The sequence below is a fragment of the Pimephales promelas genome, chromosome 10 (genome assembly GCF_988280905.1).
Source record: "Pimephales promelas chromosome 10, fPimPro1.hap1.1, whole genome shotgun sequence".
NCBI classification, from domain to species: domain Eukaryota; kingdom Metazoa; phylum Chordata; class Actinopteri; order Cypriniformes; family Leuciscidae; genus Pimephales; species Pimephales promelas.
In genome coordinates, this window is record NC_142778.1 from 2,371,620 (window position 1) to 2,515,798 (window position 144,179).

The window sequence follows — 144,179 nt, forward strand, 5'->3', positions numbered from 1 at the left end:
ACCTTAAAAAAAAAAAAAAAAAAAAAAAAACTTTTGCTGATAATTTACTCACCCCCGTGTCATCCAAGATGTCCACGTCTTCCTTTCTTCAGTCGAAAAGAAATGAAGGTTTTTGATGAAAACATTCCAGGATTTTCTTCATATAATGGACGGAACCAAACGGTTCAAGGTCCAAATGAGAGTTTCAGTGCAAACTACAAACTGTTCAAAGGGCTTTAAACGATTCCAGACGATGAATGAGGGTCTTATCAAGCGAAACGATCGCTCATTTCATGAATAAATAACAAAGTTGAAGTTTTATAAGCTCAAATGCTCGCCTTGCTCTGTTCTGTGATGCGCGTTCGTGACTCTCCTGTGTGAACAGGAGAATGAACAAATCTTTTTTTGAGTCATGACTCGAAGGGTCCTTGATAACACCCTTATTCATCATCTGGTGTCGTTTAAAGCCATTTGAAGCTGCACTGAAACTCTCATTTGGACCTTGAACCATTTGGCTCCCAATGAAGTCATCAAAAACCTTAATTTCTTTTCGACTGAAGAAAGTAGTTTTGTAGTTTGTTTTGAATGAAATAGAGTGGTGGACTTAGAAATTTTTACAATGGGTCCTGTCTCGACTTTTTTGACTTTTTTTAGAATCGCCTGTGATGGCGTTAGACTGGGTGTCTATGGGCATGCACAAACATGTCCTTAAAACAACCCTTAACGTTCATTTTCAAAACTGTGCAACTCACCGAGTGGTTGGTGGTGTTCGTTGATGATTAAACACAAATATATCGGGGCAATGTATGCTTTAAATCCGTGTTGTTTGCTATAGTGGAAGTATTTTTTCAGATACCTCACAACCGCGTATAAACTTCCGCTTGATATTTGAGTCTGAAGCGTTAGCACACTCCCGACCACTTGATGGCGACAACCAGGACGCTGTACGGTGTATAGCGCACAGTAAAAGAGTCGAATATGGCAAGACCTTACTGTCTATGGGCAAGACGGAGAACCGAGCGAAAAGACTACAACCAAATGTAAACAGACCCCTTTCCGTTTCCGGTAGCTAGCCTAGCGCAGTAATATCAACGAGCACTGAGTCCTCCAGCAGACATCAATGCGATTTTAAAAAATGACAAATAAAACACGATGAAACGGTATTTCGCTACGCTACTTGTTTCGGAACAGCAACGAACACCACGAACCACGCACAGTTTTGAAAATGAACGTTAAAGGGTTAGTTCACCCAAAAATGAAAATTCTGTCAGTATTTACTCACCCTCATGTTGTTCCAACCCCGTAAGACCTTCGTTCATCTTCGGAACACAAATTAAGATATTTAAGATATTAAGATCGCTCCTGCATACAGTCCATAGGCTTCTTGAGGGACTGGCTCTTGCTGTCCCCGAAAAGTCATTAAAGACATCGTTAAAATAGTCCAAGTGACTACAGGGGCTCAATCTTAAGTTTATCAAAAGACGAGAACACTTTTGTGCGCAAAAAAACAACAAAAATAACGACTTTATTTCAACTATTCGTTTATTTCTCCCTCAGCGCGAGTCAGGTTACTAGTTTAATAGCGTAAGCTTCTGTTATTGTACGTCACACGCATCACACACACATGACCAGCGTCGGCCAATAGTGAGCCTACGTGTGACGTAGCTCTACGCAATCACACTACGTTAACGGACTTACAGGCTCATGGAGAAGGAAGTGAATAGTTGAAATAAAGTCGTTATTTTTGTTGTTTTTTTGCGCACAAAAGTGTTCTCGTCGTTTGATAAACTTAAGATTGAGCCCCTGTAGTCACTTGGACTATTTTAACGATGTCTTAATGACTTTTCGAGGACAGCAAGAGCCAGTCCCTCAAGAAGCCTATGGACTAGTATGCAGGAGCGATCTCTTAAATATCTTAATTTGTGTTCCGAAGATGAACGAAGGTCTTACGGGGTTGGAACAACATGAGGGTGAGTAAATACTGACAGAATTTTCATTTTTGGGTGAACTAACCCTTTAAGGGTTGTTTTAAGGACATGTTTGTGCATGCCCATAGACACCCAGTCTAAAGCTGTCACAGGCGATTCTAAAAAAGTCAAAAAAGTCGAGACAGGACCCATTGTAAAAATTCAAAAGTCCACCTCTATTTCATTCAAAACAAACTACAAAATAGACTCAAGGTGTTAAATACCGGAATTATCCTTTAAATATCGGTTAGATGACGTTATCGGATCCCAACCCTACCCCAGACCTAAACCTACCCCTAAACCTAACCGAAGTTAAAGGTAAAGCGTCAGTTGTATGACGGCCCGGGATCGTCATATAACCAACGTTTAAGGGTACCCTAAAACGGCGGATGTTGACGTATGGTCAAAAGACGTCCCAAGACGTCAGTATATGACTTCTTGGGATGAGACTGTACTTCAGCAGAAACATACACGAGTGGTGTTTCGTTTATGAATAAATTGATAGTCTTTGGGATGTGCTGGAGGAGACTTTACAGAGATTAACAATACAAGATCTTGATCACAAATGTAATTTATTCCTGAATTTCCAGCATCATTACGTCTTCAGTGTCAAATGATCCTTCAGAAATCACTCTAATATGAGGATTTGCTGATCAATAATAATCAATGTTGAAAACAAATTGTAATATTTTACTGTATTTTTTATTTGTTTTCAAATGTAGCCTTGGTGAGCTTTCAAAAACACGATGTGATGGCCGTTGGTAGGCTATATAAACATTGAAGTAAATTCTAAAACCATGGCCGTAATGACTGACAGCGAATCGTCATTTCGAACCCCAATCTGGGGTGCGTTTTCCAAAAGCATCGTTAGCCAACTACGGTCGCAAGTTCTGTCGATACTAATAGAGTTCAACTTGCGACCATAGTTGGCTAACAATGCTTTCGGGAAACGCACCCCTGACCGGCTGTTAGGCAGGAACGGGCCAGTGTAAGCGCTCCACTGTTCACCCATCAGCTCCTGCGGTGTCCGGCTTTATTTTTGGAAAGAGGGATCATGTTTCGGCCATGAGAAGACCCCTCTAACAGGAAGACTCTCGGTGGGACACCAGGCCGTCTCTCGCTCGGCTCGGACTGAGCTCGGATCACCCCCGAGGGTGAATCTCATGTGCTCATACACACACTGTGGAAACATTGGTTAAACTCCAGCTGAACTTCACATCAATATCCTCATGGCCTCGCCATGCTAATAAGAGAAGCGCGCTGCTTGTGGTGAGTTCTCATGGGCAGCTGAGGAAGAGCGCTGTGGCTGTGTTAAACATCACCACATAAGCACACACTGATTTCATAATGCTCAAAGTGGCTGTCACAGATGGTTTTGCAGATTTCGGATGAGAATTTAATGGTGAATAAGCTGTGTGAGATTAGGTCTCTACCGCATAAAACATCAATTAGTCCCTTTTTATTAGGCTATGGTACCATTTGGTTCCATTGGTTGGTTAACATGGAAAAAAAAATAGTTGTAAAGCATTTATCTGACAGATGAAGTCCAGTCATCGCATCACAACAGATCTGATCTAATAAAGCCACACAAACAGGTTTATCTGCAATGATCTGTGTTTGAGTTAAACAAAAACTCAATGTTGTTGGTTATTCTACTACTGTATAATCAAGCGCCGGATACTTCAGAAAAACTGTAAACACCGATTTTATTGGACTGGTTAAACTGAGGATGTATACTTCAGATATAAGCACAGGGAATATGATTTCAGCTATAAAAAGTCTGTTTAAATGTCATGAGGTCAGTCTGAGGTGCTTTTAAACGCAGACAGTCATACGGTTGGTGTAAAAGTGGGTTGTAGGAAAATGTATTACAGTTTAATGTTACATTAAAAACCATTAGCTGAACTTAAGAATGCTTTTTTGACCCACTCACTCGTTCAAAAGGCTGATTCGTTCAAGAATGAATCGATTCGTTCAAGATGCTGAATAATTCAGTAATGAAAACAGGTTGAGTGTTCCTGTACATTGCTGGATGTAGTGGAGGCTAAACTCACGTTAACGCCGTTTACGCACCTCCCAATATTCGGAAATAGCGTTTACCCACCTCAAAAGTGCGTTTATTCACCTCTCAGTTGAGTTTATCCACCTCTAAATATCCCGTAGTTCCTAAGATATTTTAAATTAAGCTTATGTCGTTTTCATATTATTCATTATTAGTTTCATAGGTTGTTAAACCTAAGACGAACTCTTTCATATTGCACTGCATTACTGTCAGTGTTGTTGACTAACGTTATATGGTTGCACTGTTGACGCTCGAGCAGAAATCTACACAATAGGCTTTATGCACAACTTACTTCCGCATTCTCTGTAAAACAGGTCGCATTTCTTCCGGTCCAGGTCTTTTGTATGTGCTTCATGAAATTTTTTGCGGTTTTACTCAAGATAACTTAAAAGGAGCGAGCAAAGATTAGCATAAACAATATCCCTCACATGTGCAGATTAATATTTAAACGTTTTATATTTTTTTATTCTTCACAGTAACGTTTAGATATTTAAATGGAGTAAAACGCCAATAACAAAGTGAAACTAGTTAGGTTAGCTGATTACCTTAAATATCCATAGATATCGTTGTCAGTTCTTACGGCCGTTAACACAAGCGGATGCGATGAGACCCGTTTTCCGGTTTGGTCACGTGACGCACGGCTATTGAGCGCAACGCACACACACACACACACACACACACACACACACAGTTAACAACACATACTGCCTATAAAAATCTAAATGTGGAGTTTTTATACTTTTAACATATGTTAAGCAACCTCATTTTTTTTCCTGAACACCATCACGATTGAAAATCTGACATTGATTTCCTACAACAGTTCAATAAACAGTTCAAATTAATTCACTTACATTTTAGATGCAATATTGGCTGTTTTTGTTCTGTTTCAGCAGCGAAAATAGTTCAGAACAGCAGAACCACGGCGCATGTCACAGGAACACTCAACCTGTTTTCATTACTGAATCATTGAGTATCTTGAACGAATCGATTAAGTCAAAGATTCAATGAATCAGCCGTTTGAACGAATCGTTTGAATGAATTCATCAATGACTCGCCTGCCGCCACCTACTGGCGGTTTAGTGTTAAATGTTTTAAAGCGGTAGCATTCTATCCAACGTTTCTGATATGTACATTTAAATAAATTTCATAACATTATTTTACACAATTGTAATTTTTCAGTGTAAATGATTTAATTTGATCAGCCTCTAAGGTAACAGCCCTATAGCCTAGTGTCAATTATTCGAAATAATTTAATTTATTGATCAAATTTAGGAATTTAAAATTAAAGATAAAGCATACTTTTAATAATATTGGGGGAGGGGATGCCCTTTAAAGGTGCATATATTACAATTTGGTGTTTTAAATATTGTTTCAGAATTAACAAAAATCTGGACGAGCAACTTTTTTACTTGGAATGCCATGTTTGGTAGACAAACACAAGTGCCTTTTATATGAAATCTATGTGAGGAATCAAACTTCAGTGCTGCCCCAACGATGTGAACACGTGAGTCTTCAGCCTGGAAACTCCTAATCTTGACTGTTTGTTTTGGTGAGCTCTTTTAGTGAACCTAAGGCCAAAGCAGCCCCGGGGGAGTTCAACAGGAGACACAACAACAGAGAAGCGTTCATTTCCAGCTATAGCAGGTTGATGCGCTCTAATAATTTCAAGAGGATGTGTCTTCTAGTATGTGTGCTTCTTCTCTAAATGTTTCTCTCTCCATGCCTTCATTAGGATGAAGGCTTTTGGGTTATGAATGAGGCTGTCTGCGTTCCCCCAGCTGTTCTCCATTACAGAGCCATCGTGTGTGTGATACGAGCCAGAGCTCAGCCAACGCTTAAGCCCTGCCAGGTAGCGGTGATGAGACCCAGGGTTCAGGTGCTGTGTGTAGCGTGTGAGTAAAGTGAAGGTGAGGGGAGTGTGTTTCCGGACCCAGTCGTGTGTATTCCACTCATTGTCCCTCCTCCTCGCCTCACTATTTATATCACTCACGTCTTTTATTGCGCTACCTTTTTTTTTTCATTCACTACCTCTCTTTCTCCTGTTGTAATTTATCCCAATAAATGAAAACGTCTCTCTCTCTCTCTCTCTCTCTTTTTCCCCCCCAAGAGCTTTCCTGGCATTGAGCCAAGGATTAAAATAGGAGATTTGACTTCTCTAAACTGTTTGGGCCAGTTTTATGAAACTCTGTAAATCAGGGAGGATAGAGATTGAGGAAGGGAGAGCAAGAGAGAAGTGGAAGGTCACTACCGTGTTACTTCGACTTCTACAGTCGAGACAACTTGAACGAAATTGTACTTGAACGTTTAAATTAAACGTGTTTTCAATAATATAGAGCATTTTCATTGGTTCAGTTAATTCAAGTGGTTTGTGACTGCACTGTTCTTTACTTTGTTTTAAATTAAAGGAGTAGTTCACCTTAAAAAAAAACAAAACAAAAAAAACTCTTTTGCTGATAATTTACTCACCGCCATGTCACCCAAAATGTCCATGTCTTTATTTCTTCAGTCGAAAAGAAATTAAGGTTTTTGATGAAAGGTCAAAGAAAGACGTGGGCATCATGGATGACATGTGGGTGAGTAAATTATTAGCAAAAGTTTTTTTTTTTTTTTTAATGTGAACTACTTCTTAAATAAATTGTCGGCCCAGATCCGTGGCACATCTTGTACATGTGGATTCAACGTGTACCGGATGTGGGCCGACACTATGCTGTCTGTTGTCTTTATTGACTCTGTATTTTGCCGAGACATTTTTGTACATGTAAGATACGTGAATAACAATGCATAATACAGATTTAAAATGAATTCTCAATATTAAGGGGGTGTTCACACATAGTATGGTTTGCTTGATGCGTTTAGTCACCAAAAAAAACAACAAAAATAGGCATTTTTACATGAACCTAAAGGCATGGGGTTATGTTCACAACCTGATTGGTCGGCTTTTATAACGTATATTTCACGACGGAAATGACCGGACATCCAAAACAATGCGGATCAGTCTCTAATTGAATTTTCTCATTTTATTGGGGACATTTTTCATTCACACGCAGAAATTCTTAGGGTCTCAACCCTCATTCCCTTTATTTTTAGTGGAACTTAAATTACTTTTCAATTCTCTACCCTGATAGATAATAAGAAGTGTAATAGACTTAAAATATATTTGGTAAGCTTCCCTGATACTATAGTGATTAATTTACCCAATATTTATTGGCTGTGTAAGAGGAATTTACTATTTATGTATTCTGTGGCTAGCTATTTTTATTGTATTTTTTATTTATTTATTCATTTATTTTACTTAAATGGAATAATTGTAATGCAAATGTATGTATATGTTTGTGTACGTGTGTTTATATGTCTATATTTGTTGTTTTTTTATGCTTATATTTTATGATATGAGAAATTTGTTAACTTTTTTTTTTATTTCTGTTTGGTGTTTGAAAGTATCGGACTAATTTTTGTAATTTACAATAAAAAAAGAGGAGGGATGAACAGGATATGATGTAATAAACAGATATTCAGCAAGAGATAGGCTACTATCCATCCATAAAAAAAATAAAAATAAATAAATAAATAAAAATAGGCTACTATCCATAAAAAAAAAACAAACATCCAAAACAATGTTGTGTTGGGATACATGCACTCATTGTACAGTATGTGCAAAGCCTACGGTATCTTCTTGAACAGTTGAGAACTCGTGATAAGTTTATAAAATGTGTAAAGGAGTCAAAACACCATCCGTTACACACACAAACACAGATCTGCTGCGAGGAGACCCGGTTCTCACGCCTGAACCGAACCGCTGCTCAACGTCACGACTATGACGAGGAAAAACTTGAGCGTTCTGTCCTTTTCAGTGACACCATGTGCTGTTTTTGGTTTGTTTACACGTCTTTGGTTCATATTTCATTAAAACCACATCAGAGTGCTTGGAAGAGGAGCGAGACCCATCTTCTCAGCGTCTCAGTCCGCTTGTTTGGTGGCACCACGGTTCGGATGGCGGCGTTCACGGTTATTCAAACGAACCACACACTAACAGAGCAATTTGATCGTTTTAACCCAACCACACATGCTAAGTGTCAGGGTGTTGCTTTTGGGGTTTTTGAATGTTTCCCTGGTTCATACCTAAATATGAGCAATTCTAATTAATAATAATGATGTTTTAATCCCCCAAAAAAGAAGAATGATAATATAATATAATGAAAATGTGACATAGAAATGAAATAGCAGATTTATAATGGCCTTTTATATATTATTGAAATGACATAAAGTGATCATGTTCTGAGCCGGATTCAAACTAATATGGGATTATTTAATAATGCATGATGCAATCGGCCTTTTTCTTCTCAGTTCTTGGACTAAAACACAAGCCCACCCTCATGTTGTCTAACACCCCCACGATGGTTCCCAGCTTCCCGGGCTCTTTCACAATCTGATTGTTTATGTGGGGGTTTGTGTTCTCATGCCCCAACACACATTCACACATGCAAGCCCACGCAAAAACCATTTTACCCCTTTTCTCACAAGACTCTCACTCATTTACAATATGAGTATTTCTCCACCCCCAGCATGGCACACACACACACACACACACACATGCTTCCAATTAGAGTTTCATTACAGAAGAACAAAGGGTCCAAAAACACTCCAAACACACACCGCACTTACACCGGTTTTAGTGACAAAGTCATGATTCTCTTTCGACCACCAACATTTTGCTCTTAAACGTCACAAGTTTACTGAACAACATTATTTACTGAATTGATATAAATTTGTTTACTGAATTGTTCTTGCAATACCCGTGCAAAAATGTTTATCATATTGAACATAATAGTGAAATAAAGTATGAATGCAAGTATAACATTTACATTATACACACATTCATGCATTCAACCTGTGCATGGTGTAATTCCCAAAAGCAGCACTAGAGGAGCTCTTCACACACATGACATGGCTTTAGTAAGGCCCTGTGAGCTGCTTCTTTTTTATTCTGTTGCTAAATTAAGCCACGAAAAGAGAGATTTATGCTTTTTTAGTGTGCATCGTCAAACCTTTTTATGAAGGCTTGCACTTGTCTCAGATTATTGCAGAAAATCATAAACAATGCACCTAATGCATATGCCACACTTTGGCTTTTTTTTTTTTTTTTTAGCGTGTTTCTTCTGATCTGGGATTTCGGTTTGCTCACCTTATGTGCCCACAATTATTTTCCATGCAGGTATTTCTTTTTTCTAGGCCAGAGCCGTGGGAGGTGATTCAATCTGCTGTTGTTGCCTGGGAGACGCTCTAATTTGGCCCTCGGTAAACATTGTGGTTTGCACAACAGGTGCCTTGTCTTTCTTTTGTGCGTGAGTGTGTATGTTTGCATGTCTCTGCTTATGCATGCATTTGTGTGTGTGTGTGTGGTGTGAATGTGTGCTGCAGGCCACTGATGTGGTGCTTTTGGGTTTTCAAAGGGTCTATAAATATGTTAATGTGCAGTGGGAGAACACGAGGACCGTGCGCTTCCCCTCGCCACACACACCCTGGGGATCCGTGGATTTGTTTATCACTTTCTGTGAAGGTGTGAGCTGCTTTGTTCTTCTTTCTGTTTTTCTACACAAATGTCATTTTCCTTCAACATTGTCTTCACTCTCTCTCTCTCTCTGTTCAATGCGAACTCATTTTCCTCTTTTTGTGATGCATCAGAAACACTGATAAGACATGCACACACTCGCGCTCAGACTCTCCTCCTGGCGCTGGTTTTAAAACATCGTCTGTTTTGGAATCGCGAAGAGTCAGCAAACTGCCGCCAGCCCTGACCTTTTACTTCCACTGCAGACAGCACATATAGGGTGTTTTGCACTAACCACTATTGGTCTCAGATCAATCTAGTTCTTGAGCTGTTAAAGAGCTCAAATCATATTAAAAGTTAGACTAGCTTTGCAGAAATACGCCTCACTTACATAGTTCACTTTTAAAAAACATGATTTTTTTTTTATGAAAACATTCCAGCATTTTTCTCCATATAATGGACTTCAATGGGAACCAAATGGTTCAATGTCTTTCAGTGCAAAACTGCAAACTGTTCAAAGGGATTTAATTTAATGACGATTTTCCGAGTCTTATCAAGCGAAACGATCACTCATTTAAAAAAATAAATAAAGTTTAAGTTTTATAAGCTCAAACGCTCGCCTTGCTCTGTTCTGTGAAACGCGCTCGTGACTCTCCTGTTCAAACTCGTTCATCAAAATGAACAAATCTTTTTTCGTGTCATTTTTTTTTAAATGAGCGATCGTTTCGCTTGATAAGATCCTTATTCATCGTCTGGTATCTTTTAAAGCCCTTTGCACTGAAACTGTCTTTTGGACCTTGAGCTGTTTGGTTCCCATTGAAGTCCATTATATGGAGAAAAATCCTCATCAAAAACCTTAATTTCTTTTCGACTGAAGAAAGAATGACTTCTTGGATGACATGGGAGCGAGTAAACTATCTGCAAAAGTTTTTTTTTTTTTAAAGTGAACTACTCATTTAATGTTTCTTATGAACTCAAAACCTTTTGACCTTGAGCGTTTATATTTATACTGTATCTATATATGGGTTATACCTCTGGAAAAAATATTTAACAAACTTTTTTAAGCGTAGTACTTTTCTGGATGAATATAAAATTAATATAAATGTCCATAGAAGATGCATTCATTTTAACAAAAAAGTACAAATAAAAAATGTTCTCAACATAATCCCCACTCTATTAATGTAAAGTAGTTGGTGTCCTGCAGTACGTTTCCCTGGTAGTCTATGATATATGATGACAATAACATTGGTAACCTGGGTGGTCCATACACTTTTATGTTTTGCTGGTCTAAAAATCCTGTTTTATATATATATATATATATTGTGCAATGATGTCATCCCAAGTCCTTCCCTGAGTCTGGTTTCTCCAAAGTGTTTTTTTTTTCTCTCTCTCCATTTTTCCTCTGGCTTGCTTAGTTAGAGACACTTAATATTTAGCAATAACACAAACAATTTAGCAAACTTAAAATGAGCTGCTTCTTAGACGAATTGAACTCATTCTATAACAGATGAATTGTTATTGAACTGAACCGAATCAACATTTTTCAACTGAATTGACATTTTTCTTGTTTAACATTGTAAAGCTGCGTTGAAACAAACTAAAGGTGACTTGCCTCGAATGTATCTTCTCTGGATGACCTCAGATGGGCACATATGGCTTTCACCTTACGGTGGATCGCAACTCCCCATCACCCCTGTGTCTCGCTCTGGGAGTGTGAGCCCGAACGCCACACATGAGTTAGAGCCCTGTCTGTCAGGCCTGTGTCCGGATGATGAGGAGGAGGAGTGTGAACGGAGAAGGGTTGGATATTTACTGCCATGCCTGCTCAGGTCTTCTCTCCTCTGGACCTGTTTTAGCACAGCAGACAGAGCTTGTTATATGTTTGCAGTCATTTCTCGTTTCTATAAGGCTCTCGCTCGCTCTGTCTTTCTCTGATAGAGTGGTTTGCTCTGCACTGGCACTGGTGATGTATGTTGCCCAGTGTGTTGACCTCTCCTGCCCTGTCACCTCTCCTGCTCCACCAGGACTCGCTCATTGTTATTTTAAATATCCGGTTACAGCCCCAACCCCAAGGGGGTCTTTAACAGGCCTGAGGGTCACGACCTTGGCTGTAAAGAGCTACTAAGCAAAGACTGTCCACTCTTTCTTGTTACTTTTTTCCCCTCCCCAAATCTTGATAAGCTGGAGGCCCGATGCAGCCTGTACTGGGAAATAAAAGAGACCAGATGATGTGGAATCGGTGGAATCGACATTTATTCCTTGATTTGTTCACTTCAGATGGGCTTAAAGAGAATAAAAGCAGGTGTTATGTGTGCATTTTAAAGTCAGTCAATGAGGCTGATTTATGGTGCACTCAAGTCATGTCCAAATGATCATATTTATGAGTGAAAAACGCTATACCATGCAGTGGAAACTTGAGACATTGACCTGAAAACCTTATTGGCAACACAATCCAGACAGTTGGATATTTTTATGATTTAATAAACTTACAAAGCTTCAATGGGTGTGTTTTCTGAATTGCATATGGTAGTGTTATTAGGTCGATGATGCTATTTTATGGGGCAATCGAGTCATGTCCGAATGATCATATTTATAAGTGAAAAGATCCAGTGGAAACTTGAGACATTGGCAGAATCATGGTGGAAACACAATCTTATTGATCATAATGCATTATAATTTTTTGACAATTGACTGTACAATTACATATAAACTATGCTGGTTATCTCTTGGAATGCACACTCTAAAAAATGCTGGGTTATTTCAACCCAAATTTGGATCAAATATTGACAAACCCAGTAATTGGGATAACATTTTAAAGGGTTAGTTCACCCAAAAATGAAAATTAAGTCATTAATTACTCACCCCCATGCTGAACCAACCCCGTAAGACCTTCGTTCGTCTTCGGAACACAAATGAAGATATTTTTGATTAAATTTGAGAGCTGTATAACTACCACATAGACTGCCTAAGGGACTGCCTCTTGACGGCCCAAAAAGTCAATGAAGAAAATGTTTAAATATCCCAAGTGACTACCGTGGCTCAACTATATGTTTATCAAGCGACGCGAATACTTTTTGTGCGAAAAAACAAACAAAAATAACGAGTTTATTCGACTATTTCTTTTCTTCCTTGTAGGCCAGAACGAGACTTCCTTGGATTTCCACGACGCATGCGCGAGAATTGCGATCTGCTTACACCAGCTTACACTACTTCAGATCGCAATTCTCGCGCATGCGTCGTGGAAATCTAAGGAAGTCTCGTTCTGGCCTACAAGGAAGAAAAGTTGTTTTTTCGTTTTTTCGTCCTCCACATTTTCTTCATTGACTTTCTGGGCCGTCAAGAGGCAGTCCCTTAGGAGCCAATGTGGTAGTTATACAGCTCTCAAATTTAATCAAAAATATCTTCATTTGTGTTCCGAAGACGAACGAAGGTCTTACGGGGTTGGTACAGCATGGGGGTGAGTAATTAATGACTTAATTTTCATTTTTGGGTGAAGTATCCCTTTAAATTCCATTTTTAACCCAAAGTTTTGGTTTGTCCATATTTTACCCAAAATTAGTTTAAAACAACCCAGCATTTTTTTGAGTACAGGAACTGATTAAATGTTCACCTAATGTAATTGTTCACCTAGTGTGCATAACATAATTTATATGCATGCCTTGATCGTACTTATGCAATTGAAAAGAACGATAAGTTGCTCAGCGATTCAAACCAGAATATTTTGAACGTACTCGAAGGTTCTTCCCAGCATGCCTCCAGTAAGGAAATGCTGTAAAACACATTGCATTAACTGTATACCAGAACACAAACCATAAAATCTTCTTCGAGAAAGGTCAACAATTCTCAAATGTTGAAGAAATTATCCTCAATCATGCATTCTGTATGCAATTCCTTTGTGGAAGTTACACTTCCAGGATCAACTTATCATATGACCTGGCCATTCATCAAAGTGACAGTGTGAAGATACAACCCTCACCTGAAAGGTACATGATCTCCCAAACTATTGCATGCTTGTGTCCTCAGCCTCCACTTGTCAGAGACAATAGACAAGCAATAATTGATGGCTGATTTGAGACCGGCTCGGAGACCCTGTGAGAATCGTACCTGTCAGGATGTATCTGTGAAACTGCCACTTGACATAATGGACTGAAATTGCTCTGGGAACACCGCATGTAGTTGCAGATCGCAGGACAAGAGTTCACAACAGAAACAGAAAATTAATAACTTGACCACAAAAGGAAGTGGCTCACCCTTTGACTGCTGTGGGTTGGATGGGTGACCTGACCACTGGGCAAATTCACTCGAGGAGTTCACACTTCTGTAAAACCTGATTGAAAACTTTGTTTTATTCAGTTATCAACAAAGACTGCATCGCGTGAGAGTCTTTGCTTAAATCTCTCGAGAAGAGCAAGACACATTTGCAGCTTTTTGCATTGTCAATATAACAAGATTCACTTCCTTCAATAAAGAGGATGTAGATACTAAAATGAATATGACCAAATTGACCAAATTAGCCTTTGTTTGAATATTCAAATCAAGTTTGTGGTTTTAGATTTAGTGTTAAAAGACTGTGGGGATGCTTTGAAAAATACACCATGGCACTGAACTAAATTTGTGATTATATTCATAGTATTTCCATGCTAGCCCAACACATTTCAAAGAATATCGTGGTATAACATGTCTGAAAGTGTATGTGCATGAGCTACTGGACGGTTTCTGATGTATCCGATGGACTCGTTACTGTCACTTTCGTATTGGGTCACACAACCAGCTTCATTGTTGTAAACTTGTTCGGTCGCTCACTTGGTACAGAATTGCACTTGTGATGTGGAGAGCTCGGGAAACACGAGCACGATAAAAGACTCAGTGACTTAACTTTCACTTCCGAACTGCTGCGATTAACACGGTCTCATCCCAAGACGTCATATAACTGACGTCTTGGGAAGTCTTTTGACCATACGTCAACATCCGCCTTTTTAGGGTACCCTTAAACGTCGGTTACATGACGATCCCGGGCCGTCATACAACTGATGCTTTACCTTTAACGTCGGTTAGGTGACGGGGTAGGTTTAGGTCTGGGGTAGGGTTAGGATCCGATAACGTCATCTAACCGATGGGTTAGGGTACCCTAAAAAGGCGGATGTTGACGTATGGTCAAAAGATATGGTCTTTTGACCATACGTCAACATGAGACTGCGCTGTTGCGATACATAGACCAAACAAAGCAGTAAAATGCAGTTCACATTCAGATTCATGTTTTCAATAGAACATGATCTTAGTGCCATGTACTGCACATTTCACAAGTGTCGCGAAACATGCAAGATAATATAACATAATATAGTAGGGGTGTAACGGTACATGTATTCGTATTGAACCGTTTCGGTTCGAGGCTTCCGTTCGGTACGCATACAAACCGAACGGTTGCTTGGACCATTTTTCTTGCCGGCAAAATTTGTGCTGACGCGGCCAACACAACGTTGCGCAACATCAAATGGCAAGGGTAATGAAAGCAGAACGAAACTGCGCTCCTCGTTATGTGCTTCACGGATCGTTTATCAGTTCGGACCAGCAACATCTGTGCAGCGCGAGCCGATCTCGATCAAGCAACACTGTTACCACACAGCGCTATAAGGGATCCGGTAAAGAAAACATTTGAATTCGCCACTGAGGTAATAACATCGCTGCGAGATCTAGTGAGATGCATTCACATTTCTCCGTTATTAACCGTAGATCTCTATTAGATCAAACAGCGCTGTCATGGAAACCAGGAGAAACATTGTGCCGTGAATGAACTAATACTTTACGTCCACAGACCAGCAACATTCACCATGGATTTAATATCACTAACTGAAACCAGTTTGGCTGGAATGGTAAAATGCTTTCAAGTACTTCACTCATCTTTTTCCAGCACTTCAAAATTCAAATATTATAAAAATAAATATATATTTAAATGTTATTTTTAATGTGATGACCAAAACATTATTTGGTCATCCTTCAAAGATGACTCATTTATAAACCTGAAAGTTTCAAGATCTAGGAAAACTCAAACTTATTTAAAAATATTTTTTCTTTAAACAAATAGGAAATTTCTCTGGCATTTCTTTCTTTTTGCTGTATCGAAAACGTACCGAACCGTGACTTTAAAACCGAGGTACGTACCGAACCGCGATTTTTGTGTACCGTTACACCCCTATAATATAGTGCAGGCAAGTTTTCCCAATGAACCCGTCTGTTAGACAAGCTATTCTCCATATTATTCTCAGTCTTCACTAGTCATGAATTGTTTGATATACTGTACATACAACAACGTTTACTCTTCACAATTCCCTGTCCCAATGATAATTGGACGTCCAGCAACCATTAAAGCTAGTGACTCAGTTGTCCATATAAATGTTCCACAGCTTTCCCAGCCCTGAACTCAAGGACGGCTTCTCTATTGTCTGAGGTTTGGGCCATGACCCGGCACTCAGCGTGGGGAAGGCCGTCCGGCTATTTATAATCGGCCATTTCCTCCATCAGCATTGTGGCCGTACACCTCTCCCTACGTCCTCATTTCCTCTTACATTCACTGCTGTTTCCTCCACTTCCTGTTTGTGCGACTGCCCCCCCAGCGCAGCTCCTCTGGGACTCGTGTAGACGGCTGTGTGGCTAATTACCACGAGTAGTGCTGGGGTTTATGTCGACGTCAGTCAAGACTCACTAACGTGATGACTACCTTTTTTTTCAGGAGAGTTAGTCAAGGTCCACATTTCATTTCTGTTATTTTTGTCTCTTGTTTTTCCAAAGCCCAATCCATGATGTCCACCTACCCGATTATAAGATTGCATTAATTTCCGATAAGAACTTCTCGCAATGATTTCAAAAGGACTATCGGGCTGAAAAGAGACATGTGTTTGATAGGTGGATCCCATGAGGGTTTTCTTAAAACCGAGGAGGAACAGATGCAGTTGGTCCCATGAGGCCAGCGATGTCTGAGAGCACAACAAAGTTTCTGAAACTGTTAGCAAATGTTGTCTGTTTTCTTCAGGGTTGTTTTTAATGCTGGTCACGGCTGAAAGATGTGTTACGCTACTCTTTAATAGCACACAAAATAGTCACCATGAAATCAAAGTGCAGCACTGTGTTCATTTCCATGTGAGCAGCTCAGGATCATTATTGGGTCGTTTATAATGTACATTTGATGTACGATATATCGGCCAACGTATCGGTATCAGACGATTTTATGTTGTGCAGCTTCTGTGAAGCTGAATAAGGACATATTTCCCTCACAAGCAAAAACACACTTCTTTGGTGACATTATTGATTTCATGGTTTAAAAACAAAATTACAAAATGATTTTTTTTTTTTAATTAATGAAAATAAGCACGTTGATGGAAGTGCTCTCGCTCTGGTTGATGTGTGCACAAAAGACAAAAAAAATCCTGAAACTCATACGAATCCTGAAAGAGTGTATTTGTCACAGAAATACTTGTCCAAATTTTTTTATTTTTTTACTTTGACCATGTTTAGCATGAGAATTCAAACTCTTTAACAATGTAAATAAGTCAGAAAGCATTTGTGCTGTTTTGAAGAGGACGGTTCCAAACCCGAAAGACTCTCTATAACCTGAATCGCATTTTAAAACATATTTCAGTGTTTATTTGTCCATTCCATAAAAAACACTGGGGTGCAATGTTTTGAACCCCATTGCCTTCCATTGTACTAACAAAAATAAATTGAAACTATCTTCAAAATACCTTATTTTGTGTTATGCAGGGGAAAGAAAAATCACACAGGTGTGGAGCAACGTGATGGTGAGTAAGTGATGTCAAAAATGTAAATTTTGGGGTTAACTTCTTCTTTTAGCACTTCACACCAAATCAAGCAATAAATCTTGATGTGAATCAGTTCACGCAAAAAACACGCAAAAAACGTCCGAACGTCAGAGTTTGGACTTCTTATAACTTCAAACTATCCGAAGCGAAAAAGGAGATGACGCAGGCGGAGACACGCAGCGGCCCGATCGCTTTATGACGGATCCTCCAGAGACCCCCGCCAAACAATGGATCAAACCAGCAAGCGCACAATAACAACCAAACAATAGCTGCGAGTCATATTCACTCAGTCTGACCAGGTGTTTGTCCATTCTGTTGAAAAGAAGCACTTAATATGATTATGTAGTCCTTCAGAGAGTCTTAGCCAAGGTTAGGACCCACCTGGACATGAGAGAGACTGATTCAGTGGGGTGGAGTGAGTCGTTCCCTTATCAGGCTATACATCTGTTGCTTTCAGTGAGCCAGATGTTTCCTCACCTCGCTGTGGTTTACGCGAGGCCACAGCCTGCGCTCTCGCCCGGCCCGTCAGCCCGGTTTAAGAGCCCCACGCCCGGGTCCTGCTCTCCGTATCACAGCAGGGAACTCAACAACAAGACTAAACAATCCCGCAGCTGGGAATGTGGAAAATGACAGTCATTTACAGTGATATATGTGTAAACTGTGTACAAAGAATTTGTTTAAGCATACAATGTTTATATGACCGTGCGGTGCATTATTTCTGAAGAACTTGGTCAGTTCAAATATAGTTTAAGTGTTGCTATATGTCATCATATAAAGTCTTTATATGTAGTGGGACCTATGAAATCATTTTTGTTTTTGCAAAACTCTGTTTTGTTTTTTCTGCATTATGTTTTAAAATTTTCAGTAACCAAAAAGCATGTCTAATAATTCAAATTATACAAGTTTATGTATATATATATATATATATATATATATATATATATATGTGTGTGTGTGTGTGTTTAAGTCACCATTATGGTGATCAGTGTTGCTTTAAAATGACGGTTTTCTCTTTCAGTGATTCTGCTTGTTAACATCAGGTGTCTTCAATGTTGGCAATATAAAATAAAGATAATATAAAATAATTAATATTTGACGTCTGTCTGTTTTTCAGATATTTTTGTTTAATTTTTTTTTTTAATTTTCATTTTTTTTGCTCATTTAATTTATTGCATGTTCAGATATTTATGCAGCAATATTTTTGTGAAAATGGTCAAAAATGTTAGATGTTTCAAAAACCGCTGGTTGGGAAAGAGTTGATATTCACAGACACTAGTCCATACATTGATTAATTACTTTTGATTTACTCAAAGTGTCTATTTTTCTGACTGGATTCCATGATTTTGTTGAAATCTTAGAGCCCTTAATAGGGAGGTCAGAGTGGTTATTGGTCATCCAGGAGCCTACGTGACCGACTGCACCTCGCAGGTATTGAACACACTCTTGAATGGAAGCCAAATTAATCTTACACGTCCACACAGTGGCATTAAAGTCAAGCTTCCATAGCTACAAATACAACAGCGTGGATTAAAGCAACACACAGGCCATTTGTATTCGTGGAAATGTTTGCCCTTTGTTTGCAGAATAATGGAAGAACTCAGGCTAGTGATACATAAATGCTACATGCTTCGTTTGAATGATGTCACACTTTCCCGTTTCATCTTCCCTTGCACCTGAGGAGCACATAAAGATGTGTGTGTGTGGTTTCTGCCGCCCACCACTCCTTTCACTTCCACACCCACGCACACTTTAGGAGCGTGCAGACGTGTGCATGTGTGTGACTGAAAGCCAGATCCATTTGAAACTGATACTAGTACTTCATTTATTTTTAAAATTCTACAGTTATTGGGATGTGCATGTGTGCAATATCTCCATCAACATGCATTGTTTATAAAGTTGAAGGATTGCATGAAATTTAAATTCAAACTATAATGCATTTTCGTAATGCATCCAAGTATTATTTCCACTCTTTTTAAAAATAAGCTAAAGTGTACTTGTTTTTCACACAGGCCATCTTGATGACAACTCCAACACAGTAAATCTGTCAAAATCAGCGTTGGTTGACTTGATATCACTTTTCCTGACAATTAAATATTAGCCCTTCAATAACCTAAAGACAGATTTGCGGTTTTCACCATAAATAATGCAGTATGAATGGCTACTGCTGTCAGTCAAATGAAGTTAAGGACATTTAAGTCACTAGATTCATTTCATATCCTCCTGTTTTTTATAAGAGTTACACGGATATCACGATATTTATAGCAATGCCAAGATCAGATTCTCTCCAGACGTTTCGGCTTGAGATTTAGCGAATGCCCGACAGATGCTCTCTTTTGATTCACCTTTTAGTTCCTCCAACATGTCTTTCTTTATCTCTCTCTGTTTTAAAAGAGGAGACTCAGCTGAATCTTTGAGGAAAAAGGAAATCCGTCAGATCTGAGTATGGCACGCTGCCCTAGCTCTGGCCTCTTCAAAGCCCGAGGAAGTGAAGGCCTTTTAAGGAGCATCCTGCAGACTTCCACACATCTGACCCCCGTATCAGAGCTGTCAACCACTGGGATCAGAGATTGACACCATGACTTTGTTTTGTTATTGTGTTTTTGTTGAATTAATTCAGCATGATAAATATCACATCCTACGGCAAACGTTTCTCAGAGTTTTAGGAATGAATGCTGGAGGTTTGTGACCCATTGTTGACCCGATAGTGGATTCTAAATGGAATTACACACTGCATACTGTATATTATAGAAAGCCGAATGTATTTTGAAATTGAAAATCGTAATATGCTACATTGTTCTCATCTGACTGCAGTGCATTTATTGTCACATGATTATTTAGGAAATAATGCCGCCTTTAAGTGCCTTTCGAAGTTGGGCATTTGTTATAATGACATCATACATTCAAGTCAGAATCATAACTGAACAAAAAGCCAAATAATCCAAATCTAAAATGATGAAGAAATATTATTTAAAGTCTCTTACTTTGACATGGAACACAAATATACGTGAAGAAAACGTCAAAGTTGAGTCAAAATTCCACTCACTGATCTCCATATTGATTATTTACACTAACCTAAAGGATTATTAGGAACACCTGTTCAATTTCTCATTAATGCAATTATCTAATCAACCAATCACATGGCAGTGTCTTCAATGCATTTAGGGGTGTGGTCCTGGTCAAGACAATCTCCTGAACACCAAACTGAATGTCAGAATGGGAAAGAAAGGCGATTTAAGCAATGGTTGTTGGTATCTGAGTATTTCACAATCTGCTCAGTTACTGGGATTTTCACACACAACCATTTCTAGGGTTTACAAAGAATGGCGTGAAAAGGGAAAAACATCCAGTATGCGGCAGTCCTGTGGGCGAAAATGCCTTGTTGATGCGAGAGGTCAGAGGAGAACGGGCCGACTGATTCAAGAAGAGCAACTTTGACTGAAATAACCACTCGTTACAACCGAGGTATGCAGCAAAGCATTTGTGAAGCCACAACACACACAACCTTGAGGCGGATGGGCTACGACAGCAGAAGACCCCACTCATCTCCACTACAAATAGGAAAAAGAGGCGACAATTTGCAAGAGCTCACCAACATTGGACAGGTGAAGACTGGAAAAATGTTGCCTGGTCTGATGAGTCTCGATTTCTGTTGGTAGAGTCAGAATTTGGCGTAAACAGAATGAGATCATGGATCATCATGCCTTGTTACCACTGTATGGCTGGTGGTGGTGGTGTAATGGTGTGGGGGATGTTTTCTTGGCACTCTTTAGACCCCTTAGTGCCAATTGGGCATCGTTTAAATGCCACGGCCTACCTGAGCATTGTTTCTGACCATGTCCATCCCTTTATGGCCACCATGTGCCCATCCTCTGATGGCTACTTCCAGCAGGATAATGCACCATGTCACAAAGCTGGAATCATTTCAAATTGGTTTCTTGAACATGACAATGACTGTACTAAAATGGCCCCCACAGTCACCAGATCTCAACCCAATAGAGCATCTTTGGGATGTGGTGGAACGGGAGCTTCGTGCCCTGGATGTGCATCCCACAAATCTCCATCAACTGCAAGATGCTATCCTATCAATATGGGCCAACATTTCTAAAGAATGCTTTCAGCACCTTGTTGAATCACTGCCACGTAGAATTAATGCGAAAGGAGTCAAACACAGTATTAGTATGGCGTTCCTCATAATCCTTTAGGTGAGTGTATCTATAGTGACGCAACTCGTGTATCATCTAGATATAATTCCACTTGTAAATATGACTTTGCTTGGTCATGATGTTGTTATGATGTTGAGAACTTCACTTGAAGGGACCAAATTGCATCTGATATTATCATCAACTCAGTTGTCAAACTGAAAATGGAAGATGATGACGAGTGCATTGCATGGTGGGACACGTATTGTGTGCAATGTTATCAACCTTATCTTTAAACCTAAAAATGTTAATTAAAGGTTTGGACCAAGTTGACTTCCATTTTATAGACAAAACACTATTTTCAAAGTATATTTTGTGTGTGTGTGTGTTTCCACCGTCATCCGATTTGGAACTGTAATTAAACATACTGTAATTTTTTATCAACTTTCCTACTTTTTCTGAAAGGGTTAAACGCCAACGTTGAAATCCACGCCCATATGAGTGTAAGTGTCTCATCTGGATCCAATCCCACCTGAGAGCAGATAAAAATAGTGCTTCGGTGACAGAGCGTGCCTAAAATGAGACAGAGAGAGAGAGAGAGAGAGAGAGAGAGAGAGAGCCTCTCTACTGTTGGTCATCATCTCTCACCTAAACATAAGATACGCTCAGCCAGATTGGACATGTTGAAAGGACATGTTTCCAATTTGACTCATTCTGCCCCTCCCTTGTCTGCAATCTCCCTTTTCTCCTCCTTGTCCCTCCTTCTTTTTTATGTCTGTCTGAAGGCTCCATGTGTCTCACACCTGATTAATTCAGCTTTGGAGTGGCCGGCAAAACGGTGGGATCAATGAATCATTGCTTTATCCGTCTGCAGGTAAATGAGAGGCACATCCTCAGATAAAAATACAAGGATTCTCTCCAGACAGCTGCACACAGATGCTTCACATCAATGTCTTCCTGAGCACAGACTGGTTTGTGTCTTCTTCCTCATTCGCAGAGGTCATGTCCATTGTGGCTATATATAGTTTGGAAGCTCAATAAAATCAGCTTATGTATAAGTTCTGGCCAGATTATTTATTTATTTATTTATTTTATCATTGGATATTGTTGTTTTTGAAACACTGGGATGTTCTGTGGGATGTTAAGCTTCTGCAAAGTCAAATGTAGTTTGTGAAGGAATCTTTCCTAGGCTATCTCACGACCAATTCGTGCGAATTCGTAAGAGTGATTTAAAAGTGGCTAATTCGTACTAATTCATACGACCTCACTCGTACGAATTTGTATGATTTGTCTAAACCCACGTGACGGTTATGTTTAGGGGCGGGGTCAAGGGTAGGTCATTCGTATGAATTCGTATGAATTGGCTAATTCGTAAAATATGAGTGAGGTCGTACGAATTGTTACGAATTAGCCACCTCGTAAAATTCGTACGAATTCCCGTGAGATCGGGTTGAATCTTTCTTTTGAACAGGTTTCCCCAAACCGGACTGACTCGGTCAGGGCTGCATTTCTCGAAAGTATTGTATGCCTATAGGTCGTATTGGCACCACTGCGATCAACCTAACTCACGATACTTTCGAGAAATGCTAATTCTAACATGCATTTAGAAAACATATTGGGTGAACATTCAATATTCATCGAGCAAGGCGAGCATTTGAGCTTATAAAACTTTTTTTTTTTTTTAATGAGCGATCGTTTCACTTGATAAGACCCTTATTCATCGTTTGGAATCGTTTAAAAACTCTCTTTTGGACCTTGAACCGTTTGGTTCCCATTAAAGTGTATTATATGGAGAAAAATCCTGGAATGTTTTCATCAGAAACCTTAATTTCTTTCGACTGAAGAAAGAAAGACATGGACATCTTGGATGACATGGGGGTGAGTAAATTATCAGCAAAAGTGTTTTAGTGAACTACTCCTTTAAGCTTACTCAATTACACTTTATTTCGATAGTCCACTTTAAATATTCTACTAACTATAAGTAACTTTTCAACTACATGTCAACTAACTGTCATTAGAGTATTAGTAGACTGTAGTAGACTGTTAGGGTTCGGGTTAGTAGAATAAGTTGACTTGTAGCTGCTAAGTCACTTATAGTCAGAAGAATGTCTGTTGGGGGACCCACAAAACAAAGTGTTAGTAAATATTAAGTCTACTAACTCTTTAATGACAGTTAGATGACATGTACTGTAGTTGTAAACTTAGTAGAATGTCTAAAGTGGACTATCAGAATAAAATGTTACTGCTTACTCAATCAGTGAATAGGTTTCTCTGACATATCCAACACTGACTGAAAATAAGTTCAGTCACAGTGTTGGATACGTCAGAGAAACTGATTCACCGACTGAGTAGGCAGCAGTCAGCATGAAATGAAAATTCACCCAATCTGTAAAGTGATCCTAGAACATCTACTTCTTTACAATTTTATAAACGAGTCGTTCTTGAGATAAGAGTTCACTAATTCAGTGAACCAGAGTTTTGAATGAGTGGGTGAAATGTTCATTTCTTTAATATCAGAAATTCTACTAGATATAGTTTGACTGATTCACTTTGATAACATATTACCATTTTATTTTTCAGAGAGATGTAAATTAATTTGACATTTAATAAACATAAACAAGTAATTTTGAGCTCAGTATTTAGCGTGTTGTAAAATCACTGAATAATGACAATACTACCGAAAATGGATGATCCTAACCTTTTTCTAAATACTAAAATCCCAGATGACAGTAACTGACCTTTTGTGAATCGTTAAAATAATGATGAGTATAGAATATGAAGTCCAGAAGCGCGGTCTGCACTGTTCACACTTGCTAGCTTTGGTGTTTTTCTGTTTTTGTCATATATGGCACCAGTTAAGACGACCACAAAACTACAGCCGTTTGTGTTTCTTTCTCTTTATTTATTCATATGCCAGATCAGAGAAGTATGTGGGCGTTTATTAGCAGCAGTCTTGGTTTATAATTCAAGATACCAGTACTTCTCCTCATGCTGATATCAGCAAGTTCCAATACAGCAATCAAAAACATCAAAACCACCATTTGAGAGTAATCACGACTCAATGACTTGAGGCTAAACCCTACATTTAGGCAATGCGAAGTGACATGAAGTGGTGCATTGAATGTATGCAAGTGTGTCCCCTGGCAATCAAACGTATGTAATAATGGCCTTGTGTTTGGCTCTAACAATTGAACAATTTTTTCGCCCCTTGTAACTGTGTCTGATTTGTGATGGATGACTTTCTGAGAAAGTCTGCGCTCCCGATAAAGTGGTTTCCTGTCGATGCTCCACTTTGCTCGAGGAGATTGTGAAAGTGCATTGACAGCTGAAAGGGAAGGTGTCGACACAGAACCGGCTCAAGAGGTCGGGTTCCTCCGGTCAGTCCAGTCAACTGGCCTTTGGTTGCAGTCTTGGAGTGTGTTGTGGCTGCAGTGTCAGTGACCTGAAACGCTCTGTCTCTATCTCTCTCCCTCTTTCTTATCTGGTGTGCGCCGCCTACTCATCTTTCACTCGTTCACAGTGTGGGGGAAGAAAAGGTGTTCTATCACAGTACAAGCTGCGGTTTGCACGTCTGCAGTTTGTTAAGCTTCACCAGCCCATATTTATCTGTCTGTCTTCTTTTTATTCCATGTTTGTCCTCTTTATAGATAAAGGAGATGACTAATAAGAAATAATATTAAATAATATTAAATATATATGTAGTATAATTATACTGTATTCTCAAACATACTATGCATGTTATCATTGTCCTTTGATATATGCATAGGATTGGATGGCCGGTAGACGGATGATCACAGAAGACTGAAGGTTGGAGGGAAGTATCCGAGAGGCAAGTATCCGCAGGCAAATATCTGGTGCATCCGGAGGCAAGTATCCCGACGCAAGTACAGTATATGGATGCAAGAGGCAAGTATCCAGAGGCAAGTATCCAGGAGGCAAGTATCCAGGAGGCAAGTATCCAGGAGGCATGTATCCGGAGGCAAGTATCTGGAGGCAGGTGTATGGAGACAAGTATCCAAGAGGCAAGTATTCGGAGGCTAGTATCCAGGAGGCAAGTATCTGGAGGCAAGTATCCAAGAAGCAAGTATCCGGAGGCTAGTTTCCAGGAGGCAAGTATCCAGAGGCAAGTCTCCATGAGGCAATTATCCAGGAGGCAGGTATCTGGAGGCAAATATCCGGAGGCACGTATCCAGGAGGCAAGTATCTGGAGGCAAGTATCCAGGAGGCAAGTATCCAAGAGGGAAGTATCTGGAGGGAAGTATCCAGTAGTCAAGGATCCAGAGGCAAGTATCCAGGAGGCAAGTATCCGGAGGCTAGTATCCAGGAGGCAAGTATCCGGAGGCTAGTATCCAGGAGACAAGGATCCGGGAGTCAAGTATACAGGAGGCAAGTATTCAGGAGGCAAGCATTCAGGAGGCAAGTAACTGGAGGCAAGTATTCAGGAGGCAAGTATCCAGGAGGCAAGTATCTGGAGGAAAGTATCCAGGAGGCAAGTATCTGGAGGCAAGTATCCAGGAGGCAAGTATCCAGGAGGCAAGTATCCAGAGGCAAGTATCCAAGAGGGAAGTATCTGGAGGGAAGTTTCCAGGAGTCAAGGATCTGGAGGCAAGTATCCATGAGGCAATTATCCAGGAGGCAGGTATCTGGAGGCAAATATCCGGAGGCAAGTATCCAGGAGGCAAGTATCTGGAGGCAAGTATCCAGTAGGGAAGTATCCAGGAGGCAAGTATCCAGAGGCAAGTTTCCAAGAGGCAAGTGTCCAGAAGTCAAGTATCCAGGAGGCAAGTATCTGGAGGCAAGTATCCAGGAGGCAAGTATCCAAGAGGGAAGTATCTGGAGGGAAGTATCCAGGAGTCAAGGATCCAGAGGCAAGTATCCAGGAGACAAGTATCCGGAGGCTAGTATCCAGGAGACAAGGATCTGGGAGTCAAGTATACAGGAGGCAAGTATTCAGGAGGCAAGTAATTGAAGGCAAGGAATCAGGAGTCAAGTATCCAGAGGCAAGTTTCCAAGAGGCAAGTGTCCAGAAGTCAAGTATCCAGGAGGCAAGGATCTGGGAGTCAAGTATACAGGAGGCAAGTATTCAGGAGGCAAGTAATTGAAGGCAAGGATTCAGGAGTCAAGTATCCAGAGGCAAGTTTCCAAGAGGCAAGTGTCCAAAAGTCAAGTATCCAGGAGGCAAGTATCTGGAGTCAAGTATCCAGGAGGCAAGCATATGGAGGCAAGTATCCAGAGCCAATTATCAGGCGGTTTTACTGTATAAAAATGGGGTGTATGAGTAGTCCCTTCTTATTAATTAGGAATTATTAAAGGTTTTTTATTTTATTTATTTTATTTTTATTTTTTTGTCTATTACATTTGTTCCAGCTCATAATTCAGCTGTAACTAAACAGTAAACATTCCATGGTCAGGTCCAAGTTTCCATTTTCCGTTGGTAATTCATTTAAAATACCTTTGGATATGCTTTAAAGTTGCAATGGAACAAAATATATTTTCTTCCATATTTTGACGTATCCGAGGGTAATGGATTATAGAAAAAATAAATATGTAGGGCAGGATTTGTTTACATTCATTGGTTGTTGATTGGATGCTAAGATGTGGGCGTGGCACTCAAAAGCGGAGTCAGATGAACGAGAGTTTGCAGGGATAGGTTTAAGCGACTAAATGATTGGAGAAACCTGCATACTTCAGTCTGATGTTTTCACTGGAAGAACCAGTTATGATAGTTTGATTAAACTTTTTTTCTTTTCTTTTTTTATACATGCACATATGAATTTTCACAATAAAATCTATAATAAGCTATCAGAAAAAATAAATAAATAGGGTAGATTGATTCATCCCTCTATGCAGTCATAAGCTGATGTCTCCCTGCAGGATTGTGCATCTGCTCAGTGATTGGCTGTGCTGTTCTGAACTCATCTGAGCTGGTTTGGTGGTCTATTCTTCATCCACACATCTGGCCTATGTAAAAGCGGCCTGGACCGAATGTGAGAACACAGGCTTCTGTCTTTCCCAGCCTGCCGGCCCTGGAGAGCAGCGCGGACACTGCTAATGTGGGAATAGTCCAGGAGGGACAGAGGAGATAAACCCACTTTTCTGAGTCTGAATATGAAGACTTTGCCACATGTGTTTAGGATACCCGTAATCTCTTTTATAAGTCACCCATTTTATTTAGGTGAAGGAATTATCTTTTTGTCCACTTGTGTCTTCAGTTTTCTTAAGTGTTTGAAATTATCTATTAATACACACCAAAAGTGTTCCAGTTTTTGGCACGGTTGTGATAATGCAGTCTGTAAGAGCCACATTTAATAGATAAAACACACAGCAGTCTGTTTAGTCTCCGACAAGGGCAATCAAACCTCCAACAATCTCTCTGTCTGGCACTGAGCCGGGCCACCCATGACAAAACTACACACAGAAAGAGTCAGGGCATGATAGGAGGAAAAAAATCAGTCTAGACGTTATAAGAGTCCATATGGGGTGGATTCATGCATATGTAATGTCCTCAATTACAATGAGGAGAAATAATATATTTTATTAGCATTATTATTTCACTCTAATGGTAGAACAATGTAAGAGAGTTACTTGAAATGAACAACATTTTAAATATCGGGCAGAAACCAGCTCGTATCTCCATATTTCATTTTTTTTTTTTCCATTAAACAAGACCATTTTAAAATCTTAAAATGAATAACATTTATGTAATCATTTTACCATAACTTATAATGCAATATATCTTGGTATGGAATACTAATCCAAATAATTAGTAATTCCTTTAGAAGGATGTAGTAACACTTGAGTTATTACTAGTGGGTTATCTTCACTTTAGAATTAATTATACATTATGCATTATTTACATGAATTATGAAGCTGTATAGTAGTTCTTAGTAGACATCTGGAAGGTTATTGATAGTGAACTATTCAACTGAGCGCTATAAATGACTAATTCCTTAATCAGAGTTTATTGCTCGTTAATGGTAGTTACTTAAATGCGTTACTCATTTGTTCCTGTGGGGTTTTTTTTATGACGGAACAGTATTCAGTCACACTTTAGATTAGGGTCCAATTCTCACTATTAACTAACTATTAACAACTTTTGACTCCATAAACTCCTAACTACTGCGTATTAATAGTTTAGAGCCTAACCAAGCCTATACTAAATACTAAGCCCATGAAAAAAAAAAAAAAAAAAAAACATCAAATAAAGTGTTTGATGGTAGACAGGGAAGGTTTAGATGTAAGTTTCTAAGTTTCACTTTATTTCATTGTTTAACCCTTTTAAACATTGTAAATAATGTTGCAACAACATGTCAACCTTAACACTCATTAGAGTATTATTAGACTGGATAGGCTGTGAATAGAAGTTGACATGTGGTTGTAATATGTAGCTAGTACGTGTATGACGTATGTTTCAGTGTCTATCTGTAGAACTTTAGTGTTATATATATATATATATATATCAAGTGATGAATGTTATCATTATGTTTGGGGGTATTTGAGGAAAGTGTGTACATTTACAGCCTTATTCCAAATTCAGGCATTGTTATATTTCATATACTGTATGTTATAATCTTATTAGGTTACAGGTTTGCTTTATTCTCATCTTAGGTCTCCAGACAGCGTGTCTACTCTGTGATTAGTCACAGTGTGCAGGCGTCATGCCTTTACGCTTCATTTTTTCATTCAATTGATGGTCTTGACTGGCATGCCTTGCTAACTAACTAGCAAACTAACATCACTAATATCCAGCTGACAGGCTATCGTAGCGGTAGCATTCAGGCTACCTAGTTTGTGGATGATTATTGTGTACGTGTGCGAAATAAAAGCTCATAAAGTGACTCGAGTTGCATTCGCCGTCCTGAAACCCTTCCAGTGGGGAGTATATTGAGTTATAGTAAAGAACTGGACACTATCCAAACATACAAAAAAAGTTATGTTACATGTACGTACTAATACCTATGGAAGCTTGTTTCTGCCACGGAATAAAAAAAATAAATAATAATAATTGTGACCTCTTATCTCACAATTGCGAGATATGAAGTTAGAATTGTGAGAAATAAAGTTGCAATTGCGAGATATAAAGTCAGAATTGCAAGATGTAAACTCGCAATCACAATTCTGACTTTTTTTCTCACAATTGCGAGTTTACATCTCGCGATTCTGATTTTATAACACATATTTGCGAGTTTTTATGTCGAAATTCTGACATCTTTTCTAAGAATTGTGAGATATAAACTCACAATTGCGAGTTTTCAGGCCAATTCTAAGGGGAAAAAATAACTTAACTTTTTACGCTTAAATCTCACATTCTGACATTAAATCATGCATTTCTGACTTTATAACACGCAATTGCGACTTTTTATCATGCAATTCTGACTTTATATCTCGTAATTCTGACTTTATAACACGCAATTGCAACTTTATATCACGCAATTCTGACTTTATATCTCGTAATTGTGACTTTATTTCATGCAATTCTGACTTTATATCTCGCAATTCTGACTTTACATCTCACAACTCTGAGAAATAAAGTCAGAATTGCAAGATAAAAAGTCACAATTACCTTTTTTATTTTTCATTCTGTGGCGAAAACAAGCTTCCATAAATACCCATGTAAAGAGTGTTTGGGAAACTTTGTTGTCATCATTTTCTGAATTTTTCTTTGGTGAAGCTACTGGAAATGACACGGTTGACCCAGTATAGGGTGGTGTCTGTGGCACGGCGCCCATGTCCTCTGATTCATATCATTGTTTGTTCCCAATGTTTGAGAATCACTCCCATTTTCATTCATATTCCCATTCTTTTTCGGTCTATCATATCCCTGTGGGGATCAGTGGGATGTGCTACGATGTAAATGTCTGTGCGTTTGTTTTCACATGTGGTGGCTCATCTAGTGACTCCGCTCTTTATCACAGTTAATGGGCTTGTTCACGTCACCGGAGTGGAGTTTACGGAGGTTCCCGACTGACTGTGATCTGCTGTGCCAAATGCCAATTCCTATGCAGTGTGAGTCAGTTCACACACACACACACACACACACACTCATGGAAGAGAAGAATGAGGGATCTGTCTTGTGATTGGATCATATTGAGTCTTATATTGCAACACATGCTCATTGGAAAAAACGTACCTGAGGCAACATTTTTGCAAAACATGTGACGACGAATGAAGTCAAATCACCTTTATCTATATAGCGCTTTTTACAATACAGATTGTTTCAAAGCAGCTTTACAATGATAACAGGAAACAGTGTTAACTTTTTGAATGTGTGAGAAGTGTTAATGTTCAATGTTTACTGTTTTAGATCCATGTATTCAATCCAAAAAGTAAATTTGACCAGAAAATAACATCCGTACCCCAACGTACTGTACCTATGACAAAACCTGAAGCAGAAACGCATGGTCTCCGAGAGAATATATTTAATTCCAAGATCAACTTTTATCAGTCTTATCTTGTTTCCCTTTTATCAGTTTGTCTGCTAACTCGCCATCCCGAGCTAGACGCAATACCACCATCTGCACCGGATGATGCAAGATCTCAGACACATGACTGTTTTTTAACAAAAAAGCAGGCTCTTTAAACCGAATTGAATTAATCACACTCGTTTAAATGAGTGTGCTACCCCGTAAGATGGCTTTTGCGAAATCTGCGTTGGAATAAGATGATGGTGTTTTTTTTTTTTGGCTGAACAGAGAATCTGATGAGTGCATGAGAAGCAAGTTAAGATGATTCATAATGGAAAATGTCAAAGTGGCTAGTACTATTTTTCCTCCCTCATATCTTTATCTTTGCTCATGTTTTACTAGATGGGGATGATTTTTTATGGTACTAGTCACTATTTTTGTGTGATTTTCTTCTCTATAAATAGCCAGATGTGGGCAGCTTAAGGAGGAGAACATTATCTAAGCTGCAAATTTTGAGATGAGAACATAAATGTCAGCTTCAACTTTCACCACTGTTCACTGCCCACCGCAACAGAAACTGGCTTTTCAGACCGCTAACGTACATACTGAGTAATATTAACATTACCATACCACAGATCTAATGAGATAAGTTCTTTGCTGATTTAAAGTTAAAAGCCTATGGAGTTCAATGGAATATCTTCCTTGCATGTCAAGTTAATGTATTAAGGAAGCACAGTCAGCACACAGGTCAATAAATCAGATCAAGATCAATTGTTATGGCAGAAGTGCTCAGGGTTTAACAGGAAGGAAGCTCAAATAAGCTGACATACCCCTAAACATACGCCTAAACTGGACTAGCTTTATTTCTATACACTGCTTACTTTTGACATATAGCACAACATCTGGTTGTGAAAGTAAAACACCATTGATTTTCTCCATTTAAACTTTATTTTGATGGTCCACTTTAGAAATTCTACTAATTATAAGTAACTTTGCAACTACATGTCAACAGTTGTCATGTAGTTGCAAAGTTACTTATAGTCAATAGAATTACTTTTGACAAGCATTAAAAGTAAAATGTTAGCAAATATTAAACAGGCGGTCTACTAATACTCTAATGACTGCTGGTTGACATGTTGGAAAGTTGCTCAAAAAGTTATGACAACGTTTATTACATTGCTTTAACTCATAAAAGGACGTTTTTTTGTTGTTGTTGTTAAAGGGATAGTTCACTTTGAAATTATTTTTTGGTATGTTTTAGCTTACCTCAAGGGAATCCAAGATGTAGGTGTCTTTGTTTCCACAGTATTTTCAATTTTGATATTTTTAGGTCAAACCGTTCTTGTCTGTCAGTGATATAATGGAGGTCTATGGTCACCACCTCAAAGAGCATGCACAGAGAAGTCCAGATTAAACATGATTTAATGACTCGTAAATGTAAGTACACACTGATGGCCTAAGACACGAAACGAGCGGTTTGTGTGAGAAAACGAGCAGTATTTATATCGTTTTTACTTCTTGAAACCACAGCCACGTCCAAGTGATCTGAGGGCGCGGGCGCTTCGGTCTGCGCAAGCGCCGCAAAGTGGCGGAAGTGATCTCTTGCGTGGTTGCAAAAAAAAAAATCAGTATTGTGTGTTGATTTATCAAAATCGTCCTCCATTGTGAATTCCTGTATATCTAAAAATGTTTAGATCTTCAACAGTGAAGGGTAACGCTTCCGAAATAAACAATGAGTGACGTACACGCGCAAGAGATCACTTGGACGTGGCTGTGGTTACAAGAGGTAAAAACGATTTAAATACTCTTCGTTTTCTCACACAAACCACTCGTTTCGTGTCTTAGGTCATTAATGTGTACTTACATTTACGAGTCATTAAATCATGTTTACCTCTTTGAGGTGGTGACCATAGACCTCCATTATATGACTGAGAGACAAGAACTGTTTGACCTAAAAATATCAAAGTTGAAAATACTGTGGAAACACCTACATCTTGGATGGCCTTGAGGTAAGATAAAACATACCAAAAAATAATTTCAAAGTGAACCATCCCTTTAAGCCAATTTAATGTAATTTAAATTGAAATGACTGTAACATCCAAGATGATTGTACTTCAAAATTTAAGCCAGCAACTTTTTTAGTATGTTTGTTTGAATATATGTCAAATGGTATATCTTATTTATAATCAATGATTTGTAGTCAATAGCTACTAATTATTACGTCATTTGAACTGCTTCAATGTGTAGTTCATGATATCTTTTAGATTTTCAAATATATTTTTGCATGTGGTTTTATCTTTCTCTGAGAAGCTTGGTTAACCAATCTTTATAATTGTTATGAACTGCTTATGAAGAAAATGGGTAGGAAGAATACTTATTAAAAAAGGTCTTCTGAAAAAGCTGCCAATGACTATTGAGCTTTTTTTTTGCCATTTTAAAAATAAGTTGTTTTTTTTCTTTCCATACAACTCACTGAAAAGGCACATTATAAAAGAGTAAGTTATGTAGTGTAAAATTCACCTGTGGATCATTGCAGCGTTCTTTATTTCCCACTACCCTAGTAAACAGAAAGTAAACTGGGTTGTTAATCTTCTTGAGGGATGTTTATGTCCCCATTTTTTCCACCACAAAAAAAAAAAACGAGTTTCTTTTCCAGATGCCAGCGTCCAATCTTCACAGAAGCTCTTTCAGGAAAACATGGAGCCACTGGTAATGGGAATCCATGCTGCTGCTCCATCTCTTGTGTGTTTGTTTTAGCCCACAGTGATCCACCAATCTAAGTTGTGAATATTTACGGTAAGTACCTGTTATTATTAGCCTTTGCAGCTGTTTGTTTTCTCAGTACAGTTGAAAGCCATGCAGAGAAAAACTGCAAAAGCGACCACACATGAAAACTGTGTTTGATGGGTATTGAAGGGCAGTGAGACAATCGAGAGAGAGTGCTGACCTTGGCCTCAGTGGCTCTAGATGCCGTGGGAGAGCACGCTCACTGCAGTAGATTGGTGGTCTAGAAGCCCTCCCTAAACCCTTTCAAAACCACTTCAAACATGTATACGAGGCAGCGAGACTCATCTTCATCCAACTACACTATGAAGGCCCATCTTTACATGGCCTTGCATTGTTTGTTATTTTTGATTGCACAAAAGTCAGTCATAGTTCCGGTGGAAGAGTGACCTCTGACCCAATGCATGACTTATTGATGAAGCGCAGAGAATAGAGCAAAACAAAACAACAGTCAAGTCTAAAACGAAAATAGTTAAGGAGAAATATCATTGGAGCTTGAATCTATTTGTTTTGCTACTCTTACCTAATGCCTGGTTCAGATTACACGATTTGTCTGATACGATAGCTACCGTGTCAGATTACGCGATTTTGCCTCTTAAAATCTTGTCGTGTCGTGGACTACATGTTGCTTCCTGACCAGTCATCGCCGTCTTTAACGGTGCGCGTGATGTCATCGAGAAGGCGAAACTAGTAGCGAGTGACTTCCGGAAACGAACGTAAACAAACAATGGATGAGAAAAAGTAAAAAACAAAACAAAAGAAAACCTGACAATGGACACGTTCCTGGATTGCTCGAAGAGGACAGTATGGGCTGTCGATCCTCCAAAGAGAACTTGAGGTAAAATATTGTTTTCTTATATAATTTGTGTAACCCACTTCAGAGTATGTACACCCTAGGTTCGTACGGTAATAACCAAGCAACACACCAGGGTAACGTTTTGAAATGTGTAAACTTTTAGTTCAACAAAATATTTCAACACTTCACAATTATGTGTGCACTAGCAATGAGCCCAAAATAAATCCAGAACAAAATAAAATGTCCTTTTTGAAAATATCCCTTGGAAGTCGTCCATTTCAATCCAGAGTTCAAGTCAGTTAGTCAATGGGGAATAGTCAAAGTCAAAGGTAAGTAGTCGAAAGGAACAATCTCGTTGGTACCAGTTTGGTGAACTGACACAATCCTACCACAGGCTTCCGAAATGCTGTTGTGGGGGTTCACGGCTCATTGGGAAGGCTCGCCATCTATAGATCAACGATTCACTCGGTATGATTCAAGGCTGGATCATCTGGAACTTCTGCTCGCCTCATAAAAAGACCTGGCCTGAATATAGAACAGGTTCAGTCCAAAATAGTTCTTGTTGTACAACTGTTTAAAGATATCATAACACAATTGACATGAATAACCTCATGTCATTACAATGAAATGAAAGAAACTAATGAACATTTTCTCTCTGCTGTTGATCCGTTTTTACATAGGATTCACAGATTTTGAGTCAAACTTATTGAAATGCAGTTTTTTTTAATTGAAACCCATTTATCTGAATCACAGTATTTGCTTATTTTACCACTTTAATGACGTGTAAAATGTTGTTTTTTTTTTCTGTATGCAACTTAACCTTTAGTTACATATACATCACAGAGTTAAATGTTACAAAAGCATATTTTTTTTGTAATGGACACCAACTAGTTTACATTTCTCCTTAAATCATGAAATAAATGTATGTTATCATATGTTGTATCCCTTCAATTCAACAGAAAATATCTAAATAATCTCTCCTTGAAGGAGCTAGCATAGCCACCTCGTGGTTTTTCCATACACAATCTTTACACACATGATTTTCAAGATGAGAAGCCAGGACATATAAAAACGATTTTCTGAATGGCTCTCCAACTTCTAAAACAAAGTATACAATCGTTTACATAACGAACTAAATCATATTTAACCGTAATCAAAACAGACAGGTTTTCATACCGTTTCTTATCTGTTTTTCTTTCCAGCTCGTGGGAGAAACCAAAGCAGCGCTCCGTCTGATTTGAAACATTTCAACGGAAGTATTTTAGCGCGCTACTTCCGGTTTCCCGCAAATTAAATATATTTTTCAAAATAAAAGCCCCATTTCTCATAACGTGACTTATGGGTAAATAATGATAATAATTAAATACAATTTACTGGTTAACCCTTTTTAGGCGGGTTACATCTTACTTTTAGTTTTAACGTTAGCACCATCGTCTCTCTTTCGTTTCGCCATTTTTGAAAGTTTACGGAAAAGCTTCTCTGCTCCTATTGGTCATGTGACGGAACCGTTTGGAAAAAATTAAACATGCTAGTCTTTTTGTCGTGATGTCGTGAAGCATTGCAGACGCGATGTAGGTTTCGTCCACTGTGACACACTGTACGAGATGATGCGATTGAATCTTGTGTCCCGATGCCCGTTGTCGTTTACGAATCCCCACGACACCCTACGTCAAACGGATCGGGCCAAAATCGGGCTAAAATCGGGCTAAAATCGTGTAATCTGATAAGCATAAGCATACGCTACTCCGACATCCTACGTTATGCGTCGGGTCAGAGGTTTTTACTTGGATTAGACCAGTGATTATAATATATAAAGTTATAAATAGTCATATTTCATTTACAAAAACGCATTGTTTCGCTTTAGAAGGCCTTTATAAACACCCTGTAGATTAGCTACTTTTATAATGGATGGATGCACTTATTCAGGCTTCATTATAAAGCTTGGAAGAGCCAGGGCATTTTATAATTTACATTTACATTTATCTGGCATTTTTATCCAAAGCGACTTACAATTGCTGCATATGTTTGGAGTCGCACGCCTCTGGAGCAACTAGGGGTTACGTTGTCTTGCTCAGGGACACATTGATGTCTCGCGGTGGATTCGAACCCGGGTCTCTCATACCAAAGGCAAGTGTCTTATGTGTCTTCATTTGACAATATAACTTTGTGTTTGGCTAAAAAGAAGAAAGCCATATACACCTAGGATGGCTTGAGAGTGAGTAAATTGTGGGATACATTTATTTTTTGGGTGAACTAACCCTTTAATACGTCATTTATTCACTGTTACCGTTGAATCATGTTGGCGTTTACATACGAATTTCCCACCATGAAGCCTTTTCCCACAGTACTTACCACGTCCCCCCGTATTGGACGGAGCAGAGTCTGTGTTTGAATCATTCCAGGCCAAGTGTTACGTTTATCCAGATGCGTTTCCTATAAAACCTCATATTGGGATGAGAATCGGCGCTCGAGTCAGTACAAGCCCGGAGTCCATTAGGAGAATCCCAAGAACAGTCCTCCAGTGGGGGCCCTTGGAAAGTGGACCGTGCTGAAGGGAGGGGGTTCTCTCTGGAGAAACTGTGATTGGAAGCAGATGTTGGCCCGAGAAAGCCACGGAGGAGGTGGGGAGCTTTCGGAAAATTCTCAGGCCTGACTCTTCACTTTCTGGGCCCTGCCTCCGTCGGCCAATCAGAGGACATCAGCGGATCATTTGAAGGGTGTTAGGAGCGTCCCGATTGGACGAGAGGCCAACCGTGGGCGCAGGGAGCAGATGTCCTGGGAAAGGCGTGCAAACTCCCAAACGAAGCGCAGTAAAAGAGAAGTGAAAACATTCAAACCTACAAGTGGACATGCAGCAGATTCTGTTCTCGGCCAGCTGCGCCTTACACACACACACACACACACACTTGTGCAAACATGTGCCTGGAATCACAGCCGAAATGGACTCGGACGTATAAAGAAAGAGGATGAGATGAACTTGATGACAACATAAGCACATTTTTTCTCGCAAATACCAAATATTACATTATTGATGTGGGTTTTGCAGGTGCAGCCACTTGCCTTTTTAAGACAACACCAGCATAATAAATGCATTCATCACGAGCGCTGACACGATTCAAGCTTTTAGCACAGAAATGTCAGATCGTCCGCTGACCCTCCGTCTACCTTTCCGGCCCCTGTCGGCTTTGCCCCAACAAACACACTCCCTTTTCATTGTACCTGTCTGCCGGTTTATAAGCGGTAATGCAAAATCAATCAGCATTCCTGATGGAAAGTCCACATTACCATCTGAAGACATCTCCATTTCCCGTCTCGAATGGCAGGTCCTCAGCTTTTGGCCCCTCATGAATACGCGGCGGCCCCGGCGAGGGCGCTATAATCTGGGCAGGGACACGAGGGGGTTGTGGAGGTGTCTCTGTGAGTCGGTAGCACATTACGGGAGACCTGGACTGGGACAAGAGTAATAAAAATGCAAATTGCAGGCAAGGCTTGTGCGGCCCGAGCCCCGACCCCCCCGTTACACACTCATAATACACTCCCCACCTGTGGCTGAATCTGGGTCAGGACGTCTTCACTCTGAAGGCATGACGCCGCATGAATGAAATGACATTTATAAGGGTCTTTGATGTTTCCTATTGAATCATATTTATAAGTAAATACAAATCTGGTTAGCATGAGTGGATTAACCCATGAATGCCCAGATTGATTGTTTGTATGTATTTGATTTGTACCAGGGATATCTTAATTTAGATTCAGTGGCATTTTTGTATAAAAAATATTTGTCATAACTTTGTCAGTACTTATTGGGGTTATGAACATAAATGAATAGATTAACCTGTTAATGGACAGATTTGGGTTTTTTTTCAATCGTATGTTTGTTTATAGTTGTTTATTATATTTATTTATAGCAGAGATGTCTTAATTTTATTCATTTGCACATTTAAATAACTTATTTAAAAAATATATATAAAAAAATAGAGAATGGAAAAAAATATAAAATGGAGAAGTGTGTGGAGTTTGAGCACAAAAAATATTTAAAAAAAAATTTTTAAGATTAAATTTATTTTGTTTTATATTTTTTTATTTTCTACCAGAAAGGTATTAGATAAAATCATATGTTTATTTTTAAACATGAATGAATGCCTTAAATGTCAGTACAAATGTAATATGAACATGAATGAGTGGATAGTGATTATTTATTTATTTGTATCCTACTCTGACGAATGAATTAATGAAAGAATGTTTATTTACCAGACATTTCTTAATTAGAGTGATTTGCACTTTTTTAATTTGTTGTTCGATATGCAAATATTGATATATTAAGGTGTTTTGTTCATCTGTCATTTTAGCATCGTCCACTTGTGATCCAATCGACCCAAACGCATCAGTGTAAACAGGGCCTAAATTGCTAAATGCAACTTTAAATATATATATTTAACACCCTGAATGAATGAAATTACATTCACCAGGTCCTTATTGTTCCCTGTTATGTACATGTTAAGTGTACATGTTAAGTACAAATCGGGTTCACATTTATTGTGAAAATAAATGAGTAGATCAACCCAGTAATGCAGATACTTTCCATGTTTTATTAAAAATCTCTGCTTTTTAAATATTTGATGTTAAATCAAGTACCTTTACACAGTAAATGGATTCAAATAAAGATAATAATTTGCAAGCAGATCACGAGTCATCGCAGAAACCATGAGAATAGAGATGGATCGGACACTGATAGTTATGGGGCTGTAATGAAGTCCCAAGACAGTGTTACTGATCCCTGGTAATATTGACCAGGACCAGATTCGACCGTTCAGGACAATGAGCCCAGAATAGAATACAGTGTTATGAAGAGGACTTTGGGGAACCAGGAACGGGCTCGTATTTCACAGGCTCTGGCGTAATGGAAGCACTGAGAGGAGCTTAACATGCGTCATGAGGGCCATCTCTCTCTCCAGCTCCTCGCGGGGATACATGGCGCTTTTTGCGAGCTAATTTATCACAGCCAGATCAGCGTTTGGGGCAGAGATAGCCTCACACCCCCACTGACGGGACCCGTGGTTATCACCAATATATGATAACGTTTTCTGATGTTGAAGTGATTGACAAAGAATGATTACATGTCCGATTGGTTTATAAACGTTACTCACATATTTATTTAGATGTCTTTATGCAGTGCATTTATCCTTACAGTTCGTAAGACGTAAATAAATTTTAGTAAACGTGTGTAAACACTGCACAATGCATGCAAGGCATTTTTGAATCTGATTGAGAAGGCTGTCGTATTTAAGCATGTACAGGTCTACACCATCTCTTTCTAACCGATCAAAATTTCATTCAGATCATGCTATATTGGATGTGTTAAGGGTTAAGAGCCATCAATCCAAATATAAATGGATTATTTGGGATGCATATGTGTAACACTTTATTTAGACATCCTACTAACTCTAAATAACTTCACAACTACGTCAACTCTTTCTATCTCTTAATCTATCCGTCTAATGGTCTAATGAGAGTTAGTTGACATGCAAAGGTCACACTTTATATTACTGTCCAATTCTCACTATTAACTACTACTAACAACTTATGTCTCAATAAACTCCAAGTTTTAGTATTGGGTATAGCAGGTTGTAGATATGATCATGCATTATAAGTCATTACTATGTGCTTTAAATACTAATAAACAGCCAATATCCTAGCAATATGCATGCTATAACCAATTGGATATCCTTAAGGTGTACTTAAAGTGTTTTCTTTCCCGGTGTGAATGAAGGCAAGTTGTAAAAGCAATGTACCTTTGTCTGTAGGATACTTCATTCTTTTAATATCTTGTCATGTCCACAATTGACCACAAAAGTACACAATGTTCCAGGTCTTTGTGTTGTAGACATCATTCAGCACGTTTGCAGGTGGTTCCTCTCTTACCTTCACCTTTGTCTATCCGCACACAACTGTGATCACACTCGTCACCAAACACACACCAGCACAATTGTTCTTAATGAATCTGATCTTGCTAAAATAAACTCCTTCAATAGTTACCCTGTATGCATATCGTTATAAATATGACGTGAAGTTGACGAAGATCTGCATGAGAGTGTTTGGGAAGCGTATCTCTGTTTTGTTTTTTTGCACTATGCTGTAGAAACATTTTGAAAATGGTTGTCAGGTGACACAAACACTGTGTATCTGTGGGTTTTTAGGCACCTACAGTTGGGGATTTCAAAGGGGTAATTTTCATATCTGACTGAGGTAATTTTCCATTACGGTTAAGTGAAAAAAAAAAAAAAAAAGTCAGAGAAAGATAGAAAAAAAATTGCAAGTGCAAAAGTGTTATAAGTGGTGAAGTTCTATGGCTGCATGCTGTTGAAGAATTTTTGTCTCTTTCTAGTGCGCACACACACGGGAGATGAAGTGTGAGGAGTTTGAGCACAAATATTTATGGTAAAGTCTATGGCTGGCCTCAGCTGTCTCCTGTATCCTCCCATCAGATTAGAAGCAGACAAACAAGTCACAATGTCACCGTAAATGCCTCAAAAAGTCAAAATAATAGCGAGTTAAAAAAAAACCCACACAGCAATCCCAATCCCCAAAAAATAAGGACTAATTGGTTCCATATACCTTTTCTTTTTTGATGATTTTGAGACTCTTAGCATGCTTGAAATTGCACATGTCTACTAGCTAATAAATGAGATGTGTCTGTGGAGTTTCATGCAAAGCTTCAGAAACGGGCATGGTGAGGGTCTCAGTAGTGCCACCTTCAGTAAAAAAAAAGGGTATTAGTTTTACCTACAGTAACAAAAATTGGTATGTATATTGTTCTTCTCAAGCCGGACAACTTTCTAATTTACACTCATTAGCTCCGACCAACAGGGAGTCAGATATTTAGGTTTGGTAAGTAACGTTGCATCTACATGTCTACTTAATCTCATTAAAGTATTGGCAGACTGTTAGTTTAGGGTTTGGGTAAGTAGATTAAGGGGTTAGTCGAATAAGTTGACATGTACTTGTAAAGTTACTCATAGTCAGTTAAATGTCTGCTGAGGAGAGTGAAAATAAAGACAGTTTACTATTATTCTAATGAGAGTTAGTTGACATGTTACTTATAGTCAAGAGAATGTTTAAAAGGGACCATCAAAATAGTGTTACTGATCACATTTTATTTCAATATTACACTTTAGAGATTATACTATAAGTAAATTTGCAATCAAGATGTCAACTAACTCTCATTAGAGTATTAGTAGACGGTTAGTTTGGGGATCGGGTTAGTATAATATCTGTTGTGGAGAATAAAAATAAAGTGTAAGCAGATATATACTTTAGTTAGTAGAATGTGGGGCATTGAAAAATAGTGTTACCACCAAAATGTTTTTTTTTTCAGTCAGAAATATCAATTTTAACAGCAGAATTCACAATTATATTCCTTCATATCATCTAAGGTTTTTACAGTGAGATTTACATATATGACACCTGATTTCTTTATTCCTGAAAATATGGTAAATTATCCAAAAATCTCACCATTTCATCCAGATTTCTGTTCTACAAAGGTATGCATTTTTAATTAGACAATAGCTAATTTGCATATGCAAACATATTCAAACTTGCAATAGAAAAAAAAATAGTACACGACAGTAACAAAGTCAAAACTTAACTCTAGTACAAGTAGTTAGTATTACAGTACTTATTTGAGTAAGTGCAATGTAACTACGTCACCTTAAAATAAAGTGTAACCTAATTGTCTTGTTTAGTCAACTGGAAAAAGCAAGTATTTTGTTGTGAAAAAGAGACCTGGAGTAAAAATCGTTCCTGCCAATGACGGTCATTTCCAAATGTGAAAGACACAAACTACAGAGTATACTGGAATATGATACATCTCCAAATAGAAAATGCTGAATATCCGACCACCATGACGGACCAAGAAAAGTCCTGACTAATTCTCAACTCAGAACATGGACATTTTCAGATCTAGTTACCAAAAGGTTTTAGTCTAGTGCACACAAAATAACTGTAAAATCACTTCTTGACCTGTGCTCTGATTATGCACAAACCACTGACTCTTTCTTTCCACAAAAGAGATACCCGTACAAAGACTGAGGTGAAACCCCTGACATTTATGTGAACAATTCAAATTATAATCACCATAATCAGTGAAGAGTTGAATCGAAACATTAGCATGCATTTCAGATGGTATAGTTGGTATCTGGTTTTTACACACGGCCCAGAAATCCAAATATTTCTTCGTTTTATGTCAAAGTTTCGGTACTTGAAGGGGTGTGCATGAGACTAACATGACACCTTCATCATCATGACATGACATATGCATACGTTTTATGCATGTTTGTGACAACTGTCATTAAGTGTCATTTGCTCAGTTATGGCATTTTTAATGCAAATATGACATTGTTTGAGATGTCTTCAGACTATTCCTAAGACAACACAACCTGTCATAAACATGACATAGCAGATTAATGATCAAACTTAAGAAACCACCTATTACATTAAACTGTCAGGTGGTTGGTTTTGACATCGGCTGTCATGAAGCCGTTAAGCTTTTTAGTGATAAATTCAACGAGTACCACCGTAGTTGACGTCACGACAAATATTCATGACACACTTATAATGCCTCATGACAGCCAATGTCAAAGCCAACCACATGACCGTTTAACTTAATTTTATGTCAAGTTGTCATGACAAAGACATCTTAAACAATGTCATATTTGCATTCAAAATGTCATTAATGAGCAAAAGACACTTAATGACAATTATCATAAACATGCATACTTCATATTCAAGACACATGAAGGTGTCATACCAGTCTTATCAAGTAAAGTGCTACCAAACTCCCTAAAAAGGTTTATTTCTGAGATTTTATAGCCTAGTTTTTGTTTTTTGTTTTTTAAATGGGCATTATGAACCCATATGCATGCATACAATTTTTTTGGATCTTAATCGAGTGGACAAAAAACGAAAAGGTGAAGTGACGGACTCATTGTGCCAGCTTCAGTCCCACTTTAACCACAAATGAAGAAATTCCCAGTCCCCTTCCTCAGAAGAGATCGCAGCTCATAAAAAAGCACGCAGATCTTGAGTGTGAGAATCACAGGTCTTTCCGTGATGTGAATGCTTTTGCTTGATAAAACACTGCAGCTGCGGTGTGTATGATGATTAGCAATGAAAGAAAGGAGCTGCTCATTTAACCAAGACTCATAATAAACGAAACCACAAACCTGCCGCAAAGCCTGCAGAGCACTGCACAGAGAGAAAGAGAGAGAGAGAGAGGTGATAATCTGCATGCGTTAGCAACTTCATACCTGTGTTTGTGAAAGTTATCGGTTGATATGGGTGTGTCTTCCTTCGTGCTACTTTTGATTCAGCATTATTGCAAATAGATTCATTTTGGAATTAATAACGAAGCAGCACAAGCATCATTTTATCCACATATATTTTTAATAACATAACAATTTAAAGTACAATAAGAAATAGAAGCTAATGTATATAAAACTCTCCAGCAGAACATAATGATGGGCCAGCATCAGCCTTATCTATACAGAACTGTATAAGCAGACAGGTCTTTAAATTCCTTAAATTTAACTTTTTTTCTCTCTTTTTTTTTTGTTTGTTTTCATATAAAAGATGAAAAAAAAAAAAAACCGCTACATTTTGTCCTGCGCTACCTTATTTCCCCCCCCCACGAAAGCACCAGCTGTCTGCATTTCATATTTCAAAGTTTATAAAATATAAATTATTGAAAAATATCAAAATGTTTGTGAACTAAATACATTAAAATTATCTTTTTAACAAAAAAAAAAATGAAATAAAAAAATACAGAAATATAAAATATACAAAATAAGGCAAAATTGTGGGGAAATAAAAACACTCAGTATGTATGCATCTGTCAAAAGTGTTCATCACACAAATGCATCACTTTTTTTTACAATCAGACTGCATTATGATCTGAACCTTATTAAAACAAGACTTGTTTCCATTGAACATGTCGCTGGCTTTCGGTGTGTCAGGTATCATCACTGTGGGCTTTCTTCTGTCAGAACATGTTCTCGGTGAGACTTCAGGGGATGTACCACTTGTGCTGTTGTTCATGGTAGGACGGTGCGTCTAAAACAAGCTCTGAGCTTGAGAATATGGTTTATCTTTCGATCTAGCAATTTTATGAAACGTTATCTGTAAAAATAGACAACTCCAGGATGGGTAGCATCTGCCTCTGTAAACAATACGATTTGTTTTCTTAGAAGAACCTTCTTGACTTTGGCTTTTCCCACATGGTACGAGACGAGACCCTTCCCACACAGTGAAACAGTCGATATGAAGACGGGACAACACGATTCTACTCAGCCTTTTAAAGTACTGAAAATACTCCAAATAACCACATTTAAAGTTCATTATTCATTTCATGGACACTGCAATGCAACTCTGGCTTGAGTCCCAACCAGCGCTGCCTAAAACAGTTCAATGACTATAATACTGCATTTACGAAACGGACTCCCTTGTGATATTTGGTAGCCTTTAAAGCTGCCGAAAGCATCAGCATGATCTCCTATATCAGCCACTACCATTAACACACACTTTCACAAACCATCTGGAAAATAAAACACCACCCTAAAATCGATCATTCTCTGCAAAATCCATCTCGCGTACTTTTTGACGATCCAGACGCATGCTGAAGTGCGCGCTCGAGGTTAAAACACCTCGCATGGCGCGTTCTTAAACCCTTACGGCTTTCGGTTCAGTCTAGCACTGAAGAGTGCGAAGAGTTTTCAGTTTACCTCGAGAAGACACAGTAAATTCGTAAAAAAAAACGGTGTGCTATATTAAGGCGAGACTTTATGAAAAAGCCATTCACGTACAAACAAAGCCAAGGCAAGAAACGTTAGATGTCTTTTGTCCTAATACAAGTGGTGAACTCATAAACACACACTCCCCACAAACGTGTGCGTGTGCTGTTGAGAAGCCAACGGCCGCTTTCATATGCGTCTCTCGGTTTGACTGAGGTGCGTCTCTTTCAACTGAAAAGGGCGAGACTCTGGTATCTATTTTGATCTGGCGAGCGTTTTCGGCTATGGACATTGTGGTAAGAGCAACCCATATAACCGAACGTGACCTTAAAAGAAGATCTAAGCACAGTTTCACTTCAATAAACCTTCATCTTCTGCAGTATGAAAATGTACAACAAAAATCTCAATACAACTGGTCTCTGCACAAATTAATACTGACACATGTATCTTTAAGAAACAAAAATAAGGAAAGCGATTTGGTCCGGCTGAGAACTCACTTCCTCCTGGTGGGAATGCAAGGAGACAGAAACAGTCACTTAAGAGTAAATATTTCTGCGATGTTCCTCTTGTCTCTAATTTTGGCAATGCGTCCAAGAAAAGTCCATCTCTTTGTCTTCTGTTCCTTCCCGGTGTTTGTGCTACTGGGACCAGCTTCGAGCGTTCCCTTCCCCGCAGAACTATAAACAATATAGGCGCACGAGTTATAAACTTTGGTAAATGCTTTGACGCTTCCTCTTTTTTGTCCCGTATGAGCTCAAAACAAGACTAGACCACGATTAAGATGTGATTGGACCCGAAAATGGACGACCCGTTTTGTTTTCTTTCCAGGATCTGTAATTGACTTTTTCAGCCGCCTTTCCCCCCCCCCTCAACACTTCCCAAACTTTACTCATCCGTGTCAGGCTTGACATCTAACATGGTGTGGAGCTCTTCGGGAGTGTATCCCAGTAGGCTTTTCAAGTCACACACGAAGCGGTAGACGTAGCGCTTGCCAGACGTCTTGTGGATGATGTTTTTGTCGTAGTAGTAGCGTAGACCACGACTCAACTTCTCGTAATTCATCTTGGGCTTGTTTTTCCTCTTGCCCCATCTACGTGCCACCTAGAGGTCAAGGAGACACGGGTCAGGATCACGAACCCACAGAATAGTCATTCGCTTGCTCATGAGATTCTGTAGTGTGTGTGCGACCAAGTGCTTTTGCAGTGGTGGTATAGCGATTGCATCAGAGATAAACTGATAAATGGCACTGTGAGGTTAGTCTCTGAAGAACAACATTTGTTGCATTTACTAAACTTGCTACAAATTGCTTTTTTGGTTCTGTGTTTTGCATAAAAAAAACTTGCATGTTTGAAGAGTTCAGATGCAAAAGCCTCTAAGTGCCATTTGAAATTTTCTTCTAGAATGATAATTTTTATCAAGCTTGTATATTTAAGATCAGTGATTTCACTTAAATGGCATACCTATTAATTGTTATTTAAGTGAAATTACTGAACTTAAATGTACAAGTTTGATAAAAATCATCATTAAAGAAGAAAATTTCAAATGGCATTTAGAGGCTTTTGCATCTGAACTCTTCGTTTGGTCAACTAGATTTGAATCATGACAACTCTCGGAATAGCGTTAGCATGCCATTGAATATGGCCGTGTTGATGTATTTTTATTATTGCTATGCACTAAAAATACACACGTGAATACACACATAAATCCTGAAGCAGATCTAGGCAGGTGGAGCTGGGGAGGTGGAAGGTTCAGATGAACTCTGATTGCACACTGTAAGACTAACTTAGAGCAAACACTGAACCCAACTATTTAAATGTTGCATGGAGAATTATTAAGTTTCATGACTTAACTAGTTATTTAAACTAACTCTATTATTGAATTTAGTATCATTGAGATATTATAGTTCGTATTCCTTTTTTGAATGATTTTTTTTTTATTTTATTTAAAAAAAAATTTTAGTAAAAGTTTTGGTAATTTTAGTGTTTGTCATTTTTATTTATTTATTTATTTTTTTTTCAATATTCTTTTTAGTCATCGTTAAACTAAATGAACATTTGAATTGTTGCACTGCATACAAGCGGAAATACATATTTATTTATTTATTCATTTATTTATTTTCAGTTAATGTTTTCAGTTTTAGATTCAGTTAACTATTACATAGCCATAATAAAAAAATAAAAAATAATAATAATAATAATTCATATTAAAAAAGTTAACTTAATTCTGAGCAAAAAAAAAAAAAGAGGAAAATTCAAAAATTCGTATATATATATGAAGAGTTCAGATGCAAAAGCCTCTAAATGCCATTTAAAATTTTCTTCTTTAATGATGATTTTTATCAATCTTGTATATTTAAGTTTAGTAATTTCACTTAAATAACAATTAATAGGTAATTATCATTGCCATTTAAGTGAAATCACTGAACTTAAATATACAAGCTTGATAAAAATGATCATTCTAGAAGAAAATTTCAAATGGCATTTAGAGGCTTTTGCATCTGAACTCTTCATATATACACACGCACACTTTTTTTGAGTCTATTCTTCCCCACCTATACAAAGCATGCTGACTATAATCCCTCACCTCATCAGGGTCGGAGAGCTTGAACTCCCATCCGTCTCCAGTCCAGCTGATGAAAGACTGGCAGGATTTGTCCGTCAAGAGCTCCAACAGAAACTGCCAGAGTTGGATGGGTCCGCTGCCTGAATGGACAAACAACACCACAACGACTTAATACAATCCTATGGAGGATGTTCACAACAAAATGTCCATTGACCTCAAGGAGCATACACAGTATGCAACAAATCTCAAAGTACCATATTATCACCATTCAAGACTCTTCAGTTCTACTGCATTAAGTATAAAAGAAATGTTGGATTTCAAATCATGGTCCAAACAGAGTTTCACATGCCATTAGCTTTATGTCACGCTGCGTGAGAATGGCGTGACACAATGGCGTATTGACTGGCTACTGCACAGACCGCATGTCCGACTTGAGCTTTGGGCTCTTTATGTGAATTCCAAGCCACTGAGATCATCTGGATTTGCCCCAAGGCTACATATCTGGCGGATAAATGTGTTTGATCACGCAAACCATGATGTATATGTCTGCATGTCGCCCGGGTGCATTTGAAAGCACACATGTGTGTGATGTCTACATGTGTGTGAACGGCTGTGTGGGTGTGAGAGAGAGAAGCCCTTGGCGGACATCTGCAAAACGAGAGCTATTCTCACAAGCTTTAACATTGCATTCGCCCCCAACTGCGATGGGGTCAACTTTAAAGACTTTGTAGCCTTGAAATATTGCAACCGTGCATCTTAATCCACTTGATTGTGAGACGCGATTTAAGGACTAGCGTGAAGTGTTTATGTGGTCGCGTTGACCTATTGAGTTAGATCTATCCTGCAAAGGCTTCACAGCGTGTAGGCAGCAGCGGAGCAGCTCGTGTACCCGTCTAGATAAGTTTTGGCTTTTCTTCATCTTGTGGTTTGTGCACATTAAAATGAACCGTCACTTCATATCACACCTGCTGCAAAACAACAGCGAAGAGAAGAGAGAGTCTAATCTCCTGCAAACATCAAGTCCTGCACTATATATTAGCACCAGATTTTTACATTTATCAGTAGGCCATCGATATTGGATATTTAATTGTGCATGCTTACTTTCAGATTACCTCTGACATAATCTCAAAATGAATATTATTTGTCCATACGGTTCACTAGAACACTAAAATCACTAGAAGCATTTACATTTTATTTTTCAATTATTTAAATAGAGTATACAATTTGAATCTCAATAATTTATCAGTTTTCGGGAATTTATATTTATTTTTATAAAAAAGTTATCACCGACCAGAATTTTTCAAATTATTTATAATTTTACAATTATTTTATTTTTCAATTATTTAAACAGAGTATAGGATTTGAATCTCAATAATATATATTTATTATTGAGATTCAAATCCTATACTCTGCGACGATTTGAATATTTTGATATTTTGTGATGATTCTCGGGAATATATATATATTTATATATTTATATATATATTTTTTATTATTATCATCGACCAGAATTTTTACAATTATTTTATGTTTCAATTATTTAAACAGTCTCAATATTTATTTATTTATTCAATTTATTTTTAATTATCATTGACCAGAATTTTTTTTAATTATTTATAATTTTACAAGTATTATATTTTTTTTTTTAATTTTTTTTTTTATTTTTTCAAAAAAATTATCATCGATCTGAATTTTTTAAATTATCTATAATTTTACAATTATTTTATTTTTCAATTATTTAAACTGAGTCTCAATAATCTCAATATATATATATATATATATATATATATATATATATATATATATATATATATATAAATATATATTAATCATCATCTAGCAGCATTTTTTTAAACTGGCACATCCCCTAATTTCAATGCATCCTTTTTTTGTAAATTAGGCTTCTTTTAAAAAAAGTTTACACACAAGTAGTGTCACATTTACCAGCGTAATTCTTTTGGTGAAGTGGGCGGTAAATCAAAAGCAACGCACATGCACAAAAAGTGGTGATAACAGCAGGCACAACTCATTCTTACCGAGTTACACCCGGCTAAAAATATCCTTGCCGATAATGCAATAAAACACTAATGCAATTCTGAAACAGATTCTCTCATCAACAATTCAACAGTTCATGCTAACCCTCTCCCTCTCTGTCTGCCTGCCTCTCTTTGTCTCCTAAACATGCGAGTCCACAAAATCACTCATCTGGATCAATGCGGTAATCGGTTTATGTAGATAAATGCATTAAAACACATTCCATAAGCACAGCTACTGTAACACACCCTCATTAAACCCAAAGGAGCCGGGAAGGGAAAGCAATCGGTCTGTCCTCTACATGCCTAAACCAAACCCTCAGACTGACAGAAATCCAGCGCTGACTTTCAGCAAAGCTTTGAAAGTACATTAAGGCCACTTTGCCTGAAGTGAGAGCATGATTACAAGCGAAGGCAAGGATTTCATGAAGTTGATCTGGGAAAATAACTTGGATATAAAGCATTGGGCTTAAAGGGATAGTTCACACTAAAATAGATATGTGTGGGTGAATAATCATGTTCTTCAAAATATGTATGACTTTCGGTCTTTCACTGGATGCAAAATAAGATGTTTAGCAGAATGTTAAAAGTAAAAATGAGCTCACAAGCACAACAAAAGCACCATAAAAGTGACAAAATACAGACAACACTTTTCAAAAAGGTCCAATTTGTTAACATTATGCAATTACATTAGTTAACATTGCAAAAGTATCTTAGTTAAGTATTAGTTCACTTTTTAAAAAAAAAAAAAGTTGGTGATAATTTACTCGCCCCCATGTCATCCAAGATATCAAGATGTCTTACTTTCTTCAGTCGAAATGATTGACATTAAGGTTTTTGATGTTTTTTTGTCTGTTTTTTTTCATCAAAATGAACAAATCTTTTTTCAAATCATTTCGTTAGTTGACTCGGAAAAAAGATTTGCTCATTTTGATAAACGAGTTTGAACAGGAGAGCCAGAACGCGCATCGCAGGTGAACATTTGAGCTTGTAAAACTTAAACTTTTTTATTTATTTATTAAATGAGCGATCGTTTCGCTTGATAAGACCTTTATTCATCGTCTGGAATCGTTTAAAGCCCTTTGAACAGTTTGCAGTTTGCACTTAAACTCTCATTTGGACCTTGAACCATTTGGTCCCCATTGAAGTCCATTATAAGGAGAAAAATCCTGGAATGTTTTCATCAAAAACCTTAATTTCTTTTCGACTGAAGAAAGAAAGACGTGGACATCTTGGATGACATGAGGGTGAGTAAATTATCAGCAACATTTTTTTTTTGCAAATGCAAATTTCAGCTTTAAAAACAAAGGTTGCATCTGTTAATATTTAATGGAACGGAGCTTTACTTTAGCTAACATTAACAATGATTAACAAGTACTGTAAGAAATGCATTGCTCATAACTGAGGTCAACTAATGGAACCTTATAGTACCAATATAGGTAATTGTCAGTGATAAAATCCTTCATTAGTGTCTTAAAACCATAATCTATGGCACCAAAACATTCAGCTAAAGATGCTTGGGTGGTCAACGAGAGAATGATGACAAAGTTAAAAAAAAAAAAAATTAAGGGTGAACTGTGCCTTTAATGTGTGCGTGAGGAAGCCGCCCTATAAAGTTAAAAATCAGCCGTCGCTGAAGAAAGTGTGTTGCGGTGCTGTGGTTGAGTTGCTCTCCTCACAGATCTGATGGATTTGTTCTTGCATATGTGATTAATGATGACAAACACGAAAACCTCAGAGCTCTGCGAGCAAGTGGATCATTTTTTGTCACTAGCCGGCTTTATCTCTGAACTCTGAAGCCTGTTGACTCGTCACTGCGGGTAACATTAGCAAAAACAGGTAGTTCAGTCCATAGAAAATACATATTTCTCACACGCACACAGAAACAAACCCAACGATTTACAATCAGCAGCATAAAACATCCATAACGCGCCTCTTTTTTTAGCTCGGATCTAGAGAAATCCACCTGACAAGCAACCGACTCGGGTGTGTGCCAAACAGTTCTTTATAAGTTCAAAAGAACCTAAAATAGAAATGAAATGTGCCACATATAGCAAGTGGGCCCTTGTGAGCAAGTGTGTTTTTTCTGCTCGGATATATGACATGAGCAGGTAGGTTTGAGACATAAGGCACAAGGTTAAAAAAGCCCCTCGAAGATGGGCCGATAAAGGAGCTCTCATCTTAAGTGCACAGGCCTGCTATCACTTTGTGCTGTTGCCAAGACGACCTGGGAAATGGGTTGAGATGTGGGCCGCAGATAAGGAGTACACGATGAAAACAGAGCTTGGGTGTGGCATGTTTGCAGCAGTTGTGCAGAGAAAACGATTGCGATGACATTCTTCCAGTCATGTAACAAACGTGGCTCTGCGGTCAGCAAGTGCACCAATGCATCGAAACTGGTGCACAAGAGTCTGCCACTGATCCAGAAGCAACTGCGTCCCAGAAAGGCAACACAAAGCACCTCGGGTCGCAGGAAACACACACGTACTTGTGATTCCAAATGCTTCCTGGTTGAAGGGTTTTTCATTAAAAGATATTTCATTTCATTTGTATAGTATGGGTTCGGGTTATGATCAAATATATGGAATAACTCATATAGTATATGGTGCATGATACAATATATCAAATAATATCATGTGTTTTTTTATATGATATGGTTATGTCATATGATGAATAGTAGGATTTATGCTATGATATTTGGAATAACATGGTTTTTGATATGACCATGGTATGCAATTTTCCATATCATAAGATTTTTGATATGATAAGGTATGTGAAATGAAAAAAATAGTATGATTTATGGAATATTGCATAGCATGTCATATCAAAAACATTTATGTTATTCCATATATCATATCATATATGGATTTTGATATGATTCGTTATGTGATATGATAAATTGTAGGATTTATGGTATGAAATATGGAATAGCATATACGTTTTTTGATACGACATGCTATGCAATATTCCATTTATCATATCATATGGATTTGATATGATTCAGTATGTGATATGATGAATTGAACGATTTATGGTATGATATATGGAATAACATGGTTTTTGATATGAGCATGGTATGCAATATTCCATATCATAAGATTTTTGATATGATAAGGTATGCGAAATGAAAAAAAAATAGTATGATTTATGGTATGATATATGGAATAACAAATGTTTTTTGATATGACATGCTATGCAATATTCCATTTATAATATCATATGGATTTTGATATGATTCGGTATGTGATATGATAAATTGAACGATTTATGGTATGATATATGGAATATCGCATAGCATGTCATATCAAAAACCATGTTATTCCATATATCATATCATATATGGATTTTGATATGATTCGGTAAGTGATATGATAAATAGTATGATTTATGGTATGACATATGGAATAGCATATATGTTTTCTGATATGACATGCTATGCAAAATTCCATATATCATATGGTTTTTGATATGATTTGGTATGTGATATGATAAATTGTATGATTTATGGTATGATATATGGAATGGCATATATTTTTGGATATAACATGCTATGCAATATTCCATTTACCATATGATATGGATTTTGATATGATTTGGTATGTGATATGATAAATGTAACGATTTATGCTATGATATATGGAATAACATGGTTTTTGATAGTATATGGTATGCAATATTGTAATTGTCGCAACATTATAATAATGTACACTTTGTTTTCAACCAATGTTATAATTTAGAATTATAAATTGCATTTAGTATCATTTAGTGATTTTATTTGCTAAGAGTAAAGTGCCTTTATTTTGAAGTCTCCGCGCTGTTTTGCAAGTGCTTTTATTTTGAAGTCTCCGCGCTGTTTCGCAAAGCCTTTTGGGACACTCGTGAGTGAGAGTCGCAAGCTAACAGCAAGTGAAGCACGGACAATTTAATGTGCTGAAAAAAGTGTTAAAGTTGTTATAAGTGGATGTCAGCTATCTAAGAAAACTCTTTATTCCCTTGTGTACGGCATGCAGCCAACGAGGTATGTTTTGTGTCTGTATTTTACTTTGGTGAACGTTATTTTACATGCTACGCATGTCATTGCATGTTCATTCCAAGCTAATGTGTTTTTTATTTTTTCGTTACACTGTGTTTAGTTTTCACGGTGAACTTGGAGAATAAGCTTCAAATAAACCTGTAGCAAGAAAACCACTTGTGTCTGCCAGTGCTTCAAGGGAATTACAGTGAAAACTCGGACTGTTCATCAACGCGAGTGGACATTAATCGTCGGCGCGCGCAAGTTCAAAGGAAAAGCAACGGTAGCGCGCTGAGCTGTCATCAAAGGACTGAATCCGAAAACATGCACGCACGCAGACAGAAGTAAGAGGACGCATAGATCTTAATGAACAACGTTTTCAAGACAAAGCCATAAAGAACTTGGACACTATAAGTCAAGAGTGATCTAAGAAGAAGGCTACTATTAAGGTTTGCCAAAAGGATTTTTGCGTAGATATAACATCTGTAGCGTGTGTTGTGAATGTTTTGACTCATGTGACCATGTAATATACATTGAAGCTTGCCATTTGAGTTAAAAGGAAATTATATTCAAGTTTTAAATAGTGTTTGGAAATAAGTGAAGGTATTATTGGCCATTTAATATTTAAGTGTCTAAGCTTATAAACTCTGCAGAGTTCATGCATAATGAGCACATTCTGAAAAGTAATTTCCAAAGTTGAGTTTAGCCCTTTTTGCTCATTTTCAATTTTCTAATCACATTTTAAACCTCATTGAAAACCTTTAAGTCATATAAGCTTACAAGTAACAACATGTAAGTGACATTTACATTGGAGTAAGTGTTAAAGGCAAACCTAACAGTTTAATTACACCCTTTATTTAGAGGATTAATTTAAAGGATTAGACAATGTCAGAGTCAAGTGAGCCTACAACCCAGGTTAGGGAAAGCATAAAAGAAGATCAAGTTGGTGTTGCTGGAGTCCAGCAAGAGGAAGTGCAGCAGCCAAGACGAAGTCAAAGAGTCAGAACTCTAACCGAGAAAGGTAGAGAATTGCAAGATGAAAAAATTAAAGCGCTTCAACAAAGGTTCAACTACATTTATGAAAAATGGAGAACCCAAGTTAAATCTTCAAAGAAGCCTTTATCACAGTCAAAAGAGCCCTTACCTGATGATCTGCTTAATGACATTATCGATTGCGTCACAGGTCTTTCTACAGACGTTCAGCGTGTTTATGATGAACTACGTGACATCTCAACTCCAGAGCAAGAGACACGTCGAAAAGTGGATTTGTGTGTGGAGATTTCCAAGTTCATTGTATCCAGAGCCTTAAGTCGACTGGATGGAAAGATTCCAGAAGGAGAAAAGCAAGATTGGCCTGAAGCAGGCTCTCTTTTCGACTCAAGTACATACAAATCGGGTTCTGTCACTTCTCTCTTGAAAAGCAATTCGGTGCATTCAAGTAGGTCTTCTGTTAAACGACAAGAAGCTGCCGCTGAAGCTGCTGCGAGCCAAGTTATTCTGAAAGTGTTACAAGAACAAGAGAGAGAACAATTGGAAATACAGCGCCTAGAAGCAGAAGCTAAAAGGAAGATAGCTGATCAAGAGGCGGCAGCAGTAAGGCGTCGTTTAGAACAAGAAGCAGAGGAAGTGAATCGAAGACTACAGAGAGAGGAAGACGAATCCAAAATTAAAGCTCAACTGGAAGAAGAGTTTGGAGTTCTACAGAAGACTCTAGAAGAAAAACGTAGGAGGATACAGCATTTGGAGGCAGTAAAAGGTCTTAAAGCAGCACGAGCAAGAATGCAGGTATATGATCAAGTGAAAGTCATAGAAGAAGAATGGAAAGACATACCAGAGTATGAGATTGAAGCAGATAACAAAGTCTCGGCTCCTTCAAGTCCTCAGTCTCTACATATGACCTCCATCCCACAAGCTATGACCACCTCAAATGAAAGTACATCAGAGCTCATTAAGGTGCTTGCAGGTGCTTTAAGTGCCAACAGAATTCCAGTTCCTGAACCTTCAGTTTTCAGTGGAGATCCATTGCAATACAACGATTGGAAACTCTCCTTTAAAACATTGATCGACCAGAAGAACCTTCAAGACAAAGAAAAGATATACTACCTTCGAAGATATGTGAGTGGACAAGCTAAGAAAGCCCTCGATGGTTATTTTCTTCTTGGAACTGAGTCTGCCTATGTTGCTGCATGGGAGATTTTGGAAGAGAGATACGGAAACCCCTTCACAATTGCTAAAGCATACAGAGACAAGCTCCAGGTGTGGCCCAAGATGGGATCTAAGGACAGCCTTGAGCTCAGAGAGTTCAGCGATTTTCTCCGTAGTTGTGAGGCTGCCATGGTTCATATCAAGGCATTGGAAATCTTGAATGACTGTAATGAAAACAGGAAAATTCTCTCCAAGTTACCTGATTGGCTAACGGCAAGATGGAACCGGAAGGTTATCGAAGTAGAAGAAGAGAGAAACCAATTTCCCTCCTTTAGCGAATTTGTCAAGTTTCTGGCAAGGGAGGCCAAAATTGCCTGCAATTCTGTCACATCATTGCAATCCCTAAAACAAGTTGAAGCTGAAAAACCAAAAGTCCAAAAACATCAAAGCTTCAGAGCAAAGACACTTACCACAAGTTCCAGCGAACAGACTTTAACTACATGCACTTTCTGTAAGAAAACTGGGCATACTTTGCACAAATGCAGGAAGTTCATGGAGAAAGCAGTTTCAGAGAGAATCAAATTCATTCAAGTTGAAAGGCTATGCTTTGGGTGTCTCAGGTCTGGTCACCAGTCAAAGAGCTGCAACAGTAGGAATGTCTGCGACATTTGCAACAAGCGGCATCCTACCTGTCTGCATGAGGAGCGAGACAAAAAGGAACAAAGACTGTCACAAGCCAAGCAAAATCCACAAGCCAATCAAAATCCAAGTAAAGAAAGATACAGAGAAATACCTCAACCATCCCAACATGAAGAAACCACAGCCGCTACTTCCAATAGAGTAATACTTGGTGAAGCTAATGCACAAACAGCTGCAGTAATTCCCGTCTGGCTTTCATCCTTAACTCAACCAGAACAAGAAGTCCTTGTATATGCTCTTTTGGATTCTCAAAGCGACACAACCTTCATTATAAGTGAAGTAGCTGAAGCCCTGGAAGCAAACAAAGAACAAGTCAATCTCAAGCTCTCTACTATGACCTCAAAAACCACAGTAGTAAGCTCTCAAAGAGTAAATAACCTACAAGTCAGAGGCTTTTACTCCGGTAAGAACATCTCCTTGCCACCAGTCTATACGCGTGAGTTTATTCCAGCCAACAGATCGCACATACCTACAAACGAAACTGCGAAAGCATGGTCCCATCTAGAGCACCTCCAAGAAGAGATCGCACCTCTGCAGGACTGTGAAGTAGGTCTGCTTATTGGGTATAACTGCTCACAAGCTCTACTTCCAAAGGAAGTTGTGTTTGGCGAAGATCATCAACCTTATGCACAGCGTACGGACCTTGGATGGAGCATTGTTGGCCATGGGAATCCTACTGTAGACTACGGTGATGCCATCGGAATCAGTCATCGCATAGTAGTGAGACAAGTGACACCAGGGATGGAGCCTTCTCTCAATCTCAAAACTGAAGTACACTATGTGAGCCGAAGCAAAGTAAAAGAGATCACGCCTTCAGACATCTTAAAGGTCCTTGAGTCAGACTTCTCTGAAAGAGCTGGAGAACATGATCCGGTGTCTCAAGAAGATCTCAAGTTCCTGGCAAAGTTAAGAGGAAACATTACACAGAAACACAATGGTCACTACGAAATGCCATTACCGTTCAAAGTGGAAAGACCCAAATTACCTAACAACAAGACATGCGCAACACATCGACTGCACTGTCTTGAAAGGAGACTAAGAAAAGATCAACAGTATTACAAAGACTACGTAAACTTCATGGACGATATCATTTCACGTGGTGAAGCGGAAAAGGTTCCAGAGGAAGAAATCGACAACAGTCCGGCCTGGTACATTCCACATCATGGAGTTTATCATCCACGAAAACCAGGAAAAATACGCATAGTATTTGACTGTTCTGCCAAGTTTAAAGAAACATCTCTCAACGACTACCTGCTTACCGGTCCTGATTTGACAAATACATTGGTGGGTGTTCTATGTCGCTTCAGAAAAGGTTCCATTGCAGTCATGTGTGACATTGAAAGGATGTTCCACCAGTTTCATGTGAAAAGGGAAGATCAAGATTATTTAAGATTCCTTTGGTGGGAGAATGGCAACTTGGAAACCATACCATCAATTTACAGAATGAAGGTCCACTTGTTTGGAGCAGCCTCGTCTCCTGGCTGTGCCAACTTCAGTCTGAAACATCTGGCAGAACAAGGACAAGGTCAGTTCAGTGAAGACTCCATACGCTTCATTCAAAGAAATTTCTACGTTGATGATGGTCTTGCAAGCGTCCAAACTGAGAAGGAAGCCATTCAGCTCGTCAAAGAATCAAGAGAACTTTGCTCCACTGGCAAGCTCAGACTCCACAAGTTTGTTTCCAACAGTGAGAAAGTGATGGCAACCATCCCAGAAGAAGAACGTGCCACAATCAAAGATCGAGATATGGCCTTGAGTTCACCGCACATGGAGAGGGCTCTAGGAGTAGAGTGGTGCATCACATCAGACTCATTCAAATTCAGAGTTCAAGTAAAAGCTAATCCGCTAACAAGAAGAGGTGTGCTCTCTACTGTGGCCTCTGTGTATGATCCCCTGGGGTTCATGGCACCCTTTGTCCTTTTGGGGAAACAAATACTCCAGCAAATGTGCAGAGAGAAGATTGGCTGGGACGAGGAACTTCCGGAAAACCTAAGACCCAAGTGGGAGTCCTGGATCAGAGATCTGCCCAATCTGGCTGAAATGCAAATCAAAAGATGTTTCTTACCTTCCAATTTCGGCGACGTGAAAGGATATGAACTTCACCACTTTGCGGATGCAAGCGTCTCTGGCTACGGTGAATGTACATACCTGCGAGCCATTAACATGTCAGACGAAGTTCATTGCTGTCTGGTAATGGGCAAGTCAAGAGTGTCACCAACCAAGGTCACGACTATTCCGAGACTTGAGCTCTCTGCGGCAGTTGTTGCAGTTCGAACTAGTGACATGCTCCAAAGGGAATTAGAAATCCAAGATCTGCAAGAGTTCTTTTGGACAGATTCCACAGTTGTTCTTGGCTACATAAACAATGACGCCAGAAGATTTCAAGTTTTCGTAGCCAACCGCATACAGAGAATCAAGTCAAGTACAATGCCTGAGCAATGGGCTTATGTTGCCTCTGAGGATAATCCAGCAGATCATGCATCTCGGGGTTTAACCGCAGAGCAACTTAAGACCTCAAACTGGTTCACAGGTCCAAAGTTTCTTTGGTGTAAAGAGCTACCTAAAAGAGAAGCCAAGGTGGGAGATATCAGACAGGATGATCCAGAGCTTCGCAAGGTGCTTGTGTGTAATACTAAAGCCAAGGAAGACAGATCTTTTTTGGATCGCCTACAGAAATTCTCTGATTGGTCAAGAGCAGTAAAAGCAGTTGCCAGGTTGAAACGACAAGTCAAAGAATACAAGGGTGTGAAGCAAAGAACCAACACAACTACAAGCCTAGAAGAAAGGAAAGAAGCAGAACTCGCTATCATAAAGCTAGTTCAAGAAGAAGCATTCCCAGATGAGATAAAGAGCTTGAAAGCAAAACGGGTAGTTACCAAGACCAAAGACAGTAAGCTGAATAAGTTGAGTCCTTTCTTGGACGAACAGGGTATTCTAAGAGTGGGAGGACGCCTAAGTCAAGCCACGCTACACTCACATGTGAAGCATCCGGCAATACTCCCAAAGAACTCCCACATATCAGTCTTACTCATTAAGCACTTTCACGAAAGAGTACAACATCAAGGACGTGGAATGACAATAAACGAATTGCGAGCTAATGGATGGTGGATTCTGGGATGCAGCAGTGCTGTCTCATCACACATCTCCAAATGTGTCAAGTGCAGAAAGTACAGAAGAGGTACTGAAGAGCAAAGGATGGGTGACTTACCACAAGACAGAACGGAGATGACTCCACCCTTCACTTACGCAGGCATAGACTGCTTTGGTCCAATCTATGTAAAAGAAGGAAGAAAAGATCTAAAAAAATATGGTCTCTTACTTACCTGTCTATGTTCAAGGGCCATACACATAGAGATGATTGATGACATGACAACTGACGCATTTATTAATGCTTTAAGGGCATTCATTGCCATAAGGGGAAATGTGCGTCAACTAAGATGTGACCAAGGAACTAACTTTGTTGGTGCAAGGAGAGAGTTTGCAGAACTCATGAAAGAAATGGATCAAGAAAGAGTAAAAGCTCTTGGATGTGAATTTATGATGAACCCTCCTGCGGCAAGTCACATGGGTGGTGTCTGGGAGAGACAAATAAGAACAGTAAGGAGTGTTCTAACTGCTATACTCGACCAGTCATCGCGAAGGCTTGACAGCACCTCACTAAGGACATTTCTGTACGAGGTTATGGCTATTGTTAACAGCAGACCACTCACAGCTGAACATTTGAATGATCCATGTGGACCTGAACCTTTGACTCCGAACCACATCCTTACAATGAAGTCAACAATCATTCTGCCTCCACCTGGAAAATTTGTTGGAGAAGATCTCTATCTTCAAAAGAGGTGGCGTCGAGTGCAGTATTTGGCTAATGAGTTTTGGACCCGATGGAGGAAAGAATATCTATTAAACTTACAACCGAGACAAAAGTGGCACAAGGAAAAAAGAAACTTGAAGGTCAATGACATCGTCCTTCTACAAGATGATCTGGTACCACGCAATGAATGGAAGCTGGCAAAGGTCACAGAAGTCTATCCAGGGTCAGATAGTAGGGTGAGAAAGCTAAGGTTGCTAGTTAGTAACACTACATTTGACAAAAAGGGGAAATCCACAACTAAAACAGTGTTTCTTGAAAGACCCATACATAAAGTCGTTACTCTGCTTGAGGCAGACTAAGGTGTTTAATGTTTTTACACAAATTCCATGCTAAATGGTTAAATACCAAAAATTCAGAAGTTGTATTAAGTTGACTTGCAACTACCATTATGTGTAGAGAAATCCACATTAAGGTTTGTGTGATTTGGTGGGAGTGTAATTGTCGCAACATTATAATAATGTACACTTTGTTTTCAACCAATGTTATAATTTAGAATTATAAATTGCATTTAGTATCATTTAGTGATTTTATTTGCTAAGAGTAAAGTGCCTTTATTTTGAAGTCTCCGCGCTGTTTTGCAAGTGCTTTTATTTTGAAGTCTCCGCGCTGTTTCGCAAAGCCTTTTGGGACACTCGTGAGTGAGAGTCGCAAGCTAACAGCAAGTGAAGCACGGACAATTTAATGTGCTGAAAAAAGTGTTAAAGTTGTTATAAGTGGATGTCAGCTATCTAAGAAAACTCTTTATTCCCTTGTGTACGGCATGCAGCCAACGAGGTATGTTTTGTGTCTGTATTTTACTTTGGTGAACGTTATTTTACATGCTACGCATGTCATTGCATGTTCATTCCAAGCTAATGTGTTTTTTATTTTTTCGTTACACTGTGTTTAGTTTTCACGGTGAACTTGGAGAATAAGCTTCAAATAAACCTGTAGCAAGAAAACCACTTGTGTCTGCCAGTGCTTCAAGGGAATTACAAATATCCATGCGAGCATCATCGTACATGGCCAAAATAACATGCAACATGCCTAAGAACAACGATAAACATACAACACTTTTACTTGTACAACTTCCAGAGTTGTCATCTCTGTTATTTGGCTTTGACTGTGAATTTAAAACGTGGACATATCTGCGTCTACTGCAATAAAGTGGGTTGTGAGAGTTAACGCTGACCTGTGTAGCCAGCGAGCGCAGCCGCCGGGATGACCGGCTTGTCCTTGCTGAGGTCCGAGCGCTCGCGCACGTAGTCTTTGAAGGTTCCCTTTGGTTTGTGTCCGTGCAGTGCCGTGGGGTAGTCCTCCGAGTCGAAGCTGTCGTACGAGGGAACTCTCTGTAAGCTGTTGAACGACGACTGACTGCTCCAGGACTGCGTCAGCCTATCACAGCTCTCGAAACTGTCGATGCTCTCGAACGAATCTTGACCTCCCAGCTTACCTGAGACGGAGATTTCAGTGTCATTAAACATTTTCCAATCCACATATTCAAACAGAACCAATGCATGTTGTGTGGGTATGGGCATGCTTCAAAATATCTTCACAGAACATTGACTTATGACAAACTTTTCTTTTATATATATAACATGGGCTTCACTTATTGATTTTCTGTTGATTAAACCAATCTCCTTCAATCTTAAAGGTAGTTCACTTAAAAAAAAAAAAAAATACTTTTTTTTTTCCAGGATTCTAGGATTTTCTCCATATAATGGACTTCAATGGGGACCAAATGGTTGAAGGTCCAAAAGACAGTTTCAGTGCAAACTGCAAATTGTTCAAAGGGCTTTAAGTGATTCAAGACAATGAATAAGGGTCTTATCAAGCGAAACGATCGCTCATTTAAAAAAAAATAATAATAATAACAAGGTTTGTTTTATAAGCTCAACTGGCCTTGCTCTGTTCTGTAATGCACGTTCGTGACTCTCCCATTCAAACTCGTTCATCAAAATGAACGAATCTTTTCCTGAGTCAACTCGTTCATTTCGTTTATTGAATGAACTAAATGGCACGAAAAAAGATTCGTTCATTTTGATGAACGAATTCGAACAGGAGTCACGAACGCTCATCACAGAACAGAGCAAGGCGAGCATTTGAGCTCATAAAACTTAAACTTTGTTATTTATTTTTTAAATGAGCGATCGTTTCACTTGATAAGACCCTTATTCATCGTCTGGAATCGTTTAAAGAATATTGAACAGGTTGCAGTTTGCACTGAAACTGTCTTTTGGACCTTGAACCGTTTGGTTCCCATTGAAGTCCATTATATCCTGGAATGTTTTAATCAAAAACCTTAATTTCTTTTTGACTGAATAAAGAATGACAGACATCTTGGACGACAAGGGGGTGAGTAAATTATCAGCAACATTTTTTTTTAAAGTGAACGACTCCTTTAAGGCAACCTTTAAGGTATTTTTTACAGTCTGCCCAATGAGACGGCATTCCTGAACTTTAGGATGAAATAAACGAGGACCCTGATCTTATATTTCTAACCAAAGTTTTTAGCGAGTGCACCAGCCACAACCACGTGGAAAAAAAATCTCACCACACTGTGTTTCTCTTATTTGGAAATATTTGGGTTTTCTCTAATTGGAAGAAAATCAAAACAAATTGCCTCTCTATTTCGGGCCAAACTGCAGATAAAAGACCAGTCTGGAGTAAATGTCAATTACAGAATGAAAGATAATACAGAGCTGGGCCTGATCCTCAAATCTTCAATTGAAAAATTGAAGCCACATGCGAGTTTGGTGGCACCACAAATTCTTTCCCACGCAAGAAAAAAACCCCCAAAAAACACAAAGCTGGGATTTACAGCACATAAAGCCCGCGTGTAACTCGTTGTTCAATAACATACAAGCGCTTTTTGACAAATCTCAATGTCCAATCCAAATCTGGATCGTTTGTTCAGCTGCATGACGGTTAGAGCGTGAAGAGCGAGACGAGTGGGAGTGAAACCAAACGTACGTGAGGTGAAGTTACTTGATGAGAAACCGGAACGCTCTTTTCACGCTTTGCACCTCTCGCTCCTTACGAGAACCCAAGGTTCACAAAAACACCTCCTACCCCAGTACCTAAACCTCACAAGGACGCGCTGACACAAAAGACAGCTACCAGCGCTCTGTGGCTTCAAACGCGTCTCACTTTGAAGCAAACATCTTTGTTTTTCTCTCCTTTTCCCCACCGCAGGCAGTCGAGTACATCTCGAGATGGTGTGTGATAGGACCACAAATAAACCCAACGGTCTGCTTCATTCCCTGGCACATAACTGCAGTAATGCGAGATGTTTTCATTGCGAGCGTGATGGGATGCGTTTAAGCCCCGACTCGAGCTTCTAAACGAGAGGGAATCGTGCATCACAACGCATGACCTTCGGGCCAGACTCACCTCTGCTGATGCGACCCACACACATGTTGTCAGGGGACACGACTTCCTGTTTGACTGAAAAGTAGTCTCCCTGCAGTGGATTGAGAGGTGCGTCTCGCAGGATGACGTTGGGATACTCGCTCTCGTATTTGAGCGACAGCAGGTCTTCTGAGCTGATCGGGTGAAGGGTCTGGTAGGACTCGGTTATGAAGCTCGGCTCCGAGTATTCGGAAGGAGGCACGCACTGAGGATGCTCAATGCCATAGTCTGGAGGAGAGGGAAGATTTAAAAAGAAGACCTTTTCCATTTAATGACGGTTCATGTTTGCACCAAAAATGCTAAAAATGTCCAACCTGTTTGATTTGAGATTTTCAGTGAATAACGACTTAAAGGAGTAGTTCACTTTAAAAAAAAAAAAAAAAACTTTTTCTGATAATTTACTCACCCCCATGTCATCCGAGATGTCCACGTCTTTCTTTCTTCAGTCGAAAAGAAATTAAGGTTTTTGATGAAAACATTCCAGGATATAATGGACTTCAATGGGAACCAAAGAGTTCAAGGTCCAAATGAGAGTTTCAGTGCAAACTGCAAACTGTTCAAAGGGCTTTAAACGAGACCAGGCGATGAATAAGGGTCTTATCAAGCGAAACGATCGCTCATTTAAAAAATAAATAACAAAGTTTAAGTTTTATGCGATGCGCGTTCGTGACTCTCCTGTTCGAACTCGTTTAACGAATAATTTTTCTGAGTCATTTCGTTTGTTGATTCATTTAGTTGAAATGACTCGAAAATAGATTTGTTCATTTGGATGAACGAGTTCGAACAGGAGAGTCACGAACGCGCATCACAAAAAACTTAAACTTTGTTATTTTTTTATATTTTTAATGAGTGATCATCTGGAATCGTTTAAAGCCCTTTAAACAGTTTGCACTGAAAGTGTCTTTTGGACCTTGAACCGTTTGGTTCCCATTGAAGTCCATTATATGGAGAAAAATCCTGGAATGTTTTCATCAAAAACCTTAATTTCTTTTCGACTGAAGAAAGAAAGACGTGGACATCTTGGATGACATGGGGGTGAGTAAATAATCAGCAAAAGTTTTTTTTTTTTTTTTTTAAAGTGAACTACTCCTTTAAATTGCATGTAACTGATAGCATATTTGTCATCAAGATTTGTATTTTATTGCATCGATCAATATTAGACATTTAATTAATACTCATTGCGTTTGATGTGCAACACTCACTCAATAATTTGAAATATTGGCTAATATTAGCAAACACCGACACTAAAATGAGTGAATATCAAAATATTATAATGTTGTGATGCCCAAATTCACTTGTAGCATTGAAAACAACTTATTTTAGTTGTTAGTGTTTTATTTGAATAATTAATACCAGCCATTTTGTCCATAAAGAAGAAATTAAATATTAGTTTTAATATTGCCGATCTTCCAAAGTCATTTGAACCCCTTTCATGCTGCTTTTATATAATTTTCTTGCTTGACCATAGTTGTTTTTTGAGTGTACTTAACATAATACATGCTTGAATGGCGTAAGGCTAGGTTAATAATGGCAGAAATGCCATTTATGGATGAACTCTTCCTTTAAGGAAGGTTTAACCTCCTCCACACACAGATCATTAGATCATTTCCCACTATAGTCATGGCAGAAGCGGTGAACGTGTTCTCAGGTGCAGTGATGATGAAATGCCAGATACTCACTGAAAAAGTAGTCTGAGGGGTAGCGGGATTCCTGGAAACTGGAGGTCAGACCATTGACGGGGAAATGCTTCGGGTCTTCTGTGTGAAGAAAACAACACACATCACTGAAACCATGCACACTTCCAAGCCCAAGCTGTTAGATAACAACGGAAACTACTTTGATCTGAATGTCAGTGTGCTGTTTACTTAACAGGTTTTTCTAAATGTGACGCCTATCACATGCATCCAGCATTTGACATCACAGCATAGATCATCTACAATTTATACTTTAGCTGAAGGCGAGTTACTGAACTGCTTAGCTTACTCTTGTAATAGTCACTTTAGAAATAACATTACAACTCAAAATTAAGATTTTGCATTTTGAGTTTTGCAGAGACTCACACATGTGACTGTATGTCTGTCGGATTACATATTAATGTGTCGAGTTGTTTGGGGCAACCATGAACAGCCTACAGTCAAATTATACATGCTGGTAAAACAAATATAAAATATTTGAAACCATTATATAAATAAATAAATAAATAAATATAAAAAAAAAAAAATATATATATATATATATATATATATATATATATATATATAAATAAATAAATAAATAAATAAATAAATATAAAAAAACACACACATATATATATATAAATATATATATATATATAATTATTATGATTATTATTATACACATAATATAACAATAAAAAACAGCATAATTATTAATATGATATTACTGTCTGAATTTAACATTTATTGAATCCAGGGTTATTATCATTAACTAAAACCATAAAAAATGCATTATTTGAAGCAAAATAATAATGAACTAAAATAAAATATTTTTTTATTTCAGCTAGTTGCTCATTTACAGTTGAAGAACTAAAAAATGACAAAAAAAAAAAACCATACTAACACTTAAATATTACAATTAAAACAGAAAATGTGAAAATGAAAAATATTTTTTTTTACAAAAACTGTAATAGACTTCATTGATACGAAGACCCTGTTTACACGAGGACGCTTGCGGGTGAAAACGTAAAAATATTTTATCGATGTGCCTTTCTTTTATACGTCACGGTGACGCCGTTTTTAAACTTAAAAACGCAAAAAAGTGAAACCACCACCACCGCCGCCGCCGCCGCGTTCCCGTGTAAAGGGTAAAAACGCAAAATCTCCTAGACAGTGAAGGTTGTACGCAGGCGCGCGGACTTGGTGTTGTGTGGCAGTGCCTCACATTGCCACCTAGCTGCCTGGAGTGCATACTACATCAGGTTTCACACACTTTTGCGTCACCATACGCATGCGATTTCCCACCAATAATAAAAAGTGATAACGCAACGCCACTTTTGCGTTTTCTCTTCAGATCGTTTCGGTGTAAACATAGCCTAAAATAGCACCGCTGTCTGCAGATGTGGGTGTCTACCTTTCTGCAGCATCTCTAAATGCTCCCAGAGGATATCGCCCACGAAGTCAGGAGCCAGGTCCAGGAACCGATCTTTCCCCAGGGCACAGAGATTGGCCCCGTCCATGCTGAACTTATGGAAGTCCACATTCTTCAGACTGAACTCGTTTACCGTCCAGGTCAACCATTCTCTCACGTGGGCGTTCGTCCACTCGCGGGGGTCTAGAGAGGTGAAAACATGCATATGCAGATTGCGTCATATATTATATACTTATTGTTCATAATCATCAAGAGAAAGCATCGGTTAAGTACGTTTGCTCTACCTCAGAACAACAAACAGTCTAATATTGTGTGTTTATGCTGATGCGTACAATATATTTGGTAGCATTTTACAGTAATGTTTGTTAGATAACATTAATAACAAACGGCACGGATACAGCATTTTAATATAATATAGCATAACACTTCTTGTTAACATTAGGTGATTTAATATGAACTAACAATGAACAGCTGTATTTTTATTAACCAATGTTAACAAAGATTAAAAAACACAGTAACAAATTGCTCATGTTATTTACAATGACTAAGTTAAATGACAAACCGTATTGTAAAGTGTTAACCAATATTTAGTGGCTCATGGGAAATGATCAGCTGACTTTGCTACACATTTGATGCTGTGATGGGAGGAACTGAAACGCCTGTAATTTTAGCTTGCACACTAACTCTATCTCTATCTCTGACTGTCGTTTCTCTTCATTCAGCTATTTCTAGATAGACGCAGACCTGACACAGACTTCAGCCACCCTACACACAGTAAGCAAAGCCATCATGCGGTCTGCCATAGTTTGGGAAGCATAATTCATAACCTCGGCTGCTTCAGTTCAGAGTGCAATGTGTCTATCTTGCAAGATCTCTTTTTAGGCAATCTAAAAAAATTAAAAAAACAGCCCACTGGGCCAGAAACAAGAAAAATACTTTGCTTTTCCATTTTTCCTCTATCTAACATTTCTTTTCTCCTCCTATTAATACGATAAATAACAAGTTGGAAAATGTCCAGTGTCATTAACATAATCAGTGAGTTCTCAAATGTGTCTTAAACATGTCTTTTAAGAGGGAAAGTTCACTTAAAATATTACATTTCTGTCATTATTTACTCACCGTGATGTTTTTCCAAACCCGTATAATCTCCTTTTGTGTTCCATGGAAGAAAGAAAGTTATACACGTTGGGAACAGGGTGAGTAAATAATGACAGTACTTTCATTTTTAAGTGAACTTTCCCTTTAAGAGAGAGAGCAACAGAAATAAGATAAGAAACAATGAATATAAGATTTAGTCTAAACAGTTGGATAGTGTTTTTTTTTTTTTTTATAAGTGCTTTAGAGATTAGGACCTTTAGGGATGGAGAGTCGCTGTTGCTCCCTGGTGAAGCCACTGAATGTGGCCAGAAGAGCCTGTGACATCATTTCTTTACTCCCTGGAGTCAGTAGAGGAACATCCGCACACTCCAGATCTGTTGGACCGAACACAGACAAAATACCTCATCACCCATCACACACACATTCTCAAATCAGATTAACTATACTAGATTTCACAAACAAATAAATACACATAATAAAAAAAATAATACTAGAAAAAAAAGAGAAAATTAAACAAACACAAAATATGAAATGAAACTAAATGAAACCAAAGCATCTCATATGCAAACATCTGCAGCCTGAGCTTCAATTCCACAAAATCCCTATCCAGAATTAATAAATAATAAGTAAATAAGTAATAAGTATTATTTTTTATATATACTGTATATTATTTAAGTTTTATATTTAATAAGTACATAAGCAATAAGTAAATCAGCGCACATAATTAAAAAAATAATAGAAAAAAAAAAGAAAATTAAAACACACAAAATATGAAATGAAACGAAATGAAACAAAATTAATCCGAAATAAAAGCATCTCATATGTAAACATCTGCAGCCTGAGCTTCAATTTCCACAAAATCCCTATTCGGAGTTAATATATATAAATCAGTGCACATAATTAAAAAATAATAATACTACAAAAAAAAAAAAAATGAAAATTAAACAAACACAAAATATGAAACAAAATTAAACAAAACATGAAATTAAATAAAAGGTAAACATCTGGAGCCTGAGCTTCAATTCCACAAAATCCCTATCCGGAGTTAATATAGGTAAATCAGTGCACATAATTAAAAAAAAAAAATAATAATAATACTAGAAAAAAAATTGAAAATTAAACAAACACAAAATATGAAATGAAACGAAATGAGGCAAAAATGAAACCGAAATTAAATGAAATTAATCCGAAATAAAAGCATCTCATATGTATGCATCTCATATATGAAACAAAATGAAACGAAATGAAATTAAATAAAAGGTAAACATCTGGAGCCTGAGCTTCAATTCCACAAAATCCCTATCCGGAGTTAATATATATAAATCAGTGTACATAATTAAAAAAAAAAATAATAATAATACTAGAAAATTTTTTTTAGAAAATTAAACAAACACAAAATATGAAACGAAACAAAACAAAATGAAACGAAATTAAATTAAATAAAAGGTAAACATCTGGAGCCAGAGCTTCAATTCCACAAAAAAATCAGTGCACATAATAGAAAAAAAAAAAGTGAAAATTAAACAAACACAAAATATGAAACTAAACGAAACGAAACAAAATAAAGCATCTCATATGTAAACATCTGCAGCCTGAGCTTCAACTCCACAAAATCCCTATCCAGAGGTATTATAAGTAAATCAGTGTACGGCAAGAGATCATATACAGCCAGTAAACCCGCAGCCTCAGCATCACACAACGGACTGTAGTTGTCCTCCATGTCTGCTGGACATATGCACACCATCATCAACCACCTCCAACCTGACCTGACAGGTCAGATTCTACACCGATGACCACCTTCCCACAATCCCGTCAGCCCAGCAAGCTGTCCCATCTCCATGTCCAGCCATTGACAGAGGGGTCTGTGTTGGCAGGGGTCAACAGTTAGGGGTCAGAGGTCGTGGCAGAGGGTGATGATGTCACAGCAGGCTGCAGGGTGTCGAACAGACACTGCAGTGTTGGAAAGCTCGTGGGCACCCAGCAGGACACAGAGAGGTCTTTGATGAGTTAAACAGTACCCGATGACTTCCACTGATCCAATTAGGACTGCCGGGGTGGCAGTTCCAGAGAAAGAAACCCCCAAAGGGTCTAAAGAATGCCACAGAGCCGAGCAAAGGGCCGTTGTGCGATCAAAGGCGTGCTGGATGCACGGTGAGGGGTGATTATTCTATTACTGGTGGCCGTCAGAAAACGTCAGACTGTGACTCAGGCACAATGAATCCGTCTGGGAGCTAAAATGCACAGGCCAGACTTGTTTTTTTCACAGACACCCAGATGTTCTGGCATCTCCGCGCGGTTTTTAAACTGCCAGCCCTGGGCGCCGTATGGGTTTGCACTCGCTGTTGTCGATCCACATCACGACATAACCCAGCCAAGAATGCACAACAGCTGTCCCTCCTAACCTCAATCCCCGTCCTCCTCGCGATCTGCTACCCTGCTTGACTCGAACAGGGAAGGATTTGCAGTGATGCATTATGCAGAGTGTCTAAATGGAGAAAAACAATGTCGTGCTCTCGTGTGATTGGATTAGAGTCTCCATTTACAGTGTTTAATTGCGCATTAGAGCCATCTGGACGTCAGAGGCTTCATTCACGAGAGAAGAGGCCCTTTTTCACATTAGGCGATACAAGGCCTAAACTGATCTGCCAAAAAAGACCCCCGCCCCGCCGGTAAAGGAAACATGTTTTACTTGGACAATATGAAACAGCAGCTTAACAAATAACAGGATTTTATATTAATGACAAACACAAAGTGAATTGTGAACGAACAAAAAGGGATTTGAAGTGGTTTAGATGACAAAAAGCCAGCTCTTACAAGAGGGATGGGGCATGCTATGAAAATAACATTTTTCTGTTAGTGGATAAATCTTTTATTCATTTGAATTAAAAAAAAAAGTGTTCATGTATCTGCAAGGACACCTGAAACAAAAGGATAGTGAGCTGTTTACAAAGATCCTTTTCATCAACAGATCTCTGGAAGAAATATTCAGCAAACTCACATTATCATTGACCAATCACGCTGAGGCAACAATCAAACATGGTCTGTTCACTTGTATATACTATTGGAAGTCAATATACTAATCATCCCATTCTCAGAGTTCATGCCAATACATAATTCACTGACTAAATATAAAATGGACTTTAACCCCTGTTTCTTCTTTGTTGAAGGCAAATATTTAGTAAAATGTTCTTTTGGATTTGTTTTTAGTTCATTTAGTTTGGTTTATTTATTAGCCATTTCAAGACATTGTTCACTTGAATACTTCAAATGTTTTGGCATTTTCTTGACTACTTTAAATTGTGATATTCTTCAATTCAGCTTTCCACACGATATCACATGGCACTTTATTGGCGGAACCAACACTATTTTTCTACGAAGCAATTGATTACCTGAGCAGGTTAAGTTTAATGGAATGAAATTAGGATTATATCAATTTCCATAGAGAGTAACTAAACATCGTCGAATATGAATCCATGGTGATTCTTTCTACACTCTAAAAAATGCTGGGTCGTTTCAACCCAAATTTGGGTCGAATATGGACAAACCCAAATGTTCAACTGTCAAAAAAATTACAGTTGAAGTTACATTTTTAACCCAAATTTGGGTTTAAACAACCCAACATTGTTTAGAGTTTATGAAGGGCCAATAGATATTGGGCCTGAAAACCTTCTTAACTTACAGTATAAGTACAGGTGTGTATTGGGTGGTGGGGTTGAGTACAAATCCACCGTTCTCGGCTGTGCATTAGTGGAGGACTGTGAAATTGTGATTATGGTCATGAGGCCCTGGTTGTCTCAATGAGTTGGGTGGGGTTGGGTGATTCACTTATCTGTAATGTGAGAGCATCCAAGACAGCATGAATGGAGTCCCCAAAGGGATGACATCACTGTTGGCATGACCACAGGGTCCCGCCCACCAACTCCATTCAGTGTTTTCCATAGTACATTCAATGGTTTAATGACTTGCATGCATATAGACAGGGCCTAACAGATCACACATTGATGATAGTGTTAACGGTTCATTCTAAAATTAGACACACTTCAAAGAATGTGCGTGTCCGGGGTCTGTCTTAAGTGCATGAGAGACAGCGAGTGGGTGTGTAATAAAAGCCAAATAGCTCGTTTGAGTCCTTCAATTGTCTGGACGGTATTAAAGCTTCTGAATGTTTTTTTGTGCGGTGTCTGTATGCCAAATTAGCATTCGTCATCACATGTTTCTTTCTTTCTGTTTCAATTCAGAGACGCCATCAAAATCCAGCCTGAAAACAAGGTTGTTGGATATTTTCAACCCACAAAAAGCCAGGTTCTGGCCTTTGACAAATGTGCGTCTCAGCGGGGTGTCAGGGTGGGCCATAAAACACCTTCAGTTCTTTATCTCTCGCATTATCTTTCACAGAGTGACTGTTAAACCTGGCCCGCATGAAGGAGGGCCATTCACACAGCAGGTCTGTGCTGAACAAGGCACGGTCTAGGGTGGGGGATCCAGTGAGAGAAGTGCTTGTTCTGCCCACTGTTTAGATTTCCATCTGAAAGCATGCAGACCGGGCCGGGCCGAGACAGGAATAGCAGCGGCCCACGATCGAGCTCCCAAAGGCCACGCAGAGCCCGTCCACCCTGTCGAGGTCACGAGTCGGGGGCTTTCCCGCCCTGGAACACTGTGGATATTCTTAGAGATCCAGCCAGTGGGTGTCCCGGGTTCACTAGATGGTCTAACCCACTCACACACACACACACATTAAAACACCTTCAATGAGCATTCAAATCACAATGACTGACAGGAACCACTTTAAAATGGGCATTCTTCAACAAGTTCTTGTTTCAAACAATGAATTGTTATGTCTGGTAGGGTTGAAACAGTCCTACTACTGGTACCTATAGACCTATAACCGTTTGCCCTACCACAACCTAGCTCTTATCAACTTTTCCGTCTGCAATCATGCTTTTGAACTGTCCGCAACTGGCTTGCGATGCATTACAGAGATACGTATAGCAATGCCACTATGCATACTGCAGAGTTAAGCGGAGGCAGTTTGCAGCATGCAAATAGAAAGAGGAGTGAACACCTCAAAAAGACCATGAGAGCACATGGATCGGTGAATCATGCTGTTTAGACGTCTGAACAAACAAATGATGATCTTGACAAACAGTTTACTTTCAGCGACATTCTTCCTAGAAACCTCCAATAGCGTCCTCTAAGTGTACCTGAAATTGCAGCACTTAATGAGGGGGGGGGGGGACATGTTTCCAGCAATGGATATAAATATGTCCAAAAGCATTTCTGATCAAAGTGAATTTATATAAGAGTAGTCAGTCATGCCTGAGCTAAGTTTATGAGCAAGCAGCTTTCAGTACCAGGGAAATTAAGGAAGGAAAGCTCTGCATGCAATTAGCAAGCTAATGGCTAATGTTGTCTGCTATTGTGGATCCAGCCAATCGCCAACAGATGCATTCTCAGTAAATGAATTCCCCAGAGACCGCATTGTTTTTATGTATCGCACCACACATTCCTGCCTTGGTTTACAATCGCTAATGTGGATTGGGATTTTTCTGTGAGCTTGTTCTGTATTTGTGACCTAAAAACCAATGTGCCTTTGAGTTCAGTCCTAAATGGTCCAATTACACAATTAACTGTACGTAGAGTAAAGTACCACAGCTGCAACAATGAAAAGAGTTCACAAGCCCAAAATAGATGAATGGGAGGCTGGAAAAGAAGATGCAATGTTCTGAAATACACTGCAAACTGCAGAACACGACAGTGTGCTAAAGCATCATCAAAGCGACTAAAGTGATTCATCTTTTCAGTAAAATTCTCTATGGTGACAAAAGTCAACATCAAATGTGTCAAAAGCAGAAGTCTCAGCAATTTGAAACTAGTTAAACGCCTTAAACAGGTTCCATTTGCACACTATCAATGTGGTTGTATGAGAAAGGGGCGAGTGGTCGCATCCCACCATGTTCTACTTGTGTAAGTGAACAAAGTCAAAGACTAGCCCTCATTATGACTGCCTCTTGGAACCGGTCCAGACACCTACACAGAACGCCTTTAACCGTCTCATCCCTAAATCACCCGAGCAGAGCCTCTCTGTCAGAAATATGTAGATAGCAGGGAGAAGGTTGAACGAGAAAGCGTCCCAGCTGTGGCGGCTCTTGTGACTGCCAAGGATCATGTGCCTTCTATTCAGCTGTACATCAAGTAGCACTCACAAACTGAGAGAGACTGTAAACCTAGCCACAGCCAAACACCTGGACCTCGGAGAACAGCTTAAGATCCCATGTGTAACCGGACTGGTAGCCAGAAGCGTTCCGTCAATATGCCTCTAAGGTAGGAAATGTGTTCAAAGAGGTGGGACAAAAGTAGGAAAATTGCAAAACCAGCTCTGACTACTGAGCCCTAAAACAGGTGACTTGGTGAAAGAGCATACACCGATGGGAGAGCTGAATCTGGGATACAGGTCTTCCTCTGCCTCCCTAAACTGTGAGACACGTAGCCGGAACCAGTCGGGATGCCGCTCTGATCTCAAAAGCAGACCCAACGCCACACTCTATGTCTCTCCGTTGTACTCGGTAGACATCTGCAAAACAGCCACATCAAAAAAACAAGAGTGGCATGGAAAGACAGGCACCGGTCCGGCTGGCTTACTCACCTCAAGGGCCTCCCACCACCCAGGAGGCGGTCTGGAGCCCACCAGAGAGCGTCAGAGGGACTGGGAAGGGCTAATGTCTTACGGGAGGAGGGGTGGGTGCTGGAGTCAGCTCGGCAGGGGCTGTGACTCAGTAATTAGCCTGTAGCACGCGGCGGGGATGAGAAGACAGCACTAGGCAGACGCCACATCAGGGGCCAGGGAGACGAGGCAAGAGCCCATGTGGCCCACAGACGGTAGAGAGACAAATTCAAGGAGGAAAAAGAGAGAGAGAGACATAGGGGAGAAAATGGGTGCTGTAAAATGTAGGGGAAAAAATACACTGTGGTTGTTATTTCTTCCCTGCTCTGGGACATGCTGTGTCTCTTGCTTTTGTTTTAGTCTTTTGAAGTTCAGAGAAGCAGGGCCAGAGATAACTGTTGGGAAGACTTCAAACTGAAACACAGTGAAGTGGGTCAGGACGGCTTTCGCAAGCATGCTACAGTGAAAACGGCTCTGACGTATCGTTCAGTCAGTCCTGACGCATGTAACGATTCGGAAAGAGTTTGTTTGTGCCGGTACCTTCTGCCAATAACTTGAACGAATAAAGGCTAGGACCTGCCTTTACCCTTTGATGACTACACTTTAAAAGGGAACTATAAAAAATGTGCGTTTACCAGAAAGAATTTCTGACAGGGGAGTCATTAAACCAGTGGACATTCTGTGAAGGGGGAGTCACGAACAGTAGGCAAGACTTTCTGATCTAACGATGTTTCATCTTTGCCTCAAGGCTTGAGTCTGATGAATCAATTCTGAGTTTCAAAAATTAACTTAAATCGTGCATACCCTACACTTCACGTAGGTAAATTCTTTCTGAAGTGACTCGTACACAAACTATAAAAATTGCGTGTGTCATTTGTTTGGCCCGCATCAGACTAACCTTGATTGCCCATGTCTGTATTTGCACAGCTGTCAGGTAGGCAAGGCATGCTTAGGCCTGGCAAACGTGTGAATAGGCTAGTCATATTCAAACACATAATCTCGAAAGGTTGCATATATGCCTAATAATGCATGGATGGTGCTTTTGCGCTAGTGCCCAGTGTGTTGGTACCTAAAGCAAGGGTGTTTGAGCGGGGCCTACCAGGGGTTTGGGATGAGAGAGTGCAGTGTCTTAATCAGATAAAAGTGGGCAATAGGCAGCCCACCCAATCCTCAGACATTCCTGTCACTCACTGAACCTTGAGACGGACATGGGGCATGAGTGAGAAAGAAGGAGAAAGGGAAGGCGAAATATCCTCATCAAGGGTTATTTCTCTAGGACGAAATGAGTGGGAGGTGGCCCCTGGCTGTCTCTCATGTTGTTGCTGACTCATTTCACTGTGCTAAGTAGACTTTGGGCAAAGATGAAAGAAGTGACCCCATTATCAAGCATTTTGACAACGCCCCTTTCTCTCAGAAGATGCTGAAGACTTCTGGAACAGCAAGACTTGCTGGGTTGGACCAGGCTAGCATTAACCATTTTAGTAGCAGATGGGTTTATCTTTGACCATAAGGCCGTTCCACAACACATGATTCATACTTTCACAACTTTTTTTGTTGGTACTTGGAGATCGTTTTGTGCTAACTCCATATGCAGTCTTATTTTAGCAATTCAATTAATGAATGCAAGTGTGTTTATCGAAGCTCTTGTGTAGGTCCTATTGTCTCTTCATGCGCTACATGTCTCCGGGGTAAATCAGATAATCTTGACTGAACTCTAAACAACTTTTGTGTGACTCTTGATTGAATTCAACCATTCATCACTTTTGTATAAACAGAGTCAAAAGGCAAATGGGGGTGGGGGGGAGGCGGCCTTGTTTTTGTGCTAGCCGTTGTCTTCGAGACATAGCATGATTTAAGACTCAATACAAACCGGGATCAGGTGCTTAATGTCAACGGCCTCTCCGTGTGCATGTTAGAAACTATAATCTGTGATGATATCAGTCTGCCAGAGCTTTACACTCATACTGGCACTTGTGCAGAACATGGGACCCACAAGGTGCACAGATCCATTCTTCCAGAAGACTAGCAGTAAACATGTCTTACATGGATTTTACGGTCTTTGCCAGTGAGCTGCGTTCACCCTGGCCTGAACACTCACGGTTGACTGAACTCGGGGGAGCTTGTCTTGAGAAATTGTTTTGCAAGATAGCACGATATTTTGGCAACCCCCGCTGCAAGTATCAGCACTTTTTTTAACAGCACACAAGTGTTTTTCCATGCAAGGAGAAAGCTTGTGCTTGTGTGTTGGTGAGTGTTCGCACATGTTCATGTGCCAGTGCATTTTCAAATGTAAACTCTGCGACTGTGTGCGAAAAGAGAGCCAGGCCCGTGTGCATGCGAGAATATGCAAGTGTGGTAATGATTCATACCACATCTTGCACATCACACTAAAGCTATTATGTTTTAGCTTTCGTTCTGACACGCAAAGGTGAATGCCTTTTTTTCCGTGATGTCTTAACAGCTGGTGGTGTGCGAGTCTGTGTGAGAGTTAGGGAGTCAGAATTATGTGCGTTTAGCCATCAGCTGTGGTTGAAGCCAGTCAGCATTTTATCATAGGGAAACTAGCGGCCACTGAACTCACCCTGCCCTTCCGGGCCAGGGAAGAGGGTCATATTCTTAAAGAGTACAAGTACAGCGGGCCAAGGCATGTGCTAACACTAACATCCCACTTGCATACTCGTCGCTTTATTCCAGTCTTCAGGAGTACAGAGGGGGAGTGTGAGACTGCTGACTACTTAACCAGCATGGCATCTTCTCTCCCTCCCTCCCTTCACCCTGGTCAGGCATGCAGCCCCTCCTGAGGCAGGCTGGGTCAGCAGCGGTGGGGGTTAATGGATGTGGTATGAATGGACAGTAAAGCAGCATCATGGCAAACTTCATTCAGTTGACACTGACCACTCTTTACCCAAGAGGGAATTTCCCTGCCATGACAAGCATGCATGAGATTGCACAAGCACACTTGCATCAAAACAGAAAGCAAGCAAGAAAGAAAGAAGGATGACCATAATATCTGCATAAAAAAAAGAAAAGAAAGCCCAGGGCTCAGCCAATGACCAAATAATGAACTTGCACTAAATACACAACCACATTAGATGATGCAATGTTCGGAAAGCCAGCTCAATATAAATATAATGGCTCTTGAAGTTAAAATTCAAGCCTGCTGGACATGCATTAAATGAAACACGACAATGTTAAGCGGTAAAGTGTGTCATGAGAGGCCATCAACATCAGTCTGGTGTCAGACTCGTCATGTACAGTATTTGCTAAATGAATATGTTGCGCTCATTCTTGAAATGTTGCAATAAAAGAGTACAGTTCTCAACATAATCAATATAGCAGCTCAAATGACAATAAAAGACAAAATGTTCTGAATATCCTAATGCAACACCACAGTTTGTGATCCTGCAGATAACATTTTAGACATTTACAAAGTTGTCAACTATAAACGAGAAGATTGACTAATTTTCATATAAGAGCACGTTTACAAGACTGGTGGTAGTCACATGACCAGAGCAATCAGAAAGATCCATAAAAGGAGGAATGTTCTTTTCTTCATTTCAATCATTAATTACTATAACATTTTAAAAGTGTATGAATAATCTATAATTGCTGCCTCGTGATAGGTGGTCACATTTGTGGCCAGTGGGGGGTTTCAATGTTATTATGTGTTATTCACATAATAACATTGAAAAAAAAAATAGTTACATTAAATATAATATATATACATTATATATTTTTCCCCACAACTGCCTGACAGTACAACATTATGTTAGTCTATTCTATGCAACTTTTATTTAGTCTTATTGAGCAACTTTTCCCCACCGGTTATAATTGTGACCACATATAAAACATATTCATTGACTTGGATGAAATTAGGCTATCCAAAGAGTAAACTACATGTGCTCACTGTTAAATTGATTAGCAGTATATTACATAACAAAGACTGTGTGTATGGCAGTAAATCAATGACTGGCACATCTGGAGCGCCACACGCAGGCTTTTATACCTGTCTATCACTCGCTGATCAAACACATTTTATGTTGCAACGAGTTTCGGAAATGTTCTGTTTGACATCAAATCTGTATCTCGGTTCCAATGCATTTCACAGGCAAGACATCATGCACAAAAGTTATTCATAACTGACTGAACAAGTGACGAAGACCCGTTTTGCAATGCAAAATCAAAACGATAACGATGAGAAAGCGTACTTACCGTCTACTTTTTCAGATTTTATTATAGTTAACGGCTTAATATCGACAGCTGCCGTCATGGTCACGCATTCAGTGTACAAAGTCTGTTTGTATGTTTTTAGTCCCAAACGCCTCCTCCAAAGTCCGTCTATGTGCCGGGAGTGTCTTAGAAACAAGACAGGCTTTCCCTTAACAAGATCCGACCTCTGAAGTATTGAAATGTCTCTCTTCCTCCCTCTCTCTTTCTCAGCTCTATCTCAATCAGGCGCTCATTCCCTCCCTCTCCTCTGTTAGTTACCCCGGTCAGGGCGGTTCTGTGTGCGGCACGGAAGAGGCTGATCCCCGCGTAAAGTGGGCGGCGTTACTCGCTGATTCAATTCAATTCAATTACACTTCACCCTGCTGCGTCTCTCCCTGGACGCGACGCACGCGACGCCAAGGCACTGGAAGCGTTGGAGCTGCTCGTCATCTCAAAACGTTCACCAAACAGACTAATCAGCTGAGCTCAATGTTCACACTTCAGCAACAATAATACATGGCCATCAATTTGAAGCGCAAATTCAATAAAAAATAGTATTATTTTTTATTAATTATTTTTTTTATTTTTTATTTCATATTGTGAATCAGTGCGCTGTATTCAGGTATCAGAATTCCACTTCATGAACATGAAATATTTAATATTTTTAATAAGCTATGTATAGTTTCATAATAATCAAAACAATCACACAAAAATGTGCACATATATTTGGTAAGTAAAAACAATTATACAGATGGTCATAAAGTAAACAATTATGAATTCCTGCTTTTCAGTCTGCCAGAACTGTCTACTCTAGCTGTGGATCTTTAAACGATGAGTAGGCTACAAAGCTTTTGCTGATAATTACTCGCCCCCATGCCATCCAAGATGTCCATATCATTCATTCTTCAGTCGAAAAGTAATTAAGGTTTTTGATGAAAACATTCCAGGATTTTTCTCCATATAATGGACTTCAATGGGAACCAAACGGTTCAAGATCCAAAAGACAGTTTCAGTTCAAACTGCAAACTGTTCAAAGGGCTTTAAACGATTCCAGACGATGAATAAGGGTCTTATCAAGCGAAACGATCGCTCATTTAATAAATAAATAACAAAGTTTAAGTTTTATAAGCTCAAATGGTCACCTTGCTCTGTTCTGTGACGCGTGTTTGTGACTCTCCTATTCGAACTCGTTTATCAAAATGAACAAATCTTTTCCAGAGTCAACTTGTTCATTTCGTTCGTTGAATGAACCAATTTTGATAAACGAGTTCGAACAGGAGAGTCATCACAGAACAGAGCAGATGAGCATTTAAGCTTTTAAAACTTAAACTTTGTTTTTTTCTTGATAAGACCCTTATTCATCATCTGGTGTCATTAAAACCCTTCGTAGTTTGCAGTTTGTACTGAAAGTGTCTTCTGGACCTTGAACCGTTTGGTTCCCATTGAAGTCCATTATATGGAGAAAAATCCTGGAATGTTTTCATCAAAAACCTTGATTTCTTTCCGACTGAAGAAAGAATGACATGGATATCTTGCATGACATGGGGGTGAGTAAATTATCTAATAAATTATTATTTTTTTTTATTTTTATTTTTTTTTAAGTGAACTACTCCTTTAAGAGCAAGTCATTACAATCAGCACACATCTTGTTTTCTATTGGCTGAGCACAAGACTCAGCACTCAGCTTCTGATACATGGTTTTCCACGATTGGGAGTCATATTTAAATAGGACAAATAGGCCTAACTGTACAGTTATGTGTAAACACGCTTTTCATATTCAAATCTGTCTTTTGCATCCCCACTTTCTTTTTGCACTAAAGTGAAGCTCCACCAATGAGATGTTGTGTTGCATTTGTCATCGGGGATCACGAAGCTGTGATTACATCTGACCTGGAAACAAATTTGCTCATTTCTTGTGCACAATGGCCACTTAAATAGTAATGGGAACTTGCTATTTGTTAATTTCACTTATACTGTTACACACAGAGAAGCTGATATTGACAAAGAGAGCAGTTTCACAAAGAAACGGAGATCACATATTGTCCATCATCTGTGTGAATAGTCTTGAGCTATTTCTTCATCTCAATGAAAACAATTGCCTAACTCCACTATTGCAATCTACTGCTGAAAGTGTCATCACCATAATAGTTCGCAAACGTCCATGTACTTGCTTGTGCTGTTCTTTAAAAGCCAAGACAAGCTGACCTCCACATGATGAACGCGACACACCTCACTCTCTCAAGGAAAAACTGCCAAGGACAAGAAAACTATTCAGTCTATTTAAAAACACTGATAAACAGTGTATTGCTGGCTCGTGTTTTAGTATCTCATTTGTCATGGTGAATGGCTGATGCTGTGCTCAGTTGAACTCTCGTCCGAGCACGGGAATCATACGAGGAACTAAAGAAGATAAAAAGATACGTCTCCCGTCTGGCTAATAGTCTGCAAATGATCAGAAAGTAACGAGTGCTCTCATAACTTGGACCCAGCCCTCATAAACACCTCAGCGTATTTCCTGCCCACCTTCACTAGATCAGTAAAAATCCAAGACAGGATTTAACAGAGGATCCTCTCGCCACACCCACAGCCAGGGATTAGAGTCATTGACAACTTTTGGAGGCCTCATTTTTCTAATAAAAACCTAAAAAAAAAAAAAAAAAAAAAAAAAATATATATATATATATATATATATATATATATATATATAATCAAATTATTATAATTAATAAGCCCATCTTTCCAAAAAATCCCAGTCTGCTCTGATTGGTCAGCTGGTCCAGTCTGTTGTGATTGGTCAGCTGGTCCAGTCTGTTCTGATTGGTTGGTCCAGTCTGCTTTGATTGGTCAGCTGATCCAGTCTGCTCTGACTGGTTAACTGGTCCAGTCTGCTCTGATTGGTCAGCTGGTCCAGTCTGATGTAATTAGTCAGCTGGACCAGTCTGCTTTGATTGGTCAGCTGATCCAGTCTGCTCTGATTGGTTAACTAGTCCAGTCTGCACTGATTGGTCAGCTGGTCCAGTCTGCTCTGACTGTTTAACTAGTCCAGTCTGCTCTGATTGGTCAGCTGGTCCAGTCTGTTGTGATTGGTCAGCTGGTCCAGTCTGCTCTGACTGGTTAACTGGTCCAGTCTGCTTTGATTGGTCAGCTGATCCAGTCTCCTTTGATTGGTTAGCTGGTCCAGTCTGCTCTGATTGGTCAGCTGGCCCAGTCTGTTGTGATTGGTCAGCTGGTCCAGTCTGCTCTGATTGGTTAACTGATCCAGTCTGCTATGATTGGTCAGCTGGTCCAGTCTGCTTTGATTGGTCAGCTGATCCAGTCTACTCTGATTAGTCAGCTGGTCCAGTATGCTCTGATTGGTCAGCTGGTCCAGTCTGTTGTGATTGGTCAGAAGTGTAATGCCCCTTATACCCATAGCCGGTGCGTTTCAGCTCCCAATGCTTCATGAGCAGCTGTGAACTATTATATCTACGGTGTATAACTATGACACTGGTGTTGGAAGTTCATACCATCTTTCGCTGCCCTTGCAATGATAAAACAGTGTCTTTTTGGGCGGGTCAAATCAGCTAGTCGGCAAATGTACAATATGGTGACAATGTTGGACGTGATGGAAATAATGTCGGGACTATAAACGAGACATTTCAGGCAAATGTTTTCTGTTGGCATGGGCTATGTGTAACTTTGCTAATCATCAAACACCTGTCCTACACAAGAACTGCCGCTCTTTCAAACAGTGCTCAAACCTCAATGAGTGCATATCCGGTTGGGTTTGACTGACGCTGTGAACAGCTGAAATTCAATTGAATAAATCAAATCACCCTGCGTATGGATTTGAGGAAAGATTGACTCGTGTCTAAAAGGAGGTGAATGGAGGTGGAGGGATGAGGGCCTGCGACTGCTCTAACTTAATTAGTTGCCATGGCAACAGATTGCCTTAGCAATTTTCATGTGCTGATCCGCTCGTTTCCTAAGTGGAGCGCAACGGTTTTGACAACTGTGGGAACGGCTGCCTAGAACACTTAGCCGCGTCATCGCCGACTGTTGAGTTTCCGTGAAACTAATTCTGACCTACCGTATTCTCCACAAAGAGCTTCAGCGATGGAAACCTGCTGTACGAAATGCGACCGGCTCGGGTCTCTGCATTCAGAATAACCCTATTAGCCAGGTCAATACTAGGCTGCGAGGACGACGGTGCACATCTGCAAGTGCTGCTGAGAGGCCGGGGAGCCAGCGTTATTGATTAGGTATGGATTTTGAAACAGGGATTCTACAGAGTGTCCATTAAGCTGTCTGGATAGTGTTTCATCCGACAGATATGAGCGATTATGGAGATGGCTGAGCCTTTATGGGGCTTTTGTGGTCGCAAAAGCCCGTCAATGAGAGCTGGAAGGGGGAAGGGATCTTAATGGAAGGAGGGATCTCTCACGTCTCCCCCTTCTGTCACTCACTCATTCACTCGTCCACTCGACCCCCTCTCACTACCCGCTTTGTTTTAAGTCTTAATGAGCTCCTTGCATGTAGTTTTAAAAGGATAGACCAGGCTCCCTCGCGCCCAGGGGCGGCCATTAAGACTAATGGGGTTGCTGACTAATATCAGAGCCAGAGGTTGCTGAGTGGCCCCTTTTTCTCCTTATACTCCCAGCCTGCAGTCTGTCAATGCTATTTTGATACCAGTTTAATCTGTTGTATCACTTCTGATTGATGCCATGGCTGTTTTTGAATCCTTCAACCAAAAATTAAAATTATCTCATAATTTATTCTTCCTCAAGCCATCGGTATATATGACTTTCTTCTTTCAGCCGAACAGAATAAGAGTTATGTTAAACAATATCATGGCTCTTCCCTGCTTTTCAATGGCATTGAATAGTGTCCAAAAAATTGCATCCATCCATCCATCCATCCATCATAAAAGTAGTCCATACAGCTTCAGGGGGTTAATAAAGGCCTTCTGTTACGCGAAATGATGCATTTTTGTAAGAAGTATATGTTAAAATTGTAATTTAAAAAAATTACAATTGAAAGTGAATGTTGTAGTTGGGATTACATTTTTAATCTAACATTTGGGTTTGTCCATATTTGACCCAACTTTGGGTTGAAACAACCCAGCATTTTTTAGAGTGTGAGAATTGATAAAAGCGAAAGATCACACTCTAAAAGATGTTGGGTTGTTTTAAACCACATCGTCATATGTGACTTCAGGCATGTTGCGGAGATATTTGGTCAAGCGGTATTCATCGGACTCCACCATTGTAAAAAGCGAACCGGAAGACCCGTATCCCTACTCCGGTCTTCAATTTTTTCGTGACATAGGCCTATACTCTACTGAGATTTAATTGACATGTAGATGCAACGTTAGTCAATGGAATGTGTTAAAGGGACCATCAAAATAAAGGGAAACCCTTTTATGATGGATGGATGGATGGATGCGCTTTTTGGAGCTTCAAAACTCAGGCCATTAAGGTCCATGAATGTTTCAGTTTGTAGTCTCCATTGGCTGATTGTTCACCATCATGAAATCATTTTCTCATGATTCTTCCATCTTGGTTCAGCTTATAATTCAGTTTTCCACTGAATTATATGATGGAAAATTGTGTAAATCAAAAACCATTGTTTACCATCCAGTCTTGACCAGAATAAGTTCTCGGCTAAGTCTATGGGAATTGTACGTTGAAGAAAAAAAAGTGAATTAACTGGTTTTAGTCAAAACAAATGAACATATATATATATATGTTCATTTCATATATATATAAAGCATCACGGATTCAACCTAAATACATTAATTTAGCAACAAAAAAAATCATTTGTATGGGTTAAATTAGGTTTATAAACTTGCTCTTTAGCACAGCTTCTCACTCTTTGCAATGTAGGTAGCCAAAGCTTCTGGAATTGTAAGACATTCTGCATGAACACAAGGGAGTTTTGGTTTTGATTCATAAAATTTGAAATTCATTCATTCTCCAACATGGATCGCAAGAGACATCTTAAGTTGTTGACTCCCCAAAACAAGCAGTCTCCAGGATACGGCGAAGGAAAAACTCCTTCTGGCCCGTCACACTTACTGGAAGCATGTGCTTCGCCTCGCAACTCGTCATAGTTGTATGGGAATTTACCCTGAGGAGAGAGTCAGGCTGTGTTAAGGACTTCATTAAGCTTCAATCCCGAAGCTTCACCCTCTCTGGTGGACGACACAGCTTCTCTGATCTCCATGTGCTGTTGTCATGGTTCCCACACTTATGAGGGATCAGATCAGGCCGGGTGAGAGTTGAGCGGCACAACATCAGAATAATGAAACAAACAAGCCATAGATGCTAACGGGAAGAGTTTATGCATGACATGAAATAGCCTTTATGCTAGGAATAATTCATGTCTGACATAGCATATGATATTTTTTCTGAAAATACAAAATGAAAAAAAAAAATTGATGAACGAATCTTTTTTCGTGTCATTTGGTTTATTCAAAAAAAAAAAAGAAATGAACGAGTTGACTCTGGAAAAGATTCGTTCATTTTGATGAATGAGTTCGAACAGGGGAGTCACGAACGCGCATCACAGAACAGAGCAAGGCGAGCATTTGAGCTTATAAAACTTAAACTTTGTTGTTTATTTGTTACATGAGCGATCATTTCGCTTGATAAGACCCTTATTCATCGTCTGGAATCGTTTAAAGCCCTGTGAACAGTTTGTAGTTTGCACTAAAACTCTCTTTTGGACCTTGAACCGTTTGGTTCCCATTGAAGTCCATTATATGGAGAAAAATCCTGGAGTGTTTTCATCAAAACCTCCATTTCTTTTCGACTGAAGAAAGAAAGACATGGACATCTTGGATGACATGGGGCTGAGTAAATTATCAGCAATTTTTTTTTAAAGTGAACTACTCCTTTAAATACCTCAAACAAAAATAATCACAAAACAGTTCACATTTTGTGATTTGTTTATGGCAAAGAACCAATGAATTGTAATTGTTCAAAAAAAAAAATTCAAACCTGTAAATAAATCAAGATTTTTTACCTCACGTTTTATTCAACGTTACTTGTCAGTTCTTTGTAACTCTTTGCGAAATTAAATTGATTAGCACTTTATAAACAGTTTTTAAACAGTAAATTATAACCAATAAATAACAAAACAGTCCATAAACAAATAATTTTAGCTTACAATTAATGTTTAGTATAAACACTAGGCTATTATTTGCTAAATAGCTGAACCGGTTCGCCACACGGTATTAACTGTAATGCTTCAATACAAAATAAAGCAATATTAGAGACTTTCTCACAGTGATACTGATCATTAAACAATGTAGCATTCACACTTCCACACACACACAAATACAAACAGATATATATATAAATGTAGCAGACACACTTGTCTTTGTGTATTGTGTGTGTGTGTAGGACCCTGAAAAGCAGATGGGGGTTTTACCGACGGGGAACGAGTTGAACAAAGGCTAAGCTCTTTCTTATCAATTAGCGCTGCTAAAAAGGACATCTCTCTCCTCCATTAGCTCCACCACGTGTCTGCTATTCACCCCATTGTGTGGCAAATTAAATTACATCCCTCCATCTCGCCCCGTCTCCTCCTCCCCTCTCTCGACGTCTCTGCCCCCCAGTCTTTCTCTCTTTTACACACACACACTCGACCGACAGCAGGCCGCAGTGCTGCCGCTCCTCAGTCCATTGATCTGAGAGGTCAGAGGTCGGCTGTCTTATTGAATCCATCATATACTGCAGGAATGCAATGATACACAGGCCTTTAAAACACTGCATTCATTAAATCACATCTGTGTGACTTTCTCTCTCTCAACTCAATTTAAAACACCAATGACACATGCCCAACAACACAACCACAAAATGAGTAATGTGGTAGCTTTATGGTGGTTTTTACATTTTAAAGACATAAATAAATACCCATGGCCTTCTCTGAATAGAAAATATACGCTAAAACATTAAGCTTCACGTGACGATCCTTTATGTTCCACAGATCTGGAGGGTGAGGCTGTGACGAAATTGTTCTGTCCCTTTAATTATGCAAATTCTGGATGTTCTGCTTGTGCAAATGTTCCCTATACATTTGATTTTGTAACATCGTGTTACGTGGATCGGCTTTGCGAAAATCATAATGAAGAAATAAAATGATTTGGAGAGGAACTGGTTCTCTGCTGGTTTCGACACTTGACCTTGCTAAGTGGAGCTGTAGTCCTGAACTTTCGCTCATGCGCACTTATAGCTAAATCTCTCTCTCTCTCTCTCCTCTCGTTCTCTCTTGTTTTGTTTTACAGTTGGGGGAAGTGTGTGTAGGACTGATTAGCATCACGGTTTCCTCCTTTCCCATAACCCCCAGACCCCCGCCAGTCGTCTGTTTATTTTAACCCAGAAAAAATGGGCCTTGGCCCACGAGGACGTGCCCCTCATCAGAGACAGCACTCTCCCCCAAACACACACATCTATATACAGAGATACTGGCTTAGTGCACACACACACACACACACTGAAAGGTGCTTCCACACAACATCATCAATGCGTGTAGACACACACACACACACACTTACTTCTCAATATCAGTCCTGCAGTGTTTTCCTAAATTCAAATGTCCAGTTGTCAAATCATATACAATGTAAGCCAGAGCTGCACAGCACAGCTGTCTCTCACACACACACACACACACACACACACACACACTTTTAAGGGATGGAACTGTGAGAAAGTGTATTTATATGCGGGTACATTTGTGTCAGAGGTCTTTCTGTGTGTCAGTGTAACTTGATCAACAAAGTCTGAATTAGAGAAGTGGTTGTAAACCAAATGAGTTCAGTCCAAAGCTATCGTTTGTTTTTTGCAAGCGTACTAAATTAGCATACACTAAATTATAATAATTTCATGAAAACGTGTTTTTTTGTTTGTTTTAAATAAAACACATTTTCTTTGTTTCTTTAATATGATAATAAAATACATTTTATGAAACACATTTAACGTCTTAGGTTCAGCTCTGCTTAGGCAATCTGTATGTATAATTTCATAGTTATTTATATTATGTCTTATGAAATATATATTAAATGATATATATATATATATATATATATATATATATATATATATATATATATATATATACTGTATATTATATAAAGTGCCGACCAGCATTAATGGGAAACAAATATATATTCGTTATATTAACACAGTCATTTCTATTGAAACTTGCATGTCAAGGCCATGTATTTAAAGGGGTGATGAACTGAGAAATCCAATTTTCCTTGAGCTTTTGACATCTAAGAGGTCATCATATTATAGGAATATCCTGTAAGTTTCAGAACTGAAAACGCCCTTTTTAGTCCAATAAAAGCTTTTATTGACACCAGGCTCAGCAAACGACTCGTTTTTCAAAGTGGGGAACTATGACGTCAAAGAGGATAAAACCCCATCCCCGCAGAAGAAGGTCAACGCCTACTTTAGCCCCTGATTCGCGCATTACACGCATAGCTAAATAACATAGATGCCTACCTCGTGATAAACCGAATTGAGCTACTGAGCAATACAGAATATTGTGGAAGAAGACAGTCGCTGCATAAGCTTCCTCTGGATTCCAATAGGACTGCATGGATGAACTTTATTTTTAATGACGTTCCAGCTGATGAGGTAAAACATCGTCCGCCTGTTCGCTTCATTTCACTGAGGATTGTTTTGTAAACAAGACTGGATTTGCAGACCGATTAAGAGTAAAGTGCCGTCTATGTTGGATCTGACAGGAATGACTCGGGCGAATCATTCCGGTTGCCATTTTACAACATTGGACGTTTGCAAAACAATTTCCCCCAAGTGCATCGACAGGTGAGTCGAAACTCATTATAATATGCAAATCTGTTATCCACTCACAGCAGTGGGCGTTTACTTCCAAGTCTTCAGTGCGAGACGCCCATAAAAACCGTGCGTTTTTCAGCTAGGCTCAAAACTTGGGTACAAAATAGACGATTACTTATTCATTTTGATGTTTTTGAATGCAAAAACCAAGCGAACGTCATAAATTGACCTCAGACAACATTATGATAAAATTTAAAAAGCCAGTTCATTACCCCATCACATGTTTGCATTGATGTAGTTGAACTTACAGCATTTAAAATATATTAACTTTAAATGCGACATCGGGTTAGTAGAATAAGATCAGTAGCAAAGTCTGTTGAGGAGCATCAAAATAAAGTGTTAGCATATATTAAACAAACAGTCTAATAATACTCTAATGACTAAAAGTGATTTATGGTCAGTGGAATGTCTAAAGTGGACTATCAAAATAAAGTGTTATTGCATAATGGTTGCATATCTTATCTTTGGAAGCACACTGTGTGTTCTCTGACAAGCATCATTCGCATCTGGTCTGTACAGAGCAATAGTCTACTCTGTTTGTTACATGGTTGCGTGCATGCTAAATAGAAGTCTACTAAAGCAATGAATAAAAGCAATTCCTTCTTGGTGGACTTGAGGTGCAACAGAAAACTGACACAAGTTTTCTCCCTCCACATACAGGTCACATATGTGTATTTACAGCTCGAGTCTGGTTTAACTGTCTGCACCTGCGCTGAAAGCCTCCAGATTCAGGACAAGAGCGCTACACTGGAGCTGACTGAACACATGTGTTCACGCGCGTGTCACACGGCACACCTGGAAACCAGAGGCCGGACTGCTGCTGCAATAATCATGCAGTAAATTACACCTTCATATGCAACAATATGGCACTGATTCATTAAATATAAGTCGGTGCATGTGATTGGATCGTACAAAAATATGACAGAGGAAAAAATGACGTCCGGAAAGCCAAATCATGTAGTGAAAAGAATTTTAGTCCGTTTTCTTATTGGAAATTATATCATTTGGTCACATCTTGCTAGATATTTGCTGTCATGAAAATTATGGAAAAAACAGACATAGGCTAACTACGGAATGAGACAAAACACCAACAGGTAACGCTTAAGTAGTTTACTTTTCAAAAAACTTTTGCTGATAATTTACTCACCCCTGTGTCATCCAAGATATCAATGTCATTCTTTCTTCAGTCGAAAAGAAATTAAGGTTTTTGATGAAAACATTCCAGGATTTTTCTCCATATAATGGACTTCAATGGGAACCAAACGGTTCAAGGTCCAAAAGACAGTTTCAGTGCAAACAGCAAATTGTTCAAAGGGCTTTAAACGAGACCAGGCGATGAATATGGGTCTTATTAAGCGAAACGATCGCTCATTTAAAAAAAAAAATGGTAACAAAGTTTAAGTTTTATGAGCTCAAATGGTCAATTTGCTCTGTTATGTGACGCACGTTCGTGACTCTCCTGTTCGAACTCATTAATCAAAATGAACGAATCTTTTTTCGTGTCATTTGGTTCATTCAACGAACGAAATCAACGAATTGACTCAGGAAAAGATTTGTTCACTTTGATGAATGAGTTCGAACAGGAGAGTCACGAACGCGGATTAAAGATGGGGTTAGGGATCAGGGGTGGAGATGGGTAGGATTAGGGGTGGGGTTAGGGATCAGGGGGCGGAGATGGGTCAGATTAGGGGTGGGGTTAGGGATCAGGGGCGGAGATGGGTAGGATTAGGGGTGGGGTTAGGGATCAGGGGCGGAGATGGGTAGGATTAGGGGTGGGGTTAGGGATCAGGGGCGGAGATGGGTAGGATTAGGGGTGGGGTTAGGGATCAGGGGCGGAGATGGGTAGGATTAGGGGTGGGGTTAGGGATCAGGGGCGGAGATGGGTAGGATTAGGGGTGGGGTTAGGGAACAGGGGCGGAGATGGGTAGGATTAGGGGTGGGGTTAGGGATCAGGGGCGGAGATGGGTAGGATTAGGGGTGGGGTTAGGGAACAGGGGCGGAGATGGGTAGGATTAGGGGTGGGGTTAGGGATCAGGGGCGGAGATGGGTAGGATTAGGGGTGGGGTTAGGGATCAGGGGGCGGAGATGGGTAGGATTAGGGGTGGGGTTAGGGATCAGGGGCGGAGATGGGTAGGATTCGGTATATTTAAGGTGGATTTCGTGTTCTGCAGTGAGGACCATCACTTCAACAGCGCTCAAAATGCTAGAGGGTAATGCTGGTATCAACCCATTTAAAAAAAAAAAAAAAAAAAAAAAAAAAAAAATCAGTACCAACTTGGTATCGAAGTTGGTACTTTGACAACACTACTTTAAAATATGGTTAAAACATACTGCCAATGTACTGACAAGCATTTATGGGAAACTAAATCATACTTTAACGTAAGTTCTGATTAATATGGTCCAACAAAAAGTGTATTAAAGTAACAACCCTTTCTTTAAAAACAAAACAAAGTTTGCATTTTTCCAACTGTTTTCATATATGCACGCCTGATGACTTCAGATGAAAGTACAAGGTAAGAAGTCAGAGTAACGGCTCCAGACGAGGGTTTCAGTCTGACTAACAGCTGTCGCAGTCCAACGGTTTCTGCATGCGGTGGCTTGGATGACAGTTCAAGAGTGTGTTTTGAGGTTACCGTCTCACACAGGCGGGCTCGTTCACTGGTTTAGACTTGACTACACTGTGCCTCACCCATGACTAAAGAAACAGCCGAGAAACGGCATCTCTGGAGCCTCCTAAACACTCTCTAAACACATGGGCCGTCGGATTAAATAAAACACCAAACATCAGAACGTTCACAGCGCTCCTCACACGCATCACCTCGGAGGAAAGGTTCAAGGGGTCGTTTCTTTCCAGTGGACATTGTTTATGATGGTGCAACAAACTCAGTTGAAGCTGGAGGCTTTTAGTGAGTGTCTCCAGCAACAAACATCAGCAAATCCCATCAAACCCGACCCGGCCCGATCCCACTCGTGATCCCCGAGGGGCCCTGAGGCTTGGGAAAACGACTGAGCCCTTGCGCCCTTGTACCCTTGTGGCCTTGTGTACCGTTTGGGGAGGTGTCAACGGATAGTTGGTGCCACTGCCGTGTCCACCCTAACACACACACACACTTATATATATACAGATGGTGCATGTCGCCACTTTTTCCAGCATTTTGAAAAGCAGGGAGTCTGATGTCAAACACTGGGAGGAATGTACTCATTTTGAATAAACATTAAAAAAAAATGTCCAGGACAAAAAAATCCAGAGCATGCAGTCACCTCCCCCATCTAACGTCACACAAACACACACGCACACACACTGAGTGTGGCAGAGAAAACATTGTTCTCTGGGGGATGACAGGGACATTGACCCCCAAAGAGATGCTTTTACCAGATGCCTCAGTTTCCTCCTCCTCAAAAATTGAAGTGTGTGTTTGCGCGCACATGCACGTTGCACAGTTGCACACACAAAGATCTGTTTTACGCCAAACAGTCGTCAAACTTTATATTGTGTCAAGAGTGCATTGACCTCATTCTGAGACATGCCGCAGTCACTTTACAATTCACAGTTCACTTCTCAAATCTTTTACTGTACAGTGAAACAGGATTTTCTATGAGATAAAGTGTTCAATGGAATGATTTTAGCGATCAGGAATTGACTGGACCAATAGAGAGGGATGTTTGTGATGTCAGCCAAGTTGAGCAATTATATAATAAGACCTCTTTTTAAATTTGGAAATCACATGTGCATGTGAATTGTGCATAGAAGATAATATAATTAAATAATAGTTAATTTAAATATTTGTTTTAATTAATTATTATTATATAATTAATAAAAAACAATAATAATTGAACATATATATATATATTTTTTATTTACTATTTTTAATGTTTTTCAAAAAAGCCTCTTCACTGTAAAAAATATTTTCAAGATTTGTTATCACAACATATTTTATTTTTTCAAATCAACTTTATAATAATTTATTTAGTTGAGATAACTTATTATTTTGAGTTTCTGATGGTTAAATTAATCTACTACATTGTATTAACTCACTTTTTCCAGTTCAATCAACTTAAAATTTTAAGGCAACCCAGGTTACTTACTTTTTTAAGTTAAACCAACTACATTTTTTTACAGTGTAGTTATCACAACATTTTTTCTTTTGTCAAATCAACTTAAATAATTTATTTAGTTCAGATAGCATATAATTTTGAGTTTCTGATGGTTAAATTAATCTCCTTCATTGTATTAACTCACTTTTTCCAGTTCAATGAACTTCAAATTTTAAGACAACCAGGTTACTTATTTTTTTAAGTTAAACCATCAATATTTTTTTACAGTGTTATGCTCATCAACCCTGAATTTATTTTATCAAAAACACAGATAAAAAACAGTAATATTGTGAAATATTATTACAATTTAAAATATCTGAATATAATTTAAAATAAAATGTATATCTGTGATGCAAAGCTGAATTTTCAGCATCATTACTCCAGTCTTCAGTGTCACATGATCCTTCAGAAATCACTCTAATATGCAGATTCGAAAAATGTCGGAAACAGTCGAGCTGCTTAATATTTATTTGAAACCTGTGATGCTTTTTTCAGGACACATTGATGAATAAAATGTTAAAAAGAACAGCATTTGTTCAAAACAAAACTATTTTCTAAGAATATAAATCTGTTCTATTACTTGTATATCAATTGAATAACAGAGATGATGATGTTAATAAGATTCTGGTCTCGTACCGTTATGGCAGTATTCGGGTCCGGTGGGCACCTCCTGCAGGGGGACGTGCTGGCCGTACAGGGGTCTGGGTGGAGCTGGGTGGAAAACTGCAGGAGACTGGGTATGAGGGACCAGAGACACCGCCATCCCTCCACTCGTCCTCTATAGAGACGAAACAGACAAACACTCCTGGGCAAACAATACAGCTGGCATGCTCGTTTTTATTGGGAAAGCCACAGAGATTAACTTTGCAGCACTTCAAGCGCAGAAAAGGGATGCAAATACTACTTTTTTTGCCCATCAAGGCTCTCTTGTCTTTCAAGGGGTTTCATTCATGACCGGTGATCAGCAAAGATTTTAACATATGAAATTCCCTGTGTGGCCTGAGGCAGATTGAGTTTCTGTCGAGGCAAAGCGCTTGAGAAGCATTTTCACTCTTTTGATCTCGGTGGGACTCTGACGTCAGGCCAGGAGAAGGGGAAGTCAGACGAGACAACTGCTGAGTCAACCGGTTCCTTATTAGGGTCATATCACATTTTGTTTAGCTTTGGATTTTCCTGAAGTCCTCTTATAATGTTAGTGACGTACAGTATCTTCTAAGAAACATTTGCATATGTAAATGTAGGCTGTAGGGTTTTCTGTCAGCTCCTATATAGTGTTCAAATGCCCTTTTCTTCAATAACATGTAACAATCTGTGCTGGCGCATCAACAGTTAAAGATTGTAATGATTACATTTTCCTAAAACAAAGTCAACCACTTTTCTTTCATTTTGCATGTTTTCATTGTGCATCAAGATCTTTTATCTCAGAGGAAAGATTGATTTCTCATGACACACTCACTGATTATTTATGAGTCAAAAATAAAATATTAATCAAAGTTTTCTGATTTACAGAAAGTATGGCCTTTCTCTGGAAGCTTGTTTTCGCCACAGAATAAAAAAATAAAAAACTTTATATCACACAATTCTGACTTTATTTCTCAGAATTGCGAGATATAAAATCAGAATTGCGTGTTATAAAGTCAGAAATGCGAGATATAAAGTCACAATTGCACTTTATGAAGTCAGAATTGCAAGATTTAAAGTCAGAATTGCGAGATATAAAGTCAGAAATGCGAGATATAAAGTCGCAATTGCATGATATTAAGTCAGAGTTGTGAGATATAAAGTCAGAATTGCGAGATTTAAAGTAAGAATTGCGAGATTTAAAGTCAGAATTGCGAGATATAAAGTCAGAAATGCGAGATATAAAGTTGCAATTGTGTGATATAAAGTCAGAGTTGTGAGATATAAAGTCAGAATTGCGAGATATAGTCAGAATTGTGAGATATGAAGTCAGAATTGCGTGATATAAAATCAGAATTGAGAGATATAAAGTCAGAATTGAGAGATATAAAGTCAGAGTTGTGAGATATAAAATCAGAATTGAGAGATATAAAGTCAGAGTTGAGAGATATAAAGTCAGAATTGCGAGATATAGTCAGAATTGCAAGATATAAAGTCAGAATTGTGTGATATAAAATCAGAATTGCGAGATATAGTTAGAATTGTGAGATATAAAGTCAGAATTGCGTGATATAAAATCAGAATTGCGTGATATAAAATCAGAATTGCGAGATATAAAGTTGCAATTGTGTGATATAAAGTCAGAGTTGTGAGATATAAAGTCAGAATTGCGAGATATAGTCAGAATTGCAAGATATAAAGTCAGAATTGTGTGATATAAAATCAGAATTGAGAGATATAAAGTCAGAGTTGTGAGATATAAAAGTCAGAATTGGGTGTTATAAAGTCAGAATTGGGTGTTATAAAGTCAGAATTGCGAGATATAAAGTCGCAATTTCATGTTATAAAGTCAGAAATGCATGATAAAAAAGTAAATAAACTATTCTGAGGGGGAAAGTTCATTTTTCCTCTTTAGAATTGGCCTGATAACTCGCAATTGCGAGTTTATATCTCACAATTCTGAGAAAAGATGTCAGAATTTCGAGATATAAACTCGCAATTATTTTATAAAGTCAGAATTGCGAGATGTGAATTCGCAATTGTGAGAAAAAAAAGTCGCAATTCCGTCTTTTTTTCTCACAATTGCGACTTTATTTCTCACAATTGCGACTTTATATCTCGCAATTGCGATTTTATTTCTCAGAATTGCGACTTTATATCTCGCAAGATAAAAAGTCGCTATTATTTATTTTTATTCAGTGGCAGAAACAAGCTTTCAACTCTGGCCTTTAATATACCAATAAAAAAGCCAGTAAACATGGAGAAGTGAAATGTTGATGTGTTGTAATTGTATTAACCACTAAAAAATCTAAAAAAAAATCCAGCCAACCTTGAACAGTTCTTTGTCTGCGGGATGTTTTGTGAATACGGGCTATTCTAAGGGAAAATACCTCATACAAATCAATTTGTTACACAAAGGTCCATTGAAATAGGCAAATCAACTTCCTTTGGCCTAAAGCACATGCCATCACATGTAATTGTGCAGAAGATTGTGAGTGTACAGTAAATAGTCATTGTCCTTGGGTTGTTGACAGTCTCGGTTAACTTCTTGAAAAGAATGTTTAAGATTGACGAAACAATGCGGTTTTTGTGACCAAAGCATAACGGACCTTCAGACTATTTTGCATTCTTGTTCACTCCTTTAGATAACTGATATGCAATCTAGAGCCACACGCATGACTCGAAAATCATGTCCCATTTTTAGTGGTGTTTTGATTCATGTTGTGAGCTGCTGGGTACAGGAACAGGTTAACTGGTATCGGTATATCTAAAGCATCTTTGTGGTGAATAAATCAGCATTAATGCAGGGCAAGCGCATACGTCTGCTCTAGATTTATCTGTCTGAAATGTTATCTGTCTGCATATAAGAGAGGTTTCCATTCCAATGAAGCTGCAAGCTCTCTTTGATATGATTTATCAAGACCAAAGTGTTCAGCATGACTGGTTGCGGTGCAAATAGCGATTTGACGTGTGTTCTGCCACAGGTGCCATAGTTCGTTTAGAGCATCTGTTTATATGTGACTGTAAAATTAAAGATACAGCATGTGTCCGAACATTTTTTAAAGCTCAAAATAACTAAAAATTACTAGGCCTGTCAAACGATTAATCGCGATTAATCGCATCCAAAATAAAAGTTTGTGTTTACATAATATGTGTGGGTGCACTATGTATAATTATTTTATATATGCTTGTATATATTTAAGAAATATTTTCATATATATACTGTATATAGATTTATATATATAATTTATATTATATATAAATAAATATTTTATATATGAATACTATTTTTTTCTTAAATATACTTGCATGTGTCTGCATTTATATATATACAAAATAATTATACACAGTGCACCCACATATATTATGTAAACACAAACTTTTATTTTGGATGCGATTAATCACCATTAATCGTTTGACAGCCCAAAAAATTAAACATAACACTTATAAAATCCAAAATCTACGAATAATTGTTTTATTTCATGCTGTTTCTTAGTAATTATTTGTGAAATTTACTACAATTTCTGAGCGAAAATTGTTTTAAATCACAATAATCTGAGTATGAAGTAACACTATTTTAAGGTGACGTGGTTACATTGAGTTATACAGTTAGAGTTTCGTTTAGGGTTAGTTACTGTTGTAGGGTTAGTTATAGTTGTAAATATGCATAATTTTTACATGTACAAAACATTTCACCTTAAATTAAAGTGTTAAAGAGACAGGAGTTTTGAATATATTGCAGCATACTTAAAAAAATATTTAAAGTCATACGATAGACCAACATTCATTCATTAATAATCGTGTATTTTTAAATGCAGTGTATTAACTCAATTTTTATTTAGTCGGTAACACTTTACAATAAGGGTGCACTAATAACTAATACACAGATAATACTAAATTAATGTGTAACTAATGATTATCTAAGCTATTCATTGATGATTACCACATTAGGAACTAATTAAGAGTCTGTAAGGTTAATGTATTAGTTCATACATGAATTGTTATAAATTAAATATGTAATTGTGGATCAAATCCATAATAACTCATTTTTTAACTAATACTGTTAATTAATATGTTAATTACCAGAATGAGCCAAAAGCCTTGTATTTCAACTTCCAGATAATATGACAGGTACACTAATTAGCATTAATACATGGTTAATTAATTCATTGTTAGTGCAAATTCATGTGCAAATTACTAAATGACTAGTTAATAATGATGTGCCCCATCAAGTAAAGTCATAGCATAATGATGCCTTTGCAAATCATTAGCTAATGATTAATTAAAGCAGACAACTGGAAGTTGAAGTGCATAGCTTTGACTAATTGTGGTAATTAACACATTAATTTACACTATTAGTTAATAAAATATGTTAGTAGGGAATTAATACACAATGACACATTGAATTAATATCAATTCATCTATTACTTAATCTATTAATCATATAGACTCTTTATTAGTTCCTGATGCAGTAATCATCAATTAATGGTTTAGTTCTTCATGAGTTATACATTAACTCATGATTATTTGTGAATTAGTTAAGCATGAACTACATATTAATTATATACATGCATATTAGTGCACCCGTATTGTAAAGTGTTACCAAGAAATAAAATAATGATTCGTTCAGCTCATGACGTCAAGATTTTCAATGAACAACCACAAAAATTTCAATCTTTTCATAATATAACCCCTTTTTTGATACTTCAATGCTGCTTTTCTGATCATTTTGAACCACATTTACTTAAAATAAGTCCAGATAAATTTCATTTTCTAAATCTTCAAGCATAAGAGATGCATAAAAGTTCCCATGAGTTTCGAAGAACGAGAAAGTATGTCCACTAGCTCTTCAATAGCAGTCTCTGAGTCTCCGGTCATTAGTGAGTGGAAGCGCCACAGCCTGACGGACTGCTCATCTGATAAAGCTGCTGTTCAGGCAAGACTGAGGTTATCAGCCGAGACCTGCTTTATAGAGCTGTGCTCCTGGAGGATTGGCGGGGGGCTGGAGGGGATCAGGGTTACTCTGTCTGAGAGTCCATCGCTGGAGTCACGGGGACTGGAGACGAGGAGTCGAGAGCGGAGAGAGATATAGGCGATGGTTGAGGAAGCCGGGAGGACGGCTGTAGGATTTATGGGGAACAGGAGGGAGACAAAGGGCAATGCCACCCCTGCCCCCAATAACAGCTAAATCAGATAATGAAAGTTGCACAAGGAGAAAACTAAGGATGGGAATAGGAAATCATTTGGTGATTGTGGTTCTGATTCCATAATGATTCAGATTCTTTATCAGATCCATTAACAGTTGTTCATTTAGAACTTTCTAAGGCATAAACAGTTTGGTACTCAAAACTTTTAGAGGCAGCATTGAAAGCAATCTAATAATTTTGCCTTAAAGGAGTAGTTCACTAAACTTTTAAAAAAAACTTTCGCTGTTAATTTACTCACCCCAATGTCATCCAAGATGTCCATGTCTTTCTTTATTCAGTCGAAAAGAAATTAAGGTTTTTGATGAAAACATTCCAGGATTTTCTCCATATAATGGACTTCAATGGGAACCAAATGGTTCAAGGTCCAAATGAGAGTTTCAGTGCAGCTTCAAAGTGCTTTAAACGATTCCAGACGATGAATAAGGGTCTTATCAAGTGAAACGATCACTCATTTAAAAAATAAATAAAAAAAGTTTAAGTTTTATAAGCACAAATACTCGCCTTGCTCTGTTCAATGATGAGCATCGTGACTCTGTTCAAACTCTCAAAATGAACGAATCTTTTTTCGAGTTATGACTCAAAGGGTCCTAGATAAGACCCTTATTCATTGTCTGGTGTCGTTTAAAGCCCTTTGAACAGTTTGCACTGAAACTCATTTGAACCTTGAACCGTTTGGTTCCCAATGAAAATCCTGGAATGTTTTCATCAAAAACTTTAATTTCTTTTCGACTGAAAAAAGAAAGACATGGACATCTCGGATGACATGGGGGTGAGAAAACCATAAAATAAAATGTAAAATAATTACATGATAAATAATTTGCTTGTATAACTGCTTGTTATCCCTTTATACTAAAAGAAACGTAGGATTATGTGTTCCCTTATACCTACACGGAGGTACATTTTAATTACAGAAACATACACCGTAAAAGTTATTTGCAGGATGTATATCGGTTTTATTGCCCAAAACTTAACCTGTTGTTCCCTTATACCTAAACGGATGTACGCTATAATTACAGAAACAATCTTCGTAATTTCGGTGTACTTATGCAGTTGTTTGCGTAAGTCTTACCATTCTCACGGCAATTCGTACTAGAGCCAGACCGATATATCGCCGATATTATGCGTTTTCCAAAATATCGGTATCGGCAGTTATAATGGCCGATAAATGAATATTTAAAAAATAAAATAAAAAAGGACAAACCACGCTTTAATCATCTCTCCTTGGCCTGTTATATTGAAAATGTATGTTTTACAATTTGCAGTATGATGTTATCTATTGCTAAATTCTGGCTCATCATAGACTATCTAACCACAAAGCTACGTAGCTAATGCCACTATCATCAGTGGAAGACCGCTAACGTTAACATTAACGAGCTTGGAAACAACAATGAACTTTTTCTGCCTAAATAAATTAACGATTACTGTATTTATAACTAGCATATCTCTAGTTACAGTCCCTGCATTGTAAAATGTAAGTTATACTTGCGAGGAGTGAACATTTAGACATAGAGAAAAAGTATTAAACGTATCTTGTGCAGAAAAGTTAGCTTTTCTTTTACACGTGTGTGAAATCCAACAATATTTAATAAAAAAAAATATTGGCCGATATATCGGAATATCGGATTTTAAAACCCAAAAATACTTGTATCGGTATCGGCCTTCAAAATCCTTTATCGGTCGGGCTCTAATTCGTACGTATTTTACGAGGTGGCTAATTCGTATGAATTCGTACGAATGTGGCCCCGCCCCTAAACCCACCTTTCACTGGGGTTTAGACCAATTGTACGAATTGGTTGGTTGCGTTTTAGTGAAAGAATGCACATGCAAGGTCATGCTGTTGGTGTGAGAAAGGAAAGTCATTCAGACTTAAAGAACTGACTGATCTGAATCTGAATCGGAATCGGACTCGGTTGTTCGGTCTGTTTCGCACTATAGATGCAGTAGTGGTAGGATCGATGCAGTATTTTAGTAAAGTGTTCCATCCTTTTCAGTGAAAGTATGCACATGCAAGTAAAAGAAACACTATTTATTTCTGAATTGTATTATTATTATTGATTGATTGATTGATTTTTGCACGCTTTTTGGATGCAGTTCCCAATCCCAGAGGAAACTCATTATTTTTACAATGTGCGTTGCAACCCACAGAACCCGAATGCAAATGTGGCACGCCTGAGCGGAAGAGTGGATCCCGTGATGAAGTGGATTTTTATAGAAGGCTCTCAAAACAAATTAAGTGTGTCGTGTTAACAGACACTTGAGCAGAAACGATAACACAAGACAATCATGTTCTTTTAGACCGCAGTGCTAATGACACAAACAATATGTGTCCGTCTTCCTCGGGTTCTTGGTGAGCGAGAGAGAGGGGTGGAGGCGGCGAGATGAGATCAGAGAATGTCTTTTCTTCTTCGGCGCATGTAAATGAATGAACCGGGAGGGAAGCCCCCTCCGCGTAGCCTTTGACCACAGAGGGAGACAAGCGTCTCGATTTCAAAAGCCACGAGGCCACCTGAGCAGATTAGCTGAACGCAGAGTCGCTGTGGATTAGCATGCGACCCTTTCCGGCTCAAAGACTAACAGCCCTGTCTGTGCATACTGATGGCTGAATGTCCTCCCTGAATCTTTATTAGACACCTTTGATTCTGCACTCACCTGCGCAGAATCCCAATATGCCCCGTCTGACTCGTCGCCAGGACTGTTAAAACGTTCCCTTTTTACAAGCGCCCAACAAACTACCTTGACCCGGCTAACCCCTAGACGGGGTGGATGGGGGTTAAAAGGAGGTAAATGTTTTTCCCTTTAAGCATTCCCATACTAATTCTTCTTTCACCTTGTGTATTGTGCATTTATTCAAATTTTCTCATCGAGAGAAGCCCGTAGCTCTCGAGCCGCGCGCAGCGTACTGTGTTCAAACAATGTTCAGCGTCAGGGGTCGATTTGGTGTCACCCCTGGGTTCACATTCATTTAATAGCTTTGCTATTCACCTGTGTGCTGCTTTTGCATCGGCTCAGGCTAATGCATACGGAAGCCTTGGAAGTGACAGGGCTAGAATATCACTCTTGTGACTTAAGGCATAAAATAAAGACATGCTTTAAATGAGCTGTCTGATTTAATTGAAAAATGAACATGTAATGGGATTGTCAGTACATGTTGAACGTAGTTCACTTTAAAACTTTTAATGATAACTTTTATCATTAAACTTTAATGAAAAACTTTTGCTGATAATTTACTCACCCCCATGTCATCCAAGATGTCCACGTCTTTCTTTCGTCAGTCGAAAAGAAATTAAGAATTAAGGATTTTCTTCATATAATGGATTTCAGTGGGGAACCAAACGGTTCAAGGTCCAAATGAGAGTTTCAGTGCAAACTGTTCAAAGGGTTTTAAACCATTCCAGACGATGAATAAGGGTCTTATCTTGTTCATTTTGATAACAAGGTGAGCATTTGTGCTTATAAAACTTAAACTTTTTTTTATTTATTTTTGAAATGAGTGATCGTTTCGCTTGATAAGACCCTTATTCATTGGCTGGAATCGTTTAAAGCCCTTTGAACAGTTTGCACTGAAACTGACGTTTGAACCTTGAACCGTTTGGTTCCCATTGAAGTCCATTATATGGAGAAAAATGCTGGAATGTTTTCATCAAAAACCTTAATTTCTTTTCGACTGAAGAAAGAAAGACATGGACATCTTGGATGACATGAGGGTGAGTAAATTATCAGCAAACGTTTTTTTTTTTTTAAAGTGAACCACTCCATTAAGCTCAATCGACAAAATAGTGGCATTGATTACACCAAAAAACAAACAAAAAAATGTATCCATGCCCTAACCCTAACCCTAACAAAACAAAAAATAAAGATTACATATATGCAGTTAAAATGGAATTGAATGCACTCTAAACGACGTTGGGTTGTTTTAACCAACCAGATCACACTAAATACGTCTTTGTAACACGCATGTGTATTGTCGTGCAATTTATACACTAAAGTGAGTTTTTACGTGCGTATGATACGCATTGGTTGGTTAGTATAGGTTTAGGTGTGGGGTCTGTGTGTATAATATGTTTGAGTAGAATTGGTGGTGTGGGGTGGGTGTGAACTGCGTATCAAATGCACGTATCAAAAACAGCGTCTCATGTGTACGTAAAAACTCATTTCCGCGTATAAATTACACGACAATACACGATGTGTGTTACAGAGACATATTTGGCTGTTTTAACCCAAATTTGGGTCAAATATGGACAAACCCAAATGTTGGGTTAAAAATGTAATTAAAAATGTGAACCCCAAAACATCAACTTTCACTTTCAAATGTAATTTTTTAAATTACATTTTTAACCCAACATTTGGGTTTGTCCATATTTGGGTTGAAACAACCCAGCATTTTTAAGAGTGTGGTGATAGTTTTTGGATGATTTAATTGCTTAAACATAGGCTTACACAACATCATTTTCAACTAAAAACATAAAAAATGTAACACGTTTTGGCCGTTCGTAGACACGATGATGCCGTTTTGGGTGCCTGAAAACGCAAACTTTTGAAAAACGGATTTCAAAGTGCAAGTTTTTGAAAACGGTCTCCGCGTAAAACAACAAAACCGCGAATCTCTGAAGATCTCTATAGTGTTTCAATCGCCATCTCATGGCCTGGCAGCAGAATGCAGCATTTTTAGTGTTTTTAGTGGATCCTGGATTTCTGTATGCGGAAAACTCAAAGGAAAAACATGTAAGCGTACGTCTTTGAAAATTAAATTAATACTTACTAAACATATTATTTCAGCTGTAAAACTATTTAAATTTTATTTGTTTCCTTAATATATTTTCTACAGTTTCAAGGTTTAAAATTGCACGTCATTTTATCCAAAAATAAGTCAAATTTTAAATATTTGGCCAAGTATGCGTGTGAATTACCCCATTCACTTCCATTGTAACCCTCATGAAAAAAGAAGTTTATTCAAGTGTGCCATTAGTATACTTCTTTTAAACTAAAAATAAGAAAGTATACTTTTAGTTTATTTTTCCTGTACTTCTCAGAAGTATATATGTACTTCTCCGAAATATACTTCAAATTACACTTAAGTGTTGACTTATACTGAGAGAAAAGCAAGTATATTTGTCCTGTTCTTGTACTCAATCTTTTGATCCAGAAATACTTAAACGTATAATTAAGTATTCAAAGTACTTGTATAACAGTTAAAAATTAAACTACTAGTATACCCATAAATTCACTTGCAGTACACATGAGATACTTATGAACTAGTTGTGCACTTACTGTTACACTTTTTTATGTACTAAAAGTGGGCCAATTTAGTCCCAAGCGATATTAAAATAGTACACTTACAAGTTTACTACTAGTACATAGTGACATTAGTATACTTACTACATAATGTATACTTAAAAATATACTTGAACATTACTTAAGTATACTACATAAAATGAACTTGAAATATACTTCTTTTTCGGATCACTATAAACTAAAGAAATGAGGAACGAGTAGGAATGAATGTTTGTATTAACCAACATTTGGCATAAATACATTCAAATAACAGGAACTGAATATCATGCAAACAGATTGTGGGTTTTTGTTGAGTCAAGCAGTCGTTCAAACAGAGGTGTGTGTTCACTTGCTTACACACATGGCTGGTGTGGGCAGCTCAGGCCAAACAGGGCTGATTTATGGAGAAAGGTGAGGGGTCTTACCATTACACCCAGACAGTCAGGCGGGTGAAGAGCCTGACAGGAGGAAACTGGATCCAAGTAGTAACTCATCCTAGAGCTGGATCTGCAGTGATGGAGGCCTGCGGACAAGACACACACATGAGCACACGAGAGGGCACAGACCTCAATCCATCAGACACTGTTTATCCAAGAGACAAGCCTCCGCCAGGCGTGCGCTTAACCTGGATCAGTAATAACCTGCCACTCAAACATATAAACGACACGAGGTGACCCGAACGCAGCAGAAGGGCGGGAACTGATGGCGAAGAAGCGATAGAGCGTTAATCTATTGCAATGTTATGTTGCTTAATCAACTGGACTGGGTGGTGATCAGATGAATCAAAGCAGAGTCATCATACGTTTTATATTTATATGACTGCAGAAGGAAACACTGAGTGATTGTGCAATTGTTCAGTTAAAAGTTTGTGTTTACATAATATATGTGGCTGCACTGTGTATAATTATTTTACACACACACATGCATGTATATTTAAGAAAAAAATACATAATTTATATATAAAATATACAGTATACATGAAAATATGTCTTAAATATATACAAGCATGTATATATATATATATATATATATATATATATATATATATATATATATAAGTAAAACGTATATATAATAAACACAAACTTTTATTTTGGATACGATTAATTGCGATTAATCGTTTGAAAGCCCTAATTTAAATATAGTACTATAACCTAACCCTAACAGAAAACATTATTGTATACTCACCTGTAGGACACACCTGTAATCTGTTTTAGTTTACTCTAAAAAAAGAAATTGGACATCGGACAAATATCAGACAAAATAAAACAATATAATCTTAATTTTAACGGTAAAAAATGCTACAGTGCAAAACTGTTAACAGAAAGTTTCCGTACTTTATACGGTAAAGAACTGTAATAGATCCCTCATGGTACATTTAATGTAATTTTACTGTAAAATACCACTAAATGTAGTTTTTGAAAGTGAAAAAGAACAACTCATTGTATAATTTACAGTGAAAAAACACAATTCCCTGTGTGACACTTCACATTTCATGAATTTGTTGAAATAACTATGGTCCCTCATAATTTTCTTCTTTTTTTTTGTACATTAGGGTTTTATGTTACATTTAACGTTGTTAAATTAATGTTTATTGCATTTTTTATGTGTGTTACCATGATGTTTGTGTGAATGATACTGTGCAGCTTCTGTATATGTATTAACCTTCTTGTGGAAGAACTGCTGAACTATTAATTATCATGTGGATCTCATAACTGCAGTAATGATTGTTGGTTGTCAGTGTATTACAACGGTACAAAACACAAATCAAGACTTTAATATTCTGGTTAATTAACATTTTATCAGATAATGAAATACGGTTAATTACTGTAAAAAGTTAAGTCTGTAAAACCAATAACGCTGCTACTGTAATTTTTGACGGTAGAGTGCTGGTAACCACAGCTGCCGTTTTTTACCGTAAAAATTGCGGTTTGACTTTTTACAGAGTAGCCTAAATATTAATTTTGAAAACAGAATAGATCTAGTTCATCGCCAAGCAGGTTATCAGCTGAAAATATTAAAACAGCCAGATATGGAAGGATTAATTTTCAATATATAGTAATAAATAATAATAATAACATCTAGTGTTGCCACCACTTTTAATGGAAAGTAGCTGCTCAAAAAATTGTCAAATGTCAGTAGATGCACTAACTCTGCACTTTACATTTGTTTTCTCTCCTAATCTATGCTCACATACTGTATTTTACTCTAATATAGGGTATATCATCATTTACATATTTTCTCTCAGACAACAAGAGTATGATATAGTGATCTGACTACAGATCAGTCAAAAAAGTCGCTTTTTTAGCATGGCAAAGTCACTAAATTGTATAGCAATGCTAAAGATTGACCTCTTCAGAGACAGTCCAGTGCCTGTTGTGTGTCTCTTGTTCCCCCGCCCCTCTCACGCTGTCAGTGTCCTCTGACGGCCACCGCTTTACACTGTTTTACTGGAGTAACTGGGCATTAGCAGGAGCTGGAGCCCAGCTGTGAGGGTTCAGTTTCTGAAGGCAGTTCATGATGCACACATGGACAAGCTGGCCAACAACTGAAGATTCACCTCAAACAGCAGTGTGTGTGTGTGTGTAAGAGAGAGAGTGAACATCTTGAAGTGCTTAGAGAGTGTGGCAACTGATGTGACTCTCAGTCAAAGGTTGAGTTGACAGTCACAGATTGATCTTCCCGAGGTCAACACAACAGTCTCTTATTTAATATCACTATTCAAAACAGCAAACATAGAACAGAATCTAACTTTAGTTTTTAATATTGCATGTGCTTTTCTGCGTTAGTAGCCTACAAACTATGTAAATTCATGTGATTTTAAGAACATACAGAAAACAGATTGTAAAATTGAAAAACATCTTCCCTTTTTCTTCACACAGTTTACAAAGACAAACATTAAACGTCACATTAGAAGTGATAAAGTTGTAAAACGTAAAATAAAAACTTTTCTCAGATTTAAAGACTGTTATTGTTATCAAAACGTCACTTTCAGATTTCCCACAGTGTGAGTTTTGAGCTTTGAGAAGAACGGCGGGATTCATCCTGATCCAAAACGCAAGTTGAGAGCGAAGCGCACGAGTGTTTTACGCGCGCAGAAACTGTACTATAAACCCATTAGACAACAACAAAACACCAGTAGAGGAATTAAGCAGACTTTAGTCTTACCGTTATTCGTTGGAATCGCTGAAGGCTGTCTGCGGTGGGCTGTCAGATCGGTGTGTACCTGGCTCGTGTTTGGAGAGGAAGGATAAAGCGCACTTGCTGGAGTCCCACCCTCTCCAATCACTGTCTGCGCTCCTATCCAAAACATGCAGGACTTCACCACATCAAACAAGTGTCCAGCGATTGATGTGAGGAGCAAGACTGTAGAAGGGAACAATGCTTATGGGAGTATTGACTTGAGATTTTTTTTTTTTTTGTCAAAATTGTCATATTCAGATTCACAAAAATAAAAGACATTAATGAATGTTTTAAGTGATATTTTTAGTCAACTGCCTAAAAAGTGTAAACACTGCAAAAAAAATTAAATAAATAAAAAAATATTGTTGGTTTAACTTAAAAAATAAGTAACCTGGTTGCCTTAAAATTTTAAGTTCATTGAAATGGGAAAAAAAAAATGAGTTAATACAATGAAGATTAATTTAATCACCAGAAACTCAAAATATTATGTTATCTGAACTATATAAATTATCTAAGTTGATTTGACAAAAGAAAAAAATGTTATGATTACAAATCATGAAAATATTTTTTTATATAGTTATAAAAATATATATAGTTTCAAACTTTCCTTGTAAATTTGTCAAGTTCATATGTAATTATGTCAGTGTTTTTGTATGTCTTCGAGTAAAATAATAATAAGGACTACATATTTTATTACACTCTAAAAATGCTGGGTATTTTTAACCCAATGTTTGGGTTTGTCCATATTTGACCCAAAATTGGGTTAAAACAACCCAGCATTTTTTTTACAGTAGTAAATATATATTACTATATATACGTTGGGTCAAATATGGACAAACCCAAATGTTGTGTTAAAATGTAATGTGAAAATTTATGAGCTGGGTTTGTCCATATTTGACCCAAAGTTGGGTTGAAACAACCCAGCATTTTTAGAGTGTACAATACAGTTTGTATATATATATATATATATATATATATATATATATACTCAAAAAAGTACTATTTATTAACTATTTATGTATAGAGTAATGGCTGACGTGCAACTACATCACCTTAAAAATAAATTAGCAAAAGTCCTAATATTTTTCTACAAGATACTTTTGACAAAGTGTAGAAACAACTTTAGTCACATTTTACTTGTATGACAACATTACATTGCTTTAATTCATCAAAATGAGTAAATTTAAGCTATACTCACCAAAGTCAGTTTAATGTAATTCAAGTTGAAATTACAAACAAACTATTTAAAAGCAGCAGCTGTTTATGTTTTACACACATGATTTGAGCTGTTAGTGTATTCATTAGTTATTCACACAAGCTCTTCCCGGGCTTGACGGCGTAACAAAGGTTCAAGAGGAAGCGGAGCGAATGACTCGTCCCAGTTCGTGCGCCAGTGCCTGCGCTGATCTGGGGACGGTGTGGAGGAAAATGTCCATATAGAGAGGAAAGGGAAGAGAGAGACGGCCGGGGGTCACAATGAGTGGATTTCCTCCGGTCACGTCCGTCCAGCAGGTTGAGAGGCAGGGAGAGGTTTAGGGAGCGGTTTTGTTTGGACACACTGTCCAAGGTCCCTCTTTATGCTGCTGGTGGGAGGAAGCCAGTTCAGGCCCGAGCGATGAAGTGCTGCTGAGTGAGGATGACTTTTGGATAGGAGAAAAGAGGCTATTTATCGTGCCTGGTTCCTAAATACAGCTGCATTGCTTTGACCAGATGAACAAAAAAAAAATAAAAAAATGATGAGGCCTGGGTGGCCGTGACCTGTGTGTGTTTGTGTATATACATGTGTGTATTGGAGAAAGACTCCACCTGTGTGTGACAGAATACAGAAAGCGTGGATTGTCCTCTTTATGATCTGATGTGGCCTTGTTTGAAACAACAGCATATTTACTCAGAAGTGACAGTTGTGTAATCACATCTGTGTGTTTGTTATGTGCACGAGTTATTTTGGCATCAGTGAGGTACTATTACAGTCCTATTAATAGCTTTGAGTTTTCTTTTTTGATTAAGTTTCAGTCATTTTTATTTTGTGATTTATGTCCCTTTTTTGTCTTCATGGTTTTTATTAACTTTTAACTTTTCAATTTGAGTTTTACTTCACTAGTTCGTCGAGACAGTTTGAAATAAGCTTCTTAAAATATTATACTGCAAGGTTAGTTTGTGTCTGGCATTATTTAGCTACCATGTTTTAGTATGTGATTAAGCATGTTGTGAGCATGTTAACACATTGTTATGTTTTAGCATGTTGCTAGCATGATTTAGTGTGTTGCGAGCATGTTTTAGCATGTTGTTAGCACCATGATTTAGTATGTTGCTAACATGTTTTAACACTTTTCTGGCATGATTTAGAATGTTGCTAGCATTATTTAGCATGTTGCTAGCATGTTTTAACATATTGACATGTTTAAGCATGATGCTAGCATGTCATGATTTAGAATGTTGCTAACATGTTTTAACGCTTTGCTAGCATGATTTAACTTTTTGCTAACATGTTTTAACACATTGATATGTTTTAGCATGTTGCATGATTTAATATGTTGCTAACATGATTTACCATTATTTAGTGTGTTGCTAACATGTTTAACACTTTGCTAGCATGATTTAGAATGTTGTTAGCGTGATTTAGCATGTTGCTAGCATGTTTTAACACATTGATGTTTTAGCAATGTTGCTAACATGTTTTACCATGATTTAGTATGTTGCTAGCATGTTTTAGTATGTTGCTTGCATGTTTTACCATGATTAATTATGTTGTTTGTTTTACCATTATTTACCCAGACAGCAAACTGACATTGAATCAACGTGGAAACGACGTCTCTCATGACATTGAAACAACGTTGATTTTGCTCATCGAATTAACGTTGAACCAACGTCAGACGCGGCATTCTTCAAAGCTAAATAAAAATCGAAAATTGGTTTGCTTTCATAACGTTGAAACAACGCGTTGATTTCAAGTTGATTTTCCGTTAGTTTTGAAAGAATGACGCATCTGACGTTGGTTCAGCGTTAATTCGATGAGCAAAACAATGTCAGATCAACGTTGTTTCTATGTCATATTTCCACGTTGATTCAATGTCAGTTTGCTATCTGGGTAGTATGTTGCTAACATGTTTTACCATGATTTAGTATGTTGCTAACATGATTTACCATGATTTAGTATGTTGCTAACATGTTTTGACACTTTGCTAGCATGATTTAGAAAGTTGCTAGCTTGATTTGGCATGTTGCTAGCATGTCCAAAGCTAGTTTCTAGGCTCTGCTAGAGATAGATACTTGGTGGATGAAGCTTAAATACTCAATTGGAGTTAATGTGTAAAAGTTTTCTGATTTTTGGTAGTTTTGCTCAGCTGTTTAGATCTGATCAGTTTGAAAAGTCTGACAGAACTGCCCGAGTTTGTTGGTTAGCTTGAAAGCTAGGAGGAGATACAGACTAAATGTAGGGGTTATTTACACAATACCAAGCGTAAAACATTTTGTGCCATTAATTTATTCGACAACAGTTTTAACAGGGCCTTAAAACGCTAACTTTCGAAAGTAGGTTTATAAAGAGCAAGTTTTTGAAAACTATAACATCATCATCTCCATGTTAATAACAAACATACAAATTAGTGATGTCATACACATGTGTCAGGTTCAGTCTATAGTCTACAGTAGTGTTTCTTTATAAAGTGACATCGCCATCTACTGGCCTGGAAGCAGAACGCACCGAATTTTAGTCGTTTTCGCAGATTTATGATAACATTGTAATCTGTACACGAAAAATTTAAAAGTTTTCAGTTTTTAGAACAGCATTGTTGTATAATGACCCTTTGTCTCAGAAAAAGAAGAAGAAAAAGAGGAGGGATGTGCTTAAATAAGATTTTAGTATGTTGTCTTAATAAAACAATAGCTAAGATTTTTTGATACTTTGTTGACATTAAAAAAAGTGTTTGTTTTTTATTAACTGTAACCCTGGTGAATACACAGCATTATTTCAATAAAATCATTTTCCAGACAATTTTTTTTTTCCGCCAGCTAACTCCAGCAGCCCACGAGAGTGCTGAGTTTCTATCAGCGGGCCGTTCGCATCTCGTCTGAAACACCTTGCAGATGAGTGATAAGACCTCCACGGCTGCCCCACGCGCTCATTTGTTTGAATTAGAAAGTGCGTGGTCAAAGATCTTCCTTGAAAGTAAATCTGGAGGTGCTTTCAAGTCCAAGGTGAGAAGCGTGAAGGAGTGGCAAGTCTCGGGGGGGAATCGCTCTGAAGCTGCGGGGGCATAGCAATCCCAGAGGGCTGAGGCCGGGGCGACACGTCAGGGGCAAAAGGGTAGATGCGTGACTGATGGCCATGTGCTGAGAGACAGGAGAATAGATGCACCCCTTCTGATGAGCCAAATTGAATAAAAGGCAGTGAATGTGATCCAGATCTTCCTCATGTGCCCACAATACTGTTTCAATTAACATGATGAGTGCTTCAAAAGATCCAGCTCTCCAAGCTCTCTCACGCCTTCTTATCACTTCATACCTTTCATCCAGCCTCCACTTTCCCCCTCCGCACTCCCTCCTCTGTTTGGGGGACGCTTTTGTTATATTTAAAGGACATTTGTTATAGTTTAACTAGTTTGTGTTTACAAAAGTTACAAAAATTTCAGATTTTTTTTTTATTCAAATTAATATTTTTCTGTATTGTTATCATTTTTATTTTTTATTTAAAGTTAATTGACTGCTAGCTTCAAGCAAAAATGTTTTTTCAAGCTTTTAAGTAATCAGATTTCACAAATTTAAATCCGATGGATGGATGGATGGATGGATGGATGTAGATAGAGGAATGGATGGATGGATGGACGGATGTAGATACAGAGGAATGGATGGATGGATGGATGTAGATAGAGGAATTGATGGATGGATGGATGGATGGATGGATGGATGGATGGATGGATGGACGGACGGATGGGTGGATGGATGAAAGGAGGGGTAGATAGATAGATAGATAGAGAGAGAGAGAGAGAGAGAGAGAGAGAGAGAGAGAGAGATGGATGGATGGATGGATGTAGATAGAGGAATTGATGGATGGATGGATGTAGATAAAGGAATGGATGGATGGATAGATGGATGGATGTAGATAGATGGATGGATGGATGTAGATAGAGGAATGGATGGATGGATGGATGGATAGATGGATGGATGGATGTAGATGGATGAATGGATGAATGGATGAATGGATGGATGGATGGATGGATGCAGATAGAGGAATGGATGGATGGATGGAAGGATGGATGGATGGATGGATGGATTGATGGGTGGGTGGATGGATGGATGAAAGGAGGGGTAGAGAGAGAGAGAGAGAGAGAGAGAGATGGATGGATGGATGTAGATAGAGGAATGGATGGATGGATGGATGGATGGGTGGATGGATGAATGGATGGATGGATGTAGATAGAGGAATGGATGGATGGATGGATGGATGGATGGATGGGTGGATGGATGAATGGATGGATGGATGTAGATAGAGGAATGGATGGATGGATGGATGGATGGTTGGAAGGAGGGATGAATGGATGAATGGATGGATGGAAGGATGGGTGGGTGATTGGATGGATGAAAGGAGGGATAGATAGATAGATAGATAGATAGATAGATAGATAGATAGATAGATAGATAGATAGATAGATAGATAGATAGTACCATGGAAATCATTCCAGGAAATTGTTAAGGCAGGTTTTTCTTTCTCATGCCTTTATCACTTTCCCCCCGTTCCGTCGTTGCCATTCTCACGCTCTCTCTGTACGTCTCTCGCTCTCCCTCTCTTTCTCTCTCCGGGTCACGCTATACATTAAACAGAGCACTTTTCCCTCGCCACCAGCTCTAAACGTTCATCACTCACTGCGTCTGACTGCTTTACTGCTCATGTCCGTTCTGCTGTCGTCACGGAGCGTGCAAGTGCAAAACCAAATCTCACAGATCTGATCCCGTCCCGCTCAGGAATCACCCCTCACACACTCTAAACTCTTGCAGAATTGGATTGCAAAGTCTTCCGAAGGCAAAGGAATACGGTGTCTATTGAATATTTGCTGTCAGACCTTATAAAATAAAAAATCACGACAACATCAATGCTATCAGAGTCGGTGTATCATGAGTCATAAACATTTTGCTTGCACAGTTTAGACAGGTGATATTAATGAGCTTTTATCACGGTCATCCCGATTACTGCAGGTTTCTTCAAGCGATTTGAGGAGGGGAAGAGCGAAAGATACTGTGAGAGAAAGTCCTCCCACTCATCTCTCGCAGGACATCTCTCGGTTCTTTGATTCACTGCCCGGATCTTTCCCTGAAGAAACTGCCCTACAGATGTTGCTCCAGCGACTACAAAGAAGGAGGTCTTTATGAAGACAGAATCTATTTTAGGCCACTGTGTTTCCGAGAGGTATACGGGCCTGGTATCTTTTTTTGCTGAAGCCTTGTTTTTATTTCTTGCCGAGGTATTTTTAGATAAAAGCCATGGATATGATGTCAAAAGAGAGCGCATAATGCTTCATGACAGCTCTTGATCACCCAAACCCAAGTATAGCTCTAAAAAAAACCTCTACAACTGGAGCTCATGAGAATAAAAAGAAATGCTGGTATTGGAAAGACATCGCATGTTGGGACCAAATGTGGATATTTTTATTTTGATGGTCCATTTTAGACATTCTACTAAATATGAGTAACTTTGCCGCTACATTTCAACTCTTAATTGAGAACTCAAAACCATATGAGTCTCCACTCCACATCGTTGTAAAGCTCTGATTCATTACTATACTTAACTTTCATTACGAAGAACTCTCATTAGAGTATTAGTAGACTGTTAGATTGGGGTTCAGGTTAGCAGATATGAAGTCTACTCATACTAATGAGAGTTAGTTGACATGTAGTTGCAAAGTTACTTTAGTTATAGTAGAATGTCTAAAGGGGACCATTGTAAATGGATCTTTTACTAATGCTGGCCGGGAGATTTCTCAAAGATGAATGCAATAGTGCCAATAATTCAGGAAGCCCCGTTCTTAAGGAGTAGCTTTATCCCTTGATATTATCTTTAATTAAGTCGCCAATCCTTTGGACGAGGCCTGGTAAGTCATACAAACATCCCCAGTATTTGATACCTTGGAAAATGTAGCTTTCTCCAGATGTTCAAGTTTCTCGAAGGTTCTGGCAACACAAGGACTTCTGCCCTTCCACCGGGCTTCGCTGGGCCTCGTAACCTCCGATGCGCTCCCTGGTCGGGACACTTGTGCCGGAACTCATTCTGAGGAGCTTTGTTTGTCCGAGGCAACCCGGGAGCAGGGAGTGTCGCTCTGCCGCTGTTGACCACAATCGGATACAGTTCTGCTCCATGGAGGTGTGAACCTTGGCCAACAGTGAGAAAAGGTCAAAGTGACTCAAGAACCCTGCATGAACGGAGGATAGTGTTAAGAAGACATGTGTTGCTGTGTTACATAAAAAATGCTTTCCCTTAAAGGGATAGTTCCCCGAAAAAAAACTCACCCTCATTTACTCGTTTACTTACCCTCTCAAGCCATCCAAGGTTTGACATTCTTCTTTCAGATTAAAAAATGTCCTGGCTCTTCCAAGCTGTATAATGACAGTGAATGGCAATGGCATCTATCTATCTATCCATGATAAAAGTACATCTATCCATCATAAAAGTGCATTTATCCACCATAAAAGTGCATCTATCATCATAAAAGTGCATCTATTCATCATAAAAGTGCATCTGTCCATGATAAAAGTGCATCTATCCATTATAAAAGTGCATTTATCCACCATAAAAGTGCATTTATCCACCATAAAAGTGCATCTATCATCATAAAAGTGCATCTATCCATCATAAAAGTGCATCTATCCATGATAAAAGTGCATCTATCCATCATAAAAGTGCATCTGTCCATGATAAAAGTGCATCTATCCATCATAAAAGTGCATCTATCCATCTTAAAAGTGCATATTCATGATAAAAGTGCATCTATCCATCATAAAAGTGCATCTATCATCATAAAAGTGCATCTATTCATCATAAAAGTGCATCTGTCCATGATAAAAGTGCATCTATCCATTATAAAAATGCATTTATCCACCATAAAAGTGCATTTATCCACCATAAAAGTGCATCTATCATCATAAAAGTGCATCTATCCATCATAAAAGTGCATCTGTCCATGATAAAAGTGCATCTATCCATCATAAAAGTGCATCTATCCATGATAAAAGTGCATCTATCCATCATAAAAGTGCATCTATCCATCTTAAAAGTGCATATTCATGATACAAGTGCATCTATCCATCATAAATGTGCATCTACAGCATCCATCATAAAAGTGCATCTATCCATTATAAAAGTTATGATAAAAGTGCATATAATCATGATAAAAGTGCACCTATCCATCATAAAAGTGCATCTATCCATTATAAAAGTGTATCTATCCATGATAAAAGTGCATATGATCATGATAAAAGTGCACCTATCCATCATAAAAGTGCATTTATCATCATAAAAGTGCATCCATTCATCATAAAAGTGCATCTATCTATGATAAAAGTGCATCTATCATCATAAAAGTGCATCTATCCATCATAAATGTGCATCTATCCATTATAAAAGTGCATCTATCCATCATAAATGTGCATCTATCCATTATAAAAGTGCATCTATCCATCATAAAAGTGCATTTGGTCCATCATAAATGCAAATATCATGATAAAAGTGCATCTATCCATCATAAAAGTGCATCTCTCCATGATAAATGTGCATCTATCCATGATATAAGTGCATCCATCATTATAAAAGTGCTCCACATGGCTTTCTCTTAAAGCAGAGAGAGAGAGAGTGAGGCTGAAAATGATTCAAACTGAGTATATCAAACCAAATAAATCTTCTCTTGTCTGCTATTGCAGGTGTTTCACCTCAGAGTGTGTCTTCATGGAGATGGATCACAGCACAGTTTAATGTGTGCCAGTGGAGCAGATTGTGTGTTTGGACAGGAAGAAAAGAAGACTAAAAATAAGGGCAATCCAACGAGGGAGCAAAAATTAATTCTCATTCTTGATAAGATACTGGGATCAGTCCAAAACAAACAAGCCTCCACATCCAACAGCACAGAACTTCTCTTCATTAGTGCTCGGAAATCTGACATTTAAAGCGCGCGCACACACATACTGTAATTAGGAGGGAAAAGTTATGCGGATCACAGTTTTCATCCATTACTCCTCTTTTCACAAGAATAAGTGCCAAACACAGATTAATATTAGTGCACCCCTGTGTGTGTTTGTGAGGGAAATGTCCTTAAAGTGGCCTGTTCCGTGTGTGTGTGTGCTGATGGGCCATGGTAAGAGTTGAGTGACTCCAGCTGTCACGCTCTCTGTTTATAGCACAGGTTTCACGGCAAATTAGACAGCCACCAAAAGGATAAGAGATAAACTGTTCCAAAACTTCCAACTGATTTATACTGGCTTTTAACCAATCCCTCAACTTCATATCAATTCTGAATAAATTGGCACAAGATATATTTATAATATAAAATTTTTGTTTCATTTTTGGAAACGTACCATTTTTTATGCGATTCGTGCTTGTAAAAAGCGTTCACGTCCTCGACTTAGAGCTTAACTCTCAACTCGTTATTATGTTAATTCCGTCGTAACGTCAATGAGCCACTAGTTCCGGTCCTCAAATCTGATTGGTCGAGCTCCATTGCTCATGTGACTCTCATCACTACTGTGATGATTGATGGTTGTCAGTGTATTACAATGGAACAAATCAGATAGGCTATCAATGTTTCAAAAGGTTTGTAAATCAACATTTTATTTGAAAATTAAATACGGTTTATTACTGTAAATTTTAAGTTAAGTCTGTAAAACCATTAACGTTCCTATATCGTGTATTTAACGGTAAAGTTCTGGTAAGCTGCTGTTTTTTTACCGTAAAAATTGCGGTTTTATTTTTTACAGTGTACACACTCCATCGAACTGTTTCCGAACATATAACGTGAAACGTAATAATCACTGCAAAAATGATCTTAAGCATTTACCTATTCAAATGCAAACAGCGACCTTTATTTATTATATTATTATGTTATATTATATTCTATCCACAAAGAAAACAGTCATTTGTAATAATATTTCACAATTTTACAGCTTTACAATAATTTATCAAATAAATGCAGCCTTTGAGAAGAGACATTGACATGTTATAATTATTTCAAACTTTTGACCATGTGATTGCACTGGAAATATGAAAACTTCAAACAACTTTTTTCCCCCCCTCTGAACATTTTGGCAGAGTGTGTGTGTGTGCCGAATTATTTGCAAAGAAATATGCTCAAATCGTTGTTCCACGAATTCACTTGGCCAAAATCAAATGCTTGATTACATTTTCTGATTTTCTCATGATCCTTCCGTTGAAACGCAGTGGATATACGCAATGTCGAAATCACAAGTTCAGCATCATTTTGGTTCACATCTGGCCAGCAGAGCCATCAGCACAACAAACGTTAGGATTCTTCTTCATGTCATCTTCGCACATGCCGTTACTCAATCAAATTCCATTTGGACTGAATCTTCTCCGCTCGTCCAACACAAATTTATCACACACGCCTCGTGGCGATCATTACACAAGAACCCTTTCATCAATCTCTCCAGCTCTGATAAAGAAATGAAATCTGCGTCTCAGCAGACCCTCGGAGCTGTGAAGCTGGTGTGTTTGAGCGTAGGGTGTGGTAGATTCACTGTTTGAGTGATAAGCTGGCAAAGATAGTTTGAAATCCACGACTTTTAATAGGGTGTGTGTTTCCACCGGCCCCCGTCTGGTCAAGCAGAGAGGCAGATTTGTGTTGTTTTAGGGCCGTGGAGCCACACAGATTACAGACGCTGTTCCGGGTCGTTGAGAAGTCATTCAGAGAGCGATTTCTTTTTTCCCATGACTCTAAAAACCACTGAACAAAGATACCAAGAAGGTGGAGTACTAAAACTGATAGTGGCAATCAGCTGTGATGCCATTTTAGAAAGAAAGCAAGTAAGGATGAGAGAAATGTTAAAGACGTAGTTCACCCCAACATTGGATTAAATCTTCAGGCCAAAATTAGGTTACACTTTAAGGTGGTGTAATATTACTGAACTACTACCGTAGAGTTCGGTTTACGGTTAGCTACTTGTAATTATGCATAACTCTAAAAAATGCTGGGTTGTTTAAACCCAAAGTTGAGTAAAACATGGACAAACCCAACTGTTGGGTAAGTCTTATATTTAAATGATTAACCCAGTTGGGTTTGTCCATATTTGACCCAACTTTGGGTTTAAACAACCCAGCATTTTTAGAGTGTAAGTATGTGTGTTTAACTACCTATATGGTGACTTTTAAGTGTTACCCAAAATTTTATTTTCTGTCATCAATGTCCATTTACAATATTTAATGCATATGCTGTTTACAGTAAATGCAATATATACACTCTAAAAATTGCTGGGTTGTTTTAACCCAACTTTGGGTCAAATATTGACAAACCCAGCCATTGGGTTACATTTTTCAATTACATTTTTAACCCAACATTTGGGTTTGTCCATATTTGACCCAAACGTTGGGTTAAAAAAAACAGCATTTTTAGAATATAAAGACGTAGTTCACCCCAACATTAAATTAAATCTTCAGGCCAAAATTAGGTTACACTTTAAGGTGGTGTAATATTAATGAACTACTACTAATGTAGAGTTCGGTTTACGGTTAGCTACTTGTAATTATGCATAACTTACTGTTATAGTACACTCTAAAAAATGCTGGGTTGTTTAAACCCAAAGTTGGGTCAAATATTGACAAACCCAACTGTTGGGTTAAGTCTTATATTTAAATGTTCAACCCAATAGTTGGGTTTGCCCATACACTCTAAAAAATGCTGGGTTGTTTTAACCCAATTTTGGGTCAAATATGGACAAACCCAAAATGCTGGGTTAAAAATGTAATGTAAAAATTTAACCCAACGGCTGGGTTAGTCCATATTTGACCCAAAGTTGGGTTAAAACAACCCAGCATTTTTTAGAGTGTATTTGACCCAACTTTGGGTTTAAACAACCCATATATATAACAATTTTGTGAATCACACTCTAAAAATGCTGGGTTGTTTTAACCCAAATTTGGGTCAAAAATGGACAAATCCAGCCATTGGGTTACATTTTTTAATTACACCTTTAACCCAATGTTTGAGTTTGTCCATATTTGACCCACAATTGGCTTCAAACAACCCAGCATTTTTCAGAGTGCAGGAATTTATTAAATACAATCGAAAAACTAAAAATTATTTTAAATTGTGATAATACTTCACACTATTTTTACTGCTTTATTTTTAATCAAATATATGTTTACAGGTGCTCGCTTTTCACTGTATATGATGTTTTAACCCTTCAATGTGAGATTTTGCTCCTTATGCGAAGTAAATAAATGTGGAAACAAGCAACAATCACAATATGTGTCACTCACAAACCCAATGAAGTTCACTCCTCGCTTTAATAGCGACACAGCACATTCAAACATGTCAGGAGCATCTTCAGCACAACTTGTTTTATTGCTCAATGTGCATTTCATTCTGAAGTGACAAATAGCTTTACTCGGGGAGGAGAAATGTCTGAAAGTGGCTGGCAGAGACTCAAAAATGTGCAGAGACGCAGCAGGGAGACCGTGTGTGGTTTGTGTTTTTTTTGTTGTGAAGTGCTCTCATGTTCTCAGAACCCGACAACGCTACATGGAACACACAAAGGGAACACGTTTAGATGCCTATGAGAGCACAGCTCGTCATCGCCCCCGTCTGACACAACGTGGAACTGCAGGCTCCAAACGTGCACTGCTGAGAAACCATATTCAACTTTACAAGTCAAAAACTTGGGCATTTATGCAGACTTAGTTGCAACCTCAGGCATTTAACCGTTCAGCACAAAAATATGGTCTGAGGAACAACACTTTACTCTCATACCAGCTCACATTAAACAACTGAAAATCAGCTGAAAACCACTGCTATGCACATGGCAGATCCAGAAGCCGCAGCACCAGAACTGGCGTGTCTGCCTGACTAATGACATTGATTTCCATCTGGAGTTTTGTCACTCCAAGTCTGTTTTTTTTCCCCTGCGCGAGCTGGTTGCTTTCCATGGGCACAAGTGCAGACGCTGCAATTCTGGGGTACAATGTGCCTTTCATTTGGCCTGTTACTCCCAAACTCAGAGCACATGTGGTCCAAATATGCAGCTAACAGCTCCAACACAAACATGCCGCTCTCCATCCAGTCTGGTGCTGCCCGAGCACACACACACACACACACACACACACACACACACACACACTCTCTCAAGCCTTGTAGTCTGTCTGACACATACACACACGAATCTCCACTGCTACATCTATTCTATCTATCTCTCTCTCAAGCACAGAGAGGAAGAACCCCTCAGTCAGATTATTTAAGAGTTTGGTGTATTTAGGGAATTGGTTTACTGGAAATCATGAGTCATGAGAAATACTTTGTTTTACAGTGTCATTGTTACGTTACTATGGTAATAACTATAAATTATGCATAATGACATGCAACTAAACCAAACCCTAATCATAACGGTATAGTACGTGTTACTTAATATTACTCCATACTGAAACTTTTTTTTTTTGAAACCAAATGATTAATATTTCAACATTGTTACATATGAAGGTGTTGCTTCAACCCAGTACACTGTAAAACTAAATATGCTTTATCTAATAAAAAAAAAAATGTAAAAAAAATTGTGGCAACATTACAAGCAAAATTAAAGGTAACAAATTAAAATTGAGTAATAATTAATCAAATTATTTCCTCAGAAGTTAACCATTTAAAATGAGTAAAGTTTACACCAGAAAATTTAACAAAAATATCTGAATGACAGACAGACGTCAAGAATTAATTATTTTGTATTATCTTTATTTTATATTGCCAACATTGAAGACACCCGATGTTAACAAGCAGAATCACTGAAGGAGAAAACCGTCATTTTAAAGCAACACTGATCACCATAATGGTGACTTAAACATATTTTCTAAAAAAAAAAAAAAATTGTTTACGCATTTTAAATGGTTAACTTTTAATGAATTCATTTGATTAATTATTACTCAGTTCTATTGTTAAATTTAATTAATAATATTGCTTGTAATCTGTTGCCACAATTTCTTTGATTAGATAAAGCGCATTCATTTTTACACAAATATTACTAAATATACGAGTTATTCTTAAAAAAAAACAAAAAACAAAAAAAAAAACATGTGAAAAGACGACCTGAAGGTGAACATTTTGAACTATCAACCAGATCAGTAGTAGATTGTGTACAACTGTGTGTTTTCAGAAATATTTATCTAAGATACAGTAGAGTTAAACGCTTCTTATAGTATCAGGCTGCAATCAACCTAAAAATTACAAGTTTGGAGAAATTATTTTAAAATTTTAAACTATACGCAGACCACCTATGAAAAGAGTTCGCTCTAAATACACAATAGTAAGTCATATCTACAGTAACTGCTGTTTTGCTCACGCAGGAAGAGATTGCACAAACTAACCTCGGAAAAAAAAAACTCTGGCCAGTCATTGTGAAGAACATTTGTTGTTTGTGTGTGTGTTAAAAACATCCACGTTTAGCCACTGTGCAAAGGGCAAACAAATGTGATAAATTGATGGCAAAAAGCCGCTTTAAAAGCTTTGTACAAGCTGTCTCTTTAAAATAATAACTTCCAACTGGGATAGAACTGAATTCTCAACACAAAACACATGCATCGTACTTGGACAGCATGAGCAGGAGTTAATTAAAACTGTATACAAATGACAGATACTTAGGCTTTTTAATTAACTAAAACTGGAACCTGGATTCACTAAAATATTTAAAGACAATAAAAAAGGTTTTAAAATCTAAAAATTAGTTTTAAAATTTGGTTCTTAGCGGTTTTTGATTCTTTGAAAAATATTTTTTCGCGAATGTTGTGTTAAATTTGTGTGTGCGCGCTGTGAGGTAAGAGATTTTTAAGCAAGATATTTTTTTCTTCAGCTTATTTCTTAAATCAGGTCTTTCTGGTCATAATCTGCAATCATGATTGGTGTTATAACAGTGCAATTAACCTGTAATAACATTGTTATAGCATAACATTAATTGTGCTACGTCAACAGAAACTCAAACATCCCCAGATTTTGTTGTAGTGGAGATTGCTAGTGCATTATTAATGAAATTCACCATCACTGAATGCACTTCTGTCATATCAGTAGTTATCCCTGATTTGTCCAAAGTCACTGTCTCTAATCACTCTGAAGACAAAAATACAAAATAAAAGTCTTTTAACAAAAATTGTTCTGGCCAGATAACTCCCAGACCTTCAGATGGCAAGCTAAGCCATACAACCTCCATTCCATGTTAATTGAAAAGTAGCCCTAGGTTCATGAAAGTGGGTCTGAGAAAGAGAGAGAGAGAGAGAGAGAGAGAGAGAGAGAGAGAGAGAGAGAGAGAGAGAGAGAGAGAGAGAGAGAGAGAGAGAGAGAGAGAGAGAGTGGGACGGCAGCCAGTGGAGCTCACAGCGACCAGCTGCTTGACAGAAACAATGAAATGTCAAATCATTCTATAAATACTCCAACCAGATGGTTTTCATAAATATCAGATCATTATTAAGCTGTGCCACAGATTATGCCCTGCTTATCAACCAGTCGGCAATTAATAACATTTCAGAGGACAGGCCGGACACTGGAAACAGAACGTCCAGTATGAGAGAGTCCAATGCTAACGTCTAACGTATGTCTAGCTTTAGTGTTTGTGACACACAGAGGTATTTCAATGCTCTGGCTGAAAGGCTCCTCGGGGAGAAGTGCGTGTTTTTCTTTAGTGAACTTGGAGGAATTTGCGCACACACAAACCGCGAGCTCACGTCCACACGGACGACATAAGCTGTAATGGTTCTACGAGCTCTGTTAGCTGTAAAGGTAGCGCAGACTGAGGTCATGAGCGTTGGGTTACAGCACAATTCGGGATAAAACCACAGACTCGTCATGGGTTTCGTTCCCTCTAAATCTAGAGCTCTGACTATTAATATTTATGTGTAGGAGTCACATTTTTAGGGTGCTTTCGCAGCAGAACATGCACGAATCTGAACACGTTGGTACTGGGACAATGACTGATGAGAGTACAAATATATCTATTAAAAATCTACTTTTGCTTACTTAATTTTGCATTCACATTGGATTCATATGGTTTACAGGGGCTATATGTAACAATTTTCATGTATCAATGGTTTATTGCCAATGTGTGAACAGCTTATAATTAAACTTCAACAAAAGACTTTGGCGTTTTATGAAAGCCTGTAGACTGATATTTATGTGTCTACACATGAAAATATGAAACCTCTGACACAAATGAATGTTTATACAATGTGATAATGCCGAAAGAGCCATTCTGTACTGTAATGTCAATGTGTCGTTCATATAAAAGGGATTCATTCCCAAAGAGTCAGATCTATATAGTCTATAGTCTCAAATATACTTTATAATCAAAGTACTATAACAGGGCATATATATATATATATGAAGAGTTCAGATGCAAAAGCCTCTAAATGCCATTTGAAATTTTCCTCTTTAATGATGATTTTTATCAAGCTTGTATATTTAAGTTCAGTGATTTCACTTAAATGGCAATGATAATGACCTATTAATTGTTATTTAAGTGAAATTACTGAACTTAAATATACAAGTTTGATAAAAATCATCATTAAAGAGAAAAATTTCAAATGGCATTTAGAGGCTTTTGCATCTGAACTCTTCATATATATATATATATATATATATATATATATATATATATATATATATATATATATATATATATATATATATATGGGACTTGAATTTGTCCATGGGGAGTTGATTGGATGGTTGTGGTTTGCTATTGGTGGATCTCGTGTGAGTGACAGATTGCTCCGCCCTCGCGCCAACACATCATCAGAGGAGGAAAGATGTTGCTGCAAGAGGTTTTTTTATTATTAAATATTACGATGCACATGAATTAAAAAAAAAAAGATTTGCACAGAAAAATCGTTTATAGAGTAGGCTAAATACTGCAATGATCCATAAACAATTAAGAAATGTCATGGTGAGTTTGATTGATCTATTAATGTTTAAAAAAGGACTTTAATCAATAAGCAAGCGAGCTTCATGACATTAAACATACACAGTTAGAGAGTTATTGTCGAAACATGAAAAAGTAGAAGAAGAAAGTATTTTTGCTTTGAGTGAATCCTGCATTGGGTTAGTTAACTGACCCAAACTGACAGATAATAACAGCAGCCTGTCTCTCTTAGTCCAGCTGTTTCCTGAAGCAGTAGCGGCCGAGTCCCAGACCTGTCTAACATTCCCCATTCAACATGCTACTGGTCACCTCACAGCACTTCCTGTTTGCGTTTAGTCATTTCCTGTTCTCTCCTTGCAGGGGAGTCTGTTGGTTTTAGCAAAACCCCTGGTGAGGATGGACAATGGGAGGGGGGAATCCCACAAGTTTCCCCTCTCTCTCTCTCACACACACAATACTGTCTATATGTCTAAACACACTGTGCCGTTACATGCTCTGGAAAAATCACGTGTTGTTTCATTCATGAAAAGAATTCCAGAAATCACATTGTGTAAAGCTCTCGTAAATACTGAGTCACCGATTTAACTAGCATGATAAATCATGGCAAATTATGGACTGTTTTATTTTTTTTTGATCGCCTGATTTTTATAACGCCAGCTGCCCATGTAAGAACATAACGCGATCACAATTTCTCCACAAAAATGATAGGATACAGTCCTGGAAATATAAATATTTCTTTAGGAACTGTAGTGTTACACACATCAAGGACAACAATTGAGTCTTCCTGTAATGTTTGCAATACTGAATGCTACACTCTAAAAAATGCTGGGTTGTTTTAACCCAACTTTGGGTCAAATATGGACCAACCCAGCCGTTGGGTTAAATTTTTACATTACGTTTTTAACCCAACATTTCGGGTTTGTCCATATTTGACCCAAAATTGGGTTAAAACAACCCAGCATTTTTTAGAGTGTAATCACATGACCCTGCGGAGGTAATGTGTTGTACGTTTATTTTTAATGTAATGCATTTATTGACAAATATAACCTTTCCCGTCCCTACACTCTAAACAATACCCAATTTTGGGTAAAATATGGACAAACCCAGCCATTGGGTTGCATTTTTAAATGACATTTTTAACCCAATGGCTGGGTTTGTCCATATTTTACCCCTAAATTGGGTTAAAACAACCCAGCATTTTATAGAGTGTATAACAGACACACATAAAACATGGACGTCAAAAGTCCCACGTTGTCCATCGCATTCTTTTGAATTAATTCATAACGGACAAGGGCTTTGCTACGGCATGCAAACTATGTTAGGGAACAAACATGACAACAACAAACACATCAAACAAACAAACAAACACATACATGTATGATTTATTGCATATCCATGTTCTCTGAGAGCAAATGTAATGTAATTCAAATTATGTTAAGAATCAGTTCTAAGGATAAAGAAAAGAGGTCAAGTCAAGTCATTTATGTAGCGCTTTATACACTACAGATTCACTGAACAAAAAGAGTGTAAAATGTACTTGTTTTTTTCGCTAATTTTTAAAGCAAATTTCACATGTAGAACTAAGTAAGCTGTAAAGTACAACCAACAAAGAAAATAAGTAAAAGTCTGTTGAGTCCTTTGGAACACAATTTACAATGACTGTAATTTTAGATAGATCTTTTTTTGAGTACGATTGTCATTATGAGTAGCAAATGAACTCCAGATGTTAAAAAAATGGCAAGTTGGCAAAATGGCAACTAAACCTAACAAAAAAGCAGTGTTAAAACAGCGTAAATACAGCTGGAAAACAGTGAAAACGCTGCCTTATAAATCATTCATACCGCGGTGCATGATGGGAACAGCAGTTTCAGAAAACTTGAGTGGGTTATATTCCTCAATTCTGCTCATTCTTCAATTGAAATCTGTTCAGTGTTCACATCATTAAATATGAGATGAGTTAAATTAATATATAAAGCAGCTCTGAAGAAAGAACTGTCAGTTCAGTTCTCATGTCAGTGATATTGCTGAATATTCAACGCATTCTCATCATAGGGCGTCATATAGTGGCGCTTTTGACATCTAAATCCAACGCACATGGCACCCTTTAGCGTCAATATAACACGCTTCGGTTATGGGTAGGTTTAGGTTTGGTGTGGTGTTAGGGTTAGACCACTAGGAGGCGCCTTCTGGCCCATATATATCTGCGTCTCATTTTGACGCTAAAGGGTGCCATGTGTGTCGGATATAGATGCAATGTCAAAAACGTCAGTATATGACGCCTTGGGGATGAGAACGGGCTGGAATATTAAGTGTCCCCAACTAAGAAAGCCATAGGCAACAGTGGCAAAAATCCCGAAATAGAGAACACAAACCTTGGGGAAACCAGACTCAGTCGAGGGCCAGTTCTTAAACGAACATGCTGTGATTATGATTCACACAAGTCAGATTGTAGATCATCCAGAACATCTCATCCAGTTCCTTCCTTCTGCTTGAGGTTTGGGAGCATCATGCTGGTATACGGACCGAGTTGAAGCTGGTCGTAGGGGTCTACAGAGGACTCGTCTGGTTCTCTCGACAGAAATCTGAAATTTAGGCAGTGCTCACTCTCAAGGCCTGTTCCACAGATCAACGCCAAACTTGTGTTGCTCTCATAGGCGATGAGAAGAGTCGGCATGGACATTAACTCAACTTTGTGCTCAACTTTACTCAGCTGAGGACTTGATTAGCCATTACTCATGACAAACACTTCTCGCTCTCCCTTAATAAAATGACATCACGTTTGATTAGCGTTCTGTCTGGCTTGGGGTTAGTTGAGCGCTCTATCCAGCAATGACAAATCAGCAAACAATTTCAAACCAAGCCTGCGTCATCTGACCTCAAAATACCCCGACTCGTCCAACAACATCTACAGACTGTTAGAATAACTGTTTACAACAAGGCTGGCAGAAACATCAAAGTGCCTTAAATGAGATGGTGAGTAAACAGATCGCCCCTGAAGTACGCACTACACAGGCCAAGAAGGAGGAGGTGGAGCCAGGGAACATTCGTCTGTCAAACGGAGCATGTTTGCAACAATTAGGCTGATGCCAGATAGCGGCATTATCGCAGCTCCCCATCAAGCTCTCTGTTTATCTTTAATTGCAATTTGGAAAGATATTTGGTACAATTAGGCCTGGGAGTGGCTCTACACAAACCCAGCCCTAAACAACGGCACTGTGTTTTGCCATCTTTGCACGCTGAAGGACCTTTTGAGATATGAGACATAGTGGCTCTTTATAAACACAGACTTTGAGAATCCCAACTCGTTTGATATTTAACGTCGTGTTTTGGAGTCTTTTCATATTTCAAAGATCTTTGGATATTTAGGAAGTATCAGGTTGACACTTGATGACTTTTCCAAATCTTGATTTTCAACAATTGATAAACATCATAAAAAAAATGTCGCGTTTCTAATGTTCGAGGTCTCAAAGACCATTTAAAACATGGCCGTTTACATTATATTATTTCCTAATTACTGTACACAATGCATACATTTGCCCTAGCCAATAATCTATACCATAAAAAAGTTGTAGTTGTGAATAATAATAAAAAAATTGGAGTATGTTTCACAAGAAAATATATCAGTCTCTCTACTTCAAGAATCTTTTCTAGAATGCATTTGTACAGAGAACAAATTGACCCCAATCAATCAATCAATCAATCAATCAATCAATCAATCAATCAATCAATCAACAAATTTCCTGAAAAGAGTATTACACTGTAAAACAGTATATGATCAATAAGTCATGACAACATGTGTTTTGCGTTGCTTTAACTCATCAAAATACGTTAAGCAATTTTTAACGTTTTTTTTTTTTAAATTTAAGTCAATTTAACGGAATTTAAGTCGTAATGACTTAAACACATACGTTGATTGTACATCTCTTTTTTTACAAAGTAGAAAGCACACCGTAAAAAAATATTATCATTTGTAATCACAAAATGTTTTCTTTTGTCAAATCAACTTAAATAATTTATGTAGTTCCTATAACGTAATATTTTGAGTTTCTGATGATTAAATCATTGTATTAACTCAATTTTTCCATTTCAATGAACTTAAAATTTAAAAGCAACCAGGTTATTTTTTTTTTTAAGTTAAACCAACAATATTTTGCCTATGTCGGAAAAAAAGGAGAATTTGACAGAAAAAAAGTAGATGCTCATTTGCAAATCAATGTCAATCGAGTCTCTGCGACCCCCAAAATCCAGTGTATCTCACCAGAACGCGGGGGTTTGAGATGCAGGAATAAACTGAAGTAATGGGTTGTTTCTCTCAGAATAAACTCAGATATTCCACCTCCTCTCAGCAGGAGCATCAGAAGGAAAACAGGTGCTTGAACGACCTGCTAATGCGATTAAAGGCCCCACGAGGGGTCATCAACCGAACAGGCCTTATCGGATCACACGAGATGGGAATTTGTGGCCTGAAATAAATGTGATTCGGGCTTTTATTTGTCCGTGAGACGGTTCTGCACAAAGACGCATCTGGTAGAGTCATCGGCGGCCTGTGAGCTCAAGATATTCCTGCTGTTGTGGGTCTATATCATAAATCCACACCGGGTGAAACGAGGCCATCTTTAGAACTTTTAAGAACTTCTGAAGTAACGACAAACGGAATGGTAAAGCTTCATTTTTGATAACGATTATTTGGACTCGTGTTGATGTGCCACACAGGATCTTGGAAAGAGGAACACTTGAGGACTTTGAGAGGGCTTTGGCTGACATCTGCTGGCCATAATCTGAACTTACAAAACAGTCCCAAATGTTGTACAGACCATAAACATTTTCCATTTAGCTGTAAAGAGAATATATACTATTATATATCAGCTTGCACTTTAGATCTTTAGATTAGGGTACAATTCTCACTATTAACAATGACTTTTGCCTCAATAAACTCCTAATTACTGGTCATTAAAGGAGTGGTTCACTTTAAAAAAATAAATAAATAAAAACTTTTGCTGATAATTTACTCACCGCCATGTCATCCAAGATGTCCATGTCTTTGGAGAAATTAAGGTTTTTGATGAAAACATTCCATATAATGGACTTCATTGGGAATCAAACGGTTCAAGGTCCAAATGACAGTTTCAGTGCAGACCCAAAGGGCTTTAAACGATTCCAGACGATGAATAAGGGTCTTATCAAGCGAAACGAGCGCTCATTTAATAAATAAATAAAAAGTTTACGTTTTATAAGTACAAATGCTCACCTTGCTCTGTTCTGTGATGAGCCTTCGTGACTCTCCTGTTCAAACTAATTATCAGCAAAAGTTTTATTTTTAATTTTTTTTTTTTAAAGTGAACTACTCATTTAATAGTTTTGGGATTGGTTACGATTAAAGATGTAGAATACGTTTTTGCAGAAAGAAAATTTTGGAACACATAATTAATGTGCAGTCAATATCCCAGTAATATGCAAGTTAATTGGCAACTTAATATTGGGTGAGACCATAGGCCAGTTTCTTTTATTTGAGCACATAAGATGTGCATTTGATTAAAAATAAGATATATTATATTTTTTAAGATGTAAAACGCATTGAAATAATATTCAAAAGGAGGCCCAACTTGGGAATAGTTCTGCATTTACATACACCTCTCCAGCTTGCTTGCACACTGATCTTTTGGATCCGCAAATAGCATGTGGAAGGAAGCTTTCCTGTACACGTAGCCAAGTGAAGGAAAAGAGATGAAAAGAGAGAGAAAGTGAAGAAGGGGGGAAATAAGAAAGCATAGGAGCTGCTGGCAAGCCTTGGTGTTTTTAATTGGTTCCAAGTGTCCCAGATTTTCTCCCGCTGGAAAGCTCCTGGTCCTCCTCTTCGGAGCGCCTCAGTAACAGCATGGACTTGATTTGCCCCTGGATTCTTTATTGTTATTAAGCAATTTCCTGAGGACCTTCTGGACGGCATACAGCACAGGTAATGGATGAGCTTTAGTGGTGACCCTGTCGATGTCCCACAAACTCAAAAACACCAGCCGCTTACATCACTGACATATCTGAATCAGTAATCCTTTCAATAGAACATTCAGCTTCCATATGAATGGGTTATCATCACAAACACGGCAAATTAAATATCAGACCGTATGCAGAACACGTTAAAATGTCAAATAGGTCACGAATCAATGAACAATGGCAAAATATAAAACATTCTGGGTGGTACATTCAGTCTTTTGAATAATTATCTACCAGTTACAAGGAATATCTTTCAGTTTGATTGCAATACGTCGAACACAAAAAGCTACTTTTCTTCCGAATTTTAAAGAGAAAGTAAATCTCCTCCCGGACAGCCTGTATTTGTCATCTGCTCAGTGAGCTGCAAATCTCCTCAACCTTTCTTCTACTCCTGCCAAGCGTCTTCAAGCCTGCGTCTTCCCTGAAGCCTCGACGTGAGATCTCCCAGACGTTAGGGAGCATCCATCATGGACACACACAGGAGCAAGAAGAACTCAATCCGATACAGAAAGACCAGTAGCCGTCAGCCATATTAGTTATTGCGACGCAGTAAATGAATAGTTCTGAATACTTCACAACTGGGGGGCAAATAAGACTGTCTGTAAGAAATTACAAATATTTTTTAAAATTCTGTATTAAAACACAACTGTCAAGTTCTTAGAAATTGACTCTAATTTCATGCACAACCATTTCTAGGGTTTACAAAGAATGGTGTGAAAAGGGAAAAACATCCAGTATGCGATGGCAGTCCTGTGGGCCAAAATGCCTTGTTGATGCTCGAGGTCAGAGGAGAATGGGCCGACTGATTCAAGCTGATAGAAGAGCAACTTTGACTGAAATAACCACTCGTTACAACTGAGGTATGCAGCAAAGACACAACACACACAACCTTGAGGCGGATGGGCTCCAACAGCAGAAGACCCCACCGGGTACCACTCATCTCCACTACAAATAGGAAAAAGAGGCGATAATTTGCAAGAGCTCACCAAAACTGGACAGTTGAAGACTGGAAATATCTTGTCTGGTCTGATGAGTCTCGATTTCTGTTGGTAGAGTCAGAATTTGGTATAAACAGAATGAGAACATGAATCCATCATGCCTTGTTCCCACTGTGCAGGCTGGTGGTGGTGGTGTAATGGTGTGGGGGATGTTTTCTTGGCACACTTTAGGCCCCTTAGTGCCAATTGGGCATCGTTTAAATGCCACGGCCTACCTGAGCATTGATTCTGACCATGTCCATCCCTTAATGGCCACCATGTCCCCATCCTCTGATGGCTACTTCCAGCAGGATAATTGGTTCAAATTGGTTTCTTGAACATGTCAATGAGTTGACTGTAGTAAAATGGCCGCTACAGTCACCAGATCTCAACCCAATAGAGCATCTTTGGGATGTGGTGGAACGGGAGCTTCATCCCACAAATCTCCATCAACTGCAAGATGCTATCCGATCAATATGGGCCAACACCTTGTTGAATCAATGCCACGTAGAATTAAGGCAGTTCTGAAGGCGAAAGGGGGTCAAACGCAGTATTAGTATGTTCCTAATAATCCTTTAGGTGAGTGTATGATTTAATACAATGACCTAATTTTAATCAGTTGGATGAACAAGCTGAAAAAACAAGGGCACAGTCACTGGAGAACCTTGTTATCTCGGCCTGATCACTCTTTGCTTTCAGTTGTTTCGGCCGCCTCATAATAGAGCGCCACAGAGAGAAGCCAACAAGCAAACAAACCAAACCCGACGTCATTCCCCAAGTTTCTCTCATTCATCACAGCGAGGGGCCAGAGCTGTGAATGCACATTTAGAGACCCCGACCCCCCTGCTGTGAGGAGGAGACCACCACGTCTCCATCTCCTCCCTTCCCGTTTCCCACTGCAGCGTCCTGATAATCGCCTTGGAGGAGGAACAGCGATGGCCTTTGCCTGAGTCAAAGGAAATGGAGGAAACAGAATTCCTAACGTGACAACAAGAAACACAATAAGAGGAAACAATGATATGGAGAGGATGACAAAGAATGAGACAAGAACAGATAGTAAGAACAGCCGTTTGTCAAGTGTTTAACAATTTGTCCAAGTCATGAGTGGGGAAATAAGAAGTTTAACTTCAAGACCAGATTTTGTGTCAAGTAGTGACCCAACAGAGCACTAAAATAGTTGTTCATGCATAAAGGAGTTGTTCACTTTAAAAAAAAAAAAAAAAAACTTTTGCTGATAATTTACTCTCCCCCATGTTTTCCAAGATGTCCATGTCATTCATTCCTTAGTCTAAAAGAAATTAAGGTTTTTGATGAAAACATTCCAGGATCAGTGTGTTTTCTCCATATAATTAGGGTTGGGTATCGAGAATCGAGTATCGATTGGAACCGAGACTAACTTTTCGTTTTTCCTGGAATCGTTCAAAAGTAAAAAATTTCGATTCCTAGTTTCAATGTTCACAGTCCGCCGAGCGGAAGAAGAAACCGCTGAACAACACCAACGAAGAAGCGTCTACCGTGTTGGCATAACCACGCGAGTCGAGCTTACGTCGACGATCCAAAGTGTGGCTTCACTTTTCTAAAAATAACGAAATCTCGGCAAAATGCAAAATTTGTGACAAAAGGAGTATTTTTACAGAAAGAGTATTTCCTTCAGAAAGGCCGTTGGTTAGAAAGGTTAGCTAGACTTTTTTGACCCTGCCTCTTAAAAGAATCGGAATCGAGAATCGTTAGGAACCGGAATCGAAACAAGGAATCGGAATCAGAATCGTTCAAATTCAAACGATACCCAACCCTACATATAATGGACTTCAATGGGATCCAAATGACATTCGTTCATTTTGATTAACGAGTTTAAATAGGAAAGTCACGAACGCGCATCACAGAACAGAGCAAGGCGACCATTTGAGCTCATAAAACTTATTTATTTGTTTATTTGTTTTTTTAAATGAGCGATCATTTCGCTTGATAAGACCCTCATTCATCGTCTGGAAACGTTTAAAGCCCTTTGAACAGTTTGCACTGAAACTGTCTTTTGGAACCGTTTGGTTCCCATTGAAGTCCATTATATGGAGAAAAACCCATCAAAAACCTTAATTTCTTTCGGACTGAAGAAAGAATGTCATGGACATCTAAATGTGAGATAAACCATGTAGGTTTGTTTCACAGGTCTTGAGCTGTGAGCTTGGTGCAAGTTTACAATATCAGAAAAGTCAAACATATGCAGCTTGATATGTGATAAAAATGTCAACAAGTGTATGCGGTTTACAACTCACGCACTAAAAGTGTTTCGAGGTCATAACATGGTATTTTACAAGTAACCATGTGAAAGCAAGTCTTTATTAATGGATAATCTGCTGCTGTAATCATAATATGTGCTGACAGGGATGCAAGTTGTCTGTGTTTTACTGCCTCTAGTGTTCATTGAGTTGTATGCACAGTTATGTTTTTGCATTTTTAAAGAAATGTAGGTAGAGGCACATTTTTCCTGTGAGCCTGGTTTGTTATCAGCACTCGATTCAGTTTTCCACGTCGTTCACGGCTCGATTGAGGTCCATGCTTTAGGCTGCTAAAACTGTTAAAATATATTCAAATTAAATGCTTATATGTCTGTGGGGAACAGGGTTTCGTAGAAAGGTAATGTGTGGTCAGGAAAATTCCTCAATGACCGATATTGTAATGAAGCTGTATATGAGCTACACATGTCCTCTGCCTGTGGATGCAATCAGAAACCAGGAAACGTCTTAAGCCTTGGACGGTTAACACTTCAGCAGTGGGAGAACATGTATGTGTGTGAGAGTGTGTATGTGGCCGTTAGCCTCAGTACCATCTGGATGTGTGTGAGCTGTACAGCTGCAGTGACTGTGCTGCCATCACTGGGTGGTTTCGTTCCGTTCGCTCTCTGATTTACTGTCTGGATTTTTATCAGACGGCCTCATGCCGGGGCTGCGGTACACCTCGCCTTCACCGCGCGCACAGGCAGTTAGGCCAAACCTCCACTCACACACACACACACGCACACACACCAGCCTGTGCTGCAATACTGCATGCTGGGTACGCAGCCGGTTACAAACACAAATGAATCGCTGTATGAATATCTGAATTTATAAGCAAAATATGGGCATATAACACATTCTTGTGTCGCAAACATTTAGTGCAACCTAACAGAGCAGAAGTGTTCAGAATAACTACAAAAGACCCAACATGTGTAAGTGTCTATATGTGAATGTGTTTGCCACACCCCCAGACTTGATTGGTCATTTGTTTTGAAATGGACATGTAGTACAACCCAATCTCTTGGGGGAAAAAAGTACCAAATTTACTCAAACAAACTGAAATCAGAATCAAATCGATTTGTGAGCTTTTTAGTCAGAATATTTTTAAATTGAAAAATCGGTAATAATCAACGCTATCTCACGACCAATTCGTACGAGTGATTAAAAAGTGGCTAATTCCTACTAATTCATACGACCTCACTCGTAAAAAATTCGTACGATTTGTCTAAACCCACGTGGTGGGTAGGTTTAGGGGCGGGGTCAGGGGTACGTCATTCGTACGAATTCATACGAATTGGGCAATTTGTAAAATATGTACGATTTAGAAAAAATCTTACAAATTTGTGCGAGTGAGGTCGTACGAATTTTACGAGGTGGCTAATTCGTAACAATTCGTACGACCTCACTCATACGAATTAGTAAGATTTTTTTCTAAATCGTACATATTTTACAAATTGCCCAATTCGCAGTGTTGTAGTACTCGAGACTCGGACTCGTCTCGGACTCGGTCTCGAGACCATATTTTAATGGTCTTGGTCTTGTCATGGACTCGTGTCCATTTGGACTCGGAATTGACTCGTACTCGAACATTTTTTTTTTAGGACTCGGAATTATTCCCCAGTCCACTCGAGTTCAATTAAAAATATTTTTCATGATTATTAATGTATGTTAATAAAATATTTCTTTAAATTGATTGAAACGCCCAGTGATTGGTGATTTTCTAGTCCGCAACTGCGCATGACAAATTTTAATAAAATTACTTTTAACACCACCTATGTGGCCTTTTTACCCTAAACTGATCATATTTTTTAAACTCTAAGTAAATTCAGTAAAAAAAAAAAGTATTTCTCTAAATAAATAAAAGTAAATTAGGTAATCAACCCTCACTGGTCTCGGTCTCGACTCGGACTCGACCGTCTCTGGTCTCGGACTCGACTCGGACTCGACTCTCTATGGACTCGGTCTTGACTCGGACTCGACTCTCTCTGGTCTCGGTTTCAACTCGGACTCGAGTGAGGTGGTCTCGACTACAACACTGCCAATTCGTATGAATTCGTACGAATGACGTACCCCTAACCCCGCCCCTAAACCTACCCGCCACGTGGGTTTAGATATATCATACGAATTCGTACAATTGAGGTCTTATGAATTAGTACGAATTAGTCACTTTTTAATCACTCGTACGAAAACGTACGAATTGGTCGTGAGATAGCTTTGATTATTACCGATTTTTCGATTTATTAATATTCTGATTAACAAGTTCACAAATCAATTTGATTCTGATTTCAGTTTGTTTGAGTAAATTTGGTACTTTTTTTATTTATAAAGTCCATTTTGCTTGCCAACATGACATCATGACTTTTGCGTAAACATACACGGCACTTTCAAGTCAAGTGGCGCATTATCTATACGCATTTTGAGCTATCCGCGTGTATGTCTACACCGTTAAATGTCCGAGTGATTCCGCGTGTTTGTAGGTTACACGCCGTCAAATGTCCGAGCGAAACGAAGCAAAATGTAGATCTACATCTAGGGAGCGATATTTTTTTTCCCTAAGATGGTAGGGGAAGACTGGTATTAACCCCAGTGACGGGTAGGTTTAGGGACGGGGTTGGGGTCATACAGTAATGTAACGTTAAGTCAACGGCGTTCATATACACACTGAAAAGCGATTATGAGTCTTGAAAGCACGCCAAAAATGGAAATACGAATTGGCATGTCATACATACTCCATTTCATGAGACCAGTCTTATATGACAGAAAAGCTCTCTCTGCTAATGTGTACAGGACAATATTTCTCACTGATTCAAATCAGTAACTCATCTTTATAAAATTATTACAATCAGGCTTTAGTGACACTGTATGTATTTTGTAGAACATAATCTTTTTTATTGCAACATAAAATTTTGCTTGCATCTGATTGTCTGATTTGATTGCAAACTCACATTCTTATCTTAACAGGGATAAAATATGATTTATTTCACCGTGCCGTGGGATGTTATAATTATTATTGATTTTAGAAATTAACAACAGGACCCAAACTAGTTAAATGAGTACTGAAATATGGGAATGGAGTAAAAGAAAAAGTAAAAAGAAGGATCAAATACATGGGAAGGTTCAAATTATGATCGCAATGAATTGAGATATCGATATTTTTTTACATTTTTTTATCAGGCTTAATTAATACCTTCACATGACTTGACAATGCAGCACTCATGATGTCAGATGCATAAACCAATGAGTCGTCCATTTAATCTAAACATAGGCCAATAATTAAAACGCACACACACAAAAAATAAAATAACGAGTGGAACGTGTGTGGTCGGCTAAAAACTTTAATGTTAACTTTTATTTTCACTAGTCTCATTCGTGCTGTGGGGATTATTTTAGCACTTCACTTCAACTTTTAGTCTTTTACTATATCCTTAGATGTCAACAAGAACATTAGGCGTCTACACATCATTATTGTGTGATATTTTTTTTAAATAAATGCACCACACATCTTTACTGTGCATGAAAAATGTCAATCATATCTAGTTTTGCAATGATACCTACGCGTGTTTGACCTTACAACTCTGCCAGCGAGCACAATCCCTTGGGATATTGTTGTCTCTCTCTCTCTCTCTCTCTCTCTCTCTCTCTCTCTCTCTCTCTTTTTCTCTCGCTGAGGTAATGTCTGAATTTGTAATCTGTCTCTGTGTCTCGCTGAGAGGACAGATTTTTCTCGCAAAAAAGCTTAAACCAGACCTTCCTTCAAAATCAACATGGAAAGCCTGCGTTTGAAACAGAAACTGGATCCTTCATGCATATTTCTGCACCATTAGGCACCCAACACAAACTCCCACAGAAACATAGTGCATATGTAAGGGGATTGGTATTAAGCATAAATATAAATCCAGGTTTCAAACATGCAACAGAACACCAGTGTTTTCTGCAGAGGTCTCTAATCCGACCACAGCGATTGTCTTGGTCGAGAAGGCGACGAGAGCCACTAATTTGAGTTTGGTTAAAGAACCACAACATGTAAACACACCATAACTCATGATGATCTACTAACCACACCACCAACCGGACGTCCTTTGAAATGGTATTCTATCTATTTGTCAAGTGATTATTTGAGACACAGACGATTTATAACCATTTGCAAGTGACATGTTCATACATTTTCATTCATAAGTTCGAGAGTCACACAGCCGGGCTGATATTCAACAACGCCACAATTGCGAGTGAGATAACACTTTTATACATCAGTTCAATAAATAATAAATGGATGTTGAGTAACTTACATGTTAGATTCCCAGTTCATTTGTCTAGTGTTTCTCCACCAATCTAAATGGTTTCAAATGAAGTCCTGGCAGAATCAACAACCCAACAAGACAGGGCTGGTTCATTCCTGAATCAATCAGTGTTTTGAACGAATCAGTTGATTAAATGATTCAAATACTCACCTGTGGACTTGTCACCACCGAACAGACATATATATATATATATATATATAAGTCAGAATTGTAAGCTTTTTCTTCTCCTCAGAATTTGACTTTATAACTAAAAAACAAAATTAGTTTATATCTCACAATTCTGAGAAAAAAAAGTGATAATTATGGGATATAAAGTCATAATTGCGAGAAACAATATCAGAATTGTGATATATAAATTTGCAATTGCAAGAAATAAAGCCAGAACTGTGAGATGAAAAGTAACACATATCTTATGTCAAGTATCTCACTCACTCACTCACTCACTCACTCACTCACTCACTCACTCACTCACTCACTCACTCACTCACTCACTCACTCACTCACTCACTCACTCACTCACTCACTCACTCACTCACTCATTCATTCATTCATTCATCCATTCATTCATTCATTCATTTCTTATTCTTTTATTTTGGCTGAGACCATACAAGCAGAAAGAAAAGCCACGGACAATACTGTGGGATTATTGCTCTTTTCCCAAAAGAGGAAATTATTATAGTTAGATTTCAAAGCTATGGCATAAGCTCTTGAGAAAAGGGAAACGCTTACTGTAGCTTGTATTTAATATATTTATTTATTTTTGTCACATTCTAACGAAAAGAGTCCCTGTTTGGAAGAGACACAGATATATTCCCCCTCCTCAGCAAGCAGAAACATTCGGCATCACGGCTTATGTCGGAAATCTGTTGCAGCATCTGTGAAGATCTCAAAAGGTGCTTCTGGCTAAAGTCGTAAAAATAGGAAATTACACTGATTAAAACTGCAGCTTTGTATGGCTCCTGTCCCGAGCATCATCCCACCACTTTGTCGGGACGCTTTTAACATCAACATGTCTTTCCCCAAACACTAATGGTTTAATTGCTGAGCATAAGGTGTTTTTTAATATCTATTTAATTATTTTTGTTCACTCCATCTGTTTGAAGCGTAGACATGAAAAGCAAGGTAAATGCTCATATGGACCATTTATAACTGTCTATAAGAAGACCTGAACTCCTGAACTGAGAAACAGATGGTAGTCCATCAAAATCCTTTAAAACATACAAGAATAAATGTGAAGCCTTTCACGTCTCTGTATTCCGTCAACAACAGCTTGTTTTGCAGACGTTCTTGTTCAATCAAAATGTTTCAAAACACTTGCAGGTTGAGAGGTGGAGTCGTAATCAGCAGAAAACCGGAGTCAGAAGAGCACCTCTCGTCAGCTTCCAAAGCAGAACTCGTGCGTTTATCGAACAAAGCGAGGTCGAAAGGTTCAGAGATTTCACTGATGCCAAACTGACGCCTACTGTGAATATCCCTAAAATATGATGACCGTGACTCCTGAGTAACGACATGCAAACAAAAACTCTCCAACCTGAGCTTTGCAAATCAACACCCACTCATCTGTCAGAAACGAGTCGTCCTGAACTAATGCAATTTTCCGAATAAACACCCCAACAGAACTGGATGTACCAACCAAAACCTGACTTTTAGCCCAAAGATAATCATTTCCTCATTAATTTCTGATGATAAATGTAAACAATTTGGTAATTTTTCCATGCACAGATACTCAACTGGCTGGGGTCTGCCAGCAAAGTGGTCATTTGTGTGTAATTGCTCAGGGGTTTGTTTTCTAGCGGCGGTGGCGTGGGAATGTTGTGCGATTGCCAGACTGGATTGATGAGGTCTTCCCTAACTGGCCTCCAGCGAAGCGCCCTGCGCATGATCTCTGCTGGCTCATGGCCCCACTTCCTACCAAACAACTCCGTACAACCTCAGCTTTGTCATTATGAGCCATGAAATTATGTAGATGCTCTCCGCCACTCATTTAAAGCCCCATTTTCAAGCTTTCTGCGCATCAGCATTTCCCCAACAGGTACATTTGCCAGGGACACCCTTGTGTGAGAGAAGCATACATTGGGATACTTGAGCACTTACTGCAGAAACAATAAACTTTAGTGTTTCAGACACTTAAATGCATGTATTTAATTAAATAAAATATATATTATAGTTACAATTTATGTTAAAATAGCTGGGCTTAAAGGGATACTTCACCCACGAATAGCTATGTTTCCATAAACAATGCTGGGTTGTTTTAAACAAAAATTGGGTAAAATATGGACAAACCCAAATGTTGGGTTAAAAAACGTAATTTCATTTCTTAATTACATTTTCAACCCAACATTTGGATTTGTCCATAGTTGACCCAAATTTGGGTTGAAACAACCCAGCATTTTTTAGAGTGTTTGAATAACTCTGGGAGATTCCCATTAGATTTTACGTCTGAATTCTTGTGGATTTACAACCATTTATTGTCATGCACACACATCACTAAGGTGCATTTTAAAAATGTTTATTGTGTATTAATTATTCAGAAGCATCAGTGTTTAATGAAAATGAATGTGTTGTAAAACATGCACTCTAAAAAATGCGGAGTTGTTTTAACTCAATTTTGGGTCAAATACAGACAAACCCAAACGTTGGATTAAAAATGAAATTTAAAAACGAAACCCAACGGCTGGGTTTGTCCATATTTGAGTGTACATATGTGAATACACTCTAAACAATGCTGGATTGTTTTAACCCCAAATTGGGTAAAATATGGACAAACCCAAATGTTGGGTTAAAAAAATGTAATTTCAAATTAACCCAACTTTCACTTTCAACTGTACATTTTTTAGTTACAATTTTAACCCAAACATTTGGGTTTGTCCATAGTTAACCCAAATTTGGGTTTCTTAGAGTTTTTTAGAGTGTTTGAATAACTTCCAATAAGATTTTACGTCTAAATTATTGTGGATATAAAACCATTTCTCGCCATGCACACGCTTCACAAAAGCGCATTTTAAAAATGTTTATTGTGTATTAATTATTAGGAATCATCAGTGTTTAATGAAAAGTGTTTACACTCTAAACAATGCTGGGTTGTTTTAACCCAACATTTGGGTAAAATATGGACAAACCTAAATGTTGGGTTAAAAATGTAATTTAAAATTGTAGCCCAACTTCAACTTTCACTTTCATCTGTACATTTTTTAAATTACATTTTTACCCCAACATTTGGGTTTATCCATATTTGACCCAAATTTGGGTTGAAATACCCCAGCTTTTTTTTAGAGTGCATCCACACGTTTTATCCGAATTAAGTGATATCGAGTAAACAGTAAAATTCGATTGAATTTCATGAATATCGACTCAAATGAAATACGTTCGGTCTCATGGGATTTTATCGTGATCGATATATGGCTTATGCGATAAACGCTGATGGAAACGTTATTATGGCGCGATCCATTTTGCCTAGCAAAACTTTGTTCACTTGAGTGTTGTGCAATTCGGTGATAAAATGAATGGAAACACCTTAACATGTCTCAGATCAATTCGATATACTAAATTGATTGCAAAACAGCATGTGGCGTCATTACGCACAGGTTTTTGTTCGCTTTAAAGCCGTTGGCTGGAAACACACTTTCACCAGCTTTCTTCGTATGAGGTTTTTTACCGAACTTCAGATGATCCGATTGACAAGTGGATGGAAACTTGGCTATTTATGGTTGTGTGGCACCATTGACTTCCATAGTAGAAACAAACAAACAAACAAAAAAAAGTACTATGGTGCCAAAGTTATAATCGTTCTTCAAAACATCATCCTTTGTGTTCATCAGAAGAAAGAAACTCATACAGGTTTGCAACAACTTGAGGGTGAGTAAATGAATTTTCATTTTTGGGTGGAGTATCCCTTTAACCCTCTGGGGACTAAGCCCTTTTTGGTCCGTTTTCTCTGTTTTTACATTTGGGCTTATAAACTACAATATGTAATGTCGATGGAACACTATGTGTTTGGTATCTATGGATTCAGAAGACCCTAAGCTAACATAAGCATGCATGTAATGTGTTTATAAAGGAAGTCTGAGTGAAAAAAGTACAATATACTAGAGAATTCGATTTTTTGTCATTTATTTCTGAAAATCACACAACAATAGTGAACAGTTTTTGTCCCTTTAAGCTTTTCATGCTGCATTAATATTATTATTCATTGTGTTTCAATGTATAGAAGTATACAACAGGCCCACTCTCTTTTTCTGTATCGCTCCCTCTATCAGGCACAAGAAACCCTAGCCGACTGTTACAACCTCAGCCACTTCATTTGACATCTTTCCACATATTGGAACGGTTAGTGGAGACCTAACCCTGTGACCTTGTGACCTCTCCTCCACTCACACACACACACACACATAGCCTGTCTTAGAAAGCCTCCAGGGAGGTCATGGATTAGAACAGAATACTTTAAGTTTACGCTCTCTTCTTCCACACTTCTGCTCTGGTTTGGGCCATTTTGGTCCTCGCAGCGCTGGGATAGTTTTGTATAGCCGTCAGAGTGACTTGAATATTAGAAACTGTGTCCTATTTCATGACCAAGTGTTTATGCGATTCTGGACTGTGACTGCATGGAAACTCTTTAGTCTCAAGCAGCTTTGGGGAAAACTGTCTCTCTAAGCCAATGCACACAAAAAGGCGTTCAAAAGCCAGGCGAGGAGATTCTGCAAAAAAAAAAAAAAAAAACTGGCATAATTTAGTCAACTTCATATGGTTTCAAACCTCATGAAACATTCACTTGACCCTCTCGCAGGCGAAATCCATTCATTTCCATTGGAATCCACACGATCACAAATCTTTGCGGGTTAAAGTTGGTCATGCAGATTTGCCGCGTCAGCCAACAGAAAGCTGTTTGGTTTAAAAGGCAGATTTTCGGTAATGTGTTCCCTATTTTAAAGGCTGTGCTAGACGATGGTTTTCCTGGAACTAAAACTTCCTTAAAAAGGATGTAAAAGCAACATAAAAGTAGTCTCTCAAGCTACATCATTCAAGTCTTCAGAAGAAATATGATAACTTTTGGGAGAAATAGATTCAATTTTGTATTCATTATTCATGATATTCGTGTTTATTATTCAGTTCTCAAGTGAAGATTATAAATTAATGAGTTTCAGCCACTTTGTCACAAAGCTTCGTGACTACAGAGGACTTGAAATTTAGCATTTGAGCCATTTTTTATGATACTTTTATGGTGATTTTGCATCCATCTTGTCAGAAAGCAAATGATCTGTTTCTCTCTCTTTAGTCTAGTAAGCGCACAGTCCTTCTCCAGAGCTCCAGCAGTCTAGCGTTTCTTACCTGAGGTTATAATACTTAGACTGTGAAATCATCTAGTCACCACCGGCCCCCAGCTCCCTCAACTTCGCAGCGCTCTCGTATAGCAGATCTTTAATATTTATGGTTGTCAGCCGAGGGAGCGGAAGGGGTCTGAGGGGTGGAGGTCTACACTCCTGCTTTCTTCGCAGTGCTGGCGGTTTAGCAGACAGAGCCCAGGCATGGCCTCCATGTTGAAATGATTAGGACACAGGAAGCTGAACCTGACACTGCTGACACCAGGCCTCAGCGCCACATCCTGACCACAAGACCCTCAGTGTGCCGGTGAGCCCTTCGTCATGACAGCCAGACGCTGATTTACACCTTCTGATAAGAGGAACTTGGACATGGAGACGGAAGGTGTGGAAAATTAAACTCTAGCAGAATTATAATGAGCATTCAAGAGCCTTTTGAATGTGATCAATGTATATTTGTTCTTTAATTTGCACGACAATTGTAGGTAAAAGAGTCACTGTCCTAAAAGCAAAAAAAAAAAAAAAAAAAAAAGCAAAAAAAGCAAAAAGAATTGCAATATATATATATATATCCATTCATTTCCATTGAAAAAATCATCATTCTAGAAGAAAATTTCAAATGGCACTTAGAGGCTTTTGCATCTGAACTCTTCATATATATATATATATATATATATATATATATATGAAGAGTTCAGATGCAAAAGCCTCTAAGTGCCATTTGAAATTTTCTTCTAGAATGATAATTTTTATCAAGCTTGTATATTTAAGTTCTGCGATTTTACTTAAATGGCAATGATAATTACCTATTAATTTTTATTTAAGTGAAATTACTGAACTTAAATATACAAGTTTGACAAAAATCATCATTAAAGAAGAAAATTTCAAATGGCATTTAGAGGCTTTTGCATCTGAACTCTTCATATATATATATATATATA

The 144,179-nt window shown here is 38.4% G+C and overlaps 2 protein-coding genes across 12 annotated transcripts; one reads left to right on the forward strand and one right to left on the reverse strand.

Moving 5' to 3' along the window:
• Nucleotides 1–44,171: 44,171 nt before the first annotated feature.
• ets1 (ETS proto-oncogene 1, transcription factor) lies at nucleotides 44,172–107,414 on the reverse strand. Of its 11 annotated transcripts, none has more exons than XM_039647511.2 (11): nucleotides 107,273–107,414; nucleotides 104,530–104,627; nucleotides 93,642–93,783; nucleotides 68,450–68,569; nucleotides 68,217–68,246; nucleotides 67,080–67,280; nucleotides 65,669–65,743; nucleotides 63,972–64,217; nucleotides 61,771–62,031; nucleotides 47,861–47,979; nucleotides 44,172–46,378 (listed from the first exon to the last, which is right to left on the reverse strand). In XM_039647511.2, exons 2-11 carry the CDS (start codon nucleotides 104,596–104,598, stop codon nucleotides 46,163–46,165), a joined length of 1,479 nt encoding a protein of 492 aa, XP_039503445.2. In that variant the 5' UTR covers nucleotides 104,599–104,627; nucleotides 107,273–107,414; the 3' UTR covers nucleotides 44,172–46,162. The 11 variants fall into 11 exon arrangements, with proteins under 11 accessions (XP_039503445.2, XP_039503444.2, XP_088991395.1 ...); XM_039647510.2 differs by having other exon boundaries at nucleotides 65,669–65,746; nucleotides 107,273–107,413; XM_089135269.1 differs by lacking the exon at nucleotides 68,217–68,246 and having other exon boundaries at nucleotides 107,273–107,413.
• On the forward strand, nucleotides 57,389–61,577 carry LOC148977279 (uncharacterized). The gene is made up of 2 exons (XM_089135268.1): nucleotides 57,389–61,373; nucleotides 61,489–61,577. The coding sequence occupies exon 1, from the start codon at nucleotides 57,470–57,472 to the stop codon at nucleotides 60,896–60,898; it is 3,429 nt and encodes a 1,142-aa protein (XP_088991394.1). The 5' UTR covers nucleotides 57,389–57,469; the 3' UTR covers nucleotides 60,899–61,373; nucleotides 61,489–61,577.
• Nucleotides 107,415–144,179: the final 36,765 nt, after the last annotated feature.

What these genes read in the sequence shown, in the direction of transcription:
- LOC148977279 (XM_089135268.1), top strand. Translation starts at nt 57,470, where the DNA reads ATGGAGCCTTCTCTCAATCTCAAAACTGAAGTACACTATGTGAGCCGA.
- ets1 (XM_039647510.2), bottom strand. Translation starts at nt 104,598, where the DNA reads ATGAGTTACTACTTGGATCCAGTTTCCTCCTGTCAGGCTCTTCACCCG. An exon ending in TTTAGAGATGCTGCAGAAAG is followed by an intron (nt 65,747 to 67,079) that starts GTAGACACCCAC and finishes TTCTTCACACAG; the next exon opens with AAGACCCGAAGCATTTCCCC. An exon ending in TGTGGGTCGCATCAGCAGAG is followed by an intron (nt 62,032 to 63,971) that starts GTGAGTCTGGCC and finishes TCTCCGTCTCAG; the next exon opens with GTAAGCTGGGAGGTCAAGAT.